Source organism: Mobula birostris, chromosome 6 (assembly GCF_030028105.1).
Source record: "Mobula birostris isolate sMobBir1 chromosome 6, sMobBir1.hap1, whole genome shotgun sequence".
NCBI lineage: Eukaryota > Metazoa > Chordata > Chondrichthyes > Myliobatiformes > Myliobatidae > Mobula > Mobula birostris.
In genome coordinates, this window is record NC_092375.1 from 45,760,333 (window position 1) to 45,904,511 (window position 144,179).

The 144,179-nt window shown below is 41.6% G+C and overlaps 1 protein-coding gene across 2 annotated transcripts; it reads right to left on the reverse strand.

Annotated features, from left to right (window-relative positions):
* Nucleotides 1–6,337: 6,337 nt before the first annotated feature.
* Nucleotides 6,338–93,384, reverse strand: LOC140199773 (solute carrier family 22 member 15-like). Of its 2 annotated transcripts, none has more exons than XM_072262261.1 (12): nucleotides 93,318–93,384; nucleotides 82,145–82,357; nucleotides 73,814–73,946; nucleotides 65,036–65,200; nucleotides 64,025–64,154; nucleotides 55,744–55,956; nucleotides 49,226–49,366; nucleotides 48,584–48,669; nucleotides 25,647–25,761; nucleotides 24,497–24,569; nucleotides 11,515–11,691; nucleotides 6,338–7,071 (listed from the first exon to the last, which is right to left on the reverse strand). In XM_072262261.1, exons 1-12 carry the CDS (start codon nucleotides 93,366–93,368, stop codon nucleotides 6,985–6,987), a joined length of 1,584 nt encoding a protein of 527 aa, XP_072118362.1. In that variant the 5' UTR covers nucleotides 93,369–93,384; the 3' UTR covers nucleotides 6,338–6,984. The 2 variants fall into 2 exon arrangements, with proteins under 2 accessions (XP_072118362.1, XP_072118361.1); XM_072262260.1 differs by having other exon boundaries at nucleotides 93,285–93,379.
* Between the last annotated feature and the right edge of the window lie 50,795 nt (nucleotides 93,385–144,179).

The window sequence follows — 144,179 nt, forward strand, 5'->3', positions numbered from 1 at the left end:
CTGAGCCTATTGCCGTACTCTCTGCTGACACATGACTGCACGGCCAAACACCTGAGTGATCACATTGTCAAGTTCACCAGTGACGTGACAATGGTGGGGCTTATCAGTTACTTTAGATGGCTTACAGAGAGGAGGTGGAAGAGCTAGAGGCCTAGCGCCAGGCCAATAACCTCTTCCTCAATGTCAACTCAAAGGAGATAGTTATCCACTTTAGAGAACTCGCATCACTCACACACCCCTTGGGAGTGCACATCTCACACAACCTCTCATGGTCTCCAAACACATTCTACACAATCAGGAAAGCTCACCAACACTTCTACTTCGAGGAGGCTGAAGAGACTATGCACATCTATACTCACATCATTCTAGAGATGTGCAGTACAGAGCTGCATCACTGGAGGGCTCTACACAAGGTAGTCAAAACTACTCAAAGCATCACCGGCACCAGCCTACCGACCACCAAGGACACGCAGTATATACAGAAAAGTGCCAGAAAAAGCCACTAACATCATGAAGGATCGCACAAACCCTGCTCATGGACTGTTTGTCCTACTCCCATCCAGGAGGTGGCTACATAGCATCCACGCCAGGACTCAAAAACAGTTACTTTCCCCATGCAGTAAGGCAAATCAACAACTCCACCCACTAATTCACCTCTCCGAATTCTCCACCACCACTACTTTATGATTTTCTGTCTGTCATCTTATGTATAGATACTCTTGTGCCAAATATCACTGTATGCACATACAACCAATGTATATAATTAATCTTATATACTTACATTTATTGAGGTTTTGTATTATCTGGAGTAACAATTATTTTGCTCTACGTTACACTTTTGAGAAGTGTCAGTTTTAGCTTTATAAATATATTGCAGCTCATGTAAGCAGACAGGCTTTGTGTTGTGTGCCATCTTTCCACATTACTTGTTTGCCATTGATATTCCCATATTTTAAGGTTAGGTGGGATTTTCCAGCAGTTTGGAATTATTCAGCCTGCTTTGTGACAACTCAAAAGTTATGTGAACTACCATATGTTCTAATAGATTATTTTTAGATTTGTAACTTGACAGCCAATAGGCCAAATAGGGCCAGACCACAGCCAACAGTGAAACTGGTAGACTATCAATTCAATAATTCACTCGAGCATCTTCTGTACTTTAGTCTGTACCATCCACTTTGCTGATGGCAGGTCCTGTTACTATAAAAGCAAGTAAATTAATTATGTTTAGCAGAAAACAATTATCCTGTTTTTCTTTTAATATTTAATATCTTGATAAAATTGATCTTTCATTTTGTGTATTAAAAAACCCTTGTCTTTTAGCTCCTTTCACAATTACATACCCCAGCCCAGAGCCTTTAATTGTGGAGTATCTTACGGTATTGGATGCAGCCATTAATATATTGTGACACTTACAAATCCATAGGCTTCTATCCTGCAGACATGATCACACAGTAATCAATATGCCAGTGTAAGCACGGAATGCATTCCAGCTAGCAATACCTAATCTGAAAGCAAGTCAATGGTTAAATACAAATGAGCAGGCTGCTGGATATGCTAATGGAATTGGCATACTGGCAAGAGAAAACAGTGAACAAAAATTATAAAGTGTAAATGAGCAGAAAACATCCTTACTAACGTAGAGGAGATGCTTCATTAGAACAAGTACAAAACTATTTAACGATCTACAGCACAGTGGTAACAAAAAAACAATCCACACAAGAACATGGATTTGGAAAATCATTAGTTTTCAGCAATATGCAGTTGAGGTACTTTATATGTAAATGCTGGAATTTTGCACAATTGATGCAGTTTGAAAATGCAATTTTGAACTTCTATGCTGGTTTAATGTTGGGTGCATAGGACACAGACAAAATAAAATCTAATGTACAATTAATTATTGAAATTGGGATTTTATTTGCTTTAGAAACTTCAAGGGATGCTCTCAGAGAACCAGCCTTTCATAGCAGCTGCACCATTTAAAACAGGGGTTCCCACCCTGGGTTCCACAGACACTTTGCTTAATGGTATTGGTCCATGGCATTAAAAAAAAGCTCTGAACCCCTGATTTTAAAGGACTTCTCAGACACACTTCTCAGTTCATTGCCCCAAGAAGAATGTTGAATCCTGCCACAGCTACAGAATAAGTAAGGGCTTTGAGGGAAACAAGAGGAATAGGGGCTGCAGACAATATCCCCGAGTATGCAGAGAGCTATGCTCCTGAGTTCCCTAGGAAGCAACATATCAGGAGGTTAATGTTCTTTGTAAAATATTCTCAGCAGCAGCATCTGTTTTGTGCCAATGTCGCAGTTTGCTGAACACTGCTGTTTAAGGAGGTTGCTGTCCATCTTTCAAAAAGTGGCTTCCCCTTTCCACAAGCAGAGACCCAGATCTTCCAGACTTTTAAGGAGTGACAGATCACTCACACATGGTGTTTCAGGCTCTGAAAATCTGGAGGCCCACATAAATTGTCACTTCCTGAAGTTTCAACATAACAGGGAAAATTCTCAAGGTCAATGCAATGTATCCAAGGAGCTTACAAAAATACACCTTTGGTGGGAGCCAGATTGGCTGCTGCATTCTAGTAAGATTGCAACACACTCAGATGCGACAGCCAGTCTGAGTCCAACCAAAGGTGTATGTCTTCGCCCTGAATGTCTCCTTCAATGATTGCAAGTCACGGCTGGATACTAAGAACATCAAGTACTGCGGGACTATTCCATCGGCGAATTGCTCGATAGTGGTAGAGCTGGACTTATTGCGTACTGTGGTGCAGAGACATTGCACAGTCCAGAGGAAAATGTATCGTCATGAATGTTTTTAAGGTCACAAGACCCTGTTGGACATTGGTAACAAAATACTGGAAGTTTGGTTCACTCTCTCATTGGTGAGACTGAGTTGCATTGCCTCAATTGTTGCATGGATAAGATCCTAAAACCTCAGTCACCTGTGGTGGTCACAGGCAAAAGAGACACTGGAGCTGGCTGCCCTCCAGTGTTTGCTCAGTGGATGAACAAGCTGGACCAGGACAACTCAGGGACTTCAGCTATATATTTTTTTTGCTCTTTGCTATTCATACTATGTGCTATGCGCAGGGTGTTGTGTGCTGTTGGTAATGTGTTTTGCACCTTGGTTCTGCAGGAAAGCCATTTCATTTGACCATATTCATGTATGGTTGAATGATAATTAAACATATATTTAATCTCAGGCAGTATTATGAGAACTATATTTCATACTGCAGCACTGATATGAATTAGTCAGCCAGTATCAGTATTGCAGCAGCCACAATCATTACCCATGTAGTAGAAAACCAATTACATGCATTTTCAATAGCACTGTAAGTATTCCAGTTGCCTACAAAAAAGTAGGAAGCAGCATGGGTTAACAGCCCCTACTTAGGGCAGTTTAACTTCTCAGACAGCCCAATTTTAAAAAGGTAATCTGCTCTTTTAAAGATTAATGGCCAAAATACCAAAACATAAAGGACTCTGAGACTTATAAAGTTGAACAAGAGCAGCGAAAGAATAAGTTCAAATTTGCGGTCAGTTGTCACTAACGAGTAGGGAGAGTAGGACTACTGGAAGTTCTCTTTTTATTTACCTATTCAGAATAGATTTTTAAACCTCTCAAACCCTAGGATTGCAGTAGTGCAGCACAGTTTACCCAATAACTTGAAAAGCTCATCCGATGAAAGCCACAACATACCTTCTCCTTGGGACTTGATTACTTCAGCATTTCAGATATAAAGATACTTTGGCCTTTGCAGCTGTTCCGTTGCAATCCCAAGGATGCCGTAGAAGTATGTTGCAGACTTTGCCAGGACTAAGTCGTAAATTGATAGGGACTCAAGTTGGTTGGTTGAGGGCAAGGTTGAGCTTCCAGCTGCCTGAAATGAAGACATTGATGATTCTATTTCAGGATTTACCTAGAAATTCCCATGCGTCCTTCTTGGGAAATGGACAGAAGACAGACAACTGATACATTCTGGGGGAAAAAAACCTGCTGCCTCTGTTTTAAAAAAAATCTCTTGGTTCACCTCGTCATTAGGCACCAAAAGAAATTCACTTTTTATTCTAAATAAACAATTACCCTGGCAAGTAAAGGAAGGTTCCTGGCTGGAGATTCCCAGAATCTTTCACAATGTAAATACAATACTTTACACTTATTCCATGTACTGTAGGTGCATAAAATACACCCTTGCTGGGTGACTGCCACTAATATTGAATTTGAGTGACCCATTTATTGATCTTCATACTGCAGTATGTTCCAGCTTGACACAGTCAAGTATGAAGTAAGAATTCCAGTATCTGGAAACACGGACCGCAACTTAATCTAACAGTCATTTGCATTTGACTAGAGACATAGAGAAAAGACTTGTTGTATGTCAAGGCAACCTTGTCTGCTGATTTTTGTTTTGTTTGTAGTCCAGGTGCCAAAGAGCAATTGGCCCTCTGCAGATTTTGACAGATGGAATCCTTTAATTGTGAATAACTGGCATCCAAAAAGGGTTGTACGAGCAGCTGCTAGTCCGGCTGACTACACTCAAAATAAGGAATGACGGACTAAATAGAATTCTGCCATCATCTTTGTTAAGTGTATAATTTATGGAAAATTTTTACCCAAATGTGGGCATTTCTTGCTCTTGGCTTTGTTGTGCAATATATATCAAATGCAACCATGTGTAGAAATTATTTAATGTTTATTAGCTACAACATATGGAAGGTCAGTGGACCCAACTGCCTACAGATTCTACCAGATGCACAAGTTCTTTACAAAATCGATTTAAGTATTTGTCCTCTTAGCTGCTTCATTCTACAAATTTTACTATCAATATTCAAAGTAAGTAATATTGTATCATTTCTTAATGCATGCATTACTAAATGACAATAAACGAGGACTGCGTGTCTTCATAATCTTAAAAAAAATTAAGATTCATACAATGTTTATTTCAAAGATCTGGATTACTAATAAAACAGATACAGTACACAAATGTTACAAAACTTTATAACCACATAGTTCAAATTTCAGAATATATTAACAATTTATTGGATGTTTCAGGATGTCTACACTAAATGTAATCAGCACACATAATACAAACACTATAAGGGGGAAAAAAAACACCAGGCAGTTGATACTTGCATTAGGAATTCAGCTTCTTGTTGTTATAGGATTTGAACCATCATTGTCGAATAAATTATCTGAATTTACTGATTCAAACTAAACCATTGTAAATGAAAAGAGAATAAACCCATTTTTGACCAGAATCAGAAAGATTTGACTACCATGTAGGTAGGTCCATCCAAGCAGTGCACAGGATTACAAGAGAGTCATTGTCAGAGGGAGAAAATGCTCATCACAACAGAAATGAGCATTTTTGCTCACTAGTCAAAGTGCACTATGTTTTTTTCCATGATTTTTCTTTTTTCAAGGGACGAATGACAAAACTACTGTTTCGTAAGAATTTTTGTCATTGTTATAATTTCAATGCTTTATTAATTGCTGTAAGTCGGCACTAGCTACTGAAGATGCAATTTTAGAGCATTTTTCCCCAGAAAGTACAAAAACAATTAAAATGCAAATAATCTGTAATTTTTTATTTAAATTGTTTTGGTCTAGGGGACACCTTGCAAGACCATGATTGCTGTGAATCTAGAAGTTTTAAACTATGTCATTAATCATTTCTCAGTCAGTAAGGATATTGATTAACGTTGCAATCAATATTGTACTTACAAGATAAAAATCTTCTTGGCCTATACAAAAACAACTTCTTGAAATTGGACAACTTTTAAAAAAAAAATTCTCCTTTGGAGATAAAGTCAGGGAATTATTGCCTTAAACAAATAATTGACTTGGTTAGTGTAATTGAAGTCTAAAAACATTAAGGTCAATAATTCAAAATTCAATTTTAAGTACTTTTTCAGCTTTTAAAAATCAAGGTGCTGTTTCAATTTCAGAAAATTTCTCCTTTGGGACCTGGTGAAGAGATGTTTCCCTACTACCAGTGTCACTCATTTCATGAAGCTAGTCTGGGTGATCTTAACCAATTCTTCAATAGATTTGAACCTGTAGCACTAACAATCCAGTGTGAGTTGGCATGAAATTAAATTATAAACTGCTTTTAGAATACTGTGGTGGTGGGGAATCATTGCTTGGGGCATTGGAGAACCATACCATGACTACCAAAATTTCTGTATTCTTGAAGCAGGTGACAGAAGTAGAATATGTCCCATTTTTAGTACCAAATTTGTTTTTCCTCCCCCGTGCTGAAAAACCATCATTATCTTCAGAAAATAAGTAAAATGGCTACGTATACATTTCCAGCAAAAAAAAATATATAAAACACTCCAGTTTTTATTTTCCAGTAATCAACTTGGATAACTTCTCAAAACAGAAATGAAAAGTTTAATTAAAATCTTGTATAGCATCTCAGACATTAAGTATTTCCACTTAGAAATGTACTACTTTAAAGCATGGCAACCTGTGAGACAGGACAGCCCGATAGCTCGAATGTACAGAACTTTTATTGGAAGGTCACCTTACTTGTTTCCTACTGCTGCTTTTGTAAACCTGACACCATAAAGCTAGAAAAGGGTGTTCTCTGCACACAAATGCTCCACAGGCCAGTTCTACTTATGAACTCGGCTTGAATTTGTGGTAGAACCATCTACCTTCTGGGTCAGATATACAGTAAGCCCTAGCATTGTAAGTTGGAATGCAGAAGAAGTTGGATATCAATAAATGTAAAAATGCCACCTAGAAAATGCCTGTTTGTAGAATGACCACACTAACACAAGCCAGGTCCTGCTGCCAAATTCACTTATATTGCTTGGCTAAATCCTGTAAACATTGTGAACACAATAATATCCCAACTAACATGATATGTTTCAATAAATAGATGGGTGTATATGAACACCAGTAAACTGTAAAAGTAAAGTGCTGCTTACAGCTTTTGCATTCTCATAAAACTGTAGAATATTCTTCATGTTATTGAATCAATGCTGTTTCTTCATCGGCATCAAAATCTTTCTCACTCTCACTACTGATGCTTCCTGCATGATCCACAACGCTTGCCTGAAAGTAAAAATATAAATTGCAGTTACATGGAAAAGAGATAAAACAGAGCAGGGGGCTGGGAATGGGGCCAGGAGGTGGTTCAAGAGTATTGAGAAGTGGGGGAAGCAGTCGAGAAAGAGTTCCTCTGCCTGAGCCCACGTGTGAGAGTGAGCAAGGGTGCTTTTGCTTGGTGACACTTGTACTGTACGCATCCATCTATTTGTAAGCATCAACGTCCATTCAGCTGAGCTTGGTGTCCAGTCACCTCGGACTCTTGGTCAACTTGATCTATACCTTATTCTGTGCAGCTCATGTGGCCAAGGTCAACATTCACAGGACTGAAGCCCGATTACCAGTGGGTGGACAGCATCCTTTGCCTGCTCACCATCAGGCTCCAGAAACAGACAATCTCAGTCACCGGCCACCCCCAGGTAATGACCAAGTCCCATTTTTAGCAACTTTGTCTTACTAGTCAGCAAATATACGAATTACTCAATATGGTAACCAATGAAAGGAACAGTTATTAGAAAAAATTACAGTCTTATAGTCATATATACTATAGCACCCAATTAGGCCCTTTGGCCCGTCTAAGCCACGCCAGCCTGGTTTTCTGTTGAGTCCCATCTAATACACCCAGACCATACTTTGCTCCTTGGATGACTGGAATTAGTAGATGCAGCAGTGGGCTGTTGCCGGGGTATCACAGCAACAAACTGCTCCAATCAAGAAAATCAACAGACACAAAATATCCCCTGAAACATCAACAATGGGCCAACCAACACAGCCCTGTAGTTATAGTGCCAGCAGCGCCTTTTGCATTTAATCTGTAGTCACTTAACCAAAGACATGTACTTTAATCCAGGGCGTTTGGTCTTAAGATTGGTAGAAAATATGGAAATTCAGGCTGAAACGTCCATATTTCTACTGAGCTTGGGAACAAATGCCCTGATATGTTGGACTAATGCTGCTGTATTTGTATGTTGACAATGGACTGAATTCTGCAGCACTGAGGTTCGCATTGAGATGAACTATGGATGCAGTGATTAGTGATAGCAGAGAAACCCATCGTCTGAGATGGCAGTAAGCAGAGAGTCTCAAATATCCAGCTGACATTTGACAACACAGAACACAGACCACTAAAGCACAGCAACAGGCTGTTCAGAATACAATGTGAAACTAATCATGTCTGCCTGCACATGGTGCACGTCACTCCATTCCCTTCATATCCATGAAACTATTTAAAAACCTCCTGAATTGGACTATTGTATCCACTTCCACTACCAACCCTGTAAAGGGAATGTTCTGCACATCCCCTTTAAGCCTTCTCTCTTTTAGCCTAACGCTCTGCCGTCCAATCTTCAACAATTCTAACCTGAACAAAAAGATTCTGACGATCTATGCCTCTCAATTTTATAAACATATATCAAGTTCTGACACTCCAGAAAAAACAATTCCAATTTATCTAACCTTTTGTTATAGCTAACCCCAGTAGCAACCTGGTAAACCTTTTCTAAACCATTTCCAAAACATTTCCATTGAAAGGAACTTTGAAATATATCCACATTCTACTTTTGCAGATCAAAACCCTGTTCCCTGACAAAGGTAGCTCCTCTATTCAAAAGCATTATTGCTGTGACGTTGGTCTCCACAGGAATTTGAGTCCAAGCCATTGTATCCCAGAAACGGGACAGACAGCATCTGCGGAAAGAGAGATAGAATTGAAATTCGAGGCTCGAGGTGCTTTGTCAGGAAGCTGACTGAGAGGAAAATGAGTTGGTTTGAAGTTGCAGAGAAGGAGAGGGAGGTATTTATGGGTCAGAGAGAGGAAGTGTTTGTAATATGGTGAGGCCAGGGTTATAGTATCTCAGGTTAGAGGGGTAGTTTGTGGGTGATGGTGCTGCGAGTAACAAGCCTGTGCGAATGGAGAAAAGAAGCACTGAGAGATGAGCAGAAATAACTAATACTGATCAGGCAAGGGGAAGCAATCGTCTGTATTGAGTCTGAAATGCTGAAACATGGCCAGGTGGGTAAAGCTTCAGTTGTCCCCAACAAGCCATAGAACACTGCAGTGCATACAGGCCCTTCAGCCCATCATGTCATGCTGACCTTCTAATCTACTCTAGATCAATGCAGCTTTTAATTCTTAAATAGTCTTCCATTTTTCTGTCATCCATGTGCCCATCTAAGAGTGTGTGCCATGGAGCCACCACTGTAAAAAATCTTACCTCTGACTTACTGCCCAAACTTTCCTCCAATCACCTTAAAATTATGTCCCCTCGTATTATCTATTTCCACTTCAGGGGAAAAAAGATCTCTAGCTATCCACTCGATCTCTGCCTTTTATCATCTTTTATACCTCTGTCAAGTCACCTCTCATCCTCTTTCACTGCAGAGAAGAGACCAAGCACACTCAACCTACCCTTATAGAACATACTCTCTAATCCAGGCAGCTGCTTGGTAAATCCGCATGCAGCAAAATTATATTTCTTTGTGTTAACTATAATCCATAATTTGTCATCTAGGCATAATTTTCACAACTGAGCAAGTGAGAAGGGCTCTGGGGAAACTGAGACACGGCAAAGCATTGTGTGAACCTCAACGTCCTGAAGGAGCGTGAAGGAGAACATGATGTGTTATCCCGGTACCCAAGAAGGGCCAACGGAAAGTCTTGCATGACTACCATCCAGTGACCCTGACCTCACACATCATGAAGACCCTAGAAATGCTGGTCCTGGCTCACCCCTGACCCCTGGTCAGATCAGCCCTCAATCCCCTGCAGTTTGCCTACCAGGAGAACATTGGAGTCGACGATGCCATCATCTACCTGCTTAACAGAGCCTACTCCCATTTGGATAAGCAGGGCAGCATTGTGAGGATCATGTTTGTGATTTCTCAAGAGCCTTCACTACCTTACGGCCTTCATTGCTGGGGGAAAAGCTCCGTTCAATGCAGGTTGGCACTTCCATTGCATCCTGGATAATGGACTACCTGACTGGCAGACCACAGTTTGTGCAGCTTCAGAGCTGTGTGTCAGACATGGCTATAAGCAGCACTGGGGCGCCACAGGGGACTGTATTGCCTCCCTTCCTGTTTACCCTGTCTACCTCAGACTTTAGATATAACACTGAGTTATGTCATCTGCAGAAATTCTCTGATGACTCAGCAATTGTTGGGTGTATAAAGGGAGGACGGGAGGATCAATACAGGGCCCTGGTGGAAGACTTTGTCAAAATAGTGCAAGCTGAATCATCTGCAGCTCAGCATCAGTAAGACAAAGGAGATGGTGATGGACTTTAGGAAGACTTGAGCCCGCACTGTTTCCTGTTACTATTGATGACGAGGACATGGATGTGGTGAGGACCTACAAATAACTGGGGGGTGCACCTGGACAACCGACCTGAGTGGAGCACCAACACAGAGGCTATGTACAAGAAGGGCCAGAGACCTCTTCCTGAGGAGACTGAGGTCACTTGGAGTAAGCAGACCTCTCCTTCACATGCTCTTCTGGTCTGTTGTCACCAGTATAATCTTCTACGCGGTGGTGCGTTAGGGCAATGGCAACAACATGGGTGATGCCAACAGGCTCAATAAACTGATTAGAAAGGCTGGCTCTGTTATAGCAGTTAAACTGGACACACTGGAGGCTGCGGTAGAACAAAGGACCCTACGGAAAATCCTGGCAATTCTGGATAATGTTCCTCACCCTCTGCATGTCACCTTTGCTGAAAAGAGGAGTATGTTTAGTAGTAGACTGCTCCAAAGAGCGTTACATGAGGTCATTCTTACCCTTGGCCATTAGGCTCTATAACGAGTCAAACTATAGCCGGGGAAGTGATGACCCCCTCCTGTTAGACTGTTTGAGGCAACTTACTTTTTAAATTCTTTCTTACTTCTCTTGTAATATTTGTATATCTGTACACTTATAATGCTACTGTGACTCTGTAACTTCCTTTGGGATCAATAAGGTATCTATCTATCTATCACTTCCTGTTAGTCACTACACAACATAATTACCAGATAGTCATGTGTCCCAGAACAGCTCAGTTTAAGAGAAGTACACATTGAGGTTGAATCTGAAGATTAGTTGATTTGTACTAGCTCAATCTGAAACTGTAGCTAACTAGTAGGGTCTGGGACAAACAACTACAGAATCTTTCAGGCTGCTCAGAAGTATTGATCCCTGTTGAAATCCCTCCCCTATAACTAATGCCATCAGAAATAAGACTAATGGCAAATAACAAAAATATTCCCATTGTAAAATTTAAGTTTACACCAAATACTTTTAGTTGAAAACAATGACATTTGTTACTGGTGCAGCAAAGAGTTTCTTCACATTTGGGGTTTTGTATGGTGAGATTTCAGACACCAAGTGGAATTGCGCTCAGATTTGTCTGAGATGAACTGAACAGATTAGCGCTATCCTGGAAGACATCATATAGGTAAGCACACTATTCCATTTACCTGCGACTGATGGGAAACAGCCGCTTCTCCATCTTTGTGCTGTACCATGCCATAAAGGTCAGAGATCTTCTCTGGAACTGGTTTATTCAGCGTTTCTGGCAGAAGCAAACTAAGAATTCCTGCTAACACTCCGAGGATTCCAAACACCACAAAATGCAGTGACGACTGAATGGCTTTCTGCGAACGAGTACAGCAAAAAAATTAATGAAGGGCCAAGAAACACCAGGTCAAAGATATAAATAACACCAGGTCAAAGATATAAATAACACTGGGTATTACATAAAGCAGCCCTACTGAAAGCACAATAGCACCCTCTCCTCTTTACCCATTCACCAATGCCTCTAGTGAACCGTGAGAAAAAAAATCGTAGCCTCAGTCTCTGCTGTGGGCAGCCATCCCATGAGAGATTATTCTATCAGCACGCGGGAGACTTGCCCCATTGTCTGCAATTGCATAGTAGTTCCCATTTTAAAGTTGTGGGACGGCCTTGAACTACAGGCCATTCTGACATTGAGCTTTATGGTTTAGCAGCATACTCAGCTAGAAGTTATTTTCAAGTTATTACAGGAAATTCTGTGGCAGTCTGCATTTCATCAAACCACTTGGATTAACTTTACACCACAACCCCTAAACCTTTTCCAGGATATTCATTTCAAAAAAATCAGTAGGAAGGAGAAAAACAGGAAGGTGGCAGTAATTTACCCTGTTCTCCTGTCCTAACAAGTACATTGTCCCCTGTGTCTAGAGGTGCAGATACCTCACAATAGCTGATCTTTCCCAAAGGAGCATTTTGATCGGATAGAACATCCAACTGAGCAAACCAAACTGGACTTTTATGGTCAACAATTCATCACACAGGATAATTACTCAGCTTTCAGAACTTAAAAAAGGCAATTGCTAAAAGGCAGAGAAACCAAGGAAAGAAATGTTGAAAAAAATTCCAAAGAACTTAGTTTTCAGTGCAAGTAAAATTAAGATTCAAGAAAATATGTCAGTGTTAAATCCAGGTTAAGATACAGCATTGTATTCAGTGATAATTTCTTCTTGCATATCAAGAAATTCATATTCTAGAATGTAACATACTTAACTATATGGTTCTCCTGTATCTATTCAAGGAAAGTTTTAAATTCATGAAACCAAGCCTTTAAGCCACATTTATTATTTATCTTAAGTGTTGTACATAATTAACTAACCTTTTGCAAATTGTTTCTCAGTAAGTTATTGTTTACAAAAAAGTTCAACTTCCACAAAACAATTCATACATTTTGTAACTCAGAATTTTATGTATCTCCTGTCACGTACCCCGTGACGGGAATAAAGAACCAGCAGAGATGGAAAACACTTTGGAGTCTCGTATTGCTATAAACTACTAATAATACAGTAACATAAATGTAAACAGGTTAGCAATGATTATATATAAAAGTAAGTGTGGAATATATATGTATGAAAAAACCAAGCTTCTTTAAGTCTAGGGGTAAAAAGATACAGTCTTACGATGTTGAGTAAAGTTCAGTTCAGTTCAGTTCATGGTATTTAGTTGAATAGTGATAGAGAGAGAGAGAGAGAGTGAGTTGAGTCTTCAGGTGAGCTGATGCCGTCGATCTTCTCGTCGTCCTCCGAAATTCTTTACAAGTCACCGACTGTGACTTTAACCAGGGGGACCGGTCTTCTGTGGTGGAGCTATCACCCAGGCGAGGGTGGACACATAGACAACTCCCCACTGGTCAACCCCTTCTTCACCGATGGAACAGCAATTTGGATCAATCCGCCTGATCGATCCGCCGAAACCCACTTTCTCTGTGGGCACAACAATGTTCATTCAGTGTCCAGATCATGTGTCCGAGGTCTGTATCATTTGACCTCCTACTTATTTCTCTGTGCTGAGCATCACCTGTCATTCAAAGAGTCTCTCCTTCCTTTGTCTGTAAAAGAGTGCACAAGCAGGCAACCTGTCCTTGGAAGTAATATCAACAACCTGCTGAAAATCATAACATCCAGTGTCCATTAATTAACACTGCCTTCGGTCACCATAGCAACCTTCGAGCTGCTCGGTGCTGTCTCCAACTCCAAACTCAGTAAAAATCCAAAGTTACTTCCAATGCCTTAAAGTGACAGTCCACTGTTAATCTTCGTCTCTCTCTCTCTTTTCCAAAAGCAACATATCGGTGGTAAATACCTCTGTCTCTCTCTCCTTTCCAAACAAACCATCAATGATAAATGTCTCTCTCTGTCTCTCTTCAAACAGTTAATAGGGGTACTCCTGAATCCCCTCACACTCCTCAATTTACAAAACTCATGACTGGACACAAGGTCTTTGCTTGGTGTGCTCCTATATACCCAACCCCTTTGACATCCTTCCAAAAATTGTCATGTTTAATGTTAAACAAAAGTTACTGTCAAGTATTAGTAGTAAACTTAGTGATATCTTAATGAACCAAAGATGACAAACATATGGAATGCATAACCTCAGGAATCATTGACTGTATACCAAAGAGACATATAGCATATTGCTTCAGTACAGAAATAATAGGAAAAACTTGAACTATAGTTGATAGCTAAGGAGAACACTCCTGTCATGTATAAACACTTCCCTAGATCAGTTGCATCAAAAAGCTTCTGCACTATAATTTCTATTACAACTTAGATCTTACTGCTTTTAGAATCCAATATAATGAATATTTTCAAGATTATAAAAACAGTGGATTCTGGTTAATTAGGCCATCAGTTATTCGGGGCAGTCGCTTATTTGGGACAACTGAAAGAAGAAAAATTGACAAAACAGCTAGGATTCCCTTTGCTTACTTAGGACACTATGCTTCTTCATTGGGACAGGTTAGCACAACACTTTACAGTACAGGTGACCCAGGTTCATTTCCAGCCGCTGTCTGTGAGGACACTCAGTCAGTCAGTCAACCCCAATCTATCTTCTTCGATCTTGCGCTCTTTTTCTGGCCTCAGCATAACTCAACACAGTCCATTGCCTCACATTATCATACCAAGTGGTTCACTGCCTTCCTCTTTCCCTCTTTCCTTCTATCACCCCTTCCAATAACAACTTCTGCAGTCCACCACCTCTTAACAAGTGCCCGGCATATTCCAGCTTCCTTTTCTGCACAGTCTTCAGCAACTCCTTTTCCCTTCTCACTCTCTTCAACACTTCCATATTACTGACTTTCATCACCCATCTAATTTTCTGCATTCTCCTTAAACACCAGTCGTCATTGTGCTTCCTTGCATAAGGTCCACGATTCGAATCCATACAACAGACTGCTCCAGACATAGCATTTCCAAATTCTACAACATAGCCCAAAGTCCAACCTCTTGCGACACAGCACGTCACTCAGGCTCCAGAACGTTTTACCTTGCAATCTCAATTCTTCGTCTAATTTCTGTATCACATTTCTCACCCTCTGTGACCATCTCTCTCACTCCATGCTCCCGCCACCCCACTAGGAATAGGTTTCCCCTTGTCCTTACCTACCTCACCAGCCTCCGGGTTCAACATATAATTCTCCATAACTTCCGCCACCTCCAACAGGATCCCACCACTAAGCACATCTTTCCCTCTCCCCCCCCCACTTTCTGCAGGGATCTCTCCCTACGCGACTCCCTTGTCTATTCGTTCCCCCCCATCACTCCCCACCGATCTCCCTCCTGGCACTTATCCTTGTAAGCGGAACAAGTGCTACACATGCCCTAACCCTTCCTCCCTTACCACCATTCAGGGCCCCAGACAGTCCTTCCAGGTGAGGCGACACTTCACCTATGAGTCGGCTGGGGTGATATACTGCGTCCGGTCCTCCCGATGCGGCCTTCTATATATTGGCGAGACCCAAAGCAGACTGGGAGATTGTTTTGCTAAACACCTACGCTCTGTCCGCCAGAGAAAGCAGGATCTCCCAGTGGCCACACATTTTAATTCCACGTCCCATTCCCATTCTGATATGTCTATCCACGACCTCCTCTACTGTAAAGATGAAGCCACACTCAGGTTGGAGGAACAACACCTTATATTCCGTCTGGGTAGCCTCCAACCTGCTGGCATGAACATTGACTTCTCAAACTTCTGCTAATGCCCCACCTCCCCCTTGTACCCCATCTGTTATTTATTTATATACACACATTCTTTCTCTCTCTCTCTGCTTTTTCTCCCTCTATCCCTCTGACTATACCCCTTGCCCATCCTCTGGTTCCCCCCCCCTTGTCTTTCTCCCCGGACCTCCTGTCCCATGATCCTCTTATATCCCTTTTGCCAATCACCTGTCCAGCTCTTGGCTCCATCCCTCCCCCTCCTGTCTTCTCCTATCATTCTGGATCTCCCCCTCCCCTTCCCACTTTCAAATCTCTTACTAGCTCTTCTTTCAGTTAGTCCTGACGAAGGGTCCTGGCCCAAAACGTCGACTGTACCTCTTCCTAGAGATGCTGCCTGGCCTGCTGCGTTCACCAGCAACTTTTGTGTGTGTTGCTTGAATTTCCAGCATCTGCAGATTTCCTCGTGTTTGGATTTTGTCACAGATAGTTGGCAAGATATAAGCAGGAAGACAATTTAAAATTGTTTTGCTCACTGCAGTTTCAAGCATTCAGGATTGGAAATGCCAGAAATGGCTGCGAGTGAAATTGAAACAATTTCACTACTTCAACTAAATAGCAAACTACGAAAAATTTGAAGGTATCGACAATTATTTTGAATGTTACAATGAAAATAAAGATTTGGAGGATGTAACTAGTGTCAGTTGCATGCACTCGTGTTGCCACTAGACACCACACCGTCTTAGGACGGTGTAGTGTCCTTAGAGCAAACAGTTTTTAAATAGCATCAGTTGCGTATGCTTGTGTTATGTATTCATTTGGGCTGACTAATGTTGCATTAAAAGACAGTGATTTTTTTTTACTCTACTTTACACAGGGAAGCAATGAAGGCAGTCCATGATCTGCACTATGTGTCTGCACTGGCTTGGTTCATTTGCAGTCAATCAAAAGAATATGGCAGCGGACACTGTATGAATTCCTCTATCGATAACTAATAGGAACCAATATACCGTTTTAAGTGAAATACAGAACGAATGTTAAAAAACCACCAATATTGTAGTAATATTGGCAGTGTTCTAATTTGTTCTGTACTTCATTTAAATGCATAAACTATTACTCAGTTAAATGGTAACTTTCCATTTTAAAAATTATTTCCATGAAACCAGCCAACTGGGGCAGCTGCTTAATTGGGCCAAAATGTATTAGTCCCAATTAACTGGAATTCACTGTACTTTTTCTTAAAAATTATTAATAATTAATACACTTAGAGCAAGCAGCACAACAGGCTTCATGCTATTGAAATAAAGCACAAACCAGCAGCAGTCTCAACTTTTCCGCCTCAGTTAGACCTTCCTGTGGTTACCAATCTTAAGATGACAGACACAGCAAATAATCTTACTGGTTAGTGTCACTCAAGATGGAAAATACTCAAGAAGTTCTATTGAATCAACTGAAATCTGGTCTTTCATACAAAGCTTCAATGGATCTTATTGAAAACTCAGTCAAACTTGCCCAGTTCAGAACTGGTTGAGTGCATAGCAGTTACACGCAAAAGATAATTTCCAGTTCTTAAGTCATTTCCATAAACTCTTATAGAAAATAAAGCACATGAAATTATGTCAAACATGTAACTAGTAAAATTTGATACAGAATCATCAATCTATCTATTGCTGTAAGAATGAAACATTTCCCCTGCTAAAAAGCTATAAATCTTCATAGCAACTGTTTGACCTTTTTGGGTTAACCATTAAGTAATTAAATACCACCCTTGCTCATTATCCTGCAAAGATGATTCAAGTCAATTATTTCTTTAAATTCATATAACTGCTGATGAAATGTGATCAGGAACAGATTTTAACAGTAGGTTAGAAAATTGTTCTTGTACTGAGAACTGTCAGATTTTAATCTGCTCAGCCACTGATTCAGAACATAATTACTTGAAGGATCAGAATAATAAAAGTGAACTCTGGATTGGAATCTTCCAAGAGAACCACAACCTTGTTGGAGGGTTTGGAAGCTTGTGTGCCTCAGTGACCCAGAGAGCTATATTGACTGGGAGTCCAGGCCTTGTGCTTTGACTCTTAGTAGAGTCATGTATGCCAAACAAGTCTAAGGGTAGAGGCCAGAGTAAGAGTGGCTTAACAGTCCTCCTGGTTTGGGGATTCAGCTCAGGGTTATCAACCCTGTCTGGTTAAACAAAATGTTAAGGAAACACCAATGAAGAACCCTTCTATATCTGCGTGCAGCCAAGGACAGACAAAAACAGAGGACCTTTATTGCTGTCCTAAGCACCTGCAGTAAGTGGATTGGAATACGATTGGGTAACTTCTGGGTAAAATCACTGTTATATACTTAATAGACTTAACAGTCTCCTCCTCTTTCTCTCACTCAAGTACTAGAAATGGGATTCAAATCCACACCTCCCAAAGCATTTGAGACCATATTTCCATAAGGCTAATAAACCTAATAACTAGATAGATGTCTCCGAGATCCTCTTACACTTGCCTTTTTTTGAGATGGAAAACAAATATAACATTGTGTCTGATCGAAGTCACCAAGAGACACCAGAGTTGTGGATATGAAAGCCTTTATAGCAAAGAGTCATTCTTCCAGAGACACTCTTGGTAGAGGCTAACAAACCTAAAAGTACATCACATTTTTATACCCTTAAGATCAAAGGTAACAAAGATCAAAGGCCAGTGATGTTGTGGGGATAGAACTGGACTCTCTCACGGTGGTGTCTGAAAAGAGGATGCTGTCTAAGTTGCATGCCATCTTGGACAATGTCTCCCATCCACTACATAATGTACTGGGTGGGCACAGGAGTACATTCAGCCAGAGACTCATTCTACCGAGATGCAACACTGAGCATCATAGGAAGTCATTCCTGCCTGTGGCCATCAAACCTTACAACTCCTCCCTTGGAGGGTCAGACACCCTGAGCCAATAGGCTGGTTCCTGGCATAATTTACATATTATTATTTAATTATTTATGGTTTTATTACTATTTAATTATTTATGGTGCAACTGTAACGAAAGCCAATTTCCCTCGGGATCAATAAAGTATGACTATGACTATGAACAGCAGGTGATTCAATACAATTTCAATAATTACAATGATATTGTTTACTTCAATACTTTCGGTAGACAAATGGTTCCTTTGAGGTACATATTTACAGCGAAAGTACATTGTAAATGATAAGACACCTCTGAGAAGGTTCAAATGCTTTTGCTGGGAAAAACTATAATGATCACAAATATTCTCAAAAAATAACATGACAGAGAACCAGGCACCCAACTATTGATTGAACCAAGTGATACTATCAGTGCGGTCTGCAAGCTTTCTTGAACTTGTTTAAACCCATTACTCACACCTTGGATTGATGCAAGCCAAGTAACACAACCCCATTATCTTAACTTTTGGCTGATGCATATGCTAACGTCTCAGTCACTACTCTTCCTCAGCTGAACACTCCTGCAGTACATGAATGCAGGAGAGTTTAATTAGATTTCTGATAAGTGCTTTGACTTTCAACAAGCAAGTTAACTTAACTTGCAATATAACATGAATTCAATATTTTTTTTAGTTTAATTTGTGCTTCTGATCAATATTTCAAGAATGTGCCAATATTTGGCACTACTTGGATGATAATCAGACCATTTCCGTGACCAGTTGGCCAGATGCCAATGATCTTTACAGCATTTGTATTTACAGCAACACAAGGGTAAGGAGTTTCTTCTTTTATGTTACTACGAAGGCTAACAAAATGGCTTCTTTGTTATAATATAATTAAAATGGCTTTTCTGAAATAACTGCTATGTAAGGAGTTCTCTCTCTCTCTCTCTCTCTCTCTCTCTCTCTCTCTCTCTCTCTCTCTCTCTCTCTCTCTCTTGCTTGTTTGGGTTATATTATAGATAAGCGAGGGAATGAACCAATTGGGATAGATGTTATTCTTTCTTGTGTGTCTGTAAGCTATTGTTTCACGGGCTTTGGAGCAGAGGCGTGATGGGGACAGAGAGAGGAGATGCAATGCTGTGACCCTGGGCGGCAGGACTGACCCTGAGCGGGAGTTCGAGGTCCAGGGTCTTTGGCAAGGAGAGGAGACAAAGACAGACTCGTGTGGAGCGTCTGGTCGACCACCGTGGTTGGTCCCAGGCGGCGGGTCATGGTGGTTGGAATGGATTGAATGGTAGAAAGAAGACTCTATTAATTGAGCTCCAACTGTTGTGCACGAAGTGGTTGAACTTTGATAAGTTTGGCACCTTTTACTTTCCTTTTATATTTTATCTCTATTAATTACATAGTTCCAGTAATATCTATAAATTGTAATCATTTAATCGCATATGGTGTACTGTCTGTTATTTGGCGTGGTGGGGTACATCACACAGCATCCACACAAACTTGATTACCCAGTCTGGCGGGGCCGAAGGCTGCTCCGCCTAGACGACAGTGAGCTGAGCAAGCCTGAGGCTTACCAGGGGGCGACACAAGCATATTAAAAATGTTATTCCAGAAACAACCTTAACTTCTAAACTGAAAGACTATTGGTTTTAGGTATTGAATTTTACATCCCAGCTACATTTTTTCAGATGTATTTACATGCCTTACCAGTGTTGTCATGTCTAGTATAATTATTCAGTGACACAAAGTGAAGAGAGAAATAACGTGGCTGAAGTAAATAAGCTATTTTGGACCCATTTTCAATCAATTGATGCAATCAATTCATTAACCTATAATTTATCAGTGATAAAGTAAGGGCAAGAATTATGAAATGCCATTGAATTTGTGGCTGAAGAATTGGTGTAGGGTTTCAGATTTGTAGGTCACTGGGGTCTCTTCTGTGGAAGGTATGACTTGAGCAAAAGGGATGGGTTACACCTGAACCTGATGGGGACCAATATCCTTGTGGGCAGATTTCCTAGTTGGGGAGGGTTTAAATTAGTTTAGCAGGGAGATGGAAACTAGAGTGATAGGTCAGAGAGGGAGCAACTGATGTTGGAAGCTTTAGACAGTGCAGACAGGATTTTCCAGGATGCTGCCTGGATTACGTGCATGTCTTATAAGAAATATTGAGCAAGCTTAGGCTTTTTTTTCTACCCCCGTTTGGCGCAAAGGAGGATTTAAAGTGATTCAAGTAAAAGCGATGATATTAGGAGGAAGGTATTTTTTTTTATTATTAAAAAGAGTGGAGGGTGCTTGGAACACCCTGCCAGGTGTGGTGGTAGAAGCAGGGACATTTAAGAGACTCTTAGACAGGTACATGGATAAAAGTGCAATGGAGGGCCATGTGGAACAGAAGTGTTAGATTGATATTGGAGTAGGTTACAAGGTCGGCACAACATCATGGACCAAAGAGCCTGTACTGTTCTATGTTCAAAGCAACAAGCAATAGCAATGTTCAAAGCTGGCCACAATGGTTGATGTGTTACAGCTGACAGGCTTTGGTTTCAGATTCATTTAACATTTTCTAGAGGTTGTTTATGTAGTTCTGCAACAGTACAGCAGGCAGCTGAGCAACTAGACCAAAGGCATCTTATCAGCAGCAAAACAACAGGTTAAAGAGCATGGAGTATATTGAGAAGTATATTTAATCTATTTCGTTTCTGTCCGATGATGTTTGGAATGTACACAAGAAGTAAATGTTGAATTAATTGTTTTTATATGTTCTTGAGGAAGAAATAATTGGGAGAATGAGCAGGCAATTTGGTCCCACAGGCCCTTACCCCATTCAGAATTATGGCTGATCTTCAGTATTTCCCTGCCCTATCCTCACAAACCTTGATATTCTTAACACTGACACGCATCGATCTTTGTTTTGAATGAACTCAGTGCTCAAGCCTCCTCTGATTCACAACTGTGAAGAAATTTCTCATTTTATTCCCAAATTGCCTGTAGTTGATTTTGACACCGACTTATTGCTCCACACTTCTCACCCAAGATAATGATTCATTCTTCCTGCATTTGGCTTACTGAACCCTTTAAGAATTAAAATTTCAATGAGATCTTCTCCTATTCATAAAAGTTCTAAAAGAAATACAGGTTTAGTCTACTTTTTATACAAGCTCACCTCTAAAATATCAACTTGTCTTTACATTGTACATCATCAATTGTTAGATCCTTCACAGAGGTACCTAGAGTTAAAATGTCAGATGCAAATATGAATGAAAAGAATTCTTCCAAATCAGAATGAAACTTGTAAAATGTTTTCTCAGGGCCAGGAAGGCATTATAACTTGGTACACCATTCAAGGTTAGCTAATCTGGATTTAGTGCAGAACCCTCAGTACCTTTGACCATAGAAGTATATAAATAAATAAATTTGAGAAAACGAATTAACACACACAAAATGCTGGAGGAACTCAGCAGGCCAGGCAGCATCTATAGAAAAGAATAAACAGTTGACGTTTCAGGCTGAAACCCTTTATCAGGAAGGTCTCGGCCCGAAATATCGACTGTTCACTCTTTTCCATTGATGCTGCCTGACCTGCTGAGTTCCTCAGGCATTTTGCATCTGTTGCTTGGATTTCCAGCAACTACAGATTTTCTTTTGTTCACGAAAACTAATGACTTCTAAAATATCTGCACTATCCCTGACAGACTCTGGTTTTGAGTTTCACTGCACATTACCATACAGAGTAAGAAAACACTGCAAATTGCAAGGTTAAATAGAAGTTACGCTAACTTTAAGAAAGCTAAATGTACTTGTTGTTTGTGAAACATGAAGGGCAAATCATATCACACTCAACTGCACTTAAAAACTCCAGAAAACTGGTTAATCAAACTAAAGATCCACAATAACTATCTTTCAAAAAACTTGATAGGCCAAATAGAAATAAGAGAAAATCTGCAGATGCTGGAAATCAAAGCAACACACACAAAATGCAGGAGGAACTCAGCAGGCCAAGCAGCATCTATGGAAAAGAGTAAACAGTCGACGTTTCGGGCTGAGACCCTTCATCAGGACTGGAGAAAAAAGATGAGAAGTCAGAGTAAGAAGGTGGGGGCAACGGACCAAATGGATCTCACTCGCAGAGTTTACACTCTCCCCAGTCTGCCATTAATTATCAAAATGGAAATTATTTGTTACTACAGCACCATGCTGCCTAAAATACTGTATCATAGAATAGTCCTGTAACTTGGAGCACAGACTTGAGATGATTTCATGCATCACTAGGGCAAATAGACAATTTTTTGTGCTAATTTGACAAAAGCTGGTACCTTGCAGGTTGATAAATATTCTTGCTCAAAATACCTGAAGAGTTTGTGGTAGATTTTTTCCCAAACATCTACATTAAACTATGCAAATTGTGGGGAGGATGCAAACAGATTTTATTGCAACTCATATTGAGACAGTGGGCAAAAACACAGCAGATCCACTACAATGGATGAGTATGAAGTGGTGCACTTCATCAAGAAGAAGAGTTATTGAATGGTATCAAATTGGAAAGCATTGATGTACAAGAAGGACTTGGTTATCCTGGGACATCAGTCAGTGACAACAGACATGCAGATTCTGTTAATGGTTAAGTTAGCCATTTTGACAAATAATTATCAGGATCTGTGCATTTTAGCAAGGACAATAACTACTGTTCATCCCCGGTTGTCCTTGAGAAGGTAGTGTTCCTGTGCCCAAGATGCCTTTGTCCTTCTTGGTGGTAGAAATTGCAGATTTGGGAGTTGCTATTGGAGTAGCCCAGGTAAATAACTGCAATGTAATCTGTAGAAGACTGGAAATGCTATAGCCACTGTGCAGCAGGGGTAGAAGGAATGGGTGTCAGAGATTATAATCATCACCTGGCACTTTAAGTAGCACAAATGTTACTTGCCACTTGTAAGACTATAACTGAATCTCCTCTTGGCTGTACTGTTTGAAGGTGCACAGGCTGAATCATTTACTGAGGAGTTGTGAATGAAATGGAACTTAGCACGATTATGAGAAAATATCTCCATTTACAACCTTAAGGTGAAAGGAATGTTGTTTATGAAATAGCTGAAGATCAGTTGAAACAAACCACACCGGCAAAAATCAATAAGCAGACTTAAAATTAACAGACCAGATCAAAATAATCACTGTAAACCGAGTTACTCTTATGTTTTACATTAGCTTTATTCAACCTAAGAAAGGTAATTAACTCTAACCCATTTTGCATTATAATCTCTATTACGGTTCCATTCCAAACTAGACTAATCAATACACATGGGTCAAAAGTAACCAAAGATTCTCTGAGGTAAAATGACAATTCTGTATCACCTTTGCTTTGGAGTCATTTACATAATGCCTTCCTATTACCATATTTTAACTTCTGGTATTCATTTACATAACCTAGATGTTGCTGGCAAGATTAGCTTATAAAGACCCTCTCTAATGGCGGAACCACAGATTTCAGATGTTAAATTTTGCAGCTGCTGTTGCAGGAATTTGAACAAAGGGCAACATTACCAGTTTGTAAGATAAAAATGTGATGTGAATGATAATAAATATGCATAACCAACTTAAAAGAATGGATTTCTGAAGTCAATTCTAACAATACCTCACTCATGAGGATAAGAAACTGTAGCCTGGTGAATTTACTGCAGAAATGAGGTCAGATAAGGAAGATTAGTTTTGTCCTTCCAAAAGAACTAAACCCGAGAGGATTGCACTTGTGTAACATCATGTGGTACCCTTCATAACTATGAACAAAATAAGTAGTCTATACTAGAAAATATTATACTACTCATTGCTGAGCTGCCCAAAAAGGTAAACTACAAAAAAACCTCAGCAAAATCAATGCTTGCGTTTATAACTTTAAAGATAAATGAAAACCAAGCACGCTTCTCAAATTCCATTAATAATGGTCACTGTTGAGACAGATTTACTGAAACAAGTATACATTAATAAAGTAAGTAGTTAGGATGGAAAGGAAGGAATTGATGAGAATTTCAGACGAAAACAAAAATACTACAAACTCACCAGTGATGGAATAAAGGGTGCAATGATTCCACCAATTCTAGAAGACATGGAACAGATCCCCATTCCAACATTCCTATAGGAAAAGGGCAAAATTAGTTGAACTTCTGAAATATAGATTTATGAACTAATGCAAGTATGACTCAATATACAAACTCATTCTATTGAGAACTTTAAAATACTGATGCACCATCAGTAAACAAGTACTTTTGTCTGTCAAAATATAACAATATTCAAGCACCAGTTCCCGAAGATTTAAATTCAAACTAAAGGTTTGAGTTCAAAAGCATTCTTAACAGAAGCACTTGACACAAAATGAACTATAACTCACTTATAACCAAATGAATAAAGGCCATTGAAGATGAAGGTACACAAGACAAATACAAAACCTGTTTTAGGCTGCATGGCAATATTATAAATGCAGTTACATAACATTCCATAAAGCCTGAATACACACCACAGAAACCAAAAAATAATGTACCAAATCAGGTAATTAGAGAATTTATGCCAGAAAATTAAATGAACATTTGATGAAGAAAGCCATTTTAATTCATGAATGCTCTTAAGAACATAATTATGAGTAGTCACACACTGTTGCACAAACATGCTCCACCTTTTCCTGAGATCATGGCTCATCTGATCTATCATTACAGCTCCACTTTCATGTCCACTGGCAACAATCCAACATTCCCTTGCAAATCAAATAACTATCCACCTCAATCTTAAAAGCATTGAGAAACTTATTTTTAAAACAAGTGGAACCAGAATTTCAAGACTCACTTCCATTGGAGTGAAAACTGCTTTACCTCACTTATTAAATGTTGTGCGATTCGTAATACTAGATTCTTCCACAAGGAAACAATCACTCCACATCTACAGCCAAGCTATTATATTCTGATTAACTATTTCAAATGTACAATTTCACTTCTCCCATCTCCTTGAAGGGAATCACTGATAGCTACCAAGTCTAGTCTCCATAGCTCCAGTTCCGCTCAGTGCAGCTGGCTAGAAACTCAAGGGAAATTAATTATGTCAGCATCACTCCCATAAAAAAAACAGATGGAAACAAATGCACTGAAAATTATTATACAACCAGATTGCAAATGGTGGATCAGAAACGAACAACTGTAGTCACACCCAAGGTTTCACCTACCTGACTGAGGTGGGAAAGAGCTCAGAAGAAAAGATGTAGGCTACATTAAATGCAGCACTTACAGATAGTTTACCCAGAATGGAGGAAAATTGTCTGCTAACAAAAGATAAGATGCCTGAAAAAGAGAGAAGTATATCCCTGAATTACATGAAGTCTTTACTTAAAATTCTTGCAAATAGAAAAATAATGCAATGACAATCAAATATTTAGATGCCTGAAATAAAATATACATGTGTAATCTGGAAAGAAATCTCAAAGCTAGACACTCTAGATATGCTCCAAAGGAAGTCAGTAGTTTCAAAATGCTGAATGTACATCAAAATATTAAAAAACAACAGATTAATACACATCATAAGGCACTAAACCAAAATGTCACCATCTTTTAGTGAGGTATGAAGGATTTTAAAACAGAATAAAGATTACATATCAGATAATTTTATATACAATATCATTGTATTCCTGTAGATGATCTCAGTTTCAAGGAGGAAAACGATGGTAGTGCTGAATCACATGAACCATTAGTTCAAACTGTGTTCCATTTGCATGCTTTCCGGGTGCTAACTTCACCCCACACTAACCCAGTAAAGATTCTGAGTGTCATTGTCTACAGCATCTTGATCTTGGAGTCGGGTGGAGAGTCTTGCTCAGTGAGACACTAGAGCACTACCTTTGCAAAACCCCACGTTCTAGAAGTCTTTTGAGGTAGAGGACAGTTTCAGAAGGCATTTGATATGGTGGCACACATAAGGCTGCTTAACAAGGTAAAATCCTGTGGCATTACAGGAATGATACTGGAATGGATAGAGGAATGGCTGACAGCCAGGAGGCAGTGAGGAGGAATAAAGTGGGCCTTTTCTGTTTTAGCTACCAGTGACAAGTGGTAATCCCTAGGGGTCAGTATTGAGATCGCTACTTTTCACATTGTTTGTCAAGGATTTGAATCATGGCTTTGTGGCAAAGTTTGTGCATGATACAAAGATAGGTGGAGGGGTAGGTAGTGCTGAGGAAGCAATGTGATTGCAGCAGGACTTAGCGAAATTGGAAGAATGGACAAACAAATGGCAGATGGAATACAGTACTGGGAAGTGTATGATAATGCATTTTGGACTCCCAGAAGGTTAATTTACAGATTGAGTCTGTGGTAAATAAGGCAAATGCAATGTTGGCATTTATTTCAAGGGGAATAGAATATAAAAGCAAGGAGATAATGCTGAGCCTTTATAAGACACTGGTCGGGCCGCACTTGGGAGTATTGTCAACAGTTTTGGGCCCCTTATCTTAGAAAGAATGTGTAGTCATTGGAGGGAGTCCAGAGGAGATTCACGAGGATGATTCAGGGGATGAAGGGGTTAACATATGAGGAGTGTTTGGCAGCTTTGGGCCTGTACTCACTGGAATTTAGAAGAATGCCGGAGGTCTCATTGAAACCTACCAAATGTTGAAAGGACTAGATAGGGTGGATGTGGAGAGGATGGGGGTATCCAGACTACAGGGCACAGACTCAAAATCGAGGGGCGACCTTTTAGAACGGAGGTAAGGAGTCATTTTTTTAGCCAGAGATCGGTGAGCCTGTGGAATGTTCTGTCACAGACTGCGGTGGAGGCCGTCCGTGGGTATATTTAAGGCAGAAGTTGATAGTTTCCTGATCGGTCAAGGCATCAAAGGCTATGGCGAGAAGGCAGGTGTGTGGGGTTGAGTGGGATCCGGGATCAGGGATCAGGGATCAGCCATGATAGAAGGGTGAAGCAAAGGCTGAATGGTCTAATTCTGCTCCTATGTCTTATGGACATTTAAAGTTTTAAAATTAAAAACACATTGGAAAACACCATGGGAAATTAACTCAGGAGCTTACCTTAATGACTGCATACATTCTATGCAGCCCTAGTGATTTTCCACTTCCTTTTCCCTGTCAGGACATGTCTATCCTGAATTCACAGATGTTTCCCATTGATAAGATTAGTATATGCTCAAGCATTTAAGTCATTTCTCAGTCTAGAGTAAATTCCAATTTACCAACTATTTTATGTATTTGTCCTTTTGTGAACTTAACGGAATCTTCACCATCACCAAAAGTAAGCTTCCCGCTTTGTCCTCCGTGTATTTGGTCTTACTATATACCAGATAAAAGTTCTCCTGAATACAAGTTAGGAATTCTGTGCCATTTATACATTAAAGAAAACACTGAGTGAATCCTAGTTTATGTTCAAGTAATTGAAAATTCCCACGTCTACAGTCTAGTGCATTTGCAATAGTCATAAATTTGTGTTTTTCCTATTTGCCAAAGTGTTTGGATGTTTCTTTAGTTCAACCCAAATATTGTGGGTTGGCAATCCTTCTGTGATTCTTTGTCGAACTAATATTTGTCCACCAATTTCTTTTTTTAAAAAAACCCTTCTCTCTTAACTGCAACATCTACAAACATTCCTTCCAGTCCTAAGGCACAATTTAATTTTTTCCATTTGTTCACCAGTAGCATTACCTTCTTCACTGTACTCTTTGTATTTAGTTGAATACCATTTGGTAAAGACTCCAGTTTTGTTCTTTATATTGTTTCAATTGTTTTCACCATTTCCAATTCAGCTTTCTTTTACATTTCAGTCCCATCCAAATTTGGATCTTCGTGTAGTTTCCTGTCACACAGAGCCTCTTTTGCTTAGGGCAGTGAAGTAGAATTTAGCACTGACAGTAATTAATTTAGACTCTTATTGCTCTGAAGAGAACCATTGTCTGGCTTTCACAGCAGCGACAGCAGAGTAAGGAGTGTTATGTTGAAATAGAACCTCCCAAGACAGTCTAAGTGTTATTCTTTGTGGAACCTAAACTCTTCTTTCTTGAAGACCCTAGATGAAAACTGCAGTACCAGTGGGATATCAGGGATTCATATATAGTTCAGATACAATGCTCCAGCCTGAGGGTTTCACCATCCACTCCATGACTGGATGGCAGTATCAGCTAAAAGCATAGGCAGCAGTGTTAGCTTATCATCCTGTCTACTGGCAAGGCCATTTTCAGTGAACTGTGAACTTGCACTCTCCGGTTTCACAGCACCTGCCATTCACTGTACAAGTGCTATCCAATTTCGACTGTCCAAAATGCATCGCCTCACACTTATCCAAGTTGAAATCCACTTGCCATTCCTTAGCTCATTTCACAAAATGATCAAGATCTCTCTGCATTTCATGCTAACCTGCTTCACTATGGACAAAAACTGCTAATTTACTATCAGAAAACCCACTGATCGTGCTATGTACATTCTTCCAAATCATTTACATAAATGCTATATAGACACAGACCAACGAATATGCCTCATCTGTCACCAGCTACATCAGTAAGAATGCAGATGATATTGGTACCTCAAAAATGGTTATCTCATGCCTCAGCCAGAAACTGGTAATGAACGCTGAGGTGCACACCCTACTAAAAGCCCAGCACATTGCCTTCAATTCTGGTGACAGAACAACTCTCAGAGCAGCTATGAGAAGCATCATTGTAGGCATCAAGAGGTCAAAGACCACCCACGTAAAAAAAAATTCAGGAACATCTGTCGATAACAATCTCCAGTGAATGTGACTGGGCATCAAGGGCGTTACTGGCTACACAAGGAAAATCAGTATCGACTGTACCAGTGACGACTCCCTCCAACGTTCTAACAACTTGTATGCCTATTTCCAGGCATGCAACTTAACACCAGACACAAAACCCATCCTCTTTTCCAGTTGAGCATCCATTGTCCGTCACAGCAGGAACGTGAGAAGGACTCTGCAGAGAGTTAACCCCTATAAGATGGCCAGCCCAGACAATGTCCCAGGCCGAATACTCAGAGCGTGTGTGCACTGACATCTTCAGCAATTCATTCATCCCAGCCGCTGTCCCCACGTGCTTCAGATCAGCCACCATCATATCCATACCAAAGAACTCTACACCATGAGAACATACTGCCTCATGGCACTGATGCCAATCATCATGAAGTGCTTTGAGCGGCTGGTAATGGCACACATTAAAAACTCCATTCCTGCCACACTGGACACTCACCAATACGCATAATGACAGAACCACTCCTTGACAGATGCCGTAGCATCTGTCATGCACCTGGCCCAGCCACACTTGGAAAACAAGGCTACTTTTGTCAGAGTGCTATTTCTGGATTTCAGTTCAGCATTCAACACAGTTCCTACTCCTCGGACTAAACACACCACTGTGCAACGGGGTGTTGGGCTCCCTAATGACCAAACCTCAGATAGACAGGATGCACAGCTACTCCTCCCTTCCCATCATCCCCAATGCAGGTGTCCCCCAGGGATGGGTGCTGAGTCCATTTCTGTACAGTCTGCTCACACACGACTGCACGGCCGAACACCCGGGAAATCACATTGTCAAGCTCGCCGATGTCACAATGTTGTTGATGAGCAATGCCATTGATGAGACTGCCTACAGAGAAGAGGTTGCAGAGCTCCAGGCCTGGTGCCAAGGCAAACAGCCTCTTCCTCAATGTCAACAAGACAAAGGAGATAATTATTGAGTTCACACCTCCTTACATCTGTGGCATAGCAGTGGAAACTGCAAACAGTTTCTAACTCCTGGGAGTGTGCATCTTGCACAAACTTTCATGGTCCCAGAACACATTCTACACAATCAGGAAAGCTCACCCATGCCTCTACTTTGAGGCTGAAGAGAGCTGGACTATGCATATTAATACTCACGTCCTTATACAGATGCACACTACAGAGCATCCTAACTTGCTGGTAGGGAAAAAAGTGTGGCAGACAGGAAGGCTCTATGGTGGACAGTCAAAACTAGCCAACCAATCACCGGCACCTACCTATCCGCCATCAGGGACATATATACAAAAGGTGTCAGACAAAGGCCAGCATCATCATGAAGGATCCCACCCATCCTGCTCATAAACTTCTTGTCCCACTCCCATCAGGGTAGAGGCTATGTCTCAAACTGAAACAATTACTTTCCCCAAGCCTCAAGGCTGATCAGCACCTCCACGACCAACACTGCTTTATCATTTCCTGCCAGAGTCACCTCATGTACAGACACTCCCATACCTAGTGTCACTTTATGTACAGACTGTACAATCAATCCATGTATAAGCTACCTTAATATTTATTGTGTTTTTTTTATTATCGTATTATTCATCTTATTGTTTTTTTTTGTGCTGCGTTGGATCTGGATTAACAATTATCTTGTTCTCCTTTACACTTGTGTACTGGAAATGACATCAACCAACCTTGAAATATGTCATGCAATTTGTTTTTTTTGTGGCAGCAGTACAGTGCAAGAAAAAAATTTACACAAGTTATAATAAAAATAAATAAAGTGCCAAAGAAGGGGAGTGAAGTAGAGTTTATGGTCTGTTGAGGACTTTGATGGCAGAGCAGAAGCTGCTGTTGAGTGTGGGTCTTCAGGCTCTCATACCTCCTCCCTGATAGTATTAATGAGAAGTAGAGGTGACCTGTACAAGAAGGGTAGGTCGCATTGGTATCAGAGAGTTCCAATATCCTAGCAGGGAGCTTTGCTTTTGCCACTAGAGAGGGTTTAAACAAGACAGGCAGTGGGGTGGGACTGAAGTGAGCGAAGTCAATGGAAAGACAGGGTGTGTTCAGCAACCCATTTGACCATGTTTACAGCAAAAGAGCAGATGGGACCACTGCTTTAAATTGCATCTGTTTCAATGCACGTAGCTGATCATGAGGTAGACGAACCTAAGGCATAGATTGCCTCTTGGGACTGGGATATTGTGGCGTAACAGAAACGTGGTTGAGAAAAAGGCAGGATTGACAACTCAATGTTCTAGGATACTGACACTTCAGGTGTGACAGTGGAACAGGTAGGAGTGGAGTGGTGTTGTCTCTTTTTTTAAGGGAAGACATAACAGTGCTTAGAGGGGATATTCTTTGGGGTTCATCTAATGAGGCTATTTGGTTAGACCTTAGAAATAAGGGGATGGTCACTGTAGTTAGGTTTTACTTTATAACTCCGATAGTCAGGGGGAACTCGAGGAGTAGATGTGTTGAGAAATTGCACGTCATCATGAGAATAGTAGGGCAGTTGTGGAGCACTGACTCCCGTGAGAACAATTCTATTCCTTTTAAAATAGTTATGAAAAAGGTAGAACAGATCCACAGGTTAAGGTCTTGAATTGGAGCAGTGCCAACGTTGAGGGCATTAGACAGGATCGAGCTGGCATTAACTGGGAAATTCTATTTAAACACAAAGGAACAGTTAGGAGACTTTTAAAAGCTCCTATCAAGAGTCTACAGGTGGCATATTCCTGTTAGGGTGATGGGTAAGCATATCAAATTCAGGGAAGCCTGGCTGTTGAGATATATTGGGACAGCTGAAATTTTTTTAAATGTCTATTTTTCCTCAGTGTTTACTATGGAGAATATCATGGCTGGCAAAGAAATAAGGCTGATAAGTAGTTCACTCAAGTATTTAATGAAGTAAGTATTTGCAGCCTTGAAGCACATTGAGGAGGGTAAATCCCCAGGGTGGGACCAAGTTCACCCCTGGCTGTTATGGTAGGCCAGGGAAGAAGCCATGGAAACCCTTACAAAGATACTTCTTCGTCATTAGCCACTGGTGGAGGTCAAGAAGATTGGAGAGTGGCTGATATTGTTCCATTGTTTAAGGATAGCAAGGATAGGCCAGTGAGCTTGACTTACATTGCAGGGATTCTACTGGTGGGAAATCTGAGAGATAAGATCTACCATCAGTTGGATAGTCAAAGCCCAATCAGGAATAGTCGGCATGGTTTGTGCATGCACCAGTACTGGTAAGAATAGGATGATATGGCAGATTAATGACTGGCTGAGGAATTGGTGAAGGGGCAAGGTTTCAGATTTCTGGATCATTGGGATCTCTCCTGGAGAAGAACCTGAGAGGAACCAATATACTTCTGAACAGGTTTGCCATGGTCATGTCATCCTGCATTTAGAATACTTCTTCATCGTTGGGATGTATCTATCCAGCGCTTTCTGAATTGTTCCCAGAAACTCCGGCCATCGCTGCTCGTGTCCCCTTCCAATCAACTTTGACCAGCTCCTTTCTCATGTCTCTGTACTTCCTTTTACTCCACTGTAATACTGATACATCTTCCTTTAGCTTCTCCCTCTCAAATTGCAGGGTGAATTTTATCATATTATGATTATGTTACCTAAGGGTGCCATTACCTTAAGCTCCCTAATCATATCTGGCTCATTACAACACCCAATCCAGAATAACTGATCCCCTAGTGGACTCAACCACAAGCTGCTCCAAAAAGCTATCTCGGAGACATTCCACAAATTCTCTCTCTTGGGATCCAGCATCAATTTGATTTTCCTAATCTATCTGCAAATTGAAATCACCCATGACTAATGTAACATAGCCTTTTTGACATGCTTTTTCTATCTCCCACTGTGATGTGTAGACCACATCCTTGCTACTTTTCGGAGGCCTATAAATAAATTCCATCAGGGTCTTTTTACCCTTGCAGTTTCTTAACTCTACCCACAAAGTTTCTACATCTTTTGATTCTATGTCACCTCTTTTTAAAGATTTGATTTCATTTTTTACCAGCGGAGTCAGTCCTCCTCCTCTGTCTACCTTCCCGTCCTTTTGATAGATCGTGCATCCTTGGATATTAACCTCCCAACTACAATTGTCTTTCAGCCATCACTCTGTTGTGATACCCACAATGTTATACCTGCCAATCTCTAACTGTGCTACAATATCATTTCATGTACTGCATGTATCCAGTCCTGTATTTGTCACTCTTTTCAATTGTGTGTTACACTGCGATGCATTCCCCTGACCGCAATTTTGCCCTATCATATGCCTGTCCTTCCTGACAGTCTCAGCATCATGCCTCTGCTTGTAATCCAACATCCCTATTATCAGCTCTATCACTCTGGTTCCCATTCCCCTGCCAAATTAGTTTAAACCCTCCCCAACAGTTCTAGCAAATCTGCCTGCAAGGGTATCGGTCCCTCTCAGGTTCAAGTGTAGCCTATCCCTTTTGAACAGGTCACACTGTAACTTTCCCAGAAGAGAGCCAAATGATCCATAAATCTGAAATGCCACTCCCTGAACCAGTTCCTCAGCCACGCACCCATCAGCTAAATCATCCTATTCTTTCCCTCACTGGCAAGTGGCACAGGCAGCAATCCAGGGATTGTTACTCTGGAGGGCCTGCTTTTCAGCTTTCCACCTAGCTTTCCAAATTCTTCCTTCAGGACCTCCTCTCCTTTCCTTCCTATATCATTGGTGCCAATATGTACTAAAACATCTGGCTGCTCGCTCTTCTGCTTTAGAATGTCCTGGACACTCTCTGAACTACCCTTGACCGTGGCACCTGGGAGGCAATGTACTATCTGGGTCTCCCTATCACGTCCACTGACTCTCCCACCTACTCAACTAACTATGGAATCTCCGATCACCACTGCATTCCTCCTCTGCCTCCTTCCCTTCTCAGCTAAAGTGCCAGAGACCCAATCACTGCAGCTCCCCCTGGTAGTTCTCACCACCCCAACAATATTCAAAACAGTGTACTTGTTACAGGGTGCAGGGCACTCCGTATCAACTGCCCATTTCTCTCAAGTTTCTCTTATGAGTGTAAGGTCATCAAGTTGCAGCTGCAGTTCCTTACGGCATTCTCCGAGGAGCTGAAGCTCAGTGCATCTGGTACAGATGTGGTTACTGCGAGGCTGGAGGTCTCCCAGAATTCACACATTTCACACAAAAAATAAAATACAGCCCTTGACCCCATTCTTCCTGCCCTAACTATGCACTTATTGATAAAGAATGAGTAAGAAAAAGCTTACCAGATATGTATGTCACCCACTCCTTTTATTGCCCAGGCCTGTTGAGCCAAAGGCAAAAGTCTCCCCACTCTAACATCAGCCCACTCCACTTCTCCTTATTTTTAATTTGATCTTGCTAATGAATCCCAAACTCCAATTGACTGCTATTGCAGATCTGAATAAACAGCCAAGAAGTGCTAATATTTAAAACTTACTCCTGGATCTGTGCGAAGACACCTCTACTTTTCACCTTCGAACTCCAAATAGCCGCCATTCAAGCACCTAACTTCCACCACTTTTGTTTAAGTAACACATTTCCTCAATCTTGTCTTATGGCAAGTTAATATGGCAAGGAATCTTCTGATATGGTTTAAAATGTTTGTATGTTTCAGATGTGTGAGTTCACTAGAGTGTGTGTGTGCGTGTATGTGTGTGTGTATACACAAAGGCTGTTATGTGCTTACTCAAATAATATTGGGAGGAAGTCTGAATTAATCCTATGCTTCAAAGGAAAAGGTGATCAATTGAAATATTTTGCTACTCTGAAATGAATTTGTAGGAACTCTTTCTTGTCTTGTAAGAGATAGTACTTTTTTTAAAAAAAAGAGGTTGTGTGAATGTGTTGGGAGCCACACCCAGCACTTCTTTTTCTTCCTTTCTTTGAAAAAGTGTGTAGAAGCTTTTCATGGTTGGAATTAACTGTTTATTCTGGTTATTTGCTGTAGGAGCTGTAGATCTATTTTCTATTTGCATCGTATTCTGTATTGCGTGTTTATCACGGCAATTAACCATATGGGTGGCAGCATGATAGAAATGGAGTTTTAATTACATGTTCATGCTTTTTTAAAAAAAAGTCATACTGATTAGTTTAGAATTAGGGAGTAGGTCTTTTTGTTGACTGTTTAATTTTGTTTAACTGTTTGCATTTAACTTCACTTAATTTTGTTAATTTTAGCTTCATCAGTTTTATTGTTTCAAGATTGTTTTACTAGTTTCATAACAAAGGAATGAATAAGTTTCTTTGACTTTGAACATTATTATTATTGGATTCTATGCATCAGCCAGGATTAATCCCTCCCTCCAACTTCGTGCTGAGTTTCTAAGCAGTGTTGGCTTGTTCAAATAGCCGCTGCATTTTGTAAACAAAACGCTTTCAACAGTTATACCAAATGAACATCAACATTCGGACGTGTCAGCTTTGATAGTCCAAGAGCAGCTTCCATCAAGTAATGACCTTTTGTTGACTCTTGCTATGTGTTTGGGATTGGGACACAGTTTGGAATGGTCGTTGCCTGTATGCTCTGTAGTATGGTGTTTGCCTAAGAGTTCAGCACTTGATTCTACTGAAAGGCTGAAATATTTTGATTGCTGACATTTGACTTGAACATTGTTTCTGGTTTGCACACATGGAAACAACACAAGTGAAGCTAAAAGCAATGACCTTGAAGTCAGGACTACAATAGAAATTATACTTACTGAGGAAACTTTAGTGAGAAAAACTGACAGTGTTTGAAAGGAATATAATAAAATTGTTAAAATTAATGACTTAACAATGTTAATTAGGAATTTTACATGAGAAAAGGAAAATGTCCTGCAAGTACAGTCTCATTTGGAAAACTTGAAAAATCTTTGTGAAGCTGTTGCTAAGCAACATAAAATGCTGTTGTTTTTAATTCTTATTTCAGTGCAAGGTAAACAAATTGAAAGCTTTGAAAATATTGAGACTCTTATTAATATAATCACAGAGGCTGAACAATGGCTGAAACTAACATGCAATGTTGAATGTCAAGTTGCTGAAGCAAATAAAATATTTATCAAATTCCAGGGCTCTCTTTGACTACATATAAAGCTGATGATTTACAGGATGATGTACACACAGATGACAGTCTGTGTAATGTGTGTGCAGCAGGTTCTAATGTTAGCCAAGCTTCCTGTGCATCTGATACCTCCTTGGCATGCATTGAAATGGAGACTGATTTGAATGAGTTATGCACAAGGCAACAAATATTGAAGGACAAACATGCACTAGAAGAACAAGAGGAGCAGGTATGGAGAAAGAAAGAGCAGCTTCAGTTGCAGGAGGAAATTGCAGTTAAGATGGCTAAAGTGGAGGTGCTTCAAATGGTCTGGATACTAAAGGTGCAGTTCTATGGTGCGAGTTCCTATGTTGACATGACACAGAAAAAAATCTAACCTATTCTGTGTCAATGTGGATACATCTGTTCGTCAAGTGTCTTTGAGCCACAAGTTGGGACTCCAAGGGGTGGTTCGGGGTATTCACTCTCAGCCTGCACTAAGAAGGCACTCTGCACCTATGTCATATCCAATAGCACAAGGTGTTTCTGAGAACATTTACTGTATGGTAACACTCATGTTTCAGATGATAAGACATCTAAATGCTGCTCTGGAGGCCATAAAGTTGCAAAAGGAAATAATAACCTTCGTGGTGTAACAGCAACGCATTGCATCTCTGTTTAAAAGAGATTCAAATTTTTGATAGCGATCCATTGCAATATCATTCATTTATGAGGGCTTTCAAGAATAGCACTGAAGGCAAGACCGACGATTATGGCAACCATTGCAAGCCAACCCACAGCAAGGATGCCTCAGGGTCAAAGCTTTACTGCAGGAAAATTTTGGTGATGAGCGGGAAACCTCAGCTGCCTACACGGAAAGGGCTCTTTCTAACCAATTTCCCTCAGGATCAATAAAGTATGACTATGACTATGACTATTTTTCACTCCACATCAAATCTGAACATGTGAAAGGTCTTCAAGACTACAGTCTTTTGCTTAGAGGCTGTTGCAATGCCATGGAAGAAGTAAAGTACATGTGTGAGCTGGACATGCCTGCTAATATATTGATTGTTATAATGAAATTGCTTTGGGATAAATGGAGAATGGCAGAGTAAACTGCAGGAAAGGCACAATTGTGAGACTACTTTCACTGACATTGTTGATTTTATAGAAAGGCAAGCAAAGATAGCTGCACACCTGGTGTTTGGGAATACACCGGATGCTACATCACCAGTAATAAGCAAAAGTGTAAACAAAACTAAGTCACAAATTCACTCTAAAGATCAAAGAAGCAGCTTTGCCACTACTGTGGCCACTCTGAAAAGTAAAGCTAAAACTGAGCCCATGACTATTGAAAAGGAAATGATCTCACCAGACAAAGGGGTTTGTCTGACCTTTGGATTTGTGCTCTCAGCTGGAGACAGGTTCATAGTGAGAAGGTTGCTTTCCTAAAAGAAAATGGTATATGCTTTGCAACACACATAAAAGTTGCTGGTGAACGCAGCAGGCCAGGCAGCATCTCTAGGAAGAGGTACAGTCGACGTTTTGGGCCGAGACTCTTCGTCAGGACTAACTGAAGGAAGAGCTAGTAAGAAATTTGAAAGTGGGAGGGGGAGGGGGAGATCCAAAATGATAGGAGAAGACAGGAGGGGGAGGGAAGGAGCCAAAAGCTGGACAGGTGATAGGCAAAAGGGATACGAGAGGATCATGGGACAGGAGGCCTAGGGAGAAAGAAAAGGGGGAGGGGGAGAAAAAGCCCAGAGGATGGGCAAGGAGTATAGTCAGAGGGACAGAGGGAGAAAAAGGAGAGAGAGAAAAAGAATGTGTGTATATAAATAAATAATGGATGGGGTACAAGGGGGAGATGGGGTATTAGCAGAAGTTTGAGAAGTCAATGTTCATGCCATCAGGTTGGAGGCTACCCACACGGAATATAAGGTGTTGTTCCTCCAACCTGAATGTGGCTTCATCTTTACAGTAGAGGAGGCCGTGGATAGACATATCAGAATGGGAATGGGACATGGAATTAAAATGTGTGGCCACTGGTAGATCCTGCTTTCTCTGGCGGACAGAGCATAGGTGTTCAGCGAAACGGTCTCCCAGTCTGCGTCGGGTCTCGCCAATGTATAGAAGGCCACATTGGGAGCACCGGACGCAGTGTATCACCCCAGCCAACTCACAGGTAAAGTGTCGCCTCACCTGGAAGGACTGTCTGGGGCCCTGAATGGTGGTAAGGGAGGAAGTGTAAGGGCATGTGCAGCACTTGTTCCGCTTACAAGGATAAGTGCCAGGAGGGAGATCAGTGAGGAGGGATGGGGGGGTACGAATGGACAAGGGAGTTGTGTAGGGAGGAATCCCTGCGGAAAGTGGGGGGGGGAGGGGAGGGAAAGATGTGTTTGGTTGTTTGTATAGGACACATCAGCAAGGACTGCAGGAAGAGTCTTTCACGCGTGGTATGGAGTGGAAAGTATCCTGGCACACTTCATATTCACCCTGATGAAAAAGGTGCAGAGTCGAAACAAGCCATGAAAGAATCAAACACAATAGCATGTAATGCCCTGGTATGTAATGGCCTTTATGGGCTGGTGGTCATAATTGTAAACTTGCCATAATTCCAGTGCAGGTGATATCTAAGAAGGGTAATAAGACAGTAGTTGCTTATGCTTTTCTAGATCAAGGAAGTACACCAGCGTTCTGTATAGTGAGCCTCATGAACAAGCTCAGCCCGACAGGAAAAAGAACATGCATTCTCTTATGCACTATGGTTCAAGAGGAGGTTACGTATAGCTATGTCATGTCAGGACTGAAGTGGTTGGCTGAGATAGTGTATACTGTGAACTGCCTAGCAGCTATATGCAGGAAAGTATGCCTGTGCACATCATAGGCATCTTCAGGAATGGTCTCACCCGAAGCACGAAATTGAGCTGCTGATAGAGATATAGCATTACATGTGACTCACAGTGTTAATGATGGAGCCGATACAATCAGAACAATCGTGGGTTGGACTGTTACTGGGACCATGCTGACGGAAGGAAATACACTCAGCCAGCAGACAGTTAGCAGGATTTCAGATTTGAACTTGGATGAGCTTTGACAGCAGTAATTCAAGACAAATTTCCCTGAATGTGGTCAGGAGGAACAAACTAGTTTGTCAAGAGAAGATCACAAGTTCTTGGAGCTGGTAGCAAGGTATGCAAATCTGGTCACTACCAGGTTAGTTTGTCTCTGAGAAAGAAGGATGCTAGCATGCCTAATCACAGGAACAGCATGCTCTGAATCTTAGGAAGAGGTTCAAGGAGCATTTGTCATTTCACACTGACTACACAGCTTTTATGAAGAATGTCATCTCCAAAGGTTACGGCAGAAGAGTGCCAGCAGAGGATCTGGAATGCAGTGAAGGCAATGTCTGGTATATTCCACATCACGGAGTTAACCACTCCAGAAAAAAGGAAACCCCATGTTGCATTTGACTTGAGGAGTGACCTTCCAGTGAATATCACTTAATGCTCATCTTTTACAGGGACAAGATCTTACTAGCTCGAGACGTAACAAGGTTCAGGAAAGAACTAGTCATGATTATGGCAGATATTGATCAATGTTTCATCAGGTTAAGGTGCAGACCTACTCAGATTTTTTTTGGTGGCCCAATGACCTCAGCCAAGATATAGTGGTATATCTCTTTAGAGCAACTTCATCACTGAGTCGTGCCAATTTTGCACTTGGGGGTGCACAGAAGTCAATGAAGAACAATTCAGCAACCATATAGCAGATAAGGTTTTGCATTGCTTCTACGCTGATGACTGCCTGGAGTTAGTGTCCTCTGAGGAAAAAGCTGTGTCTCTTTATTATGCCTTGTATCTATTTGCACTAAAGGCGATTTTTGACTCACAAAGCAGATAAGCAACAGACTTAGTGTGCGATCTGTATTACCAGAAGAACAAAGAGTGAAAGATATAAAGAATTTGGGTGAAGATATTCCTTTGGTGGAGAGAGTACTGGGTATGCAATGAAGCATTCAGTTTGATATTTACAAGTTTAAGATCACCATCCAAAATTGACCGCTTACCAGAAGAGAGCTGCTCTCCACAGTTAATTCCATCTATGACCTTTCAGATGGAATTAGAAATCTTGAGTCCAGTAGTGTTATCTGTTAAGAAAATCCTACAAGACCTAGACAAAAAAGGAGTTGGTTGGGATCATACTACACTATCAACATCAGATGCTCATGAGTGGACAATTTGGCTGGAAAAACTTCGCCAATTGGAAGACTTCAAGAAAGCTAGATGTTTGAAACCCATGGATTTTGGTGAAGCTATAATTGCACAGTTTTACAGATGAGAATGAAGATAGCTATGGAGTAGTGACCTACCTATTTTTGCACGACACACGTTTGCAGGTGCAGTGGTTTTATCATGGAAAAATCTAGGGTAGCACCATTGAAGTTTGTTTCCATCCCTTATATGGAGCTCACTGCTGCTATGATGACAAGCCATATAGACACCTTGTGGATGAAGGAGTTGCATATGCAGTTTCAGGACTCAGTTTTTTGAACTGATAGCACTTCTGTGCTGAAGTATATAAGAATGAAACTTCTAGGTTCCAAACTTCATTGTCAAGAGAGTTTCAAAAATTCTTAAGTTTTCACAAGTATCTCAATGTAAGTATGTAAGTACTTCAAGCAACCCAGCAGATGTAGCCTCTAGAGCATTGAAGATGAAGGCTTTAACAATATCTCCTTCAACCTGAAAGTGAATGGCCTGCGAATCCTGATTGTTGTGAAGAACTTCTGCCAGATGATCCAGAATTCAAGGAGATTGCCTTAATCAGTGCTATGCAGATTGAAGAGGAGTTGGATACAGTAACACACATTATCCATAATTTCTCAACTTGGACGGGTTTGAAGAAGATAGTGGCCTGGATTCTTAGATTTAAGGAAGTGTGTGAAAGGGGGGGTGTGTGTGAGAAAAGGTGTGCGCGCGTGAGAAAGGGGGTGTGCGCGAGAGAAAGGGGAGTGCGCGAGAAGGGGTGTGCGCGAGAGAAAGGGGAGTGCGCGAGAAGGGGTGTGCGCGAGAAGGGGTGTGCGCGAGAAGGGGTGTGCGCGAGAAGGGGGGAGTGGGGGTTGAAAGGGGGGGGGGTTGAAAGAGAGGCAGAGGGAGATGGAGACCAAAAGGTCAGATCAGCCGAGATTGTCTCTCAGTGTAGGAGCTCAGAAAGGCTGAATTGGAGATCGTTGGTTTTTGCCAGAGACTTCCAGATGAATTCTCTAGCCTGCAAAAGGAGAAAGTGAGAAAAGGAATAGTCATATTTTCAAGCTTAATCCAGCTCTTGAGATGTTATCTTGAGAATTGGTGGATGGCTTCATAGGGCGATTATGCCAGAAGTGTCTAAGCATATTGTTATACTGGCAAAGGATCTTTATATCTCCGACCTCATTATCCAGGTTGCACCAAAAATATTGGATTCCCAGTGCTAGTATAGCTATAAGAACCCTATCCAAATGTGTTGTTTGTCGATGGTTACACGCAGTTCCAGGACACAACAAAAAGGCAGATCTATCTCTGGACGGGGTCTCTGCAGACAAATCTCCGTTAACATGTGTAGGATTGAACTACTTTGGAACTTTTGAGGTGAAAAGCAGAAGGAGTACAGTGAAGGAGTATGGATTTATAATTTACCTGTCTAGCCATATGAGACATTCATACTGAAGTGTCATCTTCTTTAGACAGATTCCTTTGTTAATGCACTTCAACGCTCTATAGCAAGATGAGGACACTCGTGAATTGCGCTCTGATAACTTTGTTGGAGCTGAGCATGAGTTGGGTGAAGCCACTGAGAAGTGGAATCATTCACAGATCAATGATGTACCTCTTCAGAAAGAAATGAAGTGGATTTTTAACCCCACCCCAGCTGGCTCACATCATGGAAGAGCATGGGAGAGATTAATAATGTCAGCAAAGGTCAATTTCTGCCATGAAGGTGCAAAATCTTGACGAAGAAAATCTTCACACAGTTCTTTGTGAAGTACAGGCTATTAAGATTGGTTGTCTGATTACTAAAGAATCATCCAACCCCAATGATTTAGGAGTGGTAATACCCAACCATCAGTTGCTTCTGAACACCTCACCACCCCGACAACTAAGAGTGTTCCAAAAGGAAGATGTTTATGCTTGTCATAGATAGAAGCAAGACTAATATGTGTCAAACTTGTTTTGGAAACAGTGGGTCAAGGAACCTCAGCTACAGCGACATCAGAAATGGTCAAGTATAAGATGCAAGGAGATATTGTACTTATAGTTGATGATACAGTGCCTTGAAACTCATGGATTAAGGGAAGAGATATTCAAGGTTTTTTCCAGAAACAGAAGTACTTGTGGGACAGTATGTATCAAGACTAAGACCAAGAGTTTGGATTAGCCTATAAACAAGACCTGTCTTCTACAGGATTCAAAGTACAGTGAAACCCCGATTTAACGCACCCTGATTTTACAGAAATTCAGATATAACGCGATGAGTCATTGGGCTCCATGTCCATGTCAATCCGTACTCCCCTTTCTTCAGCCTTGTATCCCTTTTGCCAATCATCTTCCCAGCTCTTGGCTTCATCCCTCCCCCTCCTCTATTCTCTTATCATTTCGTGTCTCTCCCTCCCCCTCCCACTTTCAAATCTCTTACTATCTCTTTTTTCCATTAGTCCTGACGAAGGGTCTCAACCAGATGCTGCCTGGCCTGCTGTGTTCCACCAGCATTTTGTGTGAGTCATTGGACCTTTTTTTGCTCAAAATGGAACAAACTGCTAGAAACAGAAAAGAGAGCCGACGATGATGTCAGCACAAGGTGGAATAGGGCTGATGTTGAGCCACAAGGCGAAGAAGGCACTGAGGGGCATAGCCTCAGTCAGTGACAGAATCCTTACTGCGGAATTCGACGGAAACCCGGCGACCTCTGTCATCATCTGTTACTCCCCGCACAACTGCAGCGAGAAAAAGGTGGAGGCCTTCTACAGTAAACTTCACGAAGCTGTCACTTCAATACCGGCACATAACTTCCTGGCTGTGCTCGGTGATTTTAATGCACAGGTCGGACCGGAAGATGTTCCATACTCATACTAAGATCTTACCAACAGAAATGGACAATATCTAGTTGATTTCATCCAGGAACACAGTCTCATTGTCGCCAACACACAATTCAAGAAGCGAGCTGGTAAACTGTGGACATATGAAAACAGAGCCTCCATCTACAGGAAACAGCTCGATTACATCCTCGTAAGAACAAAATGGCGTAATTGTGTGATCAATACAGAAGCCTACGGCATCTTCAACTCGGTCAGTTCTGACCACAGAGTAGTGTCAATGCAAGTGAGACTGAGCCTGCGGCAACCCAAAGCCACAGGTCCCAAGGAGAATGTAGACTGGAAGGCATTTCCCTCACAACCTGTTCTTCAAGCCCAGTACACAGTGGAGGTGAGAAATCGCTTCGGCCCACTGGAAAAGGGGGAGGAAGAGACTCCCATCGACCGCTATCAACAGCTCATAGACGCACACACAGATGCAACAAAGAGTTTGCCTACCGTGAAGTGAATCAAGAACAGCCAGATCTTGAAACATCCTGACATCATCGTAGCAAACAGTGTGGTCAACGCTTGTCATGCCGAACTTAGAAGGAGCAAAACAGAAGAGCTAAGAGACAAGTTCAAAGACAGAATCTCTTTGCCACCTATGACCAACTGAAGGAAGAGGAACTAGCTGAGAGGATTAGAGAGGTAGAGGCTGCTAATGAAGACAAGCAGCATGGAGAAGGATGGCACCTAGTCAACGAGATCAGTAGATGGAAGAAGTCCCCATCAGGTCAAATAAGTGGTAAAACAGCAGAGGACCATGCCCAGACATGGTTTACCCACTTTAGGAACCTGCTGGGAAGTCCTCCAATGATCACAGAAGAAGAAGAGGACATACCCACGATATTAATGCAAGTCGACATCGATGACGGCCCGTTCACCATTGAGGAACTGAAGAAGGCCAAATATGCACTCAAACAGGGCAGGAGCGCTGGACCAGATGGGATACCACCAGATGTCCTGAAGAACTGCGGCCTGGACGACATCTTGCTGGACATATGTAATATGGCATTGATGAAAGGTGACAAACCAGAACAGTGGTCATTCTCAAACATTATCCCAGTGCCCCAGTCTGCCCTCACGAAGACAGATAACTACCGCGGTATCAGCTTGACCTGCATCTTAGCAAAATTATACAATCGGATGATCTTGAATAGGATTCGCATCGCCATTGATCCTATGCTAAGATTCAATCAGAACGGTTTTCAGCAGAAGCACACAACAGTAATGCAAACACTTGCTCTCCGTAGAATCATCGAGGAAGTCAAGAAGAACAACCTAGCAGCCGTGCTTACTTACATCGATTTTAGCAAAGCTTTTGACTCCATTCACCGAGGTAAAACGCTAAAGATCCTGAAAGCTTACGGAGTGCCAGACCATCTACTGAGAGCAATAGAGTCCAGCTATACCAAAACCATGGCGAAAGTTGTATCACCAGACGGAGAAACAGCAGTGTTTGAGCTCCTAGCTGGTGTGCTGCAAGGAGACACTCTGGCACCCTACATCTTTATAATCGTCCTTGATTACGCTCTGCGACAAGCTACCAAAGATCATGACGAGCTTGGTTTTACTATAAAACCAGGACGAACCAAAAGGGTCAGACCAGTTACACTCACAGATCTCGATTTTGCAGATGACATAATCCTGCTCTCTGACCAGATGGAGGAAGCACAGCAGCTACTGACAAAAGTGGAAATTGAATGCAATAAAGTTGGACTTCACCTAAACGCTGAAAAGACAGAGTACATGGTGTTTAACTGCGACGAAGGTACTCTCAAGACCGTAAAGAATAATACCATTAAGAAAGTCTTTGACTACAAGTAGCTCGGATCAAGAATGATGAGTTCGGAGAAGGACATAAAGATACGGAAGGCGCTGGCGTGGAGGGCTATGAACGACATGAAAGAAATCTGGAAGTCGAACCTGACCAGAGGGCTTAAAAAGAGGATTTTCATAGCAGTCATAGAGTCCATTCTCACGTACGGATGCGAGACGTGGACACTCACCAAGACTATGCAAAACTCTATAGATGGTTGCTATACACGAATGCTCCGGATGGCTCTTGACGTGAGTTGGCAACAGCACATGACGAATGTCGAGCTCGATAACGACCTACCGATGCTCACCACTAAGACTGCAACTAGCAGGGCACTGTCTACGCCACCCCGAGCTATCTGCCAGCCTAGTCATCATATGGGAGCCTAAGCATGGGAGGATGAACCCTGGGCACCCTCCCAAGACTGTGGTCAACATGCTCCTAGGAGACAGCGGCACGGCTAATGTAGATGAACTGAACACACTGGTGAGAGAGAGGGAGAAGTAGAGAGTCCGTCATTGTGCCTGACGCCAGCCCCCTAGGCCTGAATCGTCATAATAGTCGTAGTAGTATATAGGATCCTGGTCAGACCCCACTTGGAGTACTGTGCTCAGTTCTGGTCGCCTCACTACAGGAAGGACGTGGAAATCATAGAAAGGGTGCAGAGGAGATTTACAAGGATGTTGCCTGGATTGGAGAGCAGGCCTTATGAGAATACGTTGAGTGAACGGCCTTTTCTCCTTGGAGCGGCAGAGGATGAGAGGTGACCTGAGGTGTATAAGATGATGAGAGGCATTGATCGTGTGGATAGTCAGAGGCTTTTACCCCATGGCTGAAATGGCTAGCATGAGAGGACACAGTTTTAAGGTGCTTGGAAGTGGGTACAGAGGAGATGTCAGGGGCAAGTTTTTTTTTAAAAACACAGAGAGTGGTGAGTACGTGGAATGGGCAGCTGGCGATGGTGGTGGAGGCAGATACGATAGGGTCTTTTAAGAGACTCCTGGATAGTTACATGGAGTTTAGAAAAATAGAGGGCTATGGGTAACCCTAAGTAATTTCTACGGCAAGGACATATTCGGTACAGCATTGTGGGTAGAAGGGGCTGTATTGTGTTGTAGGTTTTCTGAGTTTCTAATCCTAAAAGTCACCTTTACTAATGAGACTGCTTTCTTTTTATAGAACACTAAAGATGTTGCTCAGAACTTCTGACATATTAATTCTGAGTTTGAATTTCTTTGAAGATGTAGGCCAGAAAAAACTACACTGAAAAGGAGTGGAAGGGACCATCTGGTGAACTCTTTGATGAAGTGATTCTTGCTCTGGGGTAACTTAATCAGAACAATTGAACATGGACACAAAGGGTTTCTGCGAATGTTCCGCTATACCCGAGACCATTCTCAAATTTAAAAAACAGGTTATTGTGCGAAATGACACATTTGCAGAAGTAATCTTGTCAAGCGAACCCAGTATCTGGGTAACCCAGTTAAACTAATTTGAGCCAGTTGAATCGAATGAAAGTGACCTAAGGCACAAAGTTGAAGGCAAAGGCCATGAAATAATATTGCTTGTAGCCCTGGGCTACATCCAATGAGAACTGACACAGGTCAGTCAGATGACCTTGAGCCAACAAAACTAAAATAGATTGATCTGATAAGAGAAGGAATAAAAATGTAGGAATTTGGGAGCACAGGCAGTAGCAACTCTCCAGAGGCCAACTGTGGCAGATGTGGAGGAGCCCACAACGGATACGTGGAGATCACATCGGGGCTATGAGAAACACTTGGTCAGTGTAGGAGCTTTTCCCAGGTATTACCCTTTCACTTCCTCGACAGGTCATGGAGGGTTAGGGAAAACTCACAGGTGCGCACACTGGTACTTAGTTGTGCAAATTCACGTGCTTGTGAACTGAGCCAATAAAAGGTACTTGTCAGCAAATACAAATCCTCTGTGCCCAACTGATCATTATTACTAAGTGGTAATCCTTGTAAGCACTATGCCAGAAATTTGAGTGTCGGGGGACAGAAATGTGTAGTTGCTATTATTAAAAAGAAGGTGCTTGAGAAGCTGAAAAATCTGAAGGTAGATAATTCGCCTGAACCAGTCTGATTACACCCCTGGGTTCTGAAAGAGGTAGCTGGAGATGGTGGAGGCATTAGTAATGATCTTCCACAAATCACTAGATTCTTGAATGGTTCCGGAGGACTAGAAAATTGCAAATGTCACTCCATGCTAAGGAAGGAGGCAGAAGAAAGGAAATTATAGGCCAGTTAGCCTGATGTTGGAGTCCATTATTAAGGATGAAGTTTTGGGGTATTTGAAGGTGCATGATAAAATAGGCCAAGGTCAGCATGGTTTCCTTAAGGGAAAATCTTGCCTGACAAATCTGTCGGAATTCTTTGAAGTAGTAACAAGCAGGATAGACAAAGGAGAATCAGTTGATGTCGTGCACTTGGATTTTCAGAAGACGTTTGACAAGGTGCCACGCATGAGGCTGCTTAACAAGCTATGAGCCCATGGTGTTACAGGAAAGATACTAGCATGGATAGAAGATTGGTTGGCTGGCAGGAGGCAAACAGTGGGAATAAAGGTGGGGCTGTTTACTGGTTGGCTGCCGGTGACTAGTGGTTTTCTGCAGGGATTGGTATTGGGATTACTTCTTTTCATATGTCAGTGATTTGGATGACAGAATGACGGCTTTGTAGCTAAGTTTGTGGACAATACAAATTAGGTTGAGGGGCAGGTAGTATTGAAACAGGGAGCCTGCATAAGGATCTGTGCAAATTGGGAGAATGGGCGATGAAGTGACAGATGAAATACAATGTTAGGAAGTGTGTGGTCATGCGCTTTGGTAGAAAGAATAAAGGGATATACTATTTAACATTGTGGACAGTCAGTCTTTTCCCCAGGGTTGGCAAACCTATAACTAGAGGCAACCGATACAAGATAAGAGGAGATTGATTTAAAAGAGACCCAAGAGGTAGCTTCTTTACACAGAGGGTAGTGAACATCTGGGATGCACGGCCAGAGGATGTGATCGAGGCAGATACAATTACAGCATTTAAGAGGCATCTAGAAAGATACATGGAGAGGAAGAGCTAAAGGTTTATGGGCCAAACACAGGCGCTGGGGCTAGCAGGGAGGATACCGTGGTGAACTGAACCATTCGGGTTCATGCCAACTACAGCACCCTCCTTGCTAGGTAGCCCCAGTTGCCCATTTCCACTCCGTAACAATGAACTTGAAACATTAACCATTAGTGTACTAGCTGTGTGGATATACAAGAAACATCTGAGGCATAATAACAAAAAAATGAATAACTCTCATAGAAGGGTAAATCACTCAGAGGTACAAAAGTAAATTATAAAGGAGATTTGATTGAAGTGACCTTCAATCAAATGATAATTTATTAGTTATCTTGCCTTTATTCTCTGGAAGCAACGTGACGATAAGGCAAGCTGTACATCCCACAAACAGGAATCCTGCTAGTGTTCGTCTGCGACCTGACCTAATGGAATAATAAATGACAAAAAAGAACAGTTCAAATACCTTTGTCCAGTTCTACACTCTGGTTTGAATATCACTACTACCTTTTCTAAATTTTCTAATTGGTGGGCCTTTGCAGATAAATACATAAAAATCTCTTCTGGTCCCCTAGTACTAGATGACAAGAGGATTTTAAAGTCAATATCACTGTTATATTAACTGGACTATTAGTGTCTCAAAATACAAGAATTATTGTTTAATAGGACTGTGCCACATGAATGCAGATCATATCACTAACTACAAATGCCACCAGATAATTTAGCAGTTCATAAAATGACATCAGGCCCACTTAATTTTAATGATGCGCAATTTTATAATGCCACATTATTAATGACTAACAGTAATTAATAACATAATGATATAACTTACAGAGATGCAAAAACATAAGCATTCCATAATAAATACAAATGGTAAAATACCTTTGCTAATTCTAATTTAAAACAGGAAAATATCTGAAAGAAAGGCAAACTCTAAATAGCAAAGTGAAAAATTGTTTGAAACATTAAAAGTCAGCTTACCAAGTACGACTCAAGAGAAAGAGACATATAGGATATGATGGCAACTCCGCCAATCCAGATAGCGCTATGTTTAGATATAGATTGCCACCAAGATCACCTGCACTTAGAGTCAGACCATAGTACACAAGACTGCATACTAACCTAAATGGGGATAGAGCAGATGAAGAGTTACTTTACTTTGTTACTTTAAACAAGCCAACTTCAATAAACCCAACAACTTATGTATTTGAACCTTGTTATGGAGCATAGCAAGTATTCTAACATTAACAATCTAATGTTAGTATCGGTAATAATGCTAGTAAGATTAACAGACAGTGGCATAAAGAGCCACCACATTGCTAAAAGTCAGTAAAGATTTCAAATCTCCATTACACCAAATAGATTGTGAAGAGAGAACATAGAGGAGTATTCCGAACAACCTAGCAGCAGTTGCAGGTAAGCCGAAATATGCAAAATGTACAGTCCATGACAGGTACACTCTTACCAAATTCAATTTGCCCACTATACACCTTGCATAGGTGGTTATCCACGTGACTCCCTCATATCAAGAGACTCAGCAAACTAATTAGCCAAAGCAGCTGGATTAGTGAATGTAGCTCACAATGAAGGCAAAGGTCAGAGCTACTTGCCGAACAAAGACCAAACAATATGACGGCAAGGCAAGTGGAAGGAACCACATGTACAATATTGATTATAATATTACTTTATTCAAGATCATAAGTAATACAAAATGAATCACTAAGTCATGTATTTGTTAAGGCAAATACACTGTTGTTTAAGCAAATGACAAAGCATCAAGCATTTGAAAAGGACATGTACATTATATAAAAGCATCAAAGAATGCATGAATATTGTATCCAGGTTTTTAATAATATTTTCCTTCACAGCAGATAAAGTGCTGGAATATTTAGTAAATATTGCTGTGGGGAAAGATGTTAAGCCTACATACAAGGTCAGGAATCAAAAGGTTGAGCATTATGGGATTAATGTTCTGAGCTGCGTATATTCAATTGCAAGGAATATTGTCAGAAAAGCTGATGAGTTTAGGATAAGCATGTAGAATTATGACATTGTAGCTATTTGTGAGACTTGTTACAAGAGGGGCAGGATTATTAGCTCAGTATCCCAAGGTTCCATTGTTTTAGACACGATAAGACCACAAGTCGTAGCAGCAGAATTAGGCCATTCAGCCCATCAGTCTGCTCTGCCATTCCATCATGGCTGATCCTGGATCCCACTCAACCCCATGCACTTGCTTTCTCGCCATATCCTTTGATGCCCTGACCAATCAGGAAACTATCAACTTCCGCCTTAAAGATACCCACGGACTTGGATATATACCCACCGCAGACTGCGGCAGAGCATTCCACAAATTCACTACTCTCTACCTAAAAAAATTCCTCCTTACCTCTGTACTAAAAGGTCGCTCCTCAATTTTGAGCCTGTACCCTCTAGTTCTGGATACCCCCACCATAGGAAACATCCTCTCCACATCCACCCTATCTAGTCCTTTCAATATTCAGTAGGTTTAAATGAGATCCCCATGCATTCTTCTATATTCTAGTGAGTACAGGCCCAAAGTTGCCATACGCTCTTCATATGTTAACCCCTTTATTCCCAGAATCATCCCCGTGAACTCCTCTGGACCCTCTCCAACGACAACACACTCTTTCTGAAATATGGGACCCAAAACTGTTGGCAATACTCCATGCAACCTGACTAGAATCTTATAAACTACTACTACTACGTCGACTCAGGCCTAGGGGGCCGGCGTCGGGCACGATGACGGACTCTCCACTTCTCCCTCTCCCTCATCAGTGGGTTCAGTTCATCTACATTATCCGTGCTGCTGTCTTCTAGGAGTGTGTTGACCATAGTCTTGGGAGGGCGCCCAGGGTTCATCCTCCCGTGCTTGGGCTCCCATATGATGACTAGGCTGGCAGGTAGCTCGGGGTGGCGTAGACAGTGCCCTGCTAGTTGCAGTGTTCTCGCCTCGACTTTAGTAGTGAGCATCGGTAGGTTGTTATAGAGCTCAACGTTCGTTATGTGCTGTTGCCAACTCACATCAAGAGCCAGCCGGAGTATTCGTGTATAGCAACCATCTAGAGACTTTCGCATCGTCTTGGTGAGTGTCCACGTCTCACATCTGTACGTGAGATAGACTCTATGACTGCTTATAAAGAATCTTATAAAGGCTCAGCATTATTTCCTTGCTTTTTTATTTTAATTCCCTTGAAATAAATGCCAACATTGCATTCTTATAACTTCTTATAGCTTTTTAGTTGCCTTGTATTGGATTTTGAAAGCTTCCAAATCATCCAACTTCCCACTCACTTTTGCTACTTATGCCCTTTCCTTGGCTTTTATGCAGTCCTTTGCTTCTCTTGTCAGCCACGCTTGTCTAACCTGCCAATTGAGAACAACTGCTTGTGTGAATGGAGCTAGTTGGTATAAACGGGGTGGGGGGGGTGGAGGGGAGGGATGGCATTTCTACTCCGAGAAAATGTCACAGCAGTACTCAGTCAGGACAGACTGCAGAGCTCATCTAGTGAAGCTTTTATGGGTAGAACCGAGAAAAAGAAAGTTATGACTACACCAATAGGATTTTATGATACACCATTCAGTCTACAAGATTTAGAGGAGCAAATTTATAGAGAGAGATCACAGACTGTTGCAAGCAACAGAAAGGTCGTGATAGTAAGTGATTTTAAGTTTCTATGTGTTGACTGGGTCTCCCATTCTGTAGAGAAGCTGGGTGGAAAAGTGCTTATCAAATGTATTCAAGAAAGTTTCCTTAATCAGCACACAGAAGTCCCAGAGAGGGTATGATATTAGATCTGCTATTAGCGAATGAGGTTGCAGAAGATTGTGTTGGAGAACACTTTGTGTCCGGTGATCTTAATACCATTAGTTTCAAGGTAATTATGGAAAATAACAGCTCTGGTCCTTGAGTTGAGCTTCTAAATTGGAGAAAGGCCAATTTTAATGGTATCTAAATGGATCTGGCAAGAGCAGAATGGTTGTTTTCAGCAAAGGTGTACATGGTAAATGGGAGGCCTTCAAAAAGCAAAATTTTGAGAATACAGGGTTTGTACGTTCCTGTCAGAATAAAAGGCAAGGATAACAGGTTTATAGGACCTTGATTTTCAAGAGGCTCTGGTTAAGAAAAAAGTGTATAGCAGGTATAGGCAGGCAGGAACAAATTATGTACTTGAAGAGTATAATAAATGCAAAAGAACATTCAAGGAAATCAGCAGGGCTAAAAGGCATGAGGTTGCTATAGTAGACAAGGTAAAGGAGAATCCCAAGGCCTCTGCAGATATGTTATGAGCAAAACGATTGCAAGGGACAAAATTGGTCCACTGTAAGATTAGAATGCAAATTCATGTCATAAGGTGGTGGCTGGGAACAGACCCAAGTGCAAGACACAGACACTGAAGTACTAGAGACAGGACTAGGATACAGGGTGAGGGCTAGGACATGGACACGAAAACTGGGAACCCAGAACAGAACTGGACAAGGGAGCTAGGAGCCAGGGCTTGGACTCCGAGCCAGAGACTGGACAAGGACCCAGAGCTTGGGTCTTTCCTCTGGCTCGGACCCCAGAACTAGGCGATGACGTGACTTGGCTGGCAGGCAGGACGAGGCTGGAGTCTTCAGACTTGAGGCGAGGCTGGAGACCGGAGGCTTAAGGCTTGGAGTCTTGAAGCTTGGCTGGGGGCGAGGTTCGAGGCTTGGGGTCTTGAAGCTCCTCCTGGGCAGGATGCGATACTCCTGGGCAGGGCGTGGATCTCCACCCGACAAAGGCAAGGGACAGAAAGGGACAGAACCAACCGCAAGGTAACAGCAAGACAGCCTGACTTACCCGGCGGAGGCAAGGGACAGGAAGGGACAGAACCAAGCGTAGCGTAATGGCAAGACGGCCTGGCTTGCCCGGCGGAGGCAAGGGGCAGGAAGGGACAGAACCAAGCGTAGCGTAATGGCAAGACGGCCTGGCTTGCCCGGCGGAGGCAAGGGACAGGAAGGGACAGAACCAACCGCAGGGTAACGGCAAGATGGCCTGGCTTACCCGGCGGAGTCAAGGGACAGGAAGGAACAGAACCAACCGCAGGGTAATGGCAAGGCAGCCTTTCTTACCCGACAGAGGCAAGGGACAGGAAGGGACAGAACCAACTGTAGGGTAACGGCAAGATGGACTGGCTTACCCGACGGAGGCAAGGGACAGGAAGGGACAGAACCAACCGCAGGGTAACGGAAAGACGGCCTGACTTACCCAGCGGAGACAAGGGACAGGAAGGGAGCTAGGTACAGGGTGACTCCAGGACAAGACTTCAGGAGAGACGTGGCAAGAGTTACCGGCAATACAAGGCAAGGCTTCAGGCAATGCAAGGCGAGACGAGAACTTCAGGCAAGGCGAGAGTTACCAGCAAGACAAGGCAAGGCTTCAGGCAATGCAAGGCGAGACAAGAACTTCAGGCGAGGTGAGAGTTACCAGCAAGACAAGGCGAGGCTTCAGGTGAGGAAACAGAAGGCAGGGGAAGGGATACAAAGAGTAAGGACAAGAACAATCCAGCAGCCACACCCTGGTCTCTGGAGGTATTTATGCTGCCAGCCCCAACGAGAATCAGCTGCCTCAGTTAGTGCTCAACAGGAAAAGAAACAGGGTAGACAGGAAAACTTGGAGCAAGGGTCGATGGACCGGAGCATGAACTGGAATGCGGACTTTACGGACCGGACCATGACAATTTATGCGTGGAGCCAAATGAGATGGGGAGCACAATGCTTTACAGCACCGGTGACCCAGGTTCAATTCCTACTGCTGTCTGAAGGGAGTTTGTACGTTCTCCCTGTGGCCGTGTGTCTTTCCTCCGGGTTTTTCGGTTTCATCCTACAGTCCAAAGATGTTCTGGTTGGTAGGTTAATTCATCATTGTAAATTGTCCTGTGATTAGGCTGGGATTAATTTGGGGGATTGCTGGATGCCGCAGATCCTGGGACCAGAAGGACCTATTCTGTGCTGCATCTCAATACATAACTCGGTGGTTGGATAGACAGGGACTGATTAGGGATAGTTAACAGGGCTTTGTGCATGGTAAGTCGTGTTTAACCAATCTTAGAATTTTTTGTGGAGGTTACCAGGAACGCCAATGAAGACAAGACAGTGAAGAGCTGGAACATCATCTTTGACAAGGTCCTGCAAGGGAGGTTGGTCAAGGTGGTTTAGTTGCTTGGCAGTCAAGGTGAGGTAGAAAATTGTATTAGACATTGGCATCAGGGAAGAAGCCAGAGAGTGATTGTAGATGGTTGTCTCTCTTCCTGGAGGCCTGTGAACAGTGGTGTGTCACACAATGGGTGCTGGGTTCATTGTGTTTGGAATCTATATCAACAATCTGGATCAGCAAATTTGCAGATGACACCAAGATTGGGGATGTAATGGTTAGCAAGGAAGACAAGTGAGGGATGTTGCATTTTGGGAGGACAAACCAGGGTAAGTCTTACACAGTGAACGGTAGGGCACCGAGGAGTGCAGTAGAACAGAGGGAACTGGAAATACAGAGTCCACGGCTTTGCTTGTTGCTCGGCGGCCGGGGCGGGGTCGAAGCACTTGGCAGAGGATGGTGCTCGGTGTTGGAGGGCTGGTTGGAGGCTCGAAGTTTTCGGACGGACTCAGAGTCCGCTGCGGTCGGGTGCTTCCAATGGTGCTGCATCAGCAAGTTTGCGGCGCTTGGAGGTTCATGGCAGGGAGAGTTTCTCCCTTCTACCGTCTGCGTGAGATGATGGGGCTATCGGAACTTCAGACTTTATTTTTACCATGCCCATGGTCTGCTCTTTATCAGATTACAGTATTGCTTTGCACTGTTGTAACTATATGTTATAATTATGTGGTTTTGACAGTTTTAGTCTTGGTTTGTCCTGTGTTTCTGTGATATCTTTCTGGAGGAACATTGTATCATTTTTTAATGCATGCATTTCTAAATGACAATAAACGAGGACTGAGTGTCCTCATAATCTAATAATCTAATTTTTAATTCTGCAGTCTCGCACAAGCTATACAAATGCAAACTACTTCTTTCTGTGTGCTAATGTACAACACAGTCACCACTACAATGAAAATAATGCGAATCCAAAACAAATTCCCAATGTTAATTTTCTGACAAATTTCAGGGAAACAAACAATAAGCACCCTTCAAGCAATTCGTAGTCCCAACATGCCCACCAGCCAAAGTTAGAGAACAATCTAATCTTCCAGTTTTCCTTTCAATTTCATATCAACAGAGTTGAAAATTTCATGAGAATTGGTTTGGATCTCAATGCAAAGGACAAATATTTTACAAGATGATTCTTCTTAAGGCATTCAAACTCCAGTCATCCTTGTATGTTACTGAAAACTATTGTAAAGTAGGGGATATACTGCAATTTAGATCCAAATAGAAGTCTAATAATGGCTTTACTTTGAAACTATACATGTACTATTTTAAAGAGTTAAAATAATATACTGAAATAGAATCTAAAACATACCATACAAACATTAATATTAGTGTTCGCCTCAGGAGAACTTGATGTCGGAAAAGATCAAAAACACTCGCTGTTTCAGCACCATTTTGAGTGGTTGGTGGCTTTAGACTAACACGCCTCAGATGCCCATTCTTTTTAGCAAAGGTCTCAAGGATATGCTCTGCTTCACTCCATCTTCCTTGAGTGTACAGCCAACGTGGAGATTCTGGAAAACATCTGCAGTCACAAGCACAAAATCTTTGTAATGAACCACTTTACTGCAGGAAAACTCAGATCCCTGTTGGGAATACCTCTTAATGAGTTAAGATGCAGAACATGAGTAAACTGCAAATAAAATGACAGAAATAGAGTGGTCATGCAAATTGTTTGATACTTCCATATGAGCATTGCAGCCATGGCCCGATGTGCTGCCCAACCTTGCTAACCCTGTGAGAGAGAAGATAGTCTTGAGTTGCTGGGATGCCTGTGCTCCCAAGAAGGAATGCTATTCGACAGCCTGCCTGAAAACATCGACCAATATAGCAGGCTGTTGTGCTACAGAGCTGTTATTACAACACTTTCTTTCCTAAAAATTGTTTTTTTTGAAACAAATGGATTGGTATTGTATTTTATTCTGTCTTTGGCAACAACGTAAACACCACTGTTGTATCCACCACTCCTCCAGCAGCCCGTTCAGGCAGCTACCACGCAATTTAAAAACTTGCCCCGCATGTTTTGCTTTAAACTTCCATCCACCTGCACCCCCCCCCCCCCACCTCACCCCCACCCTCACTTTAAACCCATGTCCTCTCGTACTTGACATTTTTATCCTGGGAATATTCGTACCATCCACCCCATCTGCCTGTAATAGTCTTAAACTTTTATCAGCTCTCCCCTCAGTCTCTGACACTCCAGAGAAAACAACCTCTACATTCTTCCCTAATCAGGTGACCAGAGTTGCAGACAATACTCCAAGTATTAAACTCCATCTGCCATTCCTCCACCTGATCTGTAACTATTCTATATTCTGCTAAATCTCTTGACAGCCCTCTATACTGTCCACAATTCCACTTGTGTTATTTGTATACTTACAAATTCACCCATCTACACTTTAATGTCATATATACAGTGTGTTAGATCAGTTATCTATATCTCTAACAAATATCTAGGAAAGGAACAGACAGGTATATCAAAAACGGAATATCAAAAAATGGCGAGAAATTATAAGGAAAACTAACCAGTAAAGTCACTCCATGGCTGTTGCAGCTAAACAGAAGGTAAAACTGGCATAACTAAAAGAGACATGCAATTTATTTTTTGACATTTGTGATTGTAATTAAGTATTATTTTTCAGATATCTGTAGAAATAACCAGTGGAGGACAGAGAACTACAACATTACAGCTTAAAGTTGAATGCAAACTGAAAGGTCTCAGTATAGCTTACCCAAAACCTCTGAAGGAAATGATTGCAAAGTCGTTCTTTTTGCATACAAGTCACATCCCCAAAAGGATGGAATCAATCCTAAAAGCATGACTTTACAATTAAGAATTAAATCTTTAAAGGAGCTTTATAGGCCTAGTTTCACTGGTAGGAACAATTTGAAGTATGGGCAATACAGAAAGGAGCACTTTAACTAGCAAGAGTTACTCCAAGATAATCCACGTAGCTTTATTGGTACAACATCAGCTTCACAAAGGTGATGGATTTCTATTAGTAAATCAAGGACAAATGAGTATTTTCCATGTGAATGTGATGCTACCCCAACTTTTGGCCGTAAATCAGAATAAACTAACAAATTGTTGGTTGAGAGAACAATAATATCACAGACTGAGGCATTTGGCTCAAAATATCAGATAGAAAAAGGAGTGAAAAACAAGTGTAAAAGATCAGCCATTATCTTACCGACTGGCTGACTAGATCTACTGTTATTGCTTAGATTCTAATGGTTAGCAACCACACCAGTGAAGTTCAGAGGCCTTGATGTAATATTTTGCAAAATGAATTGAGATGGACTTATGTCAAAAATGTCTTCATTTGCATACCACAGCAAACTGAACAATGTCTGATATTTCACACATCTGTTCAAAGTACTCATTTTTGGAATTGTGCAGTTTACGAAGAATCATGGGTGTTTTTAACTGGACAGTCCACTGTCCTCAATCCTTGTTTAAATAAAAACAGAAAATTAATGTATACATACACAAGTCCTTTTAACTATGCTTGACCCTTGTAAAATTATACTGAAAAACTGCATTTGCTTTTATTCATTTAGATATGCTCATTTCACAGCACAAAGTTATTGGAGACTTGCCATCAGTGAAGTGATTTACAGCAGAACTTCAGAATTAGAAACAGGTTTAATATCATTGGCACATATCGTGAAATTTGTTAACTTTGCTGTAGCAGTACAATGCAATACATGAAAGTATAGAAAAAACTAAAAGTATATATGTATACTAAAAAAAATAAGGCATCCATTAGTCTTGCGAGGCCATGGATCTGTGCTGGAAAGTCTTCACTCTCCAGGGTGCAGGCCTGGGTAAGGTTGTATGGAAGACCGGCAGTTGCCCATGCTGCAAGTCTCCCCTCTCCATGACACCGATGTTGTCCAAGGGAAGGGCAAGGGCCAATACAGCTTGGCACCAGTGTCGTCACAGAGCACTGTGGGGTTAAGTGCCTTGCTCAAGATCACTATGTATATTAAATAGTTAAATTAAATAAGTAATGAAAAAAGAAGAAATAGAGAGGTGGTGTTCATGGGTTCAGTATCCATTTAGAACTTGGATGGCAGAGGGGAAGAAGCTGTTCCTGAATCATTGAGTGTGTGCTTTCAGGGTTCTGTACCTCCTTCTTGATGGTAACAATGAGAAAAGGGCATATGCTGGGTGGTGGGGGTCCTTAATGATGGACGCTGCCTTCCTGAGGCACTGCTCCTTGAAGATAGAAACATAGAAAACCTACAGCACAATACAGGCCCTTCGGCCCACAATGCTGTGCTGAACATATCCTTACTTTAGAAATTACCTAGGGTTAGTCATAGCCCCCTATTTTTTTAAGCTCCATGTACATATCCAGGAGTCTCTTAAAAGACCCTATTTGTATTCACCTCCACCACCGTGCCAGCAGCCCATTCCATGCACTTACCACTCTCTGCATAACAAACTTACCCCTGACATCTCCTCTGTATCTACTTCCAAGCACCTTAAAACTGTGCCCTCTCATGTTAGCAATTTCAGCCCTGGGAAAAAGCCTCTGACTATCCACACGATCAATGCCTTTCTTCATCTTATACACCTCTATCAGGTCACCTCTCAGGCTCCGTTGCTCCAAGGAGAAAAGGCCAAGTTCACTCAACCTATTCTCATAAGACATGCTCTCCAATCCAGGCAACATCCTTGTTAATATCCTCTGCATCCTTTCTATGGTTTCCAAATCCTTCCTGTAGTGAGGTGACCAGAACTGAGCACAGTACTCCAGGTGGGGTCTGACCAGGGTCATATGTAGCTGAGCCACCTCATGCTTATCTGAGTTGAACTCCATCTGCCACTTCTCAACCCAGTTTGGCATCCTATTGATTTCCCGCTGTAACCTCTGACAGCCCTCCACACTATCCACAACACCCCCAACCTTTCTGTCATCGGCAAATTTACTAATCCATCCCTCCACTTCCTCATCCAGGTCATTTATAAAAATCACGAAGAGTAGGGGTCCCAGAACAGATCCTTGAGGCACACCACTGGTCACCGGCCTCCATGCAGAATATGACCGGTTTACAACCACTCTTTGCCTTCTGTGGGCAAGCCGATTCTGGATTCACAAAGCAAGGTCCCCTTGGATCCCACACCTCCTTACTTTCTCAATAAGCCTTACATGGGGTACCTTATCAAATGCCTTGCTGAAATCAATATACACTACATCTACTGCTCTATCTTCATCAATGTGTTTAGTCACATCCTCGAAAAATTCAATCAGGCTCGTAAAGCATGACCTGCCTTTGACAAAGCCATGCTGACTAGTCCTAGTCATATTATGCCTCTCCAAATGTTCATAAATACTGCCTCTCAGGATCTTCTCCATCAAATTACCAACCACTGAAGTAAGACTCACTGGTCTATAATTTCTTAGGCTATCTCTACGCCCTTTCTTGAATAAGGGAACAACATCTGCAACCCTCCAATCCTCCAGAACTTCTCCTGTCCCCATTGATGTAAAGATCATCGCCAGAGGCTCAGCAATCCCCTCTCTCACCTCCCACAGTGGCCTGAGGTACATCTCATCTGGTTCCGGAGACTATTCCAACTTGATGCTTTCCAAGAGCTCCAGCACATCCTCTTTCTTAATGTCTATATGCTCAAGCTTTTCAGTCCACTGCAAGTCATCCCTACAATTGCCAAGATCCTTTTCCATGGCAAATACTGAAGCAGAGTATTCATTAAGTATCTCTGCTACCTCCTCCGGTTCCATAAGCACTTTTCCACTGTCACACTTGATTGGTCCCATTGTCTTGGATACTACAGAGGCTAGTACCCATGATGGAGCTGACTAATTTAACAATTATCTGCAGCTTACTTCAATCTTGTGCAGTAGCCCCACCACCTCCAATACCAGACAGTGATGTAGCCAGTCAGAATGTTCTCTATGGTACATTTGTAGAAATTTGAGCGTTTGAGGTCTTGGTCCCTCTATGAAGACTGGTGTGTGTTCCCTAGCTCTTTGGTCTTACTGACATTGAGTGCAAGATTGTTGCTGCGATACCACTCAACTAGCTGGTACATCTTGCTCCTGTGCGCATTATCATCACCATCTGGTTGATACAGTGGTTTTATCATTCACAGATTTATAGATGGCATTGAGCTGTGCCTAGCCACACAGTCATGGGCATAGAGAGAGTAAAACAGTGGGCTAAGCACATATCCCTGAGGTGCACCAGTGTTGATTGTCAGTGACGTGGAGATGTTATTACCAATCCACACAGATTGAGGCCTTCCGGGTAGGAATTAGAGGATCCAGTTGCAGAAGGAGGTACAGAGGCCCAGGTTCTGTAGCTTTTCAATCAGGACTGTAGGAATGATGGTGTTAGACGCAGAGCTACAGTCAATAAACAGCACCCTGACATGGGTATTTGAATTGTCCAGATGATCCAAGGCCGCGTAGAGAGCCAATAAGATCACATCTACTGTAAACCTATTGTGGAGATAGGCAAATTGCAGTAGACACAGGTCCTTGCTGAGGCAGGAGTTGATTCTAACCATGACTGACCTCTCAAACCACTTCATCACCATAGATGAGTGCTGCTGAATGACAGTCATTAAGGCAGCTCACAGTGCTCTTCTTGGCACTGGTATAATAGTTGTCCTTTAGAAGCAGGTGGGAACTTCTGACTGTAGCAGGAAAGACTTAAAATGTTTTTGAACACCTCAAATCAGCTGGTTAGCACAAGTTTTCAGACCCTTACCAGCTACTCCATTGGGGCCTGCTGCCTTGCGAGAGTTTGCCCTCCTGAAAGACAGCCTGACTTCACCCTCCAAGACACAGATCACAGGGTCAGTGGGTGCTGCAGGGATTTGCATAGCTGTAAGTTGAAGAATGTGAGGGAAGAGAGTGAGTGCAGTTACTATTACGAGGTAGAAGGTGCTCAAAAATCTGAAAGGCCCAAGGGGACACAAGTCACCCGGACCAGATAAACAGCATCCTAGGGTTTTGGAAGTGGTAGAGATTATGGAGGCATTAGTAAAGATCTTTCAAAAATCACTGGACTCTGGCATGGTGCCAGAGGACTCGGAAACGGGAAATGTCACTCCACTCTAAGAAAGGAGGAATGCAGCAGAGAGGAAATTATAGCCCAGTTAGCCTGATCTCAGTGGTTGGGAAGATGATAGATTCAGTTGTTAAGGATGAGGTTATGGAGTACTTGGTGACATAAGACAAGATAGGACAAAGTCAGCATGGTTTCCTTAAGGGAAAATCTTGCCTGATGAAACTGTTGGAATTCTTTGAGGACATTACAAGTAGATACAGGGGATGCAGTGGATGTTGTATATCTGGATCTTTAGGAGGCCTTTGACAAAGTGCCACACATGAAGCTGCTTACCAAGTGTTACAGGGAAGTTACTGGCATGGTTAGAGCATTGGTCGATTGGTAGGAGGCAGAGAGTGGGAATAAAAGGATCCTATTCTGGTTAGCTACCAGTGACTAGTGCTGTTTTGCAGGAGTCGGTGCTGAGACCACTTCTTTTTATGCTGTATATCAATGATTTAGATGATGGAATAGATGGCTTTGTTGCCAAGTTTACAGATGATACAAAGATTCATGGAAAGGCAGGTAGTGTTGAGGAAACAGGCAGGCTGCAGAAGGACTTAGATTATGAAAGTGGGCAAGAGAGTGGCAAATGAAATACAATGTTGGAAAATGCATAGTCATGCACTTTGATGGTAGAAATAAATGTGCAGACTATTTTCTAAAAGGGGAGAAAAGCCAAAAATCTGAGATGCAAAGAGACTTGGGAGTCCTTGAGCAGAACACCCTAAAGGTTAAATTGCAGGTCGAATCAGTGGTGAGGAAAGCAAATGCAATGTTAGCATTCATTTCAAGAGGTCTAAAATAAAAGAGCAGTGATGTAATGATGAGGCTTTATAAGGCAGCAGCGAAGCCTCACCTTGAGTATTGTGAGCAGTTTTGGGCTCCTCATCCAAGAAAAGATGTGCTGGCATTGGAGAGGGTCCAGAGGAGGTTCACAAGGATGATTCTAGGAATGAAACTTTCATCATTTGAGGAACATTTGATAGCTCTGTGCCTGTACTTGCTGGAATTTAGAAGAAGGAGGGGAAGGATCTCATTTAAACCTTTCGAATGTTGAAAGGCCTGGACAGGGTAGATGTGGAAAGGATGTTTCATGTGGTGGGGGAGTCTAAGACAAGAGGGCACAGCCTCAGGATAGAGGAGTGCCCATTTAAAACAGAGATGCAGAGAAATTTCTTTAGCCAAAGGGTGGAAAATTTATGAAATTTATTACCACAGGCAGCTGTGGAGACCAGGTTGTTGGGCGTACTTAAGGCAGATCATGATAGATTTTTGATTGGACACGGCCTCAAAGGTTATGGGGAGAAGGCTGGGGCTGGGGCTGGGGCTGGGGCTGAAGAGGGGAAGAAAAGGATTAGCCATGACTAAATGGTGGAGCAGACTGGATGGGCCACATGGCCTAAGACTGCTCCTATGCCTAATGGTCTAAAGTGGCAGCTACTTGATCGCGTAGTGTTCCAAATCTAGTGAACAGGATTGGGACAGCATTGCCATGTTTGTACACCACGATCATGAAGCATACTCCACCGTCCTTGGTTTAAAAGGCTATCTTGGCGGTGTATTGTGAACCCATCAATCTGAACTGCTCCGTTTGGAATGGAAGGGGTTAACCAAGATTCTGTAAAACAAAGGACACAAGCGGTCCTAACATCCCTCTGAAACAGCACTCTAGCTCTGAGATGGTCACTTTCACTGACAAATGTACAGGCTCTGGTAAGTAAGACAGTTGGTATTGGGAGTCGAAAACCTTGTTTTTTTTTTTAATTTAAATGCGCCATTAGCCCAGCACGACAACCTTGTTTCTGCCACAGTCTTAAAGGGCCAGTGCACTGACCAAGGTCTGATCTATTTCCAGTTTTGCGCAGCGATAGATTGCTTAATCACATTAAAACACCTTTACTAACTGAAAATCACTGTCGCTCACCTAAGGAAATGATAGAAAATAATTAAAGACACAATTCTAAAAATAGGAGTAGATCTTTATCAGCATCATGGACGTGTTTACCATTAGTAGATTCAGACATGTTGAAGCCAGTCAAGCTTGTCTGAACTGTCCAGAAACTGAACACAATATAAATGGGAATTTATTTTATTAACCATTATGAATTTAGTAGCTTTAGAAGTGCTCCAACAGAAATGGGCTCAGGTGGATCCAAGGTTCTCGCTAAAATTATTCCGGAGCAACCTACGTCATGCTCCAGGATAGTCCTTTTTGATTTATAATGAGAAATATGTAACAAAGCTTCCTTGCAACTATGACTTGCACGATGGAAGCAGCTTGTTTGTATCTTTATTCCATTAAATTTAATGTAGTACAGTCATTGTAATTTTCAAGTGGGAAAAGGATTTAAACACACCAAACCAGTTCCTTCATTAATCTAAAAAATATTATTTCCAATGTTCTTTTTCCTGTAAAAAAGATGCCTACAAAGATCCAGAAAATCTTCCTTTCACAATCAGCTACATGTAAGAAATTTAACACAAGTGTAAGAAAGCATACTTACAAAGATGGCAGCAGAATAAGTACTCCTTCAATATTGATCACAATAGCCAGTATCCTCCATGATCGAATAAAGTACCCAGTCAACGCATACAGAGTAATTCCAATAGCAAATGAGAAGCTCTGTAGTGAACCTGGCAGAGGGGCAGTTGGAAAAAGGCGTTATTTTTTAAATTCACATTAATTGCAAAAGACTTCAAATTACTGACTTGCATCAAAATAGTGGTAAACACTTCTTACTTGGTAGAAGAATCAAAAATAAGAGCAACTTTTCTAAACTTAAAATTCAGTTTTCCTGATCTCAAGAAAAAGCACAAGAGATTCCAGTATTCTCCCATCATGAAGTTTTAACATTCTTATTTAAATGCAAGCAAAAATGGCAAAGCTGCTCCTTAGATTCTAGGTATTTTACTCTCATTAAATAAAAGATTACTTGACTTGGGGTCAGGAGGATGAGTAAGTAAATGGAAATTTTTTTTTCCTCTTTTTTTTTGTCACCAAGATTTTTTCAATCTTTAAAACAATGTTTTTTTTCTCTCTTGAGACATTGTAAGTGTTGCCTACTTCGATGTACTCTTGTTAACTTTAGATAATAATAATAATAAAAAGATTTGAAAAGAAAAGAAGGAAAGAAGCAATAATATTGAAATCAGCCATCATTTCAGCTTGCTTTACTCCAGACAGAAAGCTATATTGGGTAAACATCACAAAATTTAACTGGATTTCACAGCATCACCTCCCCATTTGAAATCAGAAATGCTGCTTTTTCTCTCTCAAAGAGGCTGTGCAGAGACTTCAAAGTCTTTAAGAAAGCAGTGAAAAGATTTCTAGTTCAGCTCAACACCAAACCAAATGATCAAGAATTCAACAGAAAACTTCTTCAACCAAATGGTGGGAACCATGGGGTACCATAAATACAATCCTACTTTTCTAGAAACAAAGCATTCCATCAGAAGTGAAGTAAGTGCCTCTCTCATTTAAGAATTTTAAAAAAATACTAGCATTAGTATCTTACCAACTATTGCCCAATAAGAAACAGACAAATATTCTTGAAGTAGAACGAAGGACACCAATCCCATTCCTCCATTGGTCACACCGACAAAGAAACGTGATACCAAAAACATTTGGTATGTTGGAGCAATTCCACTTGCAATACCAAAAATGATATCAAGTGTAAGACCTGCAGCAAAAAACAAAACATTTAGGACTGTATTAGAAATGCAGTTATTTGCTATTGAACACCAAAGTAATCAGCACAGAAAGGGGTCATCACAGCATTATAATGTGAAACAGATCTGCCTACCTTCAGCGGGGCACACTGCTTTGAATGGAAGCTAGTGAAAGACTTAGCCCTCTGCTGGCACTCTTGCCGCAAACAAAAGGTTGAAAGTGATCTCATTACAACATGCATCACCGTGGAATGAGACACTGAGGCAATGTGTCACAGCTGGGTTGAGCCCCTCACTGAGATTTGTGGCTCAAATATACAGCTTGACCAATATACTAAGCCAGTTCCGAGAGACTGCCTTCAACTGGTTCTTGCAATCCTTTTCATTTCTCGGGTTGGATATGGAAGCTACCTGTTCTTTCTCTTTGTTTAGCTGGAAGGCTCTTGCAAACTTGAGAGCACTCCATAGTAACACATGCAGCTGATGCATCGGGGAGCGTGCAGTCAGACGAGAGGAAGATGGCAGCTTCCATTACATCCACCAGGAAGAGGTGAGAGGGGCTAGGATTCCAGGTGGCCTGTAAATTGCAGGCAGCAGCCACTACCTATCCCCAGCCGTGGCCCACACTCATTGTTGCCAGCCAAATGCACACGAATTCTCAACTCAACATCAAGTGGCTAGCCCTTTCACCTCAGCTACCACTGCACATCACTCTACGATGAAATGTGTGAGATCAGATGATCTGATCAATGAAATGAGATCAGATTCATTGCTGTCAGAATGAATCACACCAGCTTCCCAGTGCAGTAGTTTGAGCAGATGTCCCTTTTTAAAAAAGTGCATAGTGGCATGTGCCCATGATGTCTGAATTCTAGGATTAAGAATACCATAAAGCAGTGCTCTGCACAGTGGCACTGCGTAGAGTGCCAGTACAGCTTCACTGACTAATGCCATAAGAATTTCCCTCGGTTCGGAAGATATTGAGATGTCATGAAAGTGGGAAATAATGATTGCAGACCTTTCTCTTTCTTTGCCTGAAAAGAGGACCGAAAGGGAATGAATGCATCTGCTCAATTACACATAAAATTTACTTGCTGGGAACTGTGATTAGTCTATATCGTCTATAATTTACCATTAAAGAACTTACTGCTGATCTCAAAACTGTACAAGTAAGCCAATACATTTTATTAAAATATTGAAAATCCTCATGCAAGAGTCAGAATTTGCAATCTTTATTTCACAATCTCCCCAACACATTCTTCCAAATTTGGTCAAATGCAAACTTTCATATTTTGCATTGTAAGAAATTTGTTCCAAAGGTTACAATAGAGTACATTGAAGGTGAAAATTCAGATGCCTCATCCCATACTCTCAACTTATTTGCACCTTTCGATAATTTTAATTAACCAAGTCCAATCTAATGCCATTATTATTTTGCTGGCTGGAGTCACACTCAATAACTCAATGCCATTTTGCGAAGTATAGTCAACATTCCAGTTTGAAACCTATATAGAAAACTCTGGTGCTTTAAAAGCATCTAGTGGCTGAGGGGCAATTCTCTGCATTTGATGTTGAGTAATCAAGCAGATTTGGTTAGGGAGCTTAAAGGAACCCCAAGAAGTTCAAAATATGATAGAAATCACTCTGCAGCTTGAGAGGGAGAAGCTAAAATTAGATGTACTGGTGTCACAATTCAGTAAAGATAACTAGAGGCATGGAAGAGGAGCTGGTCAAAGTTGATTGGAAGGGGAGACTAGCAGGGATGACAGCAGAACAGCAATGGCTGAAGTTTCTGGAGGCAATTCAGAAGGTGCAGGATAGAGGCATACCATAGATGAAGATAACATTGGAGAGGTAGGATTGGGGAAAAATAAATGGAAGATGAAATGAATATTTTGCACCATTCCTCACTGTGGAAGATACCAGAAATATGACAGAAAGTCGAGAGAGTCAGGGGGCAGAAGAGAGTGCAGTCATCATTACTAATGTGGTGCTGAAAGGTCAAAGGCAGATAAGTCACCTGAACCAGATGGACTACACCCCAGGGTTCTGAAACACATAGCTGAACAGATTGTGGATTCTTTCAAGAATCACTAGAGTCGGGAATGTTCCAGTGGACTGAAATCGCAAATGTCACTACACTCCAAGAAGGGAAGGAGGGAGGCAGAAGAAAGGATATTATAGGCCAATTAATCTGACCTCAGTGGTTGGGAAGATGTTGGACTCCATTATTAAGGGTAAGGAGTTTGGGGTACTTGGAGGCAAATAGACAAAAGTCACCATCGTTTGTGTAAGGAGAAATCTTGTAACAGATGGGATAGACAAAGGAGTCAGTGGATGTTTTTTAATTTGCATTTTCAGGGTACCCTTGACAAGGTACCGCACAATGCTGCAACACATGATGGCTGCCTACAGCATTACTGGAAAGATACAGTGCGTCTAAAAGCATTCAGCCCTCACAACTATTTTCATGTTTTACTGTCTTATCTTCTAACTTGAAAATATATTGAAATATGATTTTTTTGAACTAATCTACAAAACATCCTGCATCATGTCAAAGCAAAAGAAAAATTCCAAAACCAGTGAACAGTTTACTAAAAATTAAAAACCAAACTTGGGGCTGAAAAATTACAATGCTAACTTTCCTCAGGTGCAATAAACTGTATAGGTTAACCACCGATTTTCCAGCACCCTTGGTTCCTGAGCCTTGCCCGATTAACAGTTTTGCCAGATTAAAAGAGGTCACGCAATAATGTTGGCAAAAATGGACTGCAGAAGCTCAAGAATTAATAATTAAACAAAAATTATATAAAAATTTATTAATTATTGTGCATACAAAGTGTTGCTTCTCAGTTATTTTCTTAAGTATTTCATCCAGGCGAAGTTGTTTCATGTGTTTTGATCTCTCCGTGTAATTTTTCTTGCATCAAATAAAAATTCATTAGCTCTTGTTCTGTGACAAAGGTACGTTTCTCTAACTTTTTGATGAAAATCATCCAACAACTCTGACTTGTCAATTGTAAATCCTTCAGTTTCATCAATATCGCTGCCATCTTCATCACTTGCAGTGTTTTAGCCCGCATTCAGAACACTGTCTATAATTTCTGAGTTCGTATGGTGATGCAAAACAGGTATTTATTTAGTTGATGACAATCATCTACACGTAGATTTTCTTCATTAAGGGTACTTGCTATATCTTTGAAAGCAGGTCCTGTAACACCTCTTGCATATGCAAGCAAATCATGAACATCTACTTTCTCCCTTGGTACATGAAATCCGGTAAAATCATCGTCAAGCTTTTCTTCAGGCACATTATCAAACGTCAAGGCAGGCCACAACTTATGCCAGCCATTCTTTAGTGTCGAAGGTTCTACCTTCTCCCACCCTCAAGCAATGAAACAAAGAACATCTTTCATGTTAAATTCTTTAATAAATGTCTAAGCAGAATTGCCAGCATTCACCTCATCTTACAGGTGTTCAATGAAAAGTGAGCAATACTTGGTCAAACCATCAGTTTCTGGAAGATTGGTGGTCAGCCTGTATTACCCTACAAGCTCATGCAATTTGTTGATGTAGGAAATTGGAGGATCACTTGTTTAAGAATAAATACCCCCTCTCTCTGCAAGGTCCAACAGTATGATAGATTTTCAACAGAGCAAACCAAAATGAAGACATTCAAGAGTCTTCGAAATAATAGAGAATCACAAATCCGGGGACGAGTAAAGGACCATTTCAAAGGTATTGATCACATCTCAGAGCAGTCTACCTTGAAAAAGTGGAAAAAATATGAAACCATAGCCACACTGTCTAGATCAAGCTACCCATCTAAATTTTGCCACCGGAGATGAATGGCACCTGTAAGAGAGGCTACTATGACACCACCCGCCACTAAGTGAGCTGCAGGTCAGTGGCTGCAACTGGAGATGAAGTTCGTAGCTTCATTATCTCTAAGACCTTGCACAAAAACAGTATTTATGGAAGAGTGGCAAGGAAGAAACCCTGGCTTAAAAAAACATATCCTTGCCTGTAAGGTCTTCTCAAAGCGTAACTTAGAAGATACGGCAAAGATGTGGAAGGCGGCCTTGTGATCAGATGAGGCTGAATTTGGACATTGTGGCCTCAATACCAAGCGGTACATGTGGTGCAGATCTAATACTGTGCACCAGCCAGGTGACACCATCCCCATTGTAAAATATGGTGGAGGTAGCATCGTGCTATGGGTATGCTTTTAGCAGCAGGGATTGGAAATTTGATCAGGATTGATGGGAAGGTGAATACCACTAAATACAGAGAGATTTTGGATAAAAACCCACTAGCCTCTGCCAGAAAGCTTAAGCTGGGGAGGAAGTTAGTCTTTCAGCAAGACAACAACCCAAAGCACACTGGTAGAGCAACCACGGAGTGCAGGATTCCTCAAAGGTTACCTTGCAGGTTGAGTTGGTGGTAAAGACGGCAAATTCATTTTAAGAGGACTGGAATACAAACGCAACAATGTGACTGATGCTTTATAAGACATTGATCAGACTATATTTGGAGCAGTTTTGGGTATCTTATTTCAGAAATGGGGCAAGATAACATTGGCATTGAAGAGCACCCAGAGGCTGATGAGAATGCTTCTAGGAATGAAAGTTTAACGTACTAGAAGGATCTGATGGAACTGGGCCTTTAGTCGCTGGAGTTTGGAAGATCGAGGAGGGATCTCATTGAAACTTATTAAATATTGAAAAACCTTGATAGAGTGGATGTATGGGAGTCTAGGAGCAGAGGGCACAGCCAGCAGAGGGATGTCCATTAGAATGGAGAAATTTGTTTAACCAGAAGGTGCTGAATTTGTAGAATTTATTGCCATGGATGGCTGTGGAGGCCAAGTCATTGCGCCTCTGATGTTTGAATTTTCTCCCCGTTTAGAAAATAGTCTACTTTATTCCTTCGACCAAAGTGCATGACCATACACTTCCCTATACTATATCCTATCTACCACTTTGTTCATTCCCCTAATCTGCAGACACCCTGCTTGCTCAACACTATTTGCCTGCCCACCTATCTTCGTATCACTGCAAACTTGACCACAGAGCCATCAATTCTGTCATTCAAGTGATTGAGATATTACATGAAAAGGAGCGATCCCAATACCGAGCCCTGCAGAGCATCTCCAGACATCAGCAGCCAACCAGAATCGGCCTCCTATTCTGACACTTTGCCTCCGTCAGTTAGCCAATCTTCTATCCATGATAGTATCTTTCCTGTACTACCATCGGCCTCATGTAAGTAGCCTCATGTGCGGTGCCTAGTCAAAGGCCTTCTGAAAATCAAAGTGCACAACATCTACCGATTTTCCTTCATCTAGCCTGCTTGTTATTTCCTCAAGTAATTCCAACAGATTTGTCAGCTTCAGATAGTTAACTAAATCTGGTTCTTTACACAACACCCAAACCACAATTGCTTTTCCCCAGAGGGCTCAACCTTGAACTGCTCTAAAAGCCATCTCACTGATATTCTACAAATTCCCTCTTGGGATCCAGCACCAACTTGATTTTCCCCAATCTGCCGACATATTGAAAATCTTATTGTAACATTGCCCTTATTACATGTCTTTTGTATTTCCCATTAAAATTTTAATCCCACATCCTGGCTATTGTTCTAAGGCCTATGTATATTTCCCGTTTCACCTGTCAATCTGTTGGGGTTATCTATTGTGTCCGGTACTCCCAATGCCTTCTCTACATTGGTGAGACCCATTATAAATTGGGGGACTGCTTCATCAAGCACCTCTGCTCCATCCGCCAAAAGCTGAACTTCTCGGCAGCCAGACAATTTAATTCCAATTCCCATTCTGACATGTTGGTCCATGGCCTCCTCTTGTACCATAATGAGCCCCCCATCAGAGTGGAGGAATAACACCTCCAATTCAATCTGAGTAGCCTCCAACCTGATGGAATTTTATTTTTTACCAAAAGGAGGAATCAATGTTCATGCCCTTCCCCCTCCCCTCATTCTCACTCTTGGCCTCTTACCTCTTCTCCTCACCTCCCCCCTGCATACCCCTCTTCCTATGGGCCACTCTCCCCAGCTCTTTACCTTTCCTACCCACCTGGCTTCACCCATCACCTTCCAACTAGTCTCTTTCCCTTCCCCCTATTTATCCTGCTGTCTTCCCCTTCCTTTCCAGTCTTGAAGATGGGTCTCGGCCCAAAACGTCAAACATTTATCAATTCCATAGAGGCTGCCTGACCCGTTGAGTTCCTCCAGCATCGTGTGTGTTACTAGAAAAGCACGGATGTAATGCTGAGGCTTTATAAGGCATTGGTCAGACCAAGCTTAGAGTACTGAGAGCAGTTTTGGTGCTATTATCTAAGGAAGTGTGTACTGGCACTGGAGAGGCTCCAGGAACAATCCCAGGGATAAAAGTATTAATGTTGGAGGAGCATTTGATGGCTCTGGCCGTGTACTCATCGGGATTTACAACACCAAGGGTGGGGTATCCTCATTAAAACCAAGCAAATATTGAACATAAGAATTGATATCGAGAGGATGTTTTCAATAGCAGGAGAGTGTTGTGCTGGGGGCACAGCCTCTGAATAGAAGGATCTCCTTCTAGAAAAAAATGAGGAAGAAATTCTTTAGCCAGATGGCAATGTGGGCTGTTATGGTTTGCAACTGATGTTAAGAGTTAAAAAAAGGCAGAAAACAGACAAATTACAGGTTCATTAGCAGCAAGTGTCAGGTAATAATAATCAAAAATTTAAAAAGCAGAAATGGCTGTCTGCATTGGAAAGAAAGACAAGTTGTTCCATGCTCAGTGTTTATTTTCCATTAGTTTTATGTTTTGGAGTTAAAAAACATAACAGAGGCCAAATCAGTAAGTACATTTAAAGTATCAGTTGATGGATTCTTGATGGGTAAGGATGTCAAAAATTTAGGGCCGTCAGGAAAATGGGGCTGAGAAGCAAGATGACAGAACAGACTCGATGGGCCGAATGACCTAATTCTGCTCTATGTCTTATGGTGTCTACAATACTCACCAAATTTCTTATCTCGATGTTGTCACTAATTGAAAATACAGCACAATTCCAGAAGCAAACCAGACTCTACCCCATCACCTCTGCTGTCCAAATAAATCAAACTGCTTGTCTGACATTTAGCACCAGATGAGCAGAAGTTCCCCGGGAAAAAACAATGCAATGACTTCAAATTGCCAACCTACAGCTTTGTCCTTCTTGGAAGCTGCATTATGATTAAACATTATTGATGACAAATGAACAGGAGACGAATTACAGATCAGATGTGTCTCCACATAATTCAATCCATACAACCCTCAACAACATCTAGTTTTGGCTTTTAAGAATCTGAATTTGTACCACTGCCTTTGCTGATATGCTTTTAGATGCAAGGCCCTAGGTCCTAGAGGCCGCACGGTAGTGTAGTGGGTAGCACAATGCTTTAAAGCACAGGCGACATGGGTTTAATTCCCGACACTGCCTGTAAGGAGTTTGTACGTTCACCCTGTGATCGCACGAGTTTCCTCTGGGTGCTGTGGTTTCCTCCCACAGTCCAAAGATGCGCTGGTTGCTGGTTAATCAGTCATTGTAAATTGTTGCATGATTAGGCTAGGATTAAACTGGGGGGGGGGGGTTGCTGGGCAATGTGGCTCAAAGGGCCAGAAGAGTCTATCCCACGCTGTATGTCAATAAATAAATAAACAAAATTCTTTCCTTCAACCTTGTCCCCCAATTCTTTGCTTTTTCAAAACACTCCTTAAACTTTACTGGCTAAACTTTTATCTGTTATCACAACCTGGAGATATTACAGCAATATCCAATTGGTTTTTCAAATTTTATTTGATAAGAAATCAATGAAGTAGTTTGAACTGTTTAAAATGCTTGTATAAAATGCAACATTGTTGTGGAGACAATGTCATAGTGCAAAGTACATTTGATATCAAAAGTATGAGTACTATACACAACCTTGAAATTAGTCTCCTCACATGTAGCCACATAAAGGGATCCAATAGAACCGACTGAAAAAAGAAAACTGTCAAACATCCAATGTGCGGGGGGGGGGGGGGGGAACACAATCGTGCAAATAATAAAAGTAAGCAAATAGCATTCAGAACTGAAGCTCACCAAAGTGAGTCCACTGCCATGAAGCCAGACATCACCACAGCCGATTTAGGAGTCCATTAGTTACAGGCCACAGCCTCAGTTCAGCACAGAGACAAGCTTGCATTTAACACAAGTTGTAATACCATGCAATGCAGTTAGATTACACATTTACATAGCACAGAATTTGCAAGCTACTTGCTTTTACAACAAAAAGCATTTTCCTTCTTCACCAGTCATTTTAATCCACAAGCCATTCTTTCTGCTGTCACTTATCTCCTGGGAGCCAGCACACTATTCTGAAGGAGAAGGTTTAAAAAAAAAATTGGGGCCATATACTCAACTGATCCACAAAAGTACAGCAAGTCCATTATCATCAAACAAGACCTTTGTACTTTATGTTTTTAATTATTCACAGTGCTCGAATTATTACGTATTAGAAAATTGAGAGGAGTCTTTCTTAAGTCTAGCGTGTATCATATTGATAGTTATTAAGAAACACCTTATAAATTTTAAACACCATACCTGTCAAGTAAGTTCTCTTCCTTCCAAATCGATCAGAAATTTGTCCAAAGGTAACAACACCAATCAAAACACCAAAGAAATATACTGAGCTGGCCAGACTGATTTTGTACGAGTCATCTCCAATGAGGAGCCACTGTCAAATTACAACAGACATAATAGTGAGTATCAGTTCAAGTCATAGTTTAATTCCAAATGGGTAAGCACTTCAGTTAAAGTTGAAAAGAGTAGCCATTTCTGGCTAGAAGGCAAAATACCAATTTTGATTTCAGACTGAGTATGACCTCATTTTCTAGAGTAATGTAATTGGGGGAAGTGTACACAATTCACAACCACCAATATTGAGATGGGTTCATTTTAAGAGGCTGCTCTGACATGAAGTTCAGTTACCACACTTTGTGTTCAAGTTTGAGTACAATAAGTGAGTTGTTATGGATTTCCTTAAACATAAAACACCTCACATCATTTTATTTCTGAAAACCTACCTTAATGAGCCCAATGCTCTAGGACAATTCCAGACTTATTGGACATGTTGACCAATGCAGTCGCTTTAAAACTGCTGGAGTTTTGGAAGCAAAATGCCTTTGCATGGTTTGTACAGACAGAGGCCTAATTCACTCTGTGAGAAATCTCCGCTGACAACACCAATTATTCCTATGTGATAGTGTCACTCAGCAACTCCACGATTGCAAGAGTAGAGAATCAACTTGAACACCAACCTTAATACGATAAATACTGATTGCTAACAACTCGCCTTCTGCAGACTTTTGGACTATCAGATTCTGAGCACGCCAAATAGTTGTAATCTTTGCTTGGCCTTGGCAATGCTAAACCATCAGAGCTAATGGACCACATGCTGTCCCTCCTGGGAAATTACCATCCTTGTTCTATTGTTAAAGAACTCCTCATGCAACAAATTCCTGGTCAAGTTCACATAGCCCTCACTAATGCATCTGTGAAGGACTATAGGGAGCTGCTAAAATGGCTGATGGTCTAACTCATCTAGGCAATGGTGCACCATTCCTCCTCCTTTCTCTACCTCAATAAGCCTGATCAGCAAGGACCCCAACATAAGGACACCCACGGCTGTGAAAAAGACGATGCTGGGCCTGTGCTTTTACCATGCTCACTTTGGTAGGAATGCGAGGAGGTGTCGACCGCCTTGTAGCTTCAACAGTGCCAGCGCATCGGGACATCAGAGGTCTGTGAACACAGTGGGTTCCAGCTGCCAGGGATGTCTACTGTTCATTATGGACACCCTTTCAGAGCGACACTTCCTGTGTGACACGGGTGCTCAAGTGAGGGTGCAGCCAGCATTGCCCATTGATGAGAAGGCAAAGAGCAATGAAACCTCACTGGAGGCCGCCAAAGACAACAGAATCCAGACTTATGGGACAGGATGGGTGACGCTCTGTTTCAGGGAGTGACATTACACATGGGAATTCATCCTGGCTAAAGTGGCCAGACCTCTGCTCGGTGCAGATTTCCAGTGTGCCCAAGGACTATTACTCAATCTGAAGAACTGCTGGCTTGTGGATGTCAAGGACTTTGTGTTGTCACCCTGCTCCCCCGGCAAGTTCCCCACAACGACTGTCAAGTGCGCGCACCACTGTATGCAAGTTAACTCAACCGCTGGGCAAATTTCCATACCTCACTGAGCTCACATTCTCCACTACAGTCACAAAACATGGGGTCAAGCAACACATTTCCACGACTGGCCCACCAGTCCTTGCCCGTTCTGGACCCAGAAAAGCTGGCAACCACAAAGGCCAAATATGCCAATATGGAAAGACTTGGAATTGTACAACAGTCAAATAGTCGCTGGGCTTCTCCACTCCATACGGTCCCAAGTCACATGGTGGTTGCTGGCTGTGTGCCAATTACTAACACTTTATCAAGGTCTCTACACCGTTCACTATCTGGTCCCACACACCCAAGTCTCATTGGCATGTTTAGCCAGAAAATTAATTTTTTCCAAAGTCAACTTAGTTAAGGGCTACCATCATGTGCCTGTGTACTCAAAGGACACTCCCAAAACAGCTATGATAATCCCATTTGGCCTCTGATCTTCAGTGCATACCATTTGGGCTGAAAAATGCAATGCAGACTTTCCACCAGCTGCTGGACTATTACAAGACTTAGACTTTCTGATTTACCTGGATGACATTCTTGTTGCCAGTGCATCTAAATCTGAACATGCATCTCATCTCTGCACATTTTGAGTGCTTAAGCCAGCACAGGTTGATTATTAACCCTGCTAAATGCCATTCTGAGTTATCAACCACTGCATCTCTGCAGAAGGTGCAATACCCCTCCCATCAAAAGTAACCACTATTATCGATTTCTCACTAGCCCACACTACTGAAAAACTACTGGTTTTTAGATGTGGTGAATTTCTATCATCACTTCATTCTGATTGCTGCTGAAATTATGCTCCCCCTGTATAGTGCACTCAAAGGCAATATCCCTGATCACATCAACACACATCAAAGTTGTTGGTGAATGCAGCAGGGCAGGCAGCATCTCTAGGAAGAGGTAGAGTCGACGTTTCAGGCCGAGACCCTTCGAGATCGATTGCATGACATTCTGAAGTGGGAGGGTGACCAGCCAGATGTCGTGGTGCACATCGGTACCAATGATATAGCAAGGAAGAGTGAAGAGGTCTTGGACAGTGAGTATAGAGAGCTTGGTAGGAAGTTGAAAAGCAGGACCTCAAGGGTGGTAATCTCAGGATTGCTACCTGTGCTGGAGGAGGAACAAGTGGCTGAGGAACTGGTGTAGGGAGCAGGGTTTCAGATTTCAGGATCATTGGGACCTCTTCTGGGGCAGGTGGGACCTGTACAAGAGAGACGGGTTACACTTGGACCACAGGGGGACCAATATCCTTTCAGGGAGGTTTGTTAGTGCTATTGGGGAGGCTTTAAACTAGATTTGCAGGGGGATGGGAACCAGAGTGCCAGAGCTGACAGCGTGGCTGGGGTGAAAATAAATGATGTTGAAAGTTTAAGCAAATCCGCTGATAGAAAGGTTGTGAGTGGTGGTAAAAATCTTCTGAGGTGTATATATTTCAATGCTAGGAGTATTGCGGGGAAGGCGGATGAGCTGAGGGCGTGGATTGACACGTGGAATTATGATGTTGTAGCAATTAGTGAAACTTGGCTACAGGAGGGGCAGGACTGGCAGCTTAATATTCCAGGGTTCCGATGTTTCAGATGTGATTGAGGCAGAGGAATGAAAGGTGGGGGAGTAGCATTGCTTGTTAGGGAAAATATTACAGCAGTGCTCAGGCAGGACAGATTAGAGGGCTTGTCTACTGAGTCCTTATGGGTGGAGCTGAGAAACAGGAAAGGTATGGCCACATTAGTGGGATTGTATTACAGACCACCCAATAGTCAACGAGACTTGGAAGAGCAAATCTGCAGAGAGATAGCAGGCAACTGCAGGAAACATAAAGTTGTGGTGGTAGGGGATTTTAATTTTCCATACATTGATTGGGACTCCCATACTGTTAGGGGTCTAGATGGTTTAGAGTTTGTAAAATGTGTTCAGGAAAGTTTTCTAAATCAGTATATAGAGGGACCAACTAGAGGGGATGCAATATTGGATCTCCTGTTAGGAAACGAATTAGGGCAAGTGACAGAAGTCTGTGTAGGGGAGCACTTTGGTTCCAGTGATCATAACACCATTAGTTTCAATTTGATCATGGACAAGGATAGATCTGATCCTAGGGTTGAGAATCTGAACTGGAAGAAGGCCAAATTTGAAGAAATGAGAAGGATCTAAAAAGTGTGGATTGGGACAGGTTGTTCTCTGGCAAAGATGTGATTGGTGGGAAGCCTTCAAAGGGGAAATTTTGAGAGTGCAGAGTTTGTATGTTCCTGTCAGGAATAAAGGCAAATTGAATAGGAATAAGGAACCTTGGTTCTCAAGGGATATTGCAACTCTGATAAAGAAGAAGAGGGAGTTGTATGAAATGTATAGGAAACAGGGGGTAAATCAGGTGCTTGAGGAGTATAAGAAGTGAAAGAAAATACTTAAGAAAGAAATCAGGAGGGCAAAAAGAAGACATGAGGTTGCCTTGGCAGTCAAAGTGAAGGATAATCCAAAGAGCTTTTACAGGTATATTAAGAGTAAAAGGATTGTAAGGGATAAAATTGGTCTTCTTGAAGATCAGAAGCTTTGTGCGGAACCAAAGGAAATGGGGGAGATCTTAAATAGGTTTTTTGTGCCTGTATTTACTAAGGAAGCTGGCATGAAGTCTATGGAATTGAGGGAATCAAGTAGTGAGATCATGGAAACTGTACAGATTGAAAAGGAGGAGGTGCTTGCTGTCTTGAGGAAAATTAAAGTGGATAAATCCCCGGGACCTGACAGAGTGTTCCCTCAGACCTTGAAGGAGACTAGTGTTGAAATTGCGGGGGCCCTGGCAGAAATATTTAAAATGTCGCTGTCTACGGGTGAAGTGCCGGAGGATTGGAGAGTGGCTCATGTTGTTCCGTTGTTTAAAAAAGGATCGAAAAGTAATCCGGGAAATTATAGGCCGGTGAGTTTAACGTCAGTAGTAGGTAAGTTATTGGAGGGAGTACTAAGAGACAGAATCAACAAGCATTTGGATAGACAGGGGCTTATTAGAGAGAGTCAACATGGCTTTGTGCGTGGTAGGTCATGTTTGACCAATCTGTTGGAGTTTTTCGAGGAGGTTACCAGGAAAGTGGATGAAGGGAAGGCAGTGGATATTGTCTACATGGACTTCAGTAAGGCCTTTGACAAGGTCCTGCATGGGAGGTTAGTTAGGAAAATTCAGTCGCTAGGTATACATGGAGAGGTGGTAAATTGGATTAGACATTGGCTAAATGGAAGAAGCCAAAGAGTGGTGGTAGAGAATTGCTTCTCTGAGTGGAGGCCTGTGACTAGTGGTGTGCCACAGGGATCAGTGCTGGGTCCATTGTTAGAACATACAAGGTAAATGGTAGGGCAGTGAGGAGTGCAGTAGAACAGAGGGATCTGGGAATACAGATACAAAATTCCCTATAAGTGGCATCACAGATAGATAGGGTCGTAAAGAGAGCTTTTGGTACATTGGCCTTTATTAATCGAAGTATTGAGTATAAGAGCTGGAATGTTATGATGAGGTTGTATAAGGCATTGGTGAGGCCGAATCTGGAGTATTGTGTTCAGTTTTGGTCACCAAATTACAGGAAGGATATAAATAAGGTTGAAAGAGTGCAGAGAAGGTTTACAAGGATGTTGCTGGGACCTGAGAAACTCAGTTACAGAGAAAGGTTGAATAGGTTAGGACTTTATTCCCTGGAGCGTAGAAGAATGAGGGGAGCTTTGATAGAGGTATATAAAATTATGATGGGTATAGATAGAGTGAATGCAAGCAGGCTTTTTCCACTGAGGCAAGGGGAGAAAAAAACCAGAGGACATGGGTTAAGGGTGAGGGGGGAAAAGTTTAAAGGGAACATTAGTGGGGGGCTTCTTCACACAGAGAGTGGTGGGAGTATGGAATGAGCTGCCAGACGAGGTGGTAAATGCGGGTTTCTTTTAACATTTAAGAATAAATTGGACAGATACATGGATGGGAGGTGTATGGAGGGATATGGTCCGTGTGCAGGTCAGTGGGACTAGGCAGAAAATGGTTCGGCACAGCCAAGGGCCAAAGGGCCTGTTTCTGTGCTGTAGTTTCTATGGTTCTATGGTCAGGACTAACTGAAAGAAGAATTAGTAAGAGATTTGAAAGTGGGAGCGGGAGTGGGAGATCCAAAATGATAGGAGAAGACAGGAGGGGGAGGGATGGAGCCAAGAGCTGGACAGGTGATTGGCAAAAGGGATATGAGAGGATCATGGGACAGGAGGCCCAGGGAGAAGGAAAAGGGGGAGAGCGGGGGAAACCCAGAGGATGGGCAAGAGGTATAGTCAGAGGGACAGAGAGGGAGAAAAAGGAGAGAGAGAGAGAGAGAAAGAATGTGTGTATAAATAAATAAATAATGGATGGGGTACGAGGGGGAGGTGGGGCATAAGCTGAAGTTAGAGAAGTCAATGTTCATGCCATCAGGTTGGAGGCTACCCAGATGGAATATAAGGTGTTGTTCCTCCAACCTGAGTGTGCCTTCATCTTTACAGTAGAGGAGGCCATGGACAGACATATCAGAATGGGAATGGGATGTGGAATTAAAATGTGTGGCCACTGGGAGATCCTGCTTTCTCTGGCAGACAGAGCGTAGGTGTTCAGCAAAATGATCTCCCAGTCTGCGTCAAGTCTCGCCAATATATAGAAGGCCACATTGGGAGCACTGGATGCAGTATATCACCCCAGCCGACTACTGCACTCAAAGGCAATACCCCTGATCACGTGCTTGACTGGTCAGCGGACATGACCAGGGCACTTGATGACACTAAACAAGCTCTTTCTAACATGATCATACTGACGCACCCTCTCCCCCACAGCCATTACTACTGATGCTTCTGTGTGACCATCAGCTGTTTGGTCTCTAGCTGGCTGTCCGCCATTTTCATTTTCTTTTAGAGGATCATCATTTCACAGCATTCGTTGACCACAAACCCCAATGCACATGAAGACCAAAACATTAGACCCTCGATCTGCACGTCAGCAATGCCACCTGGCCTACATATCAGAGTTCACAACTGATATACAACATACCAAGGGGAAAAGTAATGCCGTGGTTAATTGCCTCTCACGGCCAGCCACTCAGGCCATACACATCGGGGTTGACTCTGCCAGCATGGCAGCTGACCAAGCTACTGACCCAGAGGTCCAGGCTTACAGAACAGCAGTTGCGGGCCTGTGGTTGGCTGACACTAAGTTCAGGGAAGCTGGGGTTTCGCTCCTGTGCGATGTCTCAACTGGTCATCCTCACCCCAAGGTGCCCACAAACTGGAGGTGGACTGTTTTTAACTCCATACATGGCCTCTCGCCTCTGGCTTAGAAGTCCTCACAGTAGATGGTTGGACTAAAGTTTTGTGGAAAGGATGAAAAAAAGGACGTGATTGGACTGTAGCCTGTGGGGAGTGTCAGTGGGCAAAAATTAACAACCATGTTCAGACACCATTGGCACCTTTTGAAGTCTCCAAGCAACAGTTTGACCATGCCAAAGTGGACTTTGTTGGAACTCTTCCCCACAGTCCCCCTGCCCCTCCTCCCCCAGTTTCATGTACCTCCTTACCATGGTGGACTATATCACCAGGTGACCAGAGATCGGCCATCTAGTGTCAACTACGGCCGCAGACGTGACGCAGACGCTCGTTAGCAACTGGGTTGCTCAGTTTGGCACCTTACCGGATACTTCCTCAACCTCAGTCCCCAGTTCATATCAAACCTCGGGCTGTGATGGCCCAGAACTTCCGCACTAGGCTACATCACAACATAGCGTATCACCTGCAGTCTAATAGCCTCTGCAAACAGTTGCTCTGCTCCTGAAAGACTGCTCTGAGGGCTTCCCTGACAAATGAGCGTTGGCATGTTCGTCTCCTGTGGGTCTTGCAGAGGCTGAGAACTGCTCCAAAAGAGGACCAACAGTCATCCACGGCTGCACAGACAGCCTTTGTGAGTGCCAGATGACTTTATTCCTGACACCATGACCACCTGTTCGGCCTCTCGATAGCATCCCACCCTCCTCAGTAAATTCAATTCCTTTGCACCTATTCCTACCTCCCATCATGGCGTACAGCACTCTTGGGGTTCCTGGTGACCTACATTCTGCCTCGTTTCTTTTCGTCTACCATGATGCACACCAACATCCCCTTAAGCCCCCTTACAATGGCCTGTTCCACGTTTTGGAACGGAGAGAAAAGATGTTTATCATAGATAAGAGGAGTAAACATGAATGCATTTCAGTAGATCACCTTAAACCAGCCCATCAAGGCTTGGAGGAATCTGCTACCATGCCCCTGCCACCACGACACGGCCATAGACATGTCAACACACCCCTGGATGAGCCAGAAGCATCTGCTGTTCCTCCACCCACGGAACACAGGACCTGAGGCGGGTGGCCTCTGGAGAGGTGCACAGTGCCAGTGTTAGTGAATTTCTCCGGGGTGGGGGCTGTGTAGGATAATGTACATAGTGGAACTGTACATAATTCACAACAGAAATTGAGTTGGGGTTCACTTTAAGGGGCTGGTCTGTCACGCTCAGTTTTTGGGGTACAAGAAATGAGTTGTTACGGTTTTTCTTAAACATAAAACACCTCATGTCTTCTTATTTACAAAAACCTACAATTTCAATACAACTAAAAACAGAACACCAAGGCAAATTTCCACTCTTTTCGACTCTGTGCAGTCAGTATGCTGCTCGCTTGAGTTATCACCTACCTCAGTAATAACAGATGAGAAACCAGGGTCAAAATGAACATGTTTTCGAATCTCACTTTCATTCGTCATTTTAAGCCAGTCCTTGAACTGCAGACTCTCACTGGTCGTGGTGCTACCTTGGCTCTGATCTGATGGAAGCGGCCCGAAATCCCAATGAAAAGTTGATGATGCTCCAATTATGGTCATTAAGACGAAATGAGTGGCAACAAAAATCTAGACAAAGACACAAGCCATTTTATAGTGAGTCAGCATAGCCAACATCAGTGCCTTGCAAGAAACATACACTTCCAGCAGGTACAGCCATGAGAAAACCTGCAGATACTAGAAATCTAAAGCAACACACACAAATTGCCAGAGGAACTCAGCAGGTCAGGCAGCAGCTATGAAAAATAGTAAACAGTCGACGTTTCTGGCTAAGACCCTTCATCAGGACATATGAAAGGTCTCAGCCCAAACTTAAAACTATTCAAAAGTTCTCCAGTCTGCATACATCATAGTTACATAGTTATACAACTGAAGATAGAATTAAGATAAAACATATTTGCAGTAATATCACAATCAGCTCTTGCAGTTTACTCCCTAGTTGTTTCTAGCAAGCACCCATAGTTCCCTTGGAATTTAAATTTTAACTAACTTTCAGTGTATTTATATGTAATTTCTGAATAAAATCACAATGGTGAAAAATGTAAATGATGTCACAACCAAGATAGACTAAACAACGTGCATTTTAATGAAGGACAGACAGGTTATGGGTGGATAGCTAGTTGATAACAGTAGAAAGAGTACGAGTTCCATGTCTCATATCGATGTTACAAAGATAGACAATCTTCCTTCTAGATACAAGTCCTACTCAATACAGAACTAATGGTTTTACAATTTTAGATCTCTTGAAGGATTTAGTGAACCTGACTCTCAGGAATGCCGTGTGGTATCCTGGAGAATGGTGGTAGCGAAAAGACAGGTACCTTGAAGACAAAGGTCAGCCATTGCTGGGGCGGACTTCAAGACAGATTAAAGCTTCCAGGCCCAAGAGCAGTAAACGAGCCTGTGTTCGGCCCCACTACCTCATGCAAGCCAAGATCATCCCCTCTCCCACCAAGCCCTTCCCATCTGCCTGCGCTTGACCCGTCACCTTTTCCTTCCATTGGACAGGAGGCGCAGGAGTCTTGCTTCCCATGTCACCAGATTCAGGAGCCGTTGTTGCCCTGTTACCATGGCGCTCCTGGACCAGCTTCACTCACCTGTGGATTCATTTTTGGGGACTCTGCAGCTCATGTTCTATGTATTGTCTATTTTTCACTACTTGTAGAATTTTTCTCCTTTTGAACACTGGATCCTTGTCAAACCTTGTTGTGTATAGCGTTCTGTGGATTCTCTCCTACTTCTTGCAGATGTGGAAACTAAAGAAAGGGTGCAGAGGAGATTTACAAGGATGTTTCCTGGATTGGGGAGCATGCCTTACGAAAACAGGTTGAGTGAACTCGGCCTTTTCTCCTTGGAGTGACGGAGGATGAGAAGTGACCTGATAGGGGTGTACAAGATGATGAGAGGCATTCATCATGTGGATAGTCAGAGGCTTTTTCCCAGGGCTAAAATAGCTGCCACAGGAGGGCATAGGTTTAAGGTGCTTGGGAGTAGGTGCAGAGGAGATGTCAGGGGTAAGTTTTTTTTTCTTTTTACGCAGAGAGTGGTGAGTGCGTGGAATGGGCTGCCAGCAACGGTGGTGGAGGCAGATACAATAGGGTCTTTTGAGAGACTTTCGGATAGATACATGGAGTTGAGGAAAATAGAGGGCTATGGGTAACCCTAGTAATTTCTAAGGTAGGGACGTGTTTGGCACAACTTTGTGGGCCAAAAGGCCTGTATTGTGCTGTAGGTTTTCTCTGTTTCTATGTTTCTTTGTTTTCCTGTGGGTGGCTGCAAGCAAATGAATCTCAAGGTTGTACATGGTATACATATTTTGATAACAAATTTACTTTGAAATTTAAACTTCAATGGTAATGGTTAGCAGTGGAAATGATTCCATTCTGATAAAGGATATTGACAGCAAACATATCCATCACCTACCTTCAGTGAGGGGCAAGGTCAATGTAAATGCTTATTCTGAAGCAGTGCATACTTCATGTAAAGTTGCTTGTTACATGGCCTGGTACAATGACTTGCGGCCTGCATCACCAATTGTTATAAGAGAGTAGATTATACATATATTTGCTGGGCAAACTCATTTGAAAAGAAGACTTTTAGCACTTGCACAAGTAGTCCAAAGCCAGGTTTGGCTAAGTACAGTGATATTCTCAAGGATGCCCTCACAGAAGTCACTGGATACACAAGGAATAGAGATGTCAAACCAACCTATCTCAATTTATAGCCAGTTAATTATTTCTTTAAATGGCTGAATGGAAGAAGGAATTAAGAAAATTCAAATATTGGTCAAAATAGTCTAGTGATAGCACTCCTAAGGCAAGTGAAATAGCAAAACTAATCTGTAACTGCAAGCAACACACACAAAATGCTGGTGGAACGCAGCAGGCCAGGCAGCATCTATAGGAAGAGGTACAGTCGATGTTTCCGGCCAAGACCGTTCGTCAGGACTAACTGAAAGAAGAGAGAGTAAGAGATTTGAAAGTGGGAGATCCGAAATGATAGGAGAAGACAGGAGGGGGAGGGATGGAGCTAAGAGCTGGAAAGTTGATTGGCAAAAGGGATACGAGGTTGGAGAAGGGAGAGGATCATGGGACAGGAGGCCTAGGGAGAAAGAAAGGGAGGAGGGGAGCACCAGAGGAATGTGGAGAGCAGGCAAGGAGTTATTGTGAGAGGGACAGAGGGAGAAAAAAGAGAGAGAGAGAGAAAAAGGGAATAAATAAATAAATAAATAAATAAACAAACAAACAAGGATGGGGTAAGAAGGGGAGGAGGGGCATTAACAGAAGTTAGAGAAGTCAATGTTCATGCCACCAGGTTGGAGGCTACCCAGACGGAATATAAGGTGTTGTTCCTCCAACCTGAGTGTGAATTCATCTTTACAGTAGAGGAGGCCATGGATAGACATATCAGAATGGGAATGGGATGTGGAATTAAAATGTGTGGCCACTGGTAGATCCTGCTTTCTCTGGCAGACGGAGCATAGGTGTTCAGCGAAACGGTCTCCCATCTTTTAAAAACTAAATCAACAATTAACGATATAACTTCCTAATTTTCAAGGATTGCAGTGGATACGGCCCAGTCCATCACAGGTAAAGCCCTCCCTCCCATTGGGCACATCTACATGAAACACTGTGGCAGGAGAGCAGCATCCATCACGAGGGACCCCCACCACCCAGGACATGCTCTTTCCATGCTGCTGCCATCAGGAAGGCGGCACACGAGCCTCAGGACTCACACCACCAGGTTCAGCAACAGTTATTACCCCTCAACCATCAGGATCTTTAAACAAAGGGGGTAACTCCATTCAGCTTCCACTTGCCCCATCATTGAAATGTTCCCACAAATAATGGACTCACTTTCAAGTACGCTTCACTTCATGTTCCCAATATTTATTATTATTTCTTTATTTTGTACTTGTACAGTTTGTTGTCTTCTGTACTCTGCTTGAACGCCCTAAAGTTGGGCGGTCTTAAATTGATTGTTATGGTTATTATTCTATAGATTTATTGAGTATGCCCACAAGAAAATGAATCTCAGCATTGTTCACGGTGGCATAAATACTTTCATAATAAACTTAAGTTGAACTTTAATTTTGGCTGTATCCATGTTTGCTACTGGGTGAGTTTAAAGGCAGTTACTAAAACCCAGAAACACTCCTATGCTAAATTGGTACGTGAAATCAACCCCTCACCATTTCACCAGAGGCAAAAGTTTGAAGGGTATGCATAATTATGTGTGCAAAAAAAAAAAGCCTTTTGATCACCACAGCTTGTTCAGAGGATAATACTTGCTTTCTGGAGTAAAACTCCAACATCACAACTTGAAAATGAAAAGCTGCTTTAGCACACCTTTGTGCAGCTGGAAGTGATGCAACTCAGTCTGAAGTTAGGTAAAAATCCAATGAATAATATGCTTGAGACCATTCTAAGCATTAAGCATGTGGAGAATAATGTAGAGATTTATTCATTTCTGGGAATAATTCTATATTATTCCAGGCTCCTGCTGACCCAAATATTGAAACACCAGTTTAAGAATGGCAAATGGTATTGGCCAACAAGCATCCAGTCAATGCAAGTATACTTTGTGCAGTAACCTTTAAGGCACGCATACAAGTCAAATTAACAAATGCTATTATCGGCCATATTACAGATGACAGGTAGCAAAGGTATTAACCATTTGTTTTGCGAGTAACAAAAGCAAACAGAACAGCGCATAAAAATGGGAAAACTAACAATTATTCAGTTCCAGTTATCACTTGAAAAGGTCCAGACCATCATCGTCAGAACACAGAATAGAACAGTACAGTATTGGAGAGGCTATTCAGCCTAAAATATTGTGCTGATCTTGATGCCAATTTATACTTAATGTCCTACATCCATCTCTCTCCAAACCATGCACATTCATCTATCTAAAAGCTTCTTAAACTCTACCAAACTGACTGCTTCCACTACCACCACCACCCCAGTAACCCATTCTAGGCATCTTCTTCTCTGCATAAAAACTTGCCCTATCTATTCTTCTCAATTTTAAAGACATCTATCACGTCTCCCCTAAGCCACCAACTCCATAGGGAAGAACACCCCAAGTTTGTCCATCCTTTCTTTCCAGCTCCTACAGTCTAATCCAGATAGCAAACTGATAAGCATCTTCTGCATCCATGGTCTCCACATCCCTCCTATAATGGGGTGACCTGATCTGCATGCAATATTCCGGGTGCAGAACAACAAAAAATTTATATAGCTTCAGCGTGGGGCATTGGAACCGCTTCTGGGGGAGGTGGAACCAGTACAGTCCGGACAGTCTACATCTGGGCAGGGCCGGGGATCAATGTCCTAGGGAGATTGCTTGCTAGTACTGTCGGGGATGCTTTAAACTAATATGGCAGGGGGATGTTAACCCACACAGAAAAGAAGAGGGAAGTGATGCAGAGACCAAAGCTAGAGTTAGTGAAGAAAAAAGTAAGAGTAGAGTGCATAAAAGTAAAAAGCAAAAATCGCATAGGTCACTAGATTCGAAAAGGACAATGAGTATAAGAGCACTTTATCTAAATGCCCATAGTACAGTATTAGAAACAAGGTTAGTGAACTTGTGGCACAGATCAGTACCAAGGCATATGATTTAGTGGCCATTACAGAAACCTGGTTGCAAAGTGGAGATGACTGGGAATTAAATATCCAAGGGTATCAGGTAATACGGAAAGATAGGCAGGAAGGCAGAGGAGGTGGGGTGGCGCTCTTGATTAGAGATGAGAACAGGGCAATTGTGAGAGACGATATAAGATCTACGGAGCAGAATGTTGAGTCCATCTGGGTAGAGATTAAAAATAGTAAAGGGAAAAAAAAAATCACTGGTGGGTGTTGTCTATAGGCCACCTAACAAAAATATTGCAGTGGCAGAGGTGATTAACCTAGAAATAACTGAGGCTTGTAAGAACAGAACGGCAGTTGTCATAGGGGATTTTAACTTCCACATAGATTGGGTGAATCAGGTTGGTCAAGGAAGTCTTGAGGAGAACTTCATAGAGTGCATCCATGATGGCTTCCTTGAGCAGCCATACAAGGGCTTGAAGCTACAAGGGAAAATACTATCTTAGATCCACTCCTGTGCAATGAGACAGGTAAGATTAACGATCTTGTAGTCAGGGATCCTGTTGGAAAGAGTGATCATAGTATGATTGAATTTCGCATTCAGATGGAGGATGAAATAGTTAGATCTAAAACTAGTGTATTATGCTTCAACAAGGGAGACTACAACGGGATGAGGGAGGAGTTGGCTAATGTGAATTGGGAGCACAGGCTATTTGGTAGGACAGTTGAGGAACAGTGGAATACTTTCAAAGAGATTTTTCACAATGCTCAACAAAAGTATATTCCAGTCAAAAGTAAGGACAGTAAGTGTGGGGAGAGCTAGCCTTGGGTAACTAAGGAAGTAAAAGATAGTATCAAATTAAGAGCTCGTGTACAAAGTCACAAAGAGTAGTGGGAGACTGAAAGGTTGGGAAAACTTTGAAAAGCAACAGAGAACAACTAAACAGGAAATAAGGAAAGGGAAGATAGAGCATGAAAGTAAATTAGCACAAAATATAAAAACAGATAGCAAAAGTTTTTATAAATATATAAAGCGGAAGAGGGTGGCTAAAGTCAACGTAGGTCCCTTGGAAGACGAGAAGGGGAAATTGATATTGGGCGATAAGGAAATGGCAGAGGTATTGAACAATTATTCTGTGTCTGTCTTCACGGTGGAGGACACGTCTAATATGCCAAAGAAGGATGTTATGGATGAAGTGGGAGGTGAGGACCTCGATAAAATCACTGTCACTAAAGAGATAGTGATGAGCAAACTAGAGGGCCTGAAGGTAGATGATTCCCCTGGTCCTGATGGGATGCATCCCAGGGTGCTGAAGGAATTGGTGGAGGTTACAGGAGACACATCGGTAATCATTTACCAAAATTTTCTAGACTCTGGGCAGGTCCCGGTGGATTGGAAGACAGCAAATGTCACGCCACTTTTTAAAAAAGGAAAACACGAGGAATTCTGCAGATGCTGGAAATTCAAGCAACACACCTCAAAGTTGCTGGTGAACACAGCAGGCCAGGCAGCATCTCTAGGAAGAGGTACAGTCGACATTTCGGGCCAAGACCCTTTGTCAGGACTAACTGAAGGAAGAGCTAGTAAATTTGAAAGTGGGAGGGGGAGGAGGAGATCCAAAATGACAGGAGAAGACAGGAGGGGGAGGGATGGAGCCAAGAGCTGGACAGTTGATTGGCAAAAGGGATATGAGAGGATCATGGGACAGGAGGCCCAGGGAAAAGGAAAAGGGAGAGGGGGGAAAACCCAGAGGATGGGCAAGGGGTATAGTCAGAGGGACAGAGGGAGAAAAAGGAGAGAAAGAGAAAGAATGTGTGTATATAAATAAATAACGGATGGGGTACGAAGGGGTGGTGGGGCATAAGCCGAAGTTAGAGAAGTCAATGTTCATGCCATCAGGTTGGAGGCTACCCAGACGGAATATAAGGTGTTGCTCCTCCAACCTGTATGTGGCTTCATTTTTACAGTAGAGGAGGCCGTGGATAGACATATCAGAATGGGAATGGGATGTGGAATTAAAATGTGGCCACTGGGAGATTCTGCTTTCTCTGGCGGACAGAGCGTAGGTGTTCAGCAAAACAATCTCCCAGTCTGCGTCAGGTCTCGCCAATATATAAAAGGCCACATCAGGAGCACCGAGCTCAATATATCACCCCAGCCGACTCACAGGTGAAGTGTCGCCTCACCTGGAAGGACTGTCTGGGGCCCTGAATGGTGGTAAGGGGGAAGTGTAAGGGCATGTGTAGCACTTGTTCCGTTTACAAGGATAAGTGCCAGGATGGAGATCAGTGGGGAGGGATGGGGGGGGACAAATGGACAAGGGAGTCGCGTAGGGAGCGATCCCTGCGGAAATCAGAGGGGGGGGGAAGGAAAGATGTGCTTAGTGGTGGGATCCCGTTGGAGGTGGCGGAAGTTACAGAGAATAATATGTTGGACCCGGAAGCTGGTGGGGTGGTAGGTGAGGACCAGGGGTACCCTATTCCTAGTGGAGTGACGGGAGGATGGAGTGAGAGCAGATGTGCGTGAAATGGGGGAGATGCGCTTGAGAGCAGAGTTGATGGTGGAGGAAGGGAAGCCCCTTTCTTTAAAAAAGGAGGACATCTCCCTCGTCCTGGAATGCAAAGCCTCATCCTGAGAGCAGATGTGGCAGAGACGGAGGAATTGTGAGAAGGGGATGGTATTTTTGCAAGAGATAGGGTGAGAAGAGGACTAGTCCAGATAGCTGTGAGAGTCAGTAGGCTTATAGTAGTCATCAGTAGATAAGCTGTCTCCAGAGACAGAGACAGAAAGATCTAGAAAAGGGAGGGAGGTGTTGGAAATGGACCAGGTAAACTTGAGGGCAGGGTGAAAGTTGGAGGCAAAGTTAATGAAGTCAAGGAGCTCAGCATGCATGCAGGAAGCAGCGCCAATGCCGTCGTCGATGTAGTGAAGGAAAAGTGGGGGACAGATACCAGAATAGGTTTGGAACATAGATTGTTCCACAAAGCCAACAAAAAGGCAAGCATAGCTGGGACCCATACAGGTGCCCATAGCTACACCTCTAGTTTGGAGGAAGTGGGAGGAGCCAAAGGAGAAATTATTAAGAGTAAGGACTAATTCCGCTAGATGGAGCAGAGTGGTGGTAGAGGAGAATTGATTAGGTCTGGAATCCAAAAAGAAGCGGAGAGCTTTGAGACCTTCCTGATGGGGGATGGAAGTATACAGGGACTGGACATCCATGGTGAAAGTAAAGCGGTGGGGGCCAGGGAAATTAAAAGCATCGAAAAATAAGAATGTAGGCAAAAGACGGGCAACTATAGGCCAGTTAGGTCAGATAGAGGGGAACAAGTGGATGTCGTATACTTGGATTTCCAGAAGGCATTTGAGAAGGTGCCGCACAAGAGACTTATAAGTAAGATACAGATGCATGGAGTCGGAGGAAGTGTATTGGCATGGATAGTGGATTGGTTAACCAATAGAAGGCAGAGAGTTGGTATAAATGGGTGTTTCTCCGGTTGGCAGTCAGTGATGAGTGGGGTGCCACAGGGGTCGGTGCTGGGCCCGCAGCTGTTTACCATTTATATTGAAGATTTGGAAGAGGGGACTGAGTGTAGCATAGCAAAATTTGCTGGTAACACTAAACTGAGTGGAAAAGCAAATTGTACAGAGGATGTGGAGAGTCTGCAGAGGGATATAGATAGGTTAAGTGAATGGGCCGAGGTCTGGCAGGTGGAATACAACATTGGTAAATGCGAGATCATCCACTTTGGAAGAAATAATAGAAGAGCAGATTATTATTTAAATGGTGAAAGATTGCAGCATGCTGTTGTGCAGAGGGACTTGGGAGTGTTTGTGCATGAATCGCAAAAAGTTGGCTTGCAGGTACAACAGGCTATTAAGAAGGCAAACGGAATGTTAGCCTTCATTGCGAGAGGGATTGAATTCAAGAGCAGGGAGGTCATGCTGCAACTATACAGGGTACTAGTGAGGCCGCACCTGGAGTACTGTGTGCAGTTCAGGCCTCCATACTTGAGGAGGGATATACTGGCTTTGGAGGCAGTGCAGAGGTTGTTCACCAGGTTGATTCCAGGGATGAAGGGGATAACCTATGAGGAGAGATTGAGTTGCCTGGGACTATACTCTCTGGAGTTCAGAAGAATGAGAGGGGATCTTATAGAAACATACAAAATTTTGAAAGGGATAGATAAGGTAGAAGTAGGAAAGTTGTTTCCATTGGTAGGTGAGACTAGAACTAGGGAATATTGCATCAAGATTCAGGGAAGAAGATTTAGGACAGAGATGAGGAGAAACTGTTTCCCAGAAAGTGATGAATCTGTGGAATTCTCTGTCCAGGGAAGCAGTTGAGGTTTCTTCACTAAATATATTTAAGAAACAGTTAGATAGGCTTTTACATAGTAAGGGAATTAAGGGTTATGGAGAAAAGGCAGGTAGATGGAGCTGAGTTTACAGACAGATCAGCCATGATCTTATTGAATGATGGGGTAGGCTCGATGGGCTGGATGGCCGACTCCTGCTCCCATTTCTTATGTTCTTACGTTCAGCATAACTTCCTTACTCTTATAAGCAACACCCAGAGCAATGAAGGCAAACATGTCATATGCCTTCTTTTACGATTGGGGGAAAAAAGAAATGGCAGATAAACTGAATGAGTGTTTTGCATCAGTCTTTAGGATCAGGAAGATGCCAGCAAAATGATAGAAATGCCAATGAGTCAGGGGCAGAAGTGAGTGCAGTCACTGTTATTAACAAGGTACTTCAGAAGCTGAAAGGTCTGAAGGTAGATAGGTCACCTAGACCAGATGGACTACACCCAGGGATCTGAAGGAGGTAGCTGAAGAGATTGTGGAGGCATTAGTAGTGATCATTCAAGAATCACTAGAGTCAGGAATGATTCCAGAGGACTGGAAATATCATAATGTCATTCCACTCCAAGAAGGGAGGAAGGCAAAAGACAGAAGTTATAACTGTTTGAAAACTCCATCACCTTCTACGTGAAAATATTATTCCTCCTTTCTCATTTCCCTTATTAGTCATGCCTCTAGATTTCTACCCTTCTAAGGGAAACAAGTCCTTCCTACTTATTCATCCAGACTCCTAATAACTTTACAGATCTCAATTAAGGCTCCACTCAGCCTCCTCTGTGTCAAAGAAGAAAACTGTACATCTATTGCATCCTTTCTCACAGCTGCAACTTTATGCTTTAACAATGGCCTTTGATGATATGATAATCATATCTTCTCTGGAATATGGCGACTGGAGCTGTATAAAACTCCAAGAGCTGCCCAGTTGGTTACACCCTCTTCTCATATAACCTCCTTCCTCTTTCATTCTGTGCCTCAGCTAAATGAAGGAAATCTTTCCACTTGCTCGTTTAACCACCTTCTGTCTTTGCACACCGTCTTCAGCAGTAAAATGTACAGTAGTCATTCTTAAATGCAAATACAGTGATAGAATGTAGTATATACATATGATACAAACTATTGTATTAACAGTTAACATGAGATGTCGTATTTTAAGACCGCTGGGTCTTGTAGATATGCTATTAAATATTGACAGCTCTTCCAAAGTCCACTGAAACATCTTTTAAAGATGATACACATGGAAAGCGAGAAGTCCAGATGCCAGGAATTCCAAATTCCATTCACTTCTTCTGTTAAGTTTTCTATAATTACATCTCATCAGCAATAACTCTCGCCATGCTCTGAGAGTATTTGGACGTCATGAAAATAAAAGTTAAATGACATAAATGATTTCCTGTGCTCCAATATTATACTTCTTTCTCTCGCCCAATGAGAGCAATAATTTCCAAATCCTTGCGCAGAAGTTACTTTACGCACAGATCAACGTTCATGTGGACTCTTGCTCCCTGTTCTCTACAGCGCGCCACATCCGCGGCTCAAGCCCCTACCTGTAGCGAGGTTAACAAGGAAACCAGGTATACCTGGCGTGGCCCAATTCCACCCATCGACTGAAGAGCCTCATCCAGCGACATGGCAGCAGTGACAGCTGAGGAATGCGGGTCCCAGCCAGGTCGGCTTTTCAGCTGCCGGCTGCAGGAGGCGGGGTATCGGTCTGCCTCGTCACCAGGGGAGCTGATACGTCACCCCGTGCCCTACCTGTGCTGGCCAATTTCGAGGGGATTGGGTGGTGCTGCCGCGCTGCCCAACGTGGTTCATCACAAACAATAACCACACAGGTCAAAAGGTCTACAGGGTCCCAGAGAATTGTTTCCATTAGTTCTACTTACCCTTCCCTATCTGACAGCATTAGAGCTACTGAATCTATCCGAGCCATGGCCGTCAACTCGCCATTCATGAAGCAATTGACTGTAACCCACCAGTTATCAGGACTTTCGTTTCCACCAAAGAAAAATCTCTCAAAGAACTCCCTTTGTCACAGTATGGCAAAAAATGTATAAAAAGTACAGAAAAGCCTATCCTCCATATTTAATATTTCGGAAATATTTGGGTGATATTGTTTGACTAAGCATTCTTTCTTTGTTTACATAATTCATAATGGGTTATATGTACAAAGTACGTGAATGGCATTGCACACCCACATCATAAGTGCGCGCCTCGCTAAAGTAAAAATGAACCGAACACATTCTCCCCGGTTCCTTGTTTTTCTTTTGATTAGCTTTATGTTTTGGAGTTACAAAACATAAAGCTAATCAAAAGAAAAACAAGGAGCCGGGGAGAATGTGTTCTAATGTGTCTAAAACTTCCTCATCACCACTGTTATGTTTTGGAGTTACAAAACATAACAGTGGTGATGAGGAAGTTTTAGACGAACCCGAGAAGACCACCTATCTGTTGAAGCGCAGCAAGACGTTCAAGTTTTTTAAAAAGCACGGCGGACATAAGAACATAAGAAACAGCAGGACGAGTAGGCATCTAGCTCATTTGGCCTGCTCCACCATTCAATAAGATCATGGCTGATCTGGCCATGGACTCATCTCCAGCTACCTCCCTTACTATACAAACATCTATCCAACCTTGTCTTAAATATATTTACTGAGGTAGCCTCCACTGCTTCATTGGGCAGAGAATTCCACAGATTCACCACTCCTTGGGAAAAGCAGTTCCTCCTGATCTCCATCTTAAATTTACTCCCCTGAATCTTGATGCTGTGTCCCCTTGTTCTATACTCATCTACCAGAAAAGCAACATCCGTGCCTCTATCTCATCTATACCTTTCATAATTTTACATGTTTCTATAAGATTTCCTCTCATCCTTCTGAATTCCAGCGAGTACAGTCTCAGGTGACTCAATCTTTCCTCATAGTCTAACCCCTCATCTCTGGAATCAACCTGGTGAACCTCCTCTGCACCGCCTCTAAAGCCAGTATATCCTTCCTCAAGTAAGGAGAACAGAATCGCACGCAGTACTCCAGATGCAGCCTCACCCGTACCCTATACAGCTGCAGCGTAACCTTCCTGTTCTCAAAACCAATCGCTCTAGCAATGAAGGCTAGCATTCCATTTGCCTTCTTGATAGCCCGCATTGATGTAAAAAAAAGCCACGCATGTTTTTTCTTTGGAAGCACATCAAGATGTTTGAGTTTAAAAAAGACAGAAATCGGACATAATTCACAGGTTCATAAACAGGGAATACCAGATGAAAAATAATAAAAAATTATCAGAAATGGCTGGCTACATCAGAAAGATAGATGTGTTTGATTGCACGACAAATACTTGCATGATGTATGATCGAATTGAGCAGCATTTTAAAGCAAATAGAATAGCCGATGAGAAATGAGTGCCAGTGTAATGAGGGTAACTGGTAGAGGAGCACACAGTTTTCTTAGAAGATTGACTGCTTCAACCAAACCAGCTGAAATAAGCTTTGCTGTATTGTGAAAGCAATGTAGGAACATTTAGAACTAAAACCATTGTCAATTGGATAACTCTTTAGGTTTCATAAGTGAAATCAAAAGGAAGGGGAGTCTATTTCAGCATTTGTGTCTGAATTGAAAAGATTGTCTCAGCATTGTCAGTTCAGTGATGGGTTTATTAGTTTAATATATTGAGAGATTGTTTGATTTGTGGAATCTTACAAGAAAACATTCAAAGACGGCTCCTAACTGAAGCACAGCTCATATTTAAAAGAGCAATTGAAATCACCGTATCAATGGAAACAGCAGACAGAGACGCAATTGGATTGCAGTCAGGAATGACAGTGAGAGTAAACAAAATAGCAGCATCGATACAGAAAATAGCCTGGCTGAACAAATTGTGTTACCATTGCGGCAGAGGCTCATGTATGCCCGGCCAATGAGGTTTAAAGGTGAAACCTGGAGAAAATGAACAAAGTAGGACACATACAAAGAGCATGTTAGGCAGACAGGAATAAGTGGTCTGCATAGGAAAGAGAAAAAGATAAAATGTGATGCTGCAGTTTCAAAAAGAACACTAATCTGCATGCTGTTGATAAAAAAAATCTTATAATGAAGAGAGTGACACAGGACTTGGTAGCCTTGAGATCTACATGTGTGAAAACTAACAGGAGACATGCAATATGGCTTACACCACAAGTGAACAGCAAATTAATTAAAATGGAATTAGACACCCGCTCGGCTGCTTCAATCATTTCATAAAATAAGTTTGAACAGCATTTTGAAGATACAGAACTGAAGCCCGCTATTATCCAAATAAGAACTTATGCTGGAGAAAAAAATACTCCTGTAAGAATGATATTCAAAGCAGTAAAATACAATAGGCCACATTGGGCTTTTATGTGGTAAAAACAGAATGGCCAGAATTGTGGGGCCATGATTAGCTGAGACAACTACATCTTGATTGAAGATCCATCCACAATTTGCATGCCACATCCCTGCAATAAAGTCACCTGAAAGCAAATTAAGAAAAGTACTAGATGATGCCACAGCCATGTTCAAGGAGGGCATTGGAAAACAAACACATCAAGGGTAAAATAGTGCTTAATGAAAATGCCATCTCCAAGTTTTCCAATGTCATGGTCCGGTCCGTGAAGTCCGCATGCCCATTCACGGTCCGGTCCACGGTCCGATCCATGGACTCAGGACTCTGGGTTTTCCAGCTGTCCTTTGTTTTGGTTGAGTTAATCATAGGCACCTGATTCCCATCTTGGGGCTTGGAATATAAGTAGCCTTGGGGTTGAGTGTGGGCTGCTGGTTTGTCTTGTCAAGATCCCCTGGGAGCAATCTGCTGGTGGAAGGCTAGTATGGCCACTTACCATCTTTAGGCTGTGTTGGAGAACCATTACTTCATGGAGCATAGCTGTTGGTAGTCAGAGCTGTCTTTGTGGTATGGATTCGGCTGTTTCCTGGGCCAGCTGAGTGGCTGTCAGCCACTCTGAGCTAGGTAGGGATCTGGCTGTTTCTGCAGCCAGCTGAGGTTGCTGGCTGTAACTGTGACTTGGAGCAACCCTGAAGCAGAGATGGAACTGTCTGTGGTTCTTTGGTGTTTGTCTCTTCTTGTCCTTGCCTCTGTGGGGTAAGTCAGGCTGTTTTACTGTTGCCCTGTGGGGGGATCTGTCTTGCCTTGTCTTTGCCTCTGTCGGGTAAGTCTGGTCGTTCTGCCGTTACCCAATGGGTGGACCTGTCCCACCTTGGTGTGGAGATAAAGTTGAGTCCTGGCTTGTCTAAGGATGAGTCCCGGCTCTATGTCTATGTACTGTCTAGTCTATTGTTGGTGTCGTGTTAAAGATGAGTCCTGGCTTTTTGAAGGATAAGTCCTGGCTCTATGTTGATGTACAGTTCCCAGTCTGTCTCCGAGCTCCAGCCTCTGAGTTATCAGCCTCCGCATTTCAAGCCTCAAGACCCGGGTCCCTGGCCTCGCGCCTCCGGACCCACGCCTCAAGACCAAGACCGAAGCCTGCAGCCCCAAGCCTCTAGACCCCAGCCACGTCCTGTCCTGTAGCCATGTCATGTACTTACTTAATTCTGGGGTCCGAGCCCGAGGCAAGACCCAGGTGCTGGGTCCTTGTCCAGTCTCTGGCTCGGAGTCCCAAGCCCAGGCTCCAAGTTCATGGTTCCAAGTCCTTGTCCCACTTTCCCTAGCCCAGGCTCCTGGTGCAGTTCCTTGTCCGGGTTCCCTGTCCAGTCCATGTCCTAGCCCAAGTCTGTGTTCTTGTCCCTGCTCCTTGTCTGTATCCTGTCACATCCCTACTCTAGTCAAGTCCTGTTCTTATTTCTTCAGTGTCTGTGTCTTGCATTTGGGTCCGTTCCCAAATGTGACATCCAAAGACTGTCTGGTTCCTTATTCCATCTGCAATAAAGTAGCCAGTGAGTGAGATCACATGGAGGCTGAAGGAATTCTTTCCAAGGTTTGACCAGTGGCCAACCTGGACATCAGACATCGGATATCAGAAGTTTTGAAAGGAGGAGGCTTCATCAGGTCTGTTGCCCAAGTACAAAAGACAGCAGCAGGTAGTACAGCAAAAAAGAGCTTTGACTAGCAATCAGTTGGCGTTTGGGATTGACTAGCAAGAGCAAATTAGAGGAAGGCAAGCGCAGCAGCATCATCACAGCGGCTGTCATCTGAGTGATCTTGAGACTTTAGGCCTTCGAGACTTCAAGTAGAAAGGCCTCAGTTAGAGAAAGCAAGGAGAAGAAAAGCTCAAGCATAAATTTTTTTTTCCACCTTCCTTTCTTTCTATCTGTTCAGCCGGGACAGTAGAGATACCAGGCAGGATAGTGGAATGCTTCTCTTGCAGGATGTGGGAAGGCAGGAAGACCTCCAGTGACCCTGGCAACTACAACTGCGAGAAGTGAATCCAACTACAACTGTGAGAAGTGAATCTAGCTGCAGCCTCTAACAAACTGTGTTAAGGAGTTGGAGCTGGAGCTGGATGAACACCGGAGGCAGAAGGAGTGATAGAAAGGACATATAGAGAGATAGTTACTCTCAAGGTGCAGGACACAGGAAACTGGGTGACAGTCAGGAAGGGGAAAGGGGTTAAGCAGCCAGTGCAGATTACCCCTGTGACCATACCCCTCAACAACAGGTGTATCACTTTGGATACTGTCAGGGGGGAGGGGGGAATGACCTAACAGGAAAGTCACAATATTGTTCCCTGGCGCTGAACCTACCTCTGTGGTTCAGAAGAGAAGGGGGAAGAAGAGGCATATTGTGGTAATAGGGGCTTCATTAGTTAGGGAAACGGACAGGAGGTTCTGTGGGCGAGAATGAGATTCCCTGATGGTATGTTGCCCCTCTGGTACCGGGATCTGGGATATCTTGGATTGAGTCCTCAGCATTAAGTGGGAGGGTGAACAGTCAGAAGTCGTTGTCTTTCTAGGTACCAATGACATGGGTAGGATGAGTTCAGGGAATTAGGTGCTAAGTTAAAGGGCAGGACCTCCAGGGTTGTGATCTCAGGATCACTACCTGTGCCATGTGCTGGTGAGGCCAGAAATAGGAAGATTATGTAGTTCAACACATGGCTAAGGAGATGGTGTAGGAGGGAGGGCAGAAGATTTTTAGATTATTAGGCTCTCTATCAAGGAAGGTGGAAACTGTACAGAAGGGATGGTTTGCATCTGAACTGGAGGGGGACTAATATCATAGCAGGAAGATTTGTTAATGCTGCACGGTGGTGTGTAAACTAGAGTTGTAGGGGGATGGGAACCAGAGTGCCAGAACAGTTAGTGGAGAGGTTGTGGAGGCAGGTGTTGGTAAGACCTCTGACAAAGTCAGGAATCAAAAGGCTGAGCATGGTGCGATTAGTGTCCTGAGCTGCGTATATTTCAATACAGGAAGTATCGCAGGAAAAGCGGATAATAGTGCTGAAGATGAGGTAGCTGGTTTACAAACAGAGGCAACGTGTGGTGAGGAGAGGCTGTTGAAAGAGCAAAATCACAGTCAACCGGATGAGTTGTGACGTAAAGGGTGGACGAAATTGGAAAGGGTGAATAATGCACTGAAGGTGTTATATTAGAATGTGTGCAGTATATGAAATAAGGTAGATGAACTTGCAGAACAGTTACAGATTGTTAGGAATGATGTTGTAGGCATCACTGAATCATGTCTGAAAGAAGGTTATAGCTGGGAGCTTAATGTCCAACGATACACGTTGTATTGAAAGGACAGGCAGGAAGGCAGAAGGGACAGTGTTGCTCTGTTGGTAAAAACTTAAATCAAACCTTTAGAAAGAGGTTGCATAGGCTCAGAAGATGTTGAATCACTGTGGATAGAGCTAATGAAATGCAAAGTTAAAAGGACCCTAATGAGTGTGGTATATAGACCCCCAAACAATAGTAAGGATGTGGCCCACAAATTACAACAAGAGATAGAAAATGCATACCAAAAGGGCAATATTACAATATTAATGAAGATTTCAATATGCAGGTAGATTAGGAAAATCAGGTTTGTGCTGGATTCCAGGAGGGGAATTTCTAGAGTGCCTGCAAGATGGCTTTTTAGAGCAGTTCGTGATTGAGCTCACTAGAGGATCAGTTATTCTGGATTGGGTGTTGTGCAATGAACCAGAATTGATTAGAGTTTAAGGTAAAAGAACCATTAGGGGCAGTGATCATAATATGATCAAATTCACCCTGACATTTGAGAAAGAGAAGCTAAAGTCAGATGTATCAGTATTACAGTAGAATAAAAGGAATTACAGAGACATGAGAGAGGAGATAGCAAGAACTGATTGGGGAAAAAAAACACCTGCAGGAATGACAGCAGAGCAGCAATGGCTGGAATTTCTGGAAACAATTCGGAAGGCACAGGATATATGAGGAAGAAGAATTCTAAAGGAAAGATGACACAACAGTGGCTAACAAGAGAAGTCAAAGCCGACATAAAAGCCAAAGAAGGGATATAGAATAGAGCAATAATCAGTGGGAAGTTAGAGGATTGGGAAACTTTTAAAAACCAATGGAAGGCAACTAAAAAAGTAAGAAGTAACTGTGGAAAATACTAGCAGTTTGGTGAAAGTTTCAGGTGTCAAGGGTCATGAAGTATGTGAAGTTACCATAACTAGAGAGAAGGTTCTTGGAAAGCTGAAAGGGCTAAAGGTAGATAATTTACCTGGACCAGATGGTGTACACACCAGGGCTCTGAAAGAGGTGACTGAAAAGATCATGGAGGCATTAGTAATGGTCTTTCATGAATTACTAGATCCTGGAATGGTTCCGGAATACTGGAAAATTACAAATGTCACTCCACTCTTCAAGAAAGGAGAGTGGTAGAAGAAAGGGAATTATAGGCCAGTTAATCTGACCTCAGTGGTTGTGAAGATTTTGGAGTCGATTATTAAGGATTGGGTCTCCGGGTACTTGGAGGCACATGATAAAATAGGCCGTAATCAGCATGGTTTCCTTAAGAGAAAATCATGCCTGACAAATCTGTTGGAAGTCTTTGATGAAATAATCAGTTGACATTGTGTACTTGGATTTTCGGTAAGCCTTCTGACAAGGTGCTGCACATGAGGCTGCCTAACAATCTACAAGCCCATGGTATTACAGAAAAAACTCTAGCCTGGATAAAGTGGCTGATTGGCAGGAGAAAGAGTGGGAATAAAGGGAGCCTTTTCTGACTGGCTGAAAGTGACTAGTAGTGTTCCACAGGGGTCTTTGTTGGGATCGATTCTTTTTATGCTATATGTCAATGACTGGGATGATGGAATTGATGGCTTTGTTGCAATGTTGGCAGATGATATGAAGATAGATGGAGGGGAGGGTAGTTTTGAGGAAGTAGAGAAGGACTTAGACAAATAAGGAGAATGAACAAAGAAATGGCAGATGGAATACAGTGTTGGGAAGTGAATGGTTATGCACTTTCTAAGAAGAAATGAAAGGATTGACTATTTTCTAAATGGAGAGAAAATTGAAATACATCTGAGTTGCAAAGAGACTTGGAAAGTCCTTGTCTAGGATTCCCTGAAGATTAAATTACAGGTTGAGTCTGTGGTCAGGAAGGCAAGTGCAATATTAGCATTTATTTCAAGAGGACTAGAATATAAAAGCAAGGATATAATGTTGAAACTTTATAAAGCACTGGTGAGGCCTCACTAAGTATTGTGAGCATGTTTGGGCCCCTTATCTTAGAAAGGATGTGCTGAAACTGGAGAGGGTTCAAAGGAGGTTCACAAAGATGATTCCAGAATTGAATGGCTTGTCATGTGAGCAATGTTTGGCTCTGGGCCGGTATTCACTAGAATTTAGAAGAATGAGAGTGACCTCATTGAAACCTATTGAATAGTGAAAAGCCTAGATGGAGTGGATGTGGAGAGGATGTTTCCTATGCTGAGAGAGTCTAAGACTAGAGGACACAGCCTCTGAATAGAGAGCTGTCCTTTAAGAACTGAGATGAGGAGGGATTTTTTTAGCCAGCGAGTGGTGAATCTGTGGAATTTGTTGCCACAGGCAGTTGTGGAGGCCAAGTCTTCATGTATATTTAAGGCAGAGGTTGATAGATTTTTGATCAGGAAATGAAGGGATACAGGGAGAAGGAAGGAGATTTGGGGCTGAGAGGGAAAATTGGATCAGCCATGATGAAATGACAGATCAAATTTGATGAACTAAATGGCCTAATTCTGCTCCTATATCTTAGTCTTATAGGTTGAGAGGAGCCATGGGCCAGTGGTCCCAGTAGCCAAGAAGAATGGGTCTGTCCTGGTCTGTGGTGATTTTAAGGTCACCATAATCACAGTACAGAAAGTAGATCAATACCTCCTGACAAGGATATCTTTGCTACCCTTTCTGGAGGGAAACGCTTCAGTAAAGTGGACAGCTGAGATGGAAGAAGAATCCTAAGTGTTTCTCACCATAAACAATCACAAAGGGCTATATTGCTATAATAGGATTATTTTTGGAATAGCATCTACACCTGCACTCAGGCTGAAAGCTATGGACCAGGCAATCAGTGTTACCTGGATAACATCATTGTCACCAGTACAATCTCAAGACAGTGTTAAACAGATATGAAGATTATGGCCTCAGAACATGACACAAGAGTGAATTCTTTAAACCAAGCAACACTTACTGTGGTCACACCATTGACACACAAACATTAGCCAAGTGTGCTGAGAAAACTCAAGCAGACGTGAATGCCCTAAGGCCAAAGGATAGGTCACAGTTGCAACACACACAAAATGCTGGTAGAACACAGCAGGCCAGGCAGCATCTCTAGGAAGAGGCACAGTTGACGTTTCAGGCTGAGACCTTTGTCAGGACTAACTGAAAGAAGAGATTTGAAAGTGGGAGGGGGAGATCTGAAATGATAGGAGAAGACAGGAGGGGGAGCGATGGGGCCAAGAGCTGGACAGTTGATTGGCAAAAGGGAAACAAAGCTGGAGACACAGGAGAAAGAAAGGAGGAAGGAAGCACCAGAGGAAGATGCTTTTTAAAGTCACAGTTTCAGTCCTTTTACAAATTGTCATCTACTATAACAGGTTCCTGCCAAACTTGTCTGCTGTGTTCCACCTCTTGAACTCATTACTTCAGATCAGGAAGAAATGGCGATAGACAAAGCAGTGTGAGGCGGCTTTCCAAAAAAAAAAACAAAGTAAATGGTGATGTCAGACACTGTACTCACATATTATAATCCATATTGTCCAGTGCAGCTTGCCTGTGATGCCTCACCTTCTGGTATAAGTGCAGTCATGTCACATGTGATGAGTGAATGCCTCCATAGCCTTTGCATCAAGTTCCCTTACCGCTGCAGAGAAACAACACACACGTTGACAGAGAGGGGTGGAAAACATTTCAAATAGTATGTGTATGAAAGTGTTTACTGATCTTCAAACATTAGTGTTTATTTCGAATCCACAGAAGGGTGTTTCACTAACTGTAGCAGCACGAATGCAGAGAGAGGATCTGTTTCTTTGAGGTCACAAGTACATGATTGAATTCAAGAGGACAACTCATCATGGAAATAACATAGGACATAGAATAATACAGCACAGTACAGGCCCTTCGGCCCACAATGTTGTGCTGACCCTCAAACCCTGCCTCCCATATAAGCCCCCACCTTAGATTCCTCCATATACCTGTCTAGTAGTCTCTTAAACTTCACTAGTGTATCTGCCTCCACCACTGACTCGGGCAGTGCATTCCACGCACCAACCACTCTCTGAGTAAAAAAAACCTTCCTCTAATATCCCTCTTGAACTTCCCACCCCTTACCTTAAAGCCATGTCCTCTTGTATTGAGCAGTGGTGCCCTGGGGAAGAGGTGCTGGCTATCCACTCTATCTATTCCTCTTATTATCTTGTACACTTCTATCATGTCTCTGCTCATCCTCCTTCTCTCCAAAGAGTAAAGCCCTAGCTCCCTTAATCTCTGATCATAATGCATAGTCTCTAAACCAGGCAGCATCCTGGTAAATCTCCTCTGTACCCTTTCCAATGCTTCCACATCCTTCCTATAGTGAGGCGACCAGAACTGGACACAGAGTTTTATAGAGCTGTATCATTACATCGCGACTCTTAAACTCTATCCCTCGACTTATGAAAGCTAACACTCCATAAGCTTTCTTAACTACCCTATCTACCTGTGAGGCAACTTTCAGGGATCTGTGGACATGTACCCCCAGATCCCTTTGCTCCTCCACACTACCAAGTATCCTGCCATTTACTTTGTACTTTGCCTTGGAGTTTGTCCTTCCAAAGTGTACCACCTCACACTTCTCCAGGTTGAACTCCATCTGCCACTTCTCAGCCCACTTCTGCATCCTATCAATGTCTCTCTGCAATCTTTGACAATCTTCTACACTACCTACAACACCACCAACCTTTGTGTCATCTGCAAACTTGCCAACCCACCCTTCTACCCCCACATCCAGGTCGTTAATAAAAATCACGAAAAGTAGAGGTCCCAGAACAGATCCTTGTGGGACACCACTAGTCACAATCCTCCAATCTGAATGTACTTCCTCCACCACGACCCTCTGCCTTCTGCAGGCAAGCCAATTCTGAATCCACCTGGCCAAATTTCCCTGGATCCCATGCCTTCTGACTTTCTGAATAAGCCTACCATGTGGAACCTTGTCAACTGCCTTACTAAAATCCATATAGATCACATCCACTGCACTTCCCTCATCCATATGCTGGTCACCTCCTCAAAGAACTCTAGCAGGCTTGTTAGACACAATCTGCCCTTCACAAAACCATGCTGACTGTCCCTGATCAGACCATGATTCTCTAAATGCCCAGAGATCCTATCTCTAAGAATCTTTTCCAACAGCTTTCCCACCACAGATGTAAGGCTCGCTGGTCTATAATTACCCGGACTATCCCTACTACCTTTTTTGAATAAGGGGACAACATTCGCCTCCCTCCAATCCTCCGGTACCATTCCCGTGGACAACGAGGACATAAAGATCCTAGCCAGAGGCTCAGCAATCTCTTCCCTCGCCTCGTGGAGCAGCCTGGGAATATTCCGTCAGGCCCCGGGGACTTATTCATCCTAATGTATTTTAACAACTCCAACACCTCCTCTCCCTTAATATCAACTTGCTCCAGAACATCAACCTCACTCATATTGTCCTCACCATCATCAAGTTCCCTCTCATTGGTGAATACCAAAGAAGTATTCATTGAGGACCTCGCTCACTTCCACAGCCTCCAGGCACATCTTCCCACCTTTATCTTTAATCGGTCCTACCTTCACTCCTGTCATCCTCTCCTGGACAAGCAGTCCTGGCAGGGGCCTACAGATATCATCAAAAGTAGGTACTTGGTCAGATTAAGGACTGAACTGGACCACTCTCCTGCACAGTGGAGATGGATCTGATATCAGTCGGAGATGACACGTTGATCAGTTGAGGAGGGCAGGGTCCATTGTTAGAGAAGAAGGGTGTCTGGAGTTGCCAGAGCCACTTCCTGCAGTCCCAGAGTCAACTCCTAAAACCACGTCAGAGGCCCCAGAACCTGAGATTGTTTCATAGCCAAAAGTCTCACCTGCCAAGCAGAGTGACCGCATCCCCCCAACCCGTCAGGAATGATATTATCCCACAATAGTAAGAAATTCTCCGCAGCAATTAAATCTTTCAGCCTGAATGGAGTAATTCAAAATTTACTGTGCTGTAGATATCTATATAGTATAATATAGAATACTGTGTATACAGTTGAGAAGCATTCTATATTGACTTGGAGTTTATAGCTAAGCAGGGGGGAGTGTAGTGCATTCAATATTTTAGTAATATTTGATAAATATTGTAAATATATTGTATGATTAAGCATTCTTTGTTTACATAATTTATTACAGGTTATATGTACGGAGTATGTGAATGGCATATGTCATTACTCCATCACATCATAAGTACAAGTCTCGCTAAAGTAAAAACAAAACTAGACATGTTATCCTGGGTCCCTGTTTTTCTTTCGATTAGTTTTATGTTTTGGGATTACAGAAGATAACGGCCTACAAAACATGATGGATACAGCCCGATCCATCACAGGAAAAGCATTGAGCACATCCACAGCCACGGGAAAGCAGCATCTATCATCAAGGGTCCCCACCATTCAGGCCATGCTCCCTTCATGCTTCTACCATTGGGCAGGAGGTACAGGAGCCTTGGACCCCAGACCACCAGGTTCAGGAACGGGTGTTACCCTTAAACCATCAGGCTCTTGAACCATCATGGATAACTCCACTCACCTCAACTCTGAACTGATTCCACAGCCTATAGACTCACTTTCAAGGATCCCATGCCACATGTTCTAAGAATATTTTATTTATCTGTCTGTCTTTGTTTATTTCTTATTATCAGTTTATTTATTATTAGTTCTTTTCGTATTTGCACAGTTTGCCTTCTTTTGCACATTGGCTGTTTGTCAGTCTTTATGTGTAATTTTTCATCGATTCTATTGCATTTCTTTATTCTGTTATGAATTAATGCAAGAAAATGATTCTTAGGATAGCGTATGGTGACAGTTGAGAGTTTCAAGGAATTAAAAACAAGCTCTTTTCTAAGATTAATATCATCATTTCCTTTATTTATTTCCCAGCAAGTCCCAGAGATTCACATTCCAATGAATAGACCTTTGAAGTGTAATCTCTTGTTGTAAGCAAGTGAATAAAAGGAATAAAAACAGGAGATACTAGAAATACACAGATTAGGCAGAGAAAGAAATAGAGTTAGCATTTCAGATTAATGACCCTAAATCAGTTGTCACCATTTATAACAGTATAATTTATGTGTAAGTTCTTTGTGAACGTTGTGTCTCTAATGCCATGTGCCTGTGATACTGCTGCAAATTTGTTTTTCATTGCATCTGCACAAACATGTAAATGTACGTATGACAAACTTAGCTTTGACTTTGACAATAATATTGGTCAAGGGAAATATGCCATCAGCACTTTCTTCTTTCTTTGAACAAGCATCCATAATTAGCAGTCAAGATGTTCAGGATGAATGTGCAAATATATCAAAATAGTTCAAATGTTTCCATTTTAATATCAGAGAATGTATACAATATACAACCTGAAATTCTTACTCTTCACAGACATCCACAAAAACAGAAGAGAGCTCCAAAGAACGAATGACAGAAAAACATTAGAATGCCAAGTCCCTTCTTTCCGCACACACAAGCAGCAACAAAGCATCAACCTCTCCACACCCCCACCCATTCAGCAAAAAGCACCCACCGCCCACCAAGCAAGCCCCCAAAGACAGACCATGATCTGCAGTCAACAAAAACTATTGTTTACCCAACAGTTCAACATGCCACAGGCTCTCTCTCTCTCTCTCTCTCTCTCTCTCTCACTAACAAGGGACAGAGAGATGTCATCCATTTCATACCGAAAGGGGAGACTGACAGTCACTGTTACGATGTCACAGTGTGACGCATCACTTTTTATTCCGAGATTCTCTGACTCGAAAATTGGCAGGAAACTCTCCCCACCATCGAGGGAAAGAGAGAGGGAGCGACTACTCGAGTACAGAGACCTCCATCAGCTGCACCCGCCACCATTCCTTCTCCCTCAAGCTCATCTGAAGAAGCAGCCATTTGGTGCCATCTTGGCTCTGCCCATCACTGGACATTGTCAACATATTGTACATATAAATACACGCATTATTTTAGTCAGTTGAATGGGACATCTGGAGAAGTCAAGAAAGAGTTTCTAAATTATTTACCAACCAGTTATTTTAAAATGCAATGAATGGATATTCTATAAAAGTTTCAGCCACAAAAGTTTACAGTAAATTTCTTTTCCAAACCAAATATTAAAGCAAAGTACACACTAACCCCAAGCAGTTAAGAGCGGGCTCCTCACCTCAACTCCGAATTAGTTCCACAATCTATGGATTAATTTTCAAGAACTCTCAGTATTGTTTATTTGTTTTTTTTTGTCTTTTTGCACAATTGGTCTTCTTTTACACATTGGCTATCAGTCTTTGTGTATAGTTTTTCATTCATTCTATTGTATTTAGTTCTTCAACTGTGAATGTCTGCAAGAAAATGAATCTCAAGACAGTATATTGTGACATAGAGGTGCTTTGATAATAAATTTAAACTTTGAGAAACGTAGAACAGTTAATTCCTCTGTGTTTCCAGCATGTTATTTGGATGTTTACTCTGTAGGTGGTGCTGGTGTCACTTATTTTTGGCTTGAGGAAAGGCTTGGATAGATCTGTGAAATCTGCATTGGTTTTCATTCAATAAGCCAGCATTACCTACTAGAAAGTTGTACTGAAAGTTTGAAATTGTTTGAATTATGTCATTGGCTATACCTCTAGAAACAAAAAAGAGCACTAACATTTTACAAATAGCAATACCTTTCACATTGATCCTCAAAATCTGAGGAATTTATTTTTGATATAACTGTGCTGGCGTACGATTAGCCACTAAATCTCGCTAGTGGAGTTTTAAAACCAACCCTTGGCAAAGAATTCTGATTAACGTGCCAGTGTTCTGTTGTTTAGTGCTGGCATTAAAAGAGCAGCAGGGCAACTACTTTTCCCTTCCCGCCATTTTATTACTGCACACCCCCAAGGCTTGCAGATCGAGAATACATGGCTTAGTCACGCATCTAACAAATCATATATGCATAACATTTTCAAATCAGAGATAGATGTGTTTGGTTAGTGTTAAAATTACTGTGAAACATCAGATGTTTGGAATTAAGATACAGATCAGCCACCATCTAACTGAACAACAGAGCAGGGATGCTGGTTTGAATGAACTGCTCCAATCTCCCCATTGTCCTGATGACAGTTGTTGAAGCAATGTCACCCAGAAATTTCCATCCCACTCAATATTAAAGAAAAGCAGTGTCGATCAGACAAATATATCACTCAATGAGCACCATTATAAAAATAGGTCATTGATACTCAGTCCGCCAGCTCAAACTCCCTCCTCACAGAAAATACATTCCATTATGCCAGTGGAATGTGTGTAATATGAACTCCACCAATCTGACAACTTTCATAAATAGTAACGTATTCTATCAAAATGCAGTCAGTCAGTGACTAAATACACAAACTGTGCACAAAATTTCCCCTTTTTATTGCACAAGGATTTGTAAGTGATATATCTGTTTGAATATCCCCTCTATCAGCAATCAGTCCCATGGAACCTCAAGTCAAACTCAAGGGCTATGAGGCTGGCTCGAGGCAGATTTCATTGGAATCCGACTCCAGTCGAGCAGGATTCCACAAGAACAGGTGTATAACTACAACACCTGTAAATCCTAATCAAAGGGAACCTGCAAAATCATTTCCAAAGCTGGAGGAATGCATGTAAGCTGAGAAAGCAGATGTTCATTGCTATATCATTAGTCGTGTCCAGAACCCAAAATAGTTTTTTTTTTCCCTGTTCTATTGGCTGGGAGCATTGGATCACCTAGAATCAGCAAGGCAAGTGACTTCCTTTATAGTAACTTACTGCCCTCACTTTAAGCAACACACATCAAAGTTGCTGGTGAACACAGCAAGCCAGGCAGCATCTCTAGGAAGAGGTACAGTCGGCATTTCGGGCCGAGACCCTTCGTCAGCGTTCACCAGCAACTTTGATGTGTGTTGCTTGAATTTCCAGCATCTGCAGAATTCCTCGTGTTTACGCCCTCACTTTAATACTCCCAAGTACAGAAAATGAACACTTGCCACACTATGTCATTTGCTGCATATACTAAGTTACCAGAAATTCCAAAAATTTTCACCATCCACACATAAAGAACTTTGGATCACATTGATATTGAACAAAACATAAATCATAATGGCAGATAAAGCAAACAATATACGTGTAGACTGATGACTGATGAGTCAATCAGTACAAATGAGTTGGAAGCTGTTTCTGAACTTCAGGGCAGAAATTCAGTGCTCCAATTTCTCATGACACTGTCAATGTTCTCTGGAATCTGGGGATGACAGCAAAACTGCCTCTGAATTGTTGAAATACAGATTATTTACCAGGTCTCTGTGGATCCCTGAAGAGAATTTTTGACTAGAGAAGCTGGTAATGGAATGTCATATATTATCAATATTTTCTGATCGATATTTCTAAGTTGTAAGGGCTAACATTCTCATCATGTCTGGGTTTTGATATGAATAGCTCCTCATTTAGTACTGTAAATTGAAATGTGGTGTGTTCTCCATTCAGCCTATCAGTTCTTTCAATTTACTAGCAAATGAAAGGTAATCTGAGTATGAGCTTGTTTCACTACAGATGAGATTTGCGTGACTTCTCTCCCTTCTATTTCAAATATACAGAACCAGCGTCAGACTGGAAATTCAAGGTATGAAAAAAATACAGAAAGTGGGGGAGAGTATGTTGGGGATCTCACCAAAATACAATGTTAGTATCTTATTATGTCTATAATTTCTTATTTATTATTCTTTTGAAATATCACAATATTTTTATTCTTTTGTCATGATCTGTCCTTGGTGGCAAGAGCGACATTTACTGCCCTTCTTTCATTGTCCTTGAGGTGAGCCAACTGGTTGAAAGGAATGGATCACTAGGCAGCCCAACACCTTGTGCAGTGCAACCGATGGTCTTGCTATATAAATGAAAATCAAACCAAAACTGAAGATGCCCTAAAACAAAAAAAAAAGAAACACTCTGGAGGTCAAGTGGCATCTGAGGAAAGAGAAACATAACTGAGATTTCAGGTCAAAGATCTTTCATTGTGATGATACCTACTTGGCTTAACTGTCTTTCTTCCAATAGATGCATGCTCACCCGTTGAATATTTCCAGCAACTTCTTTTAAATTTGTCTTCTTATATCAGCTCTCTATTGAGATCTACTGTATCTTCTTAACAATGCTCTGAAACATTCTCACCATGTACCTTTGTGGACCAACAACCAGGAGGAGACAACATGGCAACTCAGTCATTAAATCAAAAGCCTTTCCGTTCCTTGAGTGTAATAACATGACTGAGGGCAGGTCGAGTTATTTTGGGAGAAAGTCCAATGTGGATATGTGGCAGAGTGACTAACCAGGAAGGTTCTGGTATGGATAATAAAGATTTTTTTTAGTCTATAGCCACGTCTTTAACATCTAGTTACTTCAATTAAACTCAGATGCACCAAACGTTTCAGAGAGAGCTTTTTTCTCTGTCATCAGACTTCTAAACAGTCCATGAACTCATGAACAGCCCATTCTTCTTCTTCCTTTGCACTACTTATCTATTTCTGAAGCTTATAGTAATTTTTCCTGTCCTGCACCGAACTGCTGCTGCAAAACAACAAATTTCACAACATAATCCTGATCCTGAATTAATCCAGAGGTTTATACAGCCATCAGTTTAATACGTACCATTCATACCTGTGGAAGCAACCAAGAATCAATCCTGTAACTCTATGAAAGTACCCACTAAAACTCTTCTCACTGGGGAAGCTATTAGGAGTGAAACATAGTTGGAAAGTAGCTGAGGGGAAGCACTTGAATATAACACAGTGAATGACTTGCATCGTGCATTGGATAAGTAATATTTATTTCCAGTGATACTGTAGTGTGCATTGATACTTATTTAAAGTAGACTGATTAAAGATAGTTGCAAAGCATGCTGTCTTGCTCTTGGGAGTTGAGGTAAGATAGTGAGGGATGGTTGACATGATTTAGCTTTTATTGGATCTCAGATATTAGCAAGAATGATTTTGTATTTGTGGTCACAACCAGCTGCATGCTGACAAAGTACACCCTCTTTGTGTTCCTAAAGGAGGAGAGGTGCATATGGCCACATGCATGCTATCAATAATGTCTGCACTTTAGGGAATCCAGTCAAACAGTAAAAGTGCAGGATTCTTTTGTGCTGCTGTCAATTTTCTGTGGGGAAATTGATGAATTCCCTAATCTGGGTATACAAATCATCTTCATACAATTGCTGTTGCTTGGGAAGTTTCAAGAACATAATAAGGTGATGGTTACCACGACAACCACTGGAGGACAGCTTTGGCCTGGGATTGGTAAGAGGTTCTACCGCATAATTCTGTGGAATTCTCAATCTCAACATGAAAGATTCCTGAAGCCTCTCCAGCAATCATTGGCTTGCGATTGATGTACTGTGGTGATGTACGGGTGCACAAATGCTCGCCTTACATCTCCTCTGCAGACCCTTCTTCCTTTAATCATGCAGGACTAAATTAATATGGCCAATCAATCATCAGAAAAGATTTGAAGGAGGTCAGCTATATTTCAGTTAAGGAACATATTTATGTTAATAATCATCTGACTGAGTATGGCCCCAAGGAACCCTAGTGAAACAGATCAGGTAGAAAGTTTTCTGGGGAATGAAGACATATCTGACATGCAGAAGTACGGTTATTATACAGTCACCAATCTTTATAGATGCAGAGCTTCACTAATAGAATTCATGGAAACATAGGAACATAAAAAACCTACAGCACAATACAGGCCCTTCAGCCCACAAAGCTGTGTCGAACATGTCCTTACCTTAGAACTACCTAGACTTACCCATAGCCCTCTATTTTTCTAAGCTCCATGTATCCATCCAGGAGTCTCTTAAAAGACCCTATCATTTCCACCTCCACCATCCCATTCCACACACTCACCACTCTGCGTAAAAAACTTACCCCTGACATCTCCTCTGTATCTACTTCCAAGCACCTTAAAACTATGCCCCCTCATGCTAGCCATTTCAGCCCTGGGAAAAAGCCTCTGACTATCCACGTGATCAATGCCTCTCATTATCTTGTACACCTCTATCAGGTCACCTCTCATCCTCTGTTGTTCCAAGGAGAAAAGGCCGAGTTCACTCAACCTATTCTCATAAGGAATGCTCCCCAATCCAGACGACATCCTTGGTAAAGGATTACCAAAATTCTTTGGTAAAGCCCCTGCCAGCCTTAATCTTATTACCAGTAACATTAGACAACAAATTTTTTGAAAAGTATTGCTTCCTCAGAAATCTTTATGATAGACCACTTGAAGCGGAAAGCAAATATAATTTCAGACTATTTGTATCAGGTAGGAATTTGGATTATGAATATAATGCACTTAATTGCATAATGGTGCTGACACTTTGCAATAGTTCAACTAAGCTAAAGATGTTTTGTTGATGATTTTTATTTGTACTCAGTGTCTGAGGCTTCTCGCTTAAGTGTTCAACAATAATTAGCCAGCATTCATGGATTCCAGTTGCCCTGACACCATTTCTCCATGACCGCAAAGCCCTGGTGAAACCTTTCACCATGCTTGTCACTGATAGCGCCAAGATTTGCAGGGAAGAAGTCTGAATGAGAATGTAGACAATGAATCTTTACTGACCTGTTGCGCTTCATGGTTTTCTATGCTTGAAGCATGTGGTCAACCAGCTGCATGTAGTTTGGTGCTCTGTAGTTGCCAAGAAAATATTCAATACCCTGGAGTGCCTTCCATGCATTTTCTCCAGTCCCATTAGAAGTTCTTCAAATTGCCTATCATTGATGACCTGTTCGATCTGTGGACTAACAAAAATGCCTTCCTTAATCTTAGCATCAGTTATTCTGAGTTGAGTTATGAATTGAAAGAAAAATATAGGTGATTTTTAAAAAATGGTGCATGATAGGGAAATCTCATGGTGATTTTCATGATCAGCAGCCCAAAATACATAAGATACACCCAAAAGTATTCAGAAAGCAAAATCTCTGTTGATCATGTGTAATCTTCCCATTGTTTCTGATATATTATGTTTAGCTCCATTCAAGATTCCTTGATAATTGTGCAACCAGTAGTCAACAGCAGTTCCCACACAACTTCTCGCCTTGGGCAGATTCCAGGTTGCTTTCACACCAAATAAATACAACACATTGTGTTTTCCAACAACAATGCCCCTGACTTTTATAGAACTGGAGAACAGTAGAGTAAACACTTGCCTGATAAACAGACACTCTGTTCTGTTAGCGATGGAACACTCTCTGATGCACACCTACAGGTCTTCCCCTGCCCTCTGCACTGTTAATTCATCCTCAGTCATTTTAAATTTCTTCTGAATTAATCAAGCTCCCTCTCAACTCTCACCTCCCTCTTAGTAGACCTGACTTTCTCCAATTTGATGAACTCTCTCACCCACATTCACAGCCATCCTCATGTGCTCTAACGTTTCAATCAGAGGTATATCTGGCCACTACCTAAAATATCACTTGCCTGTCCCAAACTTTCGTCAATCTATGTCCGCACTAAATCTCAATCCCATTACAACTAATTTCCTTTCCTACTCCACATTAAATATTGCTAGTGTTTTTCTTCTTATTATTGTTGCCTTTATATTAATTTTAATTATATATTCAACTCTGTTTATTTGCACTTATTCCAATCATTTGGCTAAAACTTGAATGAGTAATTTCAGTTGTACACAGAAATGTAGAGAAACAAGATATCTATATATGAATATACAATAAATTAATTATATTTACATCATGGATTTAATGACATTTAGTCCAAGTATTATTAATATGAATTGAAATTTTGTTTGGTCATCCAAATATATTGACTTGCTCCTTCGAATTCTTTTCACTGATAAAATATTCTGTCCGTATGTCAAAAAACATTGGTGTTAAAGTAAAAATTTAAAGAGAAAACAGCAAAACGAGAATACTGTGTCACTTAAGATAAGCTAGAATCAATTTCAGTATGTGTGTGGAAACACTTTAGAGAAAATGTTCAAATCTATTTTAATTTTGACTTTTGTTTTATTTCAGTTACACATATTATCTTCTTTATTTTTGCAGCAGCCACAGTTGATTACCTTCAAGTATAATTGGTTATAGATGTAAATTACAATTGATTTCAACATATAAGGCATTTGTCAGAAACAATAAATAATCAATCGACATTTTTTTTACACAATAGTTATTATTTAGTTAGTATTCTGTCCTTGTCATACTTCCAAATGTGACCTATGAAATTTGACAGCATATAGAGGAGCAAATGAAATACTGCTTTATCCCCCACCTTTGTGAATTAAAAAGCTGCTTGTTGTTTCATAGCCACACATACAGAACAGACGCTTCATCCTGCCAGTTAAAAAAGGAACAAAATACTCACTCAGAAGGATTATGAATTTCAACAAAAACAAATACTATTAATTCATCACTCATCGCAGATTATTAAAAGAGTAATCTATAGCATTATCATAATAACACCAGTATAGAAACAAAGGATTGCAGTTGGTAGTAGTACTCTCACTGTTCCAAGTATGGGTTCCATTCCACATACAAATACTCCAGGTTGATTCTGGGCATAATATTTGTCAAGCTATGTGAGGTGTCATAACTCAACTGATTCATCAGACCTTTATCACTTTCTCATTAAAAATACTTTGAAGTTCAAGGTATATTTATTATCCAACTATATATATGTTACCTTGAGATTCATTTTCTTGCAGACATGCACAGTAGAATAGAGAAATACAATGGAATCAATGGACAACTCTACACAAGCAAAGACTGAAAAACAACCAATGTGCAAAAGAAGACAAAATGTGCAAATAAAATATCAATAACTAAGTAAATAAATAATATTGAGAACATGAGTGGTTAAGTCCTTGAAAATGAGTCCATAGGTTGTGGAATCAATTCATTTAGAAAAGCAAACATCAAGGCCAACACTTAATCATCAAGAAATATTCCTAAACAGTTATCTGTTTATAATATTATTGTTGTCAATATTACTGGGAGCATGTTTCATGCAAACTGCTTGCTGTATTTCTACGTCACCAAAGTGATAACACTTCAAAAACCATTACCTTTTCAGTGCTTCAGGATGATATAAAATGAAAATGAAAGACGTTTGGTTGTTTTAAGCAACTTGACTTACCACAGGGTGGTATGAATTTAAGTCTTAAAACAAGTTTTTCCACAACAAAACCTATGCAGTTTGTCATTTGATTCTCCTGTGGAAATCCAGGAGAAGTAAATTTTAACTGAGGTGGGGAGCTAGTAACTGATTTTCCACTCCCTATTTTAACTAAAATGGTATTAAACACCAAGCTTTACTTATAGGCTACAGACCATCCCTCAACCGTTCCAAGAAGGATTAACACTTTGAGCTGCTAGGTGGTTGCCTCCCAGTTTCCTGGAAGGCAATGTCCAAGGCAGAAAAAGTTACGACCATCTATCTATTCTACAATGGAATTCTTATTTTAACTTTGTCCTTACCATTTGCTGTTCTACAACAACCTTGCTTCCCCATTCATATCCTTGTTAAAATTACATTTGAGTACAATTAGTATAAAAGAGCTGCAATTTACATGAATTCCTGATGTCCTATTGTTTGAAAGAGAACATTGTCTATTTGAGGAACCTTGCCATTTAAAATTGATGACAATGAAGAGTTAAATTTCAAGCAGATTCATATCTACTGCAGTGTTACCTTTCCTGCCCACTGCAGAAGATTGTAATGGATCCTGCAATACACCAGAGTTAAATTTCAAGTAGATTCATAAATTGTGTAGTTTTTCCTTTCCTACTCACTGGAGAAGAGTACAATGGATCCTGCTGTACATCAGCGAAACAGAGTTCGAGAATATTATGAAGTTGTGAGGTAAACTTTGACCTTGCACAATCACATCAAAAGGGTGATTACAAATTGATGGTCTATCCATTCTTTACATTTGGTTGCTTTTTCCACTGACCTCACCACTGTCACGACAAGGAAAGGAAGGATTCCAGGAAAAACAGCACCATCACCATCTCATGGCAACAAGACACGGATAGTAAATGGAGTCACAGATTCACAGAACACATTTTTAAAAAATTGACTTTTTAAGCAGCTTTTTCAAATAACAAGCATCCTCTTTGTGCAACAGGACGGACATTCCATTATTCTTCATTCAATTAACAATTGTGATCACTGCATTACAAAATGTGGAAAGAACAGTTCATGGAGACGTAAGGGACTGCAAATGCTAGAATCTTAAGCAAAACACAGTCTGCTGGAGGAACTCAACGGGGTTGAGCAGCATTCATGGGAGGCAAGGAATGTCCAGCATTTTGGGTCAAAAACCTAGATCATGATTCTGGATATTTCATCCTTTACCAATGACGTCTACATTTACCTGTTGTACCTCATTCAATGGTTTGCCAGAATCTCAACAAGTGCTTTGAAATCTTCCCAACTGCCACTGTCTGAGCACTATGCAGCACCCATAACAGCAACATGTCTACATGGATGTGATCCTGCGATTCAGCAGCACTGTTGCAGATGATATTTGATCAATGTCTGTCATTTTGATTTACGGTTCTTGAACTGAGTGGCATACCATATTGGGAAGAATTGAACTTAGGTTCTCGCTTTCGAGCTTCAGGTCGGTGCAAAGCACTTCTAGAGTCACTTAGTCACTATTGTAATGTAGAAAATTCAGCAGTCAGATTGCTTAAAACAACCAAATGCAAAGATATCAATAATTAATAACACTAAGGCATTGGAGAAACTCAGCTATCTTCAAAACAACGTGATTGATCTATTACTTTCTCCTGAAACTGCAGGTGAAGTCTCATTTTGAAGTTTAACAGACATACGCCACCACCAAGTGCTTCCTCAGTGCTGCATAGGAATGTCACCGTGGATCTTGTCTCTGGAGTGAAATTTGAGCTTTCATACTTCATCTCAGCCATAAAACACTGTTAGCTGAGCCACAGCAATAAGGAAAATAAGTGCGGTTTTTAAATTTAGAAAACGGGAGGAAAATTAAACATAAGTTTGTGTGCTGAGGAAATTCCTCTCCCATTTTTATTTGCCAACAACTAGAATGCTACAAAGGGGACTTCCATAGTTTGTGTTCTGTTCCGTTCCATGTGGATTATTTATAAGTGATAAAGACCTCTGTGGCCATTTCAGGTACTTAGTTTTTTCTCATACTGTATTAACCTCGTATTTGTTTGATGCTAAGTCAATTATTCCAGGTGTTGCTCTTTGATCACATCTGTGTTCAATTGGCTATTTTCTTGTTTCAGAATATGTGGCTAAATGGAGGCACATATAGTCATGAATAGAAGAGAGCCGCTAAACACTGGACAGAAAATTTTTTCGGAAGTTTTGTTTATGATAGACATCTTGAAGCTGAACACAAATATTACTTCAGACTACTTCAGAATTTGGAGAAAAAAGAAATGAATTTTTATTGAATATAATGTGCTTAATTGCATAACAGTGCTGATGCTTTGCAATAGTTCAACTAAGCTAAAAATGTTTTGTTGATGGTTTTCATTTGTACTCAGTGTCTAAGGCTTCTTCCTTAAGTGTCCAATGATGATCAGCCAGCATTGATGGATTCCAGTGTTGCCCTGATACCGTTTCTCCAGACCGCAATGTCCTGGTGAAAATTTTCACCATGCTCATCACTGACAGCTCCAAGATTTGCAGGGAAGAAGTCTAAATGGGAATTCAGAAAATGAATCTTTAGTGACACGTAGCACTTCATTGTCTTGTATGTTTGAAGCATTTCATCAACCAGCTTGCCTATAGTTTGGTGCTCTGTAGTTGCCAAGAAAATTTTCAATAACATCCTTGAATGCCTTCCATGTGGTTTTCTCTAGTCCCACTAGAAGTTCTACCAATTGCATGTCATTGAAGATTTGCTTGATTTGTGGTCCAACAAAAATGTCTTCTTTAATCTTGGCATCAGTTATTCTGGGAAACATCTGTCTCAAATACTGAAATCCTTCACAGAAATTTTTGTGCCTGGTGACAGTAGATTCCATCCTTGCAGACTTGAACCCGGTAATTCTGCTTTTGCCTTTGACAAGCCCAAGTTTCTGAGCAAGTCAGTTAACTCAGATTGAGTTGGCAGCTGAGGCTCACTTGACATAAAGGGTTCAAGATCTGTATCAGTATCAGTGTCAGTTTCCATTCCTGGTTCAGGCATCATGGCACCTTTGTCTGCCTCCTCTAGACTCCATGTCGCTGGTGGCTTCGGTACTGAAGACAATGTACTATCATGAAGCACAGGTCTCATGGCTGAAGGGCGATTTGGGTATTCAATGGATCTTTTGTTTTTAATCAGAGAAACCAGACACACTGGTCAGACAGAAGTAGCAGTCTGTCACATGATCCTTCTGCTCTCACCATTTCATCGGGACAGCGAATGGCATTGACTCCCAAGTATCTCTGGGTCAAGCTCTATGATCGTCAGAGCATGTTGCGCAACAAATGTGACGAGCCCATGCTTTGTCTCGGTCATCAACTTTACACCCAACGTGGAGCTCATAGGCTTTCTTAATGAGAGGAGTCATGCTCCGTCTTTGAGATTTAGGTCACCACAAATATAACAGAAAGTATCACAGCTTTTGCAACATCGGCGAGGCATTTTGGTATGACAATACTTCTGTAAGTACAATTACTTTATTATAATGGGTACACGCATTATGTTATGCGGGTAAAGTATGCGCATCAACGTGTTCGCAAACCAGTATACCCGTAAACGCAATGCATAGAACAATGTGTGCGTGATGTTTTTATAGCCTTTCTAAAACCTGTCCTGCCTAAGCATGCCCAGGCATATCTGGACAAGACAGAAAACTTTTCAGCTTACATTGTGGGTAATATTTTAATTGACTTAAAATAACAAATACAGGCAATTTTTAAAAATAATGGTTGATGATAGGGAAATTTCATGGTAATATTCATGATCAGCAGCCCAAAATCCATAAGATACACACAAAAGTACTTAGGAAGCGGAATCTTTGTTGTCCAAAGAAATTATTAATGCATTGGGCAGAATGAAAAGTGCTGCATTATATTTCTTTGCGGTTTTCCATCAGTTTTTGTACATTCTGAGTTCTGGTGAATTTCTTTTCTTTTACCCCTTTATTTCCTGAAAAAATTTCATCTAATAAGATGTTTGTAGTTTAAAGACCAAATGCAGCAATACAATTTGTTCGACTCAGAAAGTGCTTAGGGTGGATTCAGAAGGATCAGTCCTTCCTTTGGATTTTTGCTGGATGTAGTCAGTAGCAAGACTAACATATATTTCTCCAGCAGTGGGTGGAAGAAACCTGTTGGCTTCACTCAGGAAGTGTGGTTAGCACGGAGATGAGCAGCAGGTGTTTTGTGACCTTATCTAAGAAACAGTGCAGAAAGCAGTTTCATAACATAACCAGGTTTGCAGAATCACCCACATCATGTCCTGTCAACCACTCGTATTTCCTTTCTCCCTCTGACTTACTGATGCATCTCTCCTCACATATACTAAACATATTCCCCTGTCCCTCCCCACTAATCATCCTCCTGGCACATTTCCCTGCAAGTGATAGATAGGTTATGCTTACCCATTTACCTCCTCACTTACTCCATTCAGGGCCCCAAGCAGTCCTTCCAGGTGAGGCAAATCTGTTGGGGTTGTCTATTGTGTCCGGTGCTCCCAATGCGGCCTCTTGTACACTGGTGAGACCCGACATAAACTGGGGGACCGCTTAGTCAAGCACCTCATCTCCACCCACCAGAATGGAAATTCCCGGTGACCATCCATTTTAATTCCTATTCCCATTCATTTATGACATGTTGGTGCATGTTTGCCATGATGAGGCCACTTTCAGGTTGAAGGAGCAACACCTTGTATTCCGTCTCAGTAGCCTCCAAACAGGTGGCATGAACATCGATATTTCCTTTCAGCAAAAGTTTTTCCCTTCCCTTCTCTCTTTCTCTATTCCCACTCTGGCCTCTCACCTTCCTTTCGTGTCCCTCCTTCTTTCCTTTTTTTCCATGGTCCTCTCTCCTCTCCTATCAGATTCCTACTTCTCCCACCCACCCGTATTCACTATCACCTTCCAGCTAGTCTCCTTCCCCTCCCTCCCCTTTTTATTGTGGCATCTTCCCCCTTCCTTTCCAGTCTGAACAAGGGTCTCAGCCCCAAACATCAACTTCCCATTGATGCTGCCTGACCTCCTGAGTTCCTCCAGCATTTTGTGCATGTTGCAAGGGATATTAGCAATCATTTCTCATGTTGCTTGAATTTTCAGAACTCCCCCAGTAACCAGCATTTTAACACTCTCCCAATAATTATGGAATGTAGTTTATCTACTGGCTAGACACTGTCATCAAGTTGGGTGCAGCTATCAGCCAAATATATCATCTTCATTCACATACAAATCTGTTTTCTATCCTTATAGGAGAAGAGACAGCAATTCACAAAGTGAAAGCACAGAATTCAAGGTGATCAGCCACAAACTATATCACTTAAAGATGAGTTGGCCAGATAAATAATTCTCCTATCAGCATCCCTCATTATGGGAGTTCAGTTAACAGGAAACTGGAGGCAAAATTTCAAATATTCATAAAACATGCGGACTATTTTATGTTGACTCCTGAGAGGAATTTGTTCTTAATGAGGATGCACCTCACAGGACTGTCCAGCCTTGTATGCATGATAATATTCATAATTATAAAGTTCTAATTAACAAGTTAAATAACACCTTCAATTCTGGAAGTACACAACAGGTCAGCCAGCGTTTGTGGAGAAAGAAAATCTCGATGCTGGCAAGAACTCCCAATGAAACATTTGCCAGAAGGACATTATTTCAATCAGACAAGTTTTTCCAAGACCTGGAAAACTTTGGTGTTAAATACTAGTGCCTGTTTAATTCAGTTAAAAACCACCCGATCACCATGTGCCTTGGTAATGGTAACCTTCAATACTAGTTGCGGATGTAAAGATGAGAGCACAAAACTCTATTCACTTCATTTAAAACAATACTTCTGCATGACTGTGGAAGGAAGCTTAATCACATTTAGTGATTTCACAAATAATTGGAATTTTCAATTTCAAATTCTGTTCTGCAACAAAAAATGTAAAACATAGACAGAAATAACATTGTAAAAAGGCCAATTTGTTTATCAATCGAGTCCTACAAACGCTCTGCAAAACAAAAGCTAAACATTTATCGAGTTATATTCTGAGAACTAGGAGCAAAGAAAATAATGGGGGGATTGAGAAAGAAAATGGAGTGATGAAGCATATCTGTCTGAGAGGCAAACTTGCTCTGTCATTCATTTGTCCTCTTGTTTTTAGCACGCCCTCCCTGGGAAACAGTCCTTGTACTTCACCCTGTCTATGTCTCTCATGATCTCATACATCTCTGTCAGGTTACAAACTCCTATGTTCCAGGGAATAATGTTCGGTCTAAGTAACCTCTACTTGCAACTCAGCCCCCAAGTCCAGGCACATCCTGGTAAATCTTTTCAGCACTCTATCTAGTTTAATAATATCTTTCCTTTCACGGGTTATCCAAAATTGTACACGATAGGCCTCACCAATATTTTACATAACTGCAACATAACTTCCCAACTCCTACTCTATGGCCTAACCGATGAAGGCTGAAGTTCCAAGCATCTTTCTCACCATCCTATCTACCTGAGTCACTGCTGTCAGTGAAATAGTTATTACACACCCTGGTCCTTCTGTTTCAGAACATTCCCCAGGTCCCTGCCATTCACTGTTGTAATATCCCAAAATGCAATACCTCACATTTATCTGGACTGAAAGCTGTTCACCAGTCCTCAGTCCAAATACCTATCTGACCAAGGTTCCACTGTAAGCTTTCACAACATTCTGCACTCTCTACTAACTAACTATTTTGGTGTCATCCACAATATGTTTATATAAATTAGTAAAGGCATCCGTAAGTCTTGCAAGACCATGGATCTGCTCCTGGGAAGTCTTCACTCTCCAGGGCGCAGGCCTGGGCAAGGTTGTATGGAAGACCAGCAGTTGCCCATGCTGCGTCTTCCCTCTCCACGCCACCAATGTTGTCCAAGGGAAGGGCATTAGGACCCATACAGCTTGCACCAGTGTCGTCGCAGAAGTGCCTTGCTCAAGGACACAACACGTTCCCTCGGCTGGGGCTCGAACTCATGACCTTCAGGTGGCTAGTCCAATGCCTTAACCACTTGGCCACGTGTCCACACTTATATAAATTACAAATTACTTATTATCTCCTAAATGAGCACTTTGCAGCTCTTGGGGCCTAACTCTGTCTGATGATTAGTCATTTAAGTACAGTAAAATTGATATAAATAAGCTTAAAAATTAAAATAATTTAATAAATTAGAATCTTCAGAAACTAAATTAAAAAGTAATAAACACACATAAAATGCTGGAGGAATTCAGCATCTATGGAAGAGAGTAAACTGTCGACATTTCAGGCTGTGGTTCTTCCTCCCGTCCTCCCACTTTCTTACTCTGTCTCATCATCTTTTTCCAGTCCTGATAAAGAGTCTCAGCCTGAAACATGGACTGTTTATTTTTTTCCACAGATGCTGCCTGGCCAGCTGAGTTCCTCTAGCATATTGTGTGTGTTGCTTGGATTTCCAGCACCTGCAGATTTTCTCTTATTTTTAAAAATCCTTCCAACATATAAATTAATTTAGCATTCATATTAATTAAAATAAAGGAGAAAAATATACCATTTACCTTTTTCATCAAGGTTGGCAAACACATTCAAATGATGTGGCAGCTACAACGGGTGAAGTTGTGGTGTGACTGATCTCTGTTCCTAGACGTCGAGGCAGAGCGAAAGGAGAGACATGCTGGTGTCTGAGCTCTACTCTGTAACCCCACGTTGCATTCAGTGCATAGGCACAAATGTTAGGAATGGACAGGTTCACAAAATACTGTTAGCCTTTGGTTCACTGCGAACCACAGGCTAAGGAAGAACATCAACTAGACCCGAGCTCTTTCTGCACTATATTTAATTACGTGCTTGAAATGTATAATATTTAATCTGTCCATCTGGAGTTATCTGAGATTTTAATGTGTCTGTTCAGACAAAAAGTAAATTTTGGCATTGTTCTTAAATTTTGCAGGAATTGAAAATGGAGAATATTTAAGAAAATACATAGAAATAAATCACAGTTTCATAAAAATTGTAGGTCAGGATAGGAGCATCACCTACCATCCCAGCTTACATGTCATCCATGTCTGAATTCATGCACAGAAAAACCCAGAGAGGTAGGAGAGCAATTAAAATGATACATTTGTGTAGACAGTTCTCTATCACTAACATCTGAGCTAGGCACAAAATGCTGTCAGGGTAAATACAGATATTCTGTGTACTTTTAAAGGTTCACAGTAGCCAGGAGAAGAAGGACTGCACTCATGTACAGAAATTAATGATCCTGCTTGGCCATATCCTTAGCTGTCGATATTCCCTCGCCAACTCAATCATGGTATTTTAAAAACAGCAGCACCAGCTGTCAACGTTGTCCATTTAAGAATATGTAGAGTGCCTATAAAAAGTATTCACCCCCACCCCCTGGAAGTTTTCATGTTTTATCGTTTTGCAACATTGAATCACAGAGGATTTAATTTTGTGTTTTGACACTGATCAAAGGAAAAAAATTGTGTCGAAGTGAAAACAGATCTCCGCAAAGTGATTGAAATTAATTACAAATATAAAGCACAAAATAATTGATTGCATAAGTGGTGCAGCCAATTTGTTTTAGAAGTCACATAATTAGTTAAATGGAAATCTGTTTTTGGAGACCTGTGTGCAGTCAAGGTGTTTCAATTGACTGTAGTAAAAATACACCTGTATCTGGAAAATCCAACTGCTGGTGAGTCAGTATCCTGGCATGAAGACAAAAGAACACTCCAAGCATCTCCGTGAAAAGCTTATTGAAAAGCATAAGTCAGAAGATGGATACAAGAAAATTTCCAAGTCACTGAACATCCCCTAAGTACAGTTAAGAAATCATCAAGAAATGGAAAGAATATGACACAGCTGTAAATCTGCCTAGAGCAGGCCGTCCTCAAAAAATGAGTGACCATGCAAGAAGGGGACTAGTGATGGAGGCCACCAAGAGACCTATGACAACTCTGGAGGAGATACAAGCTTCAGCAGCTGAGATGGGAGAAACTGCACATACAACAACTGTTGCCTGGGTTCTTCACCAGTCGCAGCTTTGTGGAAGAGTGGCAAAGAGAAAGCTACTGTTGAAAAATACTCTCACAAAATCTCGACTAGAGTTTGTCAGAAGGCATGTGGGAGACTCTGAAGTCAGCTGGAAGAAGGTTCTATGGTCTGATGAAACCAAAATTGAGATTTTTGGCCATCAGACTTAATTTAGCTCTGCATAAAGCCAAACACTGCACATCATTAAAAACACACCATCTCTACTGTGAAGCATGGTGGTGGCTGAATCATGGTCTGGGAATGCTTCACTGCAGCAGGCCCTGGACGGCTTGTGAAGGTAGAGGGTAAGATGAATACAGCAAAATACAGGGAAAACCTGATTTAGTCTGCAAGAGAACTGCAAGTTGAGAAATGAGTTGCTTTCCACAAAGACAATGACCCCAAGCATAAAGCCAAAGCTACACAGAAATGGCTTAAAAACGATAGAGTTAATATCCTGCCGTAGCCTAGTCAGATTACAGACCACAACCCAATTGAGAGTTTGTGGCTGGACTTAAAAAGCACAGTTCACTCACAATCCCCATGCAATCTGACAGAGCTTGAGCAGTTTTCTAAAGAAGAATAGGGAAAAATTGCAGTGCCTAGATGTGCAAAGCTGATAGAGACCTATCCACACAGACTCAAGGCTGTAATTGCTACCAAAGGTGCATCTACTAAATACTGATTTAAAGGGGGCAAATACTTATGCAATCAATTATTTTGTGTTTTATATTGGTAATTAATTTAGATCTCTTTGTAGAGATCTGTTTTCACTTTGACACGAAGGAGTCTGCTTCTGTCGATCAGTGTCAAAAAAGCCAAATTAAATCCACTGTGATTCAGTATTGTAAAACAATAAAACATGAAAACTTGCAAGGGGTGGTGAATACTTTTTATAGACGTTATGTAGTCAGATGACAATTAAACTGAACTTGAACTTGGAATTTCAATACAGATGTCTCAGGTGAACACCTTGACGTGACATGTAACTGAAGGAGAAGGGAATGCACAAATACATTCTGGGTGTATTGTCAGGCCCACCAGAATGTTTGTGTGTGTGTGTGTGGGGGGGGGGGGTATACTTTTTATAGGCACTGTAGCTAGAGAATCAAGGAAGTGTACATTGGATGAAGTGTTCAATTTCCGGATGGGCAATGTCATTCCACAATATATGGCTGAGAAACAGCTGCCCATGTTTGTTATACAGACACCATCCTTCAAAACTTCTTTAATTAGAGATCAACAATCTCCTAGGGAACCTTTTCAGAACTGCTTCCATTACAAGTAACTGTCTCCCTAAAAAGGAAACCAAAACAGTATGTAGTACTCCAGCTGTAATCTCACCAACAGTTCTAGCAAGACTTGCAAATTTTAATATTCCAACCTTTTACACTAAAGATCAACATTTTTTGTCTTCCTAATTTCTTTGTTTCAGACTGTCCTCGGTTTAAAAGAAAATTGATACTTCCTACCAAAGTTCAACATTCAAAGAAAATTTATTATCAAAGGATTTGTATATGTCACCATATACAATCCTGGGATTCATTTTATTGTGGGCATTCTCAATGAATCTATAGAAAAATAACCATAACAATCAATGAAAGAATGCCCAAGTAGAATGTTCAACCAGAGTGCATAAAACAACAAACTGTAGAAGCACAAAAAGAAGAAATACTAATAATAAATAAATATTGAGAACATGAGGTGAAGAATTCTTGAAAGTAAGTCCATAGGTTGTGGGAACAGTTCAGTGATGAGGTGAGTGAAGTTACCCCCTCTGCTTCAAGGCCTAATAGTTGAGTGGTAATAACTGTTTCTGAACCTGGTGGTGAGGGTCCTGTACCTTCCTCCTGATGGCAGCAGCGAGAAGAGAGAATGGCATGGGGTTGGAGGTCCTTAACAATGGATACTGCATTTTTGCGACAGCGCCCTGTGTAGATGTGCTCAGTGTAGGGAGGGCTTTACCCATGATGGGCTGGGCTGTATCCACTAATTTTTGTTGGAGTTTTCGTCCAAGAATATTGGTGTTTCCATATCAGGCCCTGCAACCAGTCAATATAACCTCCACCACTACAACTGAGGAAAAGTGCCTCCCCCACTCCTGCTATCATTCTCATCAATGAACTAGTGACCCCGGGCTTGCAGTATTCTATATTACCAAGTCCAACAGGGTCTTGCAATCACAACAAAAACATCCAAGACAATCACTCGCACCTTTCTTTGGACCACACACTGTCTCAGCACAAAGATAGACAACAAGTCCAGGCGACAACACAACATCACATAATAAGTCCAGCTCTATTGCTATGAGCAGCTTGCTGATGGAATAGTCCTGCAGTACTTGATGTTTCTAGTATCCAACAGTGACTTGCAACAGTAAAAGAGACGTACAGGATGAGCAAACACACCTTTGGTCGATCCTGGAGTGGCCATCCAAGCACGCTACAATCTTACCAGAATATCCCTTAATAGTCTGCCAATTTCAGCCTGTCAAACTTAAAATGAGTCATTTCTCTCCACTCCATAATTTGTCCCTTCATTCCTGCTAACTCAACTCAGCACATCATAGGAACTAGTCTCCTCTCTATGGATTCTGTCTATACTTCTCTCTGCCTCAGTAAGGCGGCCAGTAAAATTAAAAATCCCACCCACCTTGGGCATTCTCTCTTCTTCTCCCTCTCCCATCCAACAGAAGATACAAAAGCCTGAAAGCACACACTGCTGGGCTCAAGGACAACTTCTATCCCACTGTTATCAGCCTCCTGATGATAAGGTACACTCCTGGCCTCACAATCTACTTCATATGACCTTGCACTTTATCTATCTGCACTGCATTTTTTGATAGCTTTTACATTTCATTCTGCATTGTGATTGTTTTACCTTACTATACTCAACTTGTGTAATAATTTGATCTGTGTAAACAGTTTGCAAGTCAAGTTTTTCTCTCCGTCTTGGTACATGTGACAGTAATAAACCAATACCAATGCCAATCATACAGTCAACAAAAGGAATTCTGCAGAAGCTGGAAATCAAGAGGAAATACTGGACGAACTCAGCAGGTCAGGCAGCATCTATGGAGGGAAACAAAGAGTCAACATGTGAGCTAAGATCCTTCATCAGGGAAAGGAAGGGGGCAGAAGCCAGGTTAAGAAGTGGGGCGGGGGGGAACCAATAATACAACATTCACAATCCTATCTTACTTGTAGTACCTTAACAAATGCCTTTTATAAATCCAATGTCAAAACATATACTGGTACTTCTCATAAAGCTATCAAAACAGAAAATGTAGGAAATACTCAGAGATCAGGCTGCATGAAAAGAAGCAAGGCTCACACCTGTATTTATAGTTGGAGATCCTTTGTCAGAACTGGGAGGGAGACAAAAGAAGCTTGTTAAGCTTTAGGGAAGATGGGGGGGGGGTGTTCTTTGATACGTTAAAACTGGACTGACCATGTGGATAGGTTGTAAAAAAAAGGCTATTTCATCATGGGTAAATGGGAAGAGTTAAAGACTGAGAAAAGAAACTAGGAAAAAGAATGTAAGAGTTGCAAAATCAGAGCAAAAGAACATGCATTGTACTGCGTGTCTTCCATTCCCAAAGGAAGAAAAAAAGGGAAAGAAAACAAACAATTTGAGCTAATATTAGAGTGGATGAGATATTAGAGTTTCCTGAGGCTTTTGGATTTAAAACTGACTCCAAAGGCTACAACATGCCCAGACGAAAGATCAAATATCTTTTTCCTTATCCAGCAAGTTAATTATATCCTCAAAGAAATTGACTAAATTTATATAATGCTATTTTCTCTTCATAAAACCATGTTGATTCTGTTTAATTTTATTTTGATTTACTTAGTAATGGATTCCAGTATTTTTCCAGTGACAAATCATAAATGGACAATAGTTTCCTGTTTTCAGAATCAGAATAGGGTTTATTACCACCAGAATGTTCATGAAATTTGATCAGTCTCTCTCCTTTCATGAATAATGTTAATATATTTGCAGTTTTCCAATTTACTGGTAGATTTCCAGAATATATTAACTTTTGGTAGATCACATCCATTCCGTCCATTGTAGCTGCTTCTTTTATGGTGCAGAGTTGCAGATCACCATCTCCTAGGGTTTTTTAACCTTCAGTCTTATTCATTTACTTGTTTTTTTTTCCTCTGGTGATAGAAATTGCCTTATAAATCCCTCTCATATTTGAGCCACAGTAAATACTATTATTCAAATCCTTTTAGCACCTTCTGCTGTTAATACAATAATAAGATGAGTTGTGTTGGATCTTAGATTTTTTTTAAGCTTTTTAAGAAGGATAATGCAGGATTCTTTAAGTTTTATGAGTTATATAAAACTTGACAGGTCTTTGGCATTGTGGGACATAATGATGGTTGAAGGTGAATAAGACAATGAAAGGAGACTTTATTTGCTGAGTCACATTGTAAAGATATAGAATTGAATTAATTTGCTCCAAGTCACATCCTCTCGACCTTCTTTCCAATATAGCATTCACATGCGTTAAGGATCCTTCCGCCAATGCATACCATAAGAATCTACACACCTTCCTGCAGTACACCCCCATAAAAGGTAATTGTGATGGCACCTGAGCAAAAGAATGGAGGTTTTCTCTCAAGAGACCTGAAGAGATGTGGACAGTAGGAAGCAAATATTGTAAACATTGAAGTAATAGAAAGATTCATTCTGTACTTGGAATTGAAATATGGAACAACCTTTATCTTTTCTTCACTGTAACAAGAAGACATATTGTTTGATTTTAACATTGGGAAACAAAGCATGAAAGTATCTCTGGGTGTAACATTATTGACTTTGATAAAGACACTGTGCAATAGTAGCAGTAATATATGATGAATAAATGATTGCAAATTTTTGGAGGACCTTTGGTAAATGCTTAGGACCATATAAAGCAAGTTGCAAAATGAGTTCTAATGTATTATATTAACATGGCAAGATCAAGGTTAAGAAAACAGTGAAGTGAGCATATTGCTAGCAAATGGCAATGTAATATTGTGAAAACGAGAAAAATAATGATGTAGGTGAGGTTATTCAGTACTAATAGCAAACTTTGATGAATTATCAACATTTGTATGATAATATGTTTTTGTGCTAAAATTAATGATTTATCAGTAGGTATTAAGGAGTCACTCTTTCAGAATATTTTCTCCATTAATATAGCTTTATTAGTTTCTAATATCATGGATTTTGTGCTTGTTATTAATTTTCATTAATTGACATGAAGTGTTTTCCTTTCTAATTATAAAATGATGGACATCAGGCTGAAAGTGCATTAATGATTTGCCATTTGTTAGTCTCGGATTTATGAGATCATCCAAAACCCATTCATCACCTGGTATGTCATTACCTCATTTCAGTCTCAAGCAGCACTGAGGTTCAATTTAATAATTACACAATATCATGTGATAAACAAGGATCACACCAGATGATTACTGATTTCCCACAATCATAAAGTGAGTACAAAATCATGGGTTGTTGCTTTGATATCCTGAAACTGAATGCTTATTTTGAAAGTTTTATTCAGCATAAAGTCTAGAGAAAATAACTTTCTCCAATATGGAAGATCCCAGATTTGGGCAGAATCGGAATCAGGTTTATTATCACCAGCATGTGACATGAAATTTGTTTACCTGGCAGCAGTAGTTCAATGCAATACATAATATAGCAGAGAAAATAATAATAATAAACAAAATAAAACATAATAATAATAAATAAACAAGTAAATCAATTACATATATTGAATAGATTATTAAAAAAAACATGCAGAAACAGAAATACTGTATAATAAAAAAAGTGAGGTAGTGTCCAAAGCTTCAATGTCCATTTCGGAATCAGATGGCAGTTTCACAGTCCTGACTGTTAATTCCCCATTTTCTCCTAATTCCCTTTGATTGTGCCACAGTCCCGACCATTAACTCCCCATTTTCTCCTAATTCCCTTTGATGACAGCACACCTGGTTTTCATCAAGACCTGCACCATAAGAACCCCAGCTTTGCACCCATTAGTTGCCAGATCATTGGTTTTGCCTGTGTGGTAATTAAGGTTTCCCGGCCACTTAGGACTATGTGTTCTAAGTTTTGCTTCAGTTCCGAGATTTACCTGTGTAACTCCGTCTCTCTGTCCTAAGAAAAGTTTTGTCCACTGCTTCCCTTTCTACGCTCCGTGTCAAGATCAGTTCTGCCTGTCTCCTGCCTTCCTGCACTCTCTCCTGTTTGCCGTTCAACGCTCACGCCCGTGTCTGCATCCTAACTCAATGACAGCTGGCTCTTGTTAAAAACTCTGAATATTTATTAAGAAATTTCTGCTGGAAGCACGCGTGTGTGGGTTTCCAGTCAGGACGGAATCAGCCTTGGAAGAAAGTATAAGTTTGCATTTATATTACTACATCGGGATGCAACTGAGCACTACACACCAATGCAGTATTTCAAAGTGCCGTTAATGCTGTTATGCAGGGAATTCAATAGAAGGTTAGGACACAAAAAAAGTCCTAAAAACTGTTGGAAGTATGTTAACCAGGAAACCAGAAGTGACTGTACATGTCTCCAATTGATGCCATGCATCTTTTATCTCCACCAGTTGATATTCACTGCAAAGTCTGCTTGGATCATCGGTAATGGTAGAAACCATTAAATACAATGAGTCATAAACTAAAGACGGGATGGAAGATAAAGAAAGTTGGTGCGGGAGGAGAGAAAAGCAGTTTTGATATTTTATGATTATATGTTGAAAAAACATTTGACGACTAATTGGTCAGTACCTCTAAAAACACATATGGCAATATCTCCTCTGCTCTCATAAATCCATGCTTCTGCACTACTACATTTCTATTTTCTGTCTCACTGTAACCATTATACGCTCTGACACATCCTGTTTAATATTACACATATTACCTTGTCCTTTCAGGAAGCGTTTCTGTATTTCTCAATTCTGATGAACCGCATCCTCCCGTTCCCAAAATTAGCATAACACAATACACTCAAAGAACCAAAGTTCGGTGATTTTAAGAAGATGCTTTCTGTGATGAAATGTTGAAATAATATATGCTAAATACCTGCACCAGATAATCAGATGGGAATTGATCTCCTATCCTCACACAGTGAAAGTGAGTTTTGCAAGTTTTAGTACAGTCTAAAGATTATCAAGCAACCGCTGAAGAAATATAATGGTAGGGTTTTATTAAAGTTATAAGTGGGGTTTGCTTAAAACTGTCTAACTGCTACTTTAAAAATAGCTTTCCTACTAATATTATTTTATTCTCAGTATGGCCCTTTTTTGAAGCTTCTACATTCAGGATATCCCGATCCTGCTCTAAATTCTTAGGTATTTCTACCAAGATTTATCTCTTTCATAGCCTACCAATGCTGATTCAGAATCAGATTTATTGATATGAAATATAATGTGACATTTATTGTTTTGTGGCAGCAGTATTGTACAAAGTCATAAAATCACTATAAATTATAGAAAATACATAAATAGTACAAAAAAAATAAAAGAATAACTAAATAGTATTTGTGGATTCAGGGACCATTCAGAAAACTGATGACAAAGGGGAAGAAGCTGTTCCTGAACCATTGAGTGTGGGTGATCAGGCTCCCGGTCTTCCTCCTCGATGGTAGTTACAAGGAGAGGACATGTCCCAGTTGGTGAGAGTCCTTAGTGATCCCTGAAGATGTCCATAACGGTCAGGAGGGCTGTGTCCATGATGGAGCCACCTCAGGCTGTAACCCTCTGCAGCCTCTTGCAGTTCCGTGCATTGGAGCCTCCATACCAGGCTGTGGTACAACCAGTCAGAATACTCTCCACCTGTGGAAATTTCCAAGTCTTTGGTGGCGTACCAAATGTCCTCAAACACCCAATGAAGCAGAGGTGCTGCCACGTCTTCTTCAAGATCACATCAAAGTGTTGGGCCCAGGATAGATCTTTCAATATATTGACATCCAGGAGCTTAAAACTAGTATCAATGAAGACCGATGTGTGTTCTCATGACTTCCCCTTCAAGAAGCACAAACAATTATTCTGTTTTGTTGATGCTAATCGTGCGGTTGTTGTTGATACACCACTCAACAGCCGATCTACCTCACCCCTCCTCACCTCATCTCCACCTGAGATTCTGCTAACAGCAGTGTGTCGTCAGTGAATTTATAGATGGTGATTGAGCTATGCCTAGCCTCACCGTCATGAATGAGGGAGAATAGAGCAGTGGGTGACGCGTGTACCCTCGAGATGCACCTGCATTGACGGTGAGTGAGGAGGAGATGTCACTTCTATTCTGCACTGACTGTGGTTCTGAGGATCGAGTTGCAGAGGAAGGTACAGAGGCATAGGTTTTGTTGCTCGGTGATTGGTGCAGAGGGGATGATGGTGTTCAACATTTGTTGGACCTTATTTCTGACTTCAGGAGCAATGTAGTCTTCTGCTCAACATCGTGCAATATTACACATTTTGTCCATTGAACTATCAGTGACATTCAATATTCCTGGAATGTAATTACTTTATCTTCCAAGTGAATTATTTTATCTTAGCTTTATCACAATTCACTTTATCACAACTTAGCACAATTCAGTTTATTACAACTTGTTGCAATTCACTTTATCACTACTCTGGTATAACCAATTTAAGTTATACTGTAGGTAAACTGCAACCATGAAAATCTTTGTTCTGTTAATATATTTCTAGTTCCTAAAATGGAAAACTCTTTTTACTCATGTCAAATGTTGACAAATCACACATCACAACCATATTGAAATTCCCAATGCAGCTGTGAAATTTCTTGATCAAAGCTGATGGCCAGCACAGAAAAAATATTCTAACCTGCAGATGAAGAACCCACTCTTCTTATATCATAAAGACTCGATTTTTGTTGTAGAAATGCAGAAGATCGAACCCAATAAGTCATTCTGTTCTCCTCTTGAATTATTACTTTAAGTAAAAATGCAATTATTGAACAATTAATCAGTATTTTTAAAAAGGAGGCCAGTTGAGGTAATTCAAGGCAGAACTCTTCTGTAGACACGTTTACAACCAGGGAACATATATTTGTCACTCTTGTTTTTCTCAGATCTTTTGATCATAATTGGGTAACTAACATTGTGCTTGATCAATTACAAAAAAAAATTAATTAAATTTGTTTGGCAAGTTCAAGAGTTGTAAGAAAGTTTGATATTAGCATAGTGGCTCCTCTTGTGGATTCCACCCCAGCAAACAAGCCCAATCTGTACATATGGAGATGGCTTTCTGAAGGATTCTAAGTCCTCAGGCTGGACCGGCTCATTAAAGGTAACTAAGTAAAACACATAGCCAGAGGAGCAGGTTCCAAGTATTGGCAGGATCGGTGGGAACACAGAACTGAGGTTGGAAAGCGATCATGCGCCGGGCAGGGAGGAGTGGCCAGGCTACAGAAACCCCACGCAGCTCATCTCTGCAAGGCTAGCGATGATAAAGCTACATCTTTCAGGTCAGGTCATGAATATAAAAAGGGAACTCTGCTCACTTTTTATATTCAAAGTCAGGATCTCTCAATGTGCTTTCTGACTTAATTGTGTGCACGATACTAATCGTAATGGAGTTAGTGAAAGTCAGCAAATAACAGAAGTGGGGAAACAGGAAATCTGCAAAATTGGAATTTACCAGAAGAAAAATCACAAATGCTGTGGATATGAGTCGCAGACTGGGAGTGCCTGATTAACTGGATACAACGGGGTCTTTTAAGAGACTCTTGAACAGGTACCTGGAACTTAGAAAAACAGAGGGCTATGAGTAACCCTAGGTAATTTCTAAAATAAATGCATGTTTGGCACAGCATTGTGGGCCAAAGGGCCTGTATTGCTGAAGGTTTTCTATGGTTCTATGCTTCTAATTACCTTTTGAAGCTATAGTCATTGTTGTTGGGAAGAACAATTAATACAAATTAACTACAACAAGCAACATAACATTGCATGTCCAGTCAATCATCCAGCAATGCAGATAGAATAAGCAATACTGGCCAGGACCACAGCTTCCATGCAAATAGTGTCCTGCACTATTGAAATAGTGCTCAGCAAAGAGCAGCCACCTCTGTTTAGCACCCTCCTATAAAATAATATTTCAAACAATGGTGTCAACCAAGTTTATATTGCTCAAATCCCCTCACAGCTTAATTATTGGATGGACAATAGCAACACGCCTGTGGTAACAGTGTTTAAATTTATAATTAGCCATTTAGCAAATATGATCCAGAAATAACAATATTGCAGATGGTGGAAATCTGAAATAAAACAGAAAATATTAGAAAAACATATCTGGTCAAAGACTGTTTGATCCATTAATTGTGGAAAAAGTGGACTAGCCTAAAAAGAAGATAACTAGCTATGTTTAATTGAGACATTGTTTGCCTCTCATTTCTCCTTAAATTAAATCTCTCCTTATACTCTGGTAAAATATCCCTAGATGTATTTCTATATTCCAGGTGCTCTTTGAATACAAATTGTTATTGGAAACAGAGGGAGAATGCAACAGGTGAAAAAATATCATTCCCAGAAGATGTATCTCCAATGCCAGTTGAAGACTTGGCATTTATGACAATCAACAAAAGTTTCATATGATGAAGCATACTTAATGAAATGACTTGGTACACTTAATTTAAAAATTGATCAGTAAGCAATTCTGTTCGTAATTGGGCACTTTCAGCAGCTAATGAGGATTATTGGTAATTATTAGAACAGGCCAATAGAAACATAAAAAGATGCACTTGACAGGGATTGATGATTGACTAGCATTATTCATATTTACACACTTGTCAGTTCCAATACAATAAGGCATTTCCTTGAAATTCTGAGGTCAATTCTTTAGAAATTCAGGTAAAATATGCAGGGTATCATGAAGCACTGATTAACCTAAATGGGCCAGTACAAGATATCTATTAATCTAGTGCCTATTGTCTTTCTCATGGATGAAAAAGACAGTTGTCAATATAAGGTGCAGATTTCAATTTATACTGGGAAACACGATAAGACATTCCTTCCTGAGTGTAAAGTGGTTAACAAACAGTTGGGACACTATAGCTAATTGTAGCTGCAAGTCAGAGAAGATCAGATTGTTCATCTTGTGGTTATAATTGTATAATTTAAACAAGTATGCTACGCACTGCTGAGGGACACCATCGCCTATGTGCAGGACGGTGGGGTGGTCGCCTGCCTGGTCAGCTTGGACCAGGAGAAAGCCTTCGATGGGTATCACACATGTACATGGCAGATGTACTCTTCAAAATGGGGTTTAGGGAAGGAATCAGGAATTGGATCAAACTGCTCTACACAGACATCTGTAGTTCAGTTCAGGTCAACAGGTGGGAAACAGATAGCTTCCCAATCAAGTCTGGAGTCAGGCAGGGCTGCCCTCTCTCCCCAGTCTTGATTGTATGCTGCATAGTGCCCTTTGCCGAAGCCATCAGGACGGATGAGGGCATAAGAGGGGTGACACTGCCAGGCAGCGGAGGGATCCAAGTGAAAACCTCCCCGTACATGGACAACGTCACCATCTTCTGCTCTGATCTGAGGTCAGTTCGCAGGCAGATTAGCATCTGCGACCAGTTTGAGCTGGCGTTGGGGGCTAGGGTCAACCACACGAAGAGCGAAGCCATGCTCTTCGGCGACTGGCCCGACCGATCCAGTGTCCCCTTCGCCATCAGATCTGACCACGTGATGGTGTTGGGGATCTGGTTTGGAGGGGCCAAGGCATGCAATAAGAGCTGGCTGGAGCCGACAGCCAAGGTGAAACAGAAACTGGGACTGTGGGGGAGGGCGCTCCCTAATGATAACGGACAAGAACCTGGTCTCAGGCTGCTGTACTTGGTGCAAGTGTGGCCCGTCCCCCACTCCTGCGGCTCGGAAATCACCCGAGCCGTCTTCAGATTCATCTGGGGATCGAAGATGGAGAGGGTCAAAAGGGCCACCATACACAAGTCCCTGGACAATGGGGGCAAAAATGTTCCCAATGTCACCCTCATCCTGATGGCCAGTTTCGTATGTGGCTGCGTCAGGTTGTGTGTGGAACCCAAATACGTGGGCACCAAGTACCACTATGTGTCCAGGTTTTACCTGTCGCCCTGGTTACGAAGGATGGGTCTGGCCCTACTCCCGCGCAATGCCCCAGTCAGCTGGTCATTGCCGCTTTACTTGTCCTTCATGGCCATCAGGCAGTGGTCAACACAGAATGTCCTGCGGACACGGCAGGAGAAGGACACGATGGACACAGTGGGGTGGTTCCCTGAGCAGACCGTCCAGTTCATCTGGCAAAATGCCTCATCACCAGACCTCACCAACAGGCACCAGGACCTCGCCTGACTGGCGGTGAGAGGGGCCCTCCCAGTCAGATCCCCCCTGTACGCCCGGAACGTCGTCTCCACACCCCGCTGCCCACGGGAGGACTGCAGTGAGGCGGAGTCAGTGACGTGAGTGGCTGGAAGTGTGGAAATGTACAGAATGTAGTGGAAACGTCTGTAAAGGATTGAGTCATTGAATGGTTTATTGTAAATAACTTTATTTTGAATAAAGTGTATTTCGTTTAAAAAAAGTATGCTACAAAGTATACTATGTATTAGCAGTGCAAGAATGGCTCACCTAGTTATGATGTGCGTTCACTGGAGATTGCTTTCTTATTTTGACAGATGTGCGTACAGTCCAGGAACAAAAGAATATTTCTTCAAACATTAAACTGCAGTGCTCAATATAAACACCATAATCTGATGCAGACACCATGCTCAACGTTGCTGAGTTGAGGCCTCCGCTGGTCAGCGTTGACCATGGATATTGCATCCTAGCTGTCTAGATACACAAGTCTGGGCAGTACGACGTGGACAGCAGGCTGTTGCCCATATAGCAAGCTCCCCCTCTCCATGCATCTGATGAACCCAAAGGAACGGCACAGACTGATACAGGTTGTTACCAGAAGTGTCGCAGGAGTTGCCAGTCAGCATTGAACTCAATGTAGGATTGCCTTAGGAACTCCAGTTTCAGATTTTCCCTCTAGGTTTACTCCCAAAGCCTTTGCAATGAGTAGGTATAACCACAAAGCAGCAGAGGTTTGAGATCAGAGTTTTCCTTCTCCTAGTTGAGCTGCCAACTACGGCTGAAGAGCCCCATCTGCCTGAAGCAACTGTTTCCTGGACTTAGAAGCTAAGCCACACATGAAAGCCAGCAGCTGGACTTGGTTGTCAGAGGCTATTTGAGGCACACGCCACTGGGAGCATTTAATGGGTAGTGGGAGCTTGTCCCCGTTATCACTATAACAACCTTAAGGAACCATGCTCAATGTATAGCAATAAATAATTCACAATGGGAAATGCAGAGTTCACCACATCTCATTGGAAGCAGCTGCTATATTCAAGAACAAGAGCAGGGATCATGATTAACCCATACCTTTGGAGATGAAGGTCTGTTGCCTACTGATTTTTATCTTGCCTGCACATTTCCATGATTGCAGCAGCGAGCCAATGTCGGCTGAGCAGTTTGTTAGCTGGGGTATTGTTTGGGATCAATACCATGAACGTTTATCAACTGTTAAAACCAATGGGGAGAAACAACGTAACTGGAGTTGGTGCTGGCAACTTCAAAAACTGAAATTAACTCATGAGATTTTACAAATGTACAATAGGCCACGGGCCGGCTGGTGGTGTAGTGGTATCAGCACCGGACTTCAAGGCAGATGGTCCTGAGTTCAAACCCAGCCGGCCCCAACCTGGGCAGCGGCAGTACCTACATGGAAGAAAGGCCTGGCTATCTACTTCCGCACCTTGCCATGAAAACCCAATGGTCCACAAGGTCACGAAGAGTCAGACTCAACTAAACAACTGAACAATAACAACAACAACAAGAAATATGCCACAGATCAAGTTCCATTTTTTAAATTGACAGATTGGAGTATTTGGTGGAAAAGAAGTAAGACGGGGTCTTTTATCCACTCCTCGGACATGATCTGATGGTAGTTATGATTAACACATTGGGACTTAGAAGATCTATACACAGTGTCATAAAAAAATGAGTTGGCCTGCCATATGTGGTCAAGTTCACAGAAAGTATTTTCAAAACATAATGTCCTGCCAAAAGCATCACTGGCTTCAGACCTTGCACAGTGACTCCAACACTCACCTATAAATAACGCCAATCAACGAGAACTCTTACCTAAAATCAAAATACTCTTCTGCACTTTGCACAGTTAGCAATGTAGCAAGTCTTAAGGCCACATGCCAGGACCTTAATACACAGCCATGGCAACCATATTACTCAGATAGCTCAACGTTCACCAACATACTTCTCTATCTCTTACACTAAAGGTAGAACAGAACTGGAGGCAATGAGAACTAATCGACGGGACTTAGACAAGCCTGCATTTTTAAAACCTGTGAAGGAGATGATAATGATCATTACTGTGATTCTCGGTACTGTGGCATTGGTCAGTGCTGAATATGAACTAAATGAAAATAGTGACATTCTGACATCTTCCTGCCCCTCAAGCAAAACCCTTTTTGGATTAGCAAGCTGTAGCTAAGTCCAATTTCCAGAGGCTATTCATGGCAAAGAGCATGCCCATTCAAGTCACCTTTAGCACTTGCTTAAACCCAATTTGCTGCTGCTTCTTCCAAGTAAGCAAAGGTGTCAGATCTGTGGACTCCCCTTTAGCAGTGTACATCAGCAAGAATGTGCATTAACTTGCATGCTTAGGTTAAAGTATAGAGAATGTTCCCACTACTCATACCAAGGCTGCTGAATTTGGCCAAAACCAATTATGGTGAACTCTGATGGAAGGATTTAGAGCTTTCATTGTATTGGCAGAGTTTTAACTTATGGGGATCAGTGGCTGCCATTTAGACTTGTTCTCCAACAACAGCATGAGTGAAGAGGTGTAGGAGCAGGAGGATCTCACACTGACATCAGTTCCTTGCTGGTATATGATACTGGATAAATGACAGCAAAAGTGTGCTCCCCTTCTCTACTTCCACAGGCACAAAGCAAATCAGGCTCCTGCTGTTGGTATGGGACGTACAGGCAACACCTTCTGGGCTGGCAAAACATTGACAGAAGGAGCAGCTGAATCACAAGCAGATCCCCTGGAGACTCCTCAGGAAGCCTCAGCATTTATTCCATGCAGCAGTATATCAATTAACTGTAGTGCGCAAGGAGGTCCAAGGCAATTAGTGAACATAGCACAAGAGGCAAGCCAAGTGGCATATCATATTAAACACTCATCACACACTTAGCTTTTATCAAAATGAATAGACAACGCTCATCTTAAACCTTATAATAATTATTTTCTTTGAAAATCAATGCTTTCGAGGCAAACAATTGTAACAAGGAATGGATTTGGCAAATAAGTTAAAAGAAAGAAACAGTAGGCACCCATTCAAACCATTGCCTATATGATCTGACCAGGATGCACAGAACTTCACTATTGTGTTCATTTAACAGCCAATGGGTTTTTTGTTATCAGATATCCATTGACCTTTAAAATGGTCACAATAAAGACCTTTATACATCCCAGACAGATTAAATATACAATGGTTTGAAATGGTTCCCACTGTTTTGTTGTCATATTATAGAAAACCTTCCTAAGCCAATTGTCCTGAGTAATCATCACATACTGCTTCCAGAAAGAAATGTCAGCCAGAAAGTCAACTTCTTTACCAAGGACTCTTTCTTCTCTTGATTCACCCACTAACTACAGCATCTCAACTCCTCAAGCATCTGGCATTAATGCAAGTGTACTTCTTAGATGAAAGGTAACTCTGAGTGAAAAATAGTGGCGAAGTGACTAAACTCGGTTGTTAGAAACTGCTGAGGATTTATTCAACACTCCATGAAGGAAGAGAACTGCCAGTTCTTGTCACAAGCCCAAGGAGCTAGAGTCTAAGGGTCTAAGTTGGGAGCATTCTACATTGGGACAGTGGGAAATGTGGGAGAAACTTCCCATTATTCCTTACAAAAAAGTTGAAAACAGCCACATAAGGTTCTATGGAGGCATTTTCAAACACTTGCCTATCTGTAAAAGGAGGTAGGGAAGGCTGCTCATATATATGCATTGAGTCATACTCCAGACTTATACCAGGTCAGATTTCTGGTATTTTTTAATATATTTTTGTTCTTGAGATTAGTACATTGAAGACTTTTATTAGCCTTTCTTAGTTGCCCCTGGCTAATGGCAATATTGGAGACTTTGGACTTGTACATAGTCTAGATTAAAGAAGGATGTTTTATTATCTTCCTAAAAGGGCATTAGTAAACCAGATGGTTTTTTCAATTCTGTGATTTCATGATTGCTATTTTGATACTAATTATTTAAAAGCATCTTCAGATGCATTTAGTGACTTGAATTTAAATTCTGCATTGCCATGGGATTCAAACTCTGGGTCTAGAGTTCAGTCATCTGGATTGCTAGTGATATCACACTTCATCCTCTTGTATCAGATGACAATCAGCCTCAATAGCAATCATCACGTGAGGAAACTTTGAATGTTATATTTGATTGTTGGAGTAGAAATGCTCTTCTTGTGCTCACAGAAGCTTTTCTCATTCCTATAAACTTTCTCACCTCCGCTAACCTGAACACGCACTTACCTGGCTTTTCTGGTGTTCAGCTGATTACGCATGTATTGTCTCTTGTATTGTAAGATATTATGGTGGGTGTGCCTTTCACATCATCCATCATATGGTCTAAATGTAATTGCCAAACTCTGCTAAATTGAAATTAGGTCTGTATCCATGGGAACTGGACTGCCCAAACTAATTTCATAGAAGGCACTCATAGCGAGCTAAGTGACAAGATTTTTAGTACATCATTCATGTCCCCAAGATAAAATTACTGTGCATATCTCATAGTGAAATGAAGTTAAATGTCCAACACTTGTATTCATCAGTCCCATATTGTAACAAAACATTTTTTATATGGAAGAATATTTCATAAGAAGTGTATGTGATCCATTCCTTTAAAATGAAATAATGGAATGTTTTCTTCCAATGCATTATATGTATATATTAACTATGTTGTATTTGCACAATGAATTCATAATATTAAAAGAACCGAACTGTAAGAAATTACAATTTTTTTATTTTTAGTTTTCTTCAGATGTAAATAAGTAAATGTTTTCATGTAAAATTCCTTCTTGTGTTGTTTTAAAAAGTAAAGTAAGTGCTTCTTAAAATAGTAATGCAGGATGTCATTTTAGGTTAGTTTGTCCAGTGGACCTTGTATTTGAGCCCATTAGTTTGAAAAATATAATGGGTCAACATCATAAATATCAAATTCACATTATTAATAATTGTTTACCAAAAATTGATGCATGAATTTTAGATTAGCACTGGCACCCCTCTGCACCTGCAGTAAAGTTATGCATGTAGTCAGAGCAGGGACATTCTGGGAACACTTGTGCTAATGGCCAGCTGAGGACAATGTCATGAATAATTCAGCGATGACTAATATTACAGCTGTGGACAGACTAAAGAGAATCAGTGGGTTCAGTGCATCCAAGCAAGAAAATTAATCTTTGAAAATCACTGCATATGTAATATTTTAACCAAAAGTATGGATTAATTGCTACAGGTGTTGTATGAGTGGGTACTAATAATTTTGGTACAATAGGGAAATTTCGTGACTAACATTAAATTTCAAATGCCCCTATTGTCTGTAAAGCAAAAAGGAAAACTGATTAGTAACAGGTCATTCTACAAAAGAGAAATAAGTAAACAAGGATAAAGTTAGGAAATACCGTACAATTACCACAAAGTTTACTGCGCATACAACAACTTCCCCAGGTTAATGTCTTTATTGTGTCTGCGCAATTAGTCACAAAAACAACAAATCTGAAGATTCTGGCAAGCCCATAAGCCACTCATTGTGCAATGTCACAAATTGGGAGGAGGGAATTTCGATCCCCATTGTCCACAGTTTCTGGTCCTGGTGACGCTGTATAGAGAACAGAGTAGGGCAGAAGACAGGTGTCTCCCCACAGGGGGAAGGGAATGGCATGGGGAGGTTGTCTCACTGGGCCACTGTTGTGCAGCTGGCCAAATAGTAAAATTGGCAGTGGTCTGGGATTGGGCCACCTGCTATCATTTCACTGGCAAAGGGACTTGGGACAGTGGAACCTAGAAAGGAGGGAAAATAAGAGGAAAATCTGAAGATGGAAAGCCTTCAAAACGTAAGATAGAAAAATATCATTCCTAATTAGTCATAAACCTATGCAGTTCTTTTCAAAGCAATAAAAAGGGACACATGAAACTTAACTGTAATATTCAATGTGAAAAATAAATGCAATAAATTTAAATCTTACAGGATAGAAATATTGTATGTTTCTGCTGAAAACTACTGCGAGATATTGGCACTGAAAGCGTTAAAAAGAATTTTGTTTTTGTTCCATGTTGATGGCAATGGATGGCCCACCTGAGAATCAGACAGAGCCCAGTGGATTCCCTTAGACAGATTTTTATTCCCTGAAGTACTAAGGGGCACAGCCATGAATGCTGCTTCATAAAAGGAAAATCCTTTCTTCTGTAGGACTGAAGAGAAACACAGTAGACACACATCATTCCGGGTTATTGGTAGGTTGGGAGACCGAGCAAAGGCGCACCAATGAAAAAAGATTAAAATCCTGTTCTGTAAGCGATCAAGTAAGGGGATGAAAATTTGAAATAAAGGAGGCGTTCTTGACTGATTGAAGGAGTGACTATACAAAATAAAGAGAGTCCCTCTGGACTGGTAACAGCCTGAGGCTGGAGACCGAGTTTCTCATCTTTCCCGTGGACTCCTGTTACCAGGGAAACGGCAACGATTGATTAGATGCCATCTGATCCCAACCTCGTAAAACAGGCAGCAGATGGCAGTCAGAACTACACTACCTGTCTCCAGAGAGAGAAAGGGAGAGTGAGAAACTCAACAAGGCAAAGGGAAAGGAGAAACAGACATGTAGGAAGTGAAAGAAAAGGAGAAAGATTGGAAAGGAATGAGGATCAGGCAGAGGGAAAGAAGAGAAACAGCTGCAAAGAAAGACCCAGAAAGGGGAAGACCTTAATTGTAGTGTCAACTTCGTTACAACGTAAGTGAAGCATGGACTGTACTCCAGAATGCTTTGCTGAATTGGAATTATTCACATCATAGGGTTCCTTTGTTTAACATAGAATGTTGCCAATCATCTTTTGCCAATAGGTAGTGAGTGGCTGAGGGGAGTAAAACTACCTGATAGACTTCGATCTCACTATTTAAACAGGAAAAGTCTGTTTATGTGTAGAGCTTTCTCTCCTTTATCCACCGTTCCTCACCCATTCTGTGATCCAACAAACCTTTTCACTCAATTATTTTAATGTGATGCCCATTTGTCAAAAACAACAGGAACAAATGCATGATTCTTTCCAATTATTTCTTGAAATCTGATAAAGAATTCATATTGAGAATACCTTTGCAAATTTATGAAGACAATGGTTAAAGAGAATTGTTTTCCATGAGTAACCATCTAAACCATGAATTGTCATGTCAGATAGGCAACCAAAAT

Bases quoted from the DNA above. Each gene is read 5' to 3' on its own strand.
- LOC140199773 (XM_072262260.1), bottom strand. From the start codon at position 93,368: ATGTCGCTGGATGAGGCTCTTCAGTCGATGGGTGGAATTGGGCCACGC. The intron at 64,155-65,035 runs GTAAGATACTAA...CCCCTCTGCCAG, and splicing joins TTCTTATTGGGCAATAGTTG to GTTCACTACAGAGCTTCTCA. The intron at 48,670-49,225 runs GTAAGCTGACTT...TTATTCCATTAG, and splicing joins TTTCTCTTGAGTCGTACTTG to GTCAGGTCGCAGACGAACAC.